Below are 144,179 nucleotides of genomic sequence, written 5' to 3'. Positions count from 1 at the left end.
AATCTACCATGTCTCATATAATCAACAGCAAATCGAAAACTATGGTTTACTATATCATACATACATACCACTCAATGAAATTTCTTAGATCTAAACTAAGAAAACTAATATTATAATGTTTCAGGTTAACTATTTGACAAAATGCCTTGGCTCTCGACTGTGATCTTGAGCTCATATTTAAAGTAAACCTGAGACTGAGGCTGTGCCTCTTACATAAGTATAGTTCAAGTGAGCTCTGCTACATGGGTACTCACAGAGTATGATCAAATTTTTTTAACAATAAAACACTTATATGCTATAATACAATCCACCATCATGCTATCTATCGTGAACATGAATTTCTCACATAGCTCGACTCTTCGAGTATAAAAGAAACTATAACCCATTTCATAAAAACTAACACAAGTATATACATATCTAGAAACTGTTCTTTAACAATCAGGTCAAGATCAAAACTAAAACTCACAACATCAAACACAGAGAAGAACACACATACAGATCCTCAAATTTATATAAAACTTGAAATGGAAAGACCCATTTTAAACAACAAATACACCTTACCCACAACCAAACATGAATATTTACAGATCTCGGCACCTCCAAATGCCCAGAACTATGAATACCCATACTTGGGTATCGATAAGTATGTATTTTAAAACACAGATCTCATATTTCCTTCAACAACTAACACTACAGAGTAGTAAAAGATTTAAGTTAGAAAATTCCCCCTACCTCAGATTACTGAAGGTGAAATGCACAACAAAATACTGGCTCTACACTAAAACTTGTTGTCGAAGTCGAAATGAAAAGAATTCCAAACCACACTTCCCAATCGAATACTGACCAACAGGTATAAAATTTCGTAGAGAAAGTAATAGAATTACTTGCCGTGAGAAATAAAACCCTATTCAGCCCCATAAGACAATATATCCTTCCAACTAAAACCCTGTATATTGTCGACCCTTCAGGAACCAAACACAGGTGGAACGTATAATCAGAACAAAAATGCCAAAATATCGACATTACTTCCACAAAGCCCAACTTGCAAGGATATGGCGACTGAGAACTTCAGTGCCATTAAAGCCCCACTACAAAATGGCATTCAATAGACTTAACTCTGCAAAGAGTCGTGTATATAGCAGTTCACTACCACCGCCATGTATTTGGCAAGATACAATGCATAAATATCCCTAAGTTTGCATTCGAAACCCATAAGGCTTTTAGGGAATTATAAACCTCAATTTAAATAACCAAAACATTTGATATAACATAGGCTATAGGTAAATGGTATAAGCCATGGGTTGTAAACCCCCTTTAGAAAAAAAAAAAACAAAATATCAATATATATATATATATATATATATATATTCTAGAACCATTAGGATATTTTAGTCCTTATAAACACAAAGATAATATGTTAGGATAATCAATCCAATTAGAATTACATAACATATTAATAAAAATAACCCTACTAATATCACAAATCACAAGTAAATAAAATTAGGGTTATATTCTCCATAATCACTACAAATGACTGAATGCTCTGAAATCAAAACTATGTAAGTCTATATAAAAATAACATATGTATTTGAAGCAAGCAAATCATTTAACATTTATGCATCAGTAAAACACAAACTGAAGCATAACATCGCAATTAAATATATATTTCTCCTAGCTGATAAGTCAAATCAAACTGAAATAAAATTTTCTAATATTAATCCAAAAGTATTGTGCTTACACTACAATAATGTAAAATTAGAGATATCTAACATGATAATCTTGAGATAGCAATATGTTCTAACATAAAAAACATGTTCCAAAAACTATAAAAACCATGTTCTACAGATAATACAATCATAACATCAGAAAATAAACTTATAACCACAAAGTCATAATATGCAGTAAAACCCAAGTAGTGGTCAGGCATGACAACCAACATATATAATAAACATGTTTGAAAATTTTCTCAAGGACTTCATGTGAGCCATAAAAGAAAATGTCTAGATAGATTCTCATGGAATTGGAGAGCAATATTGAACATGAGACATCAAAAGGGTGGAATAGAGTGACAACAATTGAATTTCATTAAAGGATCTAAGAATGGGGAGACGATGCATATATATTAACATACTGGAATTTAAAAAAAAAAAATCTATTTTATATCATTGAATCTAATTAGTTAAATTTTATTTGAATTTATGTAACATACTACACATGAATGTGGAATTTTGGGCATCATTTCTACATCAAAAAGATGATGAAAGGAGATAAACTTATGATTGTAGAGTTTCAACATCTTTTGAGGTAGAATATCATTCACATGTAAATGATAGATAACAAGTCACCAACACACTTCACTATTATGGAGAAGTGGATGATATTATAGAACTTGATTTTGTCTCTTTCAAGAAAGTTATTTTTTGTGTTGAATGGTTGTTGCCAAGATTTAGTCCCACCCTTGTAAAACTTAAAGTCATTGGTATGAAAGTGAGTGTGTGCCCAAGAATGATGTCTAAGTATCGTTTAGGTCACTTACTTCTCATCTTTCCCAAGTGCTTTACTTTCTTTGTTTTTGGGGTCCCCCTTGCATTACCTTTACCCACCATCTAAGAGGATTTCCTATTTTTATGGTGTGCGCGGGGTCTAGGTGATCTAGGCATGGTTGGGGTGTGTTCTAGTGTCCTCTTGATGAAAAGTAAGTGTTTCTACATTTCATTTTCTACTATCTTTCCCTAACATTCCATGTCCCATGAATTTTGAGATTTTAAGCTGATTTTCCCCTTGTACAAAATATATCGAGTGCATATTGAAGGATGGAACTATGATAGTGATTAAACAGCTGCAAATATGGTTATGTCATGCTAGAAAGGCCTACAAAGCTAGGCGTTGAAGCCAAAATCAATTCCATTCAAATTTGTAGAGGTAAAATCAAGTGCTACAAGGGAACACATGCCTATAGGTTTTCTATTGCATACTCATGGAAATAAAGTTGTTTTGTTCTACTTATGAAGCTGTAATTACTTGAGCCAATTTCTAGTCTCAATGATCAAATGGTGATAACATGATGTTGATGAATCATTTTGGATTCATAAGAATTAAGAGATGTTTAAAGACCTAGCTTTGAGGCCATCAGATGTCTATCCTACGGTAATGAAAAAAGTTACTTATTCAGAGGCCTTTGGATATAGAAACACAAGTGACTTCAAAGTATGAATATTCCTCAGAGATGCTTGAAAGATACTTCCAGAGAAGTCAGTAGTTGGAATGAAACACTAATATAAAGGAGATGTAGTGTTAAAATATTTAGGTGAAAAATGAAAGGATGAAGTGCACAAGCCATCTAAGGATCACTCCCTATGGTATGATCTCAAATAGAAGGAAAATGGGTTTGCAGAAAAGCTAAGTTTCTCTCTCTCTCCCACATATGTTAACATTATCAAGTATATCTACATTTTGGATTCTGAGGAAAAGTAAGGCACTTCCTATAAAGCTAAATAATTTGTGTTATTAAATGATTTTTAGTCATACCACTTTAAGTAAAGTAATAGAGCTTTCAAGAATTCAATATTTTACATGCAAATAAATAAAAAATTTAAATAGCTATTGATTATGGAATTAAATGAAAACCCTGCCATTATAATTGTTGGCTTAACTTAATTTCATTTGTGTGTCAACAACGTTTTAATTCCTATACCTATTTCATTGGAATTTCCTATAATTAGTTTCTCCAAGTATATTTAAATGGTTATTTATCAAGAATTGTATCTTGTGCAATCATAGTGAATGAAAATTAGAGACACTAGTTACGATAAGTTAATTGGCCTAGAGAGTGAATTAAAAGAGCTAACAGACACATCTTTCAAAATTCTATGATTTGGGTGATCTATAGAAGACTCAATTTTCAACCCATTCATCCAATTACTCAAAAGATTAAAGAGAGTGGACTGGTTGAGGTAACCAGATTTCTAATGGTAGTTAATGCACCTAAACTAGTAAAGGAATGCATTGAGAGATAAAACCTAGAAAAAAAGCATATTTTTTTCCTAGCCAATCTATTCTCATCTCAATCAACAAGGCACTGATGCATTCTGCATTTGACATTCTTGTAAAGGAGTAGTATTGTGATGTTGATTTTGTATCTTCCACATCAATGTTTAATGAGAAGAAGATCCTCAGATGGGAAGATATGCAAAGGACATGGTTCTAGACTACTCACTCAAAGAAGAGAAAAATGTTGAAGACCTTTTTTGGCACAAATTTGAAAAGATAAATAGTGGATATCCTTACACTCCTCCTAAGATTTATAGGAAAAGAGGAGATCTTGGAGTTGATCAAGCACCATTACTTTCTAGTACAAACTATATGTGCTAAGGATATGCAGATCAACTAGGCATAGATTATCTATGATGAGATCACCTTGTGGTTGAATTCATCTAGAGGATTCAAGCAATTTTACATGTCCTCATATATGATCTATGCATTGGAAACTCACCACTTATGGCCCAACCTCCCAAGCATCCCAAACTATGAAAAGTGCACAAAAGTATATGAATTCTACCCACATATGTAATTGAAAAGAATCTTTGAGGAGTATGTGGTTTTTAATGATGCCTTCACAATGAGGCTATGTCAGGAATCACAAGGATGCCCTGAGAGGAGATTTTCACCAAATGCAATCTTGGCCATAAACCAATTCAAATGCTCATTAATCTAGTTTCCAAGCTTCTCCTATTTATGAATAAGAGCTTATGAAAACTTTCCTAAGAGGTTTTCAAGATATCCAAAAGACAAGGTAGTTCTAGTCAAACTATATCGGTAGATCTTTGAAGTGAACACCCTATGTTCTAATGTAAAGAAGATATTTGAGATTCCCTTCCCTATAGTGGTTGGACTATATTCATGTGTTTCTAGATTAGATGCTCATAATTTGGTGAAGATATTTGAGAGAAAAACTAAATTGTTAGACTATGAGGTACTTAGACCTCAATATGATCGAATTAACTTTGTAAGGGATTACTTGAAGTTGGGATATGCCTATAGGCATGTTCTAGATATTGAAGAATTTTGGTCCAGGTGCCTCAACTAGTACCAAACTTGGGAGAGGTTTTGGTCATGATTAACCATTAATGAGATTAAATTGTATAACGATTATGTTGATGTTTCTAACCTTGAAGATGATATAGCCTACATACACCCCACATCCTACAAGAAGATCAAAGACACCCCAATTTTTTTAATCCCACCTATAGGTCTAGTCATTGACACTATGGAGGTTTTTATGTAGTGGATAATCAAGAGAATAGATAAATGGGTGGAGTGGACCTAAGAAAGGAAGAAAAGGACCAGGATTACTGATTCTATGGGTGGAGTACTATTAGCTGGAGCCACCTAGTCAACCTTAGCAACAACCACCACAACTACTACATCCACATCTATAGGGTCATTACATTCCATTAGCCTAGGTGGAGACCAACCACTAGAAAAGAATGTGCCAGTCACTCCTACCTAAGGAGCTAGATTGCTTCCAAACATCAGGAATGTTGGGGAGAAGAAAGATGATAAGGATAAGGGGAAAGAACAAGAAAAATTAGTGGCCAAGCCATCTTCCTCTATCCAAGTCATTAATTTAGATAGCGACACCAACCTCATGGATGACCAAGAACAAGATGCATCTTAGCAAGGGGATAACTTAGCCTTTTGGTAACTAAGGTCACTGCCTACCCTGTTGCTTCTCAGAGCAAGACAACTCTTGTTCTAGCCCAATGCATTGCAATCCACTATCAATGTGCTCTCTACAGAGTCATGGCTCAAAGAGACCATTGATAGGAAGAAGAGGAAATATGAGGAAGAAACTCCATTAAAGGACTTGATCACACAAGTCACCTCATCTCAACCATCTAAGAAGGCCAAGAAGAAAAAGACTATCACTACACTAGTTAGTAGAGATAGCTAAGCCACACAAGGAAGTTAGATTTCATGAGCTTTCAAAAGATGATTTCCAAATTAGAATGATGGATCTTGGCATCCTAGTTCTCAACTCCATGGTGAACATGTGGAAGTCCACCAATAAGAAAATTCAAGATAAAATGGAGGATCTTAGAGTAGAAAAAGAAATCTTGAAGGCCTCAAATAGAGAATTGGTAGAGTACATAAGGTCTGCACTTGAGAGCACTTCATCAAGTCAAATTGACATGAATGGAGAGGAGAACAATAATCTACTCCTAAAGCTACAACAAGAAAGGTAATTTAGGAAAGTTGGCCGAGCATGAGTAATCAGATGAAGGCTCAAGGTCCCCTACTAGTTGAAAATTTTGGAAGCCTAGTGTTGGATGCTCACAAGCTCAGAGAAGCAACTTCAAACCATCTAAAAAATGTACAAAAGGATAATGAAAAGCTGATAGAGTAGTTGGCCCTTCTACAAGAAGTAATTGACATGAAGACAAATGTGGCCATTACTCATGGGATCCTCAAGATAGATAAGGAGTCATTGTTTTACTAGAAACAATCCTTGGAGTTTGTTATAGAAAGCTCTATGAGATCCTCAAATGAGATCAAGGATGTACATGACCTAGTGTAGAAGGTCATTGAGAACTTGTTTCAATACTTGAAGATACTACAAACAGAGTCATTTATGTTCGCTAATGGAAATCTTGTGGCTATTGAGAGAATGAAATCAAAGTTCTTGGAATTTTTTGATGAATTCGTTGACCCATTCAACTTCTTAGTGTCCAAGATCTAGGAAATCTCAGAAATAAATGTGATCATAAGTAGAGAATTAGATAAATTCTAGTCAAGGGTCACCTTAATAGATGAATTGACTAAGATGCATGACTACTGGATGACTTGAGCTGACAACATCATCGTTCTAGATGTCAAAGAATTGGACAAAGTAACTGACACCATGAAAGCCTATAGAGTCAAATTAGTTACTCCTAAGAAAACATGATGTTCTGATGCTCTTTCAGACATCTATCATTCTTCCCCTTCTCTTTCTTTTTGTATCTATTTTTGGCATTTTGTTAGTATCTATAATGGAAAATGATTCAAGCTTGTCCTATTTTTAGTTTATTATCTTTAAAGGTGCTCTGTGAAGTAATCATCTAGTGTAACCAACCATTTTGAGAAGGCCTATAAATGTAACCTTTTAAGAAGTTAATAAGATCAGAAAAATCACTTTTGAAAAAACCCCTATAGCTGGGACTATTGTGTGTGACTCTGAGTCTATTTCAAGTTTTTTTTGTTCATTCAGTTTCAGTATAGTGTTTGGAATGAAGGTGATAATATTGAGAATTGAATGAATGTGAATGAACTTGGTTTTGTTTCCTTCATTCAATAGATTGTAAATCTACCTTTCTTCAACATAAGCATCTCTTTTGTTCTCTATGCTATATGTCATAGTTTGTGTGTTCAGTAAAGTTAATTGCATAAGGAAATCATAAATTTTTGTGTGGAGTAGCTGGGGGATAGAAAATTTGGGTATATTCAAAACATTAGCTAATTGTGTAATCCAAAAATTACTTATTATGCAATCTCTTCCTTTCTTCCTGTTATCATAGCTAGTTATGCATGTTTCCATTCATTACTTTGTAGGTCAGAGTTGATTACATGTTGTGAGTTAGTCCCCCTTTCTACTGCCTAGGTTGTTTAAAGTGTTGAGAAACTTGGTTTTTTCCTCTTTTGCTCTTTGGTTAAGAACATACCACCAAAACTCAAAAAAAAATTGCTGTATATCTTGCATTCAAAAGAGAACCGTACCTTTAAATTCATGGTTCCTTGATAGATTAATACATTTACCCAATCTATTGTTAACTTCTTTGTCCTCCATAGGCCATTGGGCAAGTTAAGAGTCAAGGTATAAACGAAAAAGATAAGGAAGAAAAACTATTAACTAACAATGGTACAAAATTATCAAAGTGAGTGAAGAAAAAACTATCTTTCTATACAACAATGGATTCTATATGATTAATACATCTAGGTTTGAAGCCACTTCTAAACCTTGTGTTTCCAAATCAATGTATAAAAAAATTCCTCATTCCTAATTTAGAACAATACGGATCGTCATTTATGATTGATTATGATCCAAGTGGACAAAGAGTAACATTTGTTCAAGACATAAAGGGCCATGCTTTACTTGAAGATGAAGACTTTAGTTCCTCTTGGAGAAATAGATGACCAAGATGAAGATCATAATGAGTTTACTAAAGATCCACAAGGACATGACCATGAAGATGATGAATTTACTGATTTGCATTTACTTATATTTGAAGATGACAGGGAGCACAAAAATTATAATATTAATTTATTGGTAGATTTAGATCCCATTAATGATGGGGTATTTATTCCATCAGATAAGGAAATTTCTTGTGAAGATGACAATTTTGATCACCATGTTCACTTTAGGATTGAAATGAGGATTTATACAATATAATTATATCTTTTCATTTATCAATTATCATGCAAGCAACCAGATTATTTCCTTGTTGTGTAATTTTTTTACGATAAAGTTGTGTGAATTTCTCATTAAAGTCACATGTTGAGTTGATAGTTTTTGTTAAAAATAACAACTTACAATCCACCTCTTAATTTGACATAATGTCAACACCCAAATGATCACATGCACTGTGATAATGTAATCAAATCCTCTACTAGTGGGATTTGGTGTTATAATGTCATTAAATCCTCTACCGTGTTCTTGAATTGATAATGAAACACCTTGGTGTTCTAATTCTCCTCATGAAATTACTGCAATGATAATGATACCTTTTTAGTTTTAACATTTCAATTTTAGACTTGTGGTCCTTTAGTTATGTACGAATATTTTTTTTGTAGTGAATAACAACATCATAGTGCTCAGGTATATTTGGTAGACATGCTCTCTATTTGTAATGCTCTCTTTAATGTGGTTGACATGCCTCCTATCTATAGAATAATTATGATGCTCTTTGTTGTGCATTCACTATGCATATTAGAAATCATTTTGGTAACACTTACCAATGACTATCGTCTCTGTAATTTGTTTTTTATTAGGAAAATATGCAATCTAACTTTTGTGAACAAATTGTCTAGACTATTTTGGTCCTTGTCATTATCTCATTCCATAGCCTGTTTCTCACATGTTAGTAAGGCCTTCTTTAGTATATTCAAAATTAGCCCATAAATAAATAAAAGTCATGACTTTATTGTGATTAATCATAAATAGGCTTGGAGGCTAATTAAATGGATTAAAAAATTGTGTTTTTTCAATTTCTTGTTCAAATGCAAGCTACCTCAATAATCCATGAAAAAATACCTTTATAACATAAAGTCACAATTTCTTTTGGTTGATTACGATAAAAATTCTCTATTTTATCTTACAATTGCTAATCTCATGTACAATTTTCTTTTGACATCTAATATCTACTAAGATGGATTCAAATCAATCTTATGTTTAACAACTTATAGGAGTGAATCTTACATAACATGATAACATAAGGTGCATACGATAAATTTGTTAGTAATAAATAGTCGGTTGGCCTTTGGATTACAATAATCTATAATAATAAAAATTCCACTATTGGCATGTTGTGATAGTTTAGTAGTTATTTTGTTACTCTTGTCATCAAGGTTCAAACCCTGGTGGGGGATGCTATTGTTAAATTTTTAAGTGGGGAAGTTATCCCCCATTTGTGGCCTTACAAATTCGTAGCTCTAGGTCGAATGCATTCACCACTAATTCCAAAAATGAAAAGATTGCGACAAAATAGTTGATATTACCTTGTCCATGCAAGTGTAAGGAACAAGAGAACTTCTATGATAAACCATTTCAACTAACACCAAATCGGGGCACAAGTATTCCAGATCTAGGTCAGTGAGGATGTGCTTCAAACTGCTTAATAATCCTCAAATACTTAATAGAAGATAACATAAAAGGAAAAATTAATCAAAGAGTGAATCTAAAAATGATGTCTTTAAAAAATACCATTTCCCATATGATGAGATGAATTTGAGTGGAATATCCTATTATATCACATTTCTATGTTCCAAAGCAATAAAATATTTGAATTTTCCTTAACTAATCATATATTATCACTCATGCCTATCATAATTGTAACTCAAGCATTAGGATGAGTAAAAGTTAATTTTGTATATAACCCATAACATATGAATGTTGTAGGGGTTGTTTTTATTTTTTTATGAAGTTAGACTAAATAATCAGACTTAAGCACATGCATGATTATTTTAATCACTTAAAAATGGTCATCTAGACTATTAGCTCCCTTCTCAGCATTTTGGCTAAATTAATTAAATCATTTACCTAGACCAAATTTCTAATAGTCAATCAATTTGATTATAACCTATAGTTTGACTATGCTATCCTAAGTTCATTATTTGATTAAAAGAACATGTACCTTTTAGTTAAATAAAAGACCACATTCTTCTAACCCACTTAAAGTGCACACATAAAGTCCTTTTTCTATTTTGCAATTAAAAGAAAAGGCTTTATGACTTTTGTCTTATATGACAAGTCAACTTATATTCTATTGGTTGACTTGTGTGTGCACATGGATCACTCCTCTTTTCAAATTCCACCGATTATCATCCACCATCTTGATCTTGATCTCTACCATCCATATGACTTTAAAAGAGAGAGAGCTTTCCCCCTCAAATATCCATCTTTTGAGTATTGTTATGCTGCAGGTTTTCTAATATGTTTCTTTAGAGCTTTGTGGAGAACTTCTCTTTCTTGTCTACATTCTCTCATCCATGGCATTCTAGCTTAGCTTAGCTTTCATTTTTACATGTAGCTTAAATCATACAGTCTAATAGTTGGATTGTAACACTCTCATACATGCTTAGAATAGCTACACTTTGCATCTCATTCTAGCTTAATCTTCATTTGCATTGCATCCTTGAGGAACTCCTTGGGACATTTGCATTCTTGCATCTTGCCTTTGGAACCTCCCATTGCATGGTTTACTAGCAAGAAGAGTAATTTGAAGGCTTAACTAAGAGCCCTTGAACTTGAAATACACTCTCTTGCACTCTATGGATAGGGAGCTCTAAGCTGGCATCCAAGCATTCCAAACTCATGGAATCATTTGGATAGAAGAGCTTAGAGTGGGACACTTTCGAGTGTACATTTTTGGCACCCACCGTGGGGTTTGAATCAAGTTTCTAGCTCCATTTTCTTTCATTTCTTATCTCTAGTTTTTTACAAGAGCATATTGGATCTAATCAAGTGGTTTTATAGAATTCTCACTTTGGTTTTAAGGCTAACCCATATGTAGATTGGTTTGAAGGCCAAAACCTAGTTGTTTTAAAGATTCGATCATATCTTTTAAAACACTTGGAGTTTGGTTCTAAAATGTTTTTTTCAGGTTTAGTACATGTCCAACATGTCTCAACCCGATTTTCAAAGCATTTTGACATGATTTGCATGAGTTATGATATTTTCTTTTTTTTCATAAAAAGTCATTTTTGGTTGTAAATCAGCATCTTTTTTAGAAAAAATTACATTTTCAGAAAGGATTTTGAATTCTAAGGGGGGTACTTTCTTTGTGTTTTGAATTTTGAGGTAATATTAAGGATCAAAAACCCAATTTAATAAATCTAGTCTATTTTGACAAAATGGGTCTCTAGGGCACAAATGAAGAGTTTTTTTTGAATTTTTTACTTTTTTGAAAAGCTCTCTAATTTTTAGCAAGGATATCTTTTTTTTATTTCTATTTTTGAATCCTAAATCATAGTAAAAAAGTCTAATCTTGTTGACTAGGTCAAAAGCAAAGATTAAAAATGAGAGCATTTGTGATTAGTTTGCACTTTCTTTGCATACACTTGATTGGAAGATAACTTGGATCTTTGAGGCAACTAACCACTTTTTGTTGTAGGTTTTACTTGGTTTTTATGCCCTAACCTTGGTTGATTTACAGGGAGTTTCTCATTTCATTGCTAAAAAGAACGCATGTCAAAGCTTCAAATGCACAAGGGCTACTAACACTTATTTGCAGGGTTGCCCAAAGCATAAAAACCAAAACTTGCTTGTTCTTTTTATTTCATGTATGGCATATACTAGTTCATTTTTTTTTAGGCACATTAAAACTTGCAATTGGGGTCCATTTGTGATAGGAGAGTATGCTCTTCACACTTGTGGTGAATCAGAAATCTTGACCCACCTTTGAATTTCGAAAGCAAGTGGGTAATTTACTCTTTTTGGTGTGTTTGGGTGACACGATTGGAATAGGAGAGTATGCTCTTCATCCTTGAGGTTAATTAGAAATATTGACCTCCAAGAGTTGATCCGCTACATGTTTAGTTAAGATCCTTTAGCGGGCTTGCTCTTGGACAACCTGAGAGGAACGACCCAAGTGGGGACGAGCAGATTACCCAACTCTTCCAACCCACTATAAACTCAAGGCTATCAAGGACACAAAACCTTGGTAGACGCAGTGTTTTTCTTCACTTACTATGATCACTTATGGGATTTTGACCATAGAGATATCACTAGGCAAGAATGCTTAAGGTGCTCTTGTGGCCGTGAGGTCTGTTACCCACTACAAGGTGGGGTGTCCCGTAATTGGAAGCAAGAGGAACACTATGAACAGAAGCCCTATCTAGACACCCTTGGTTAGTATCCACCTTATTTTTCCACTCAACTTCTTGGTGCAAGGATCAATCCTAGTGGACTACCTGGATCTCCACAAGATTTACACTCATCATATGTGTTCCCTTAGCTGTGCTTATGGCACTTCTATGAAAAAGCCAATATCTCTTATGGGTAACCACTTGGTGTGAGGTAGAGGAGCATCCAATGTGGGCCAAGTTGTTGAGTAATGAACCATGACTTCCAAGTAGATATTTTTTGATGTGTTCTTGAATGTGCTAGACCTGTGGAAATCTTTGGAACATACACATGACGATAGTTCTAGGGCTTTCTTTTAAGACCTCACATATGCTTGTATCATGCAAGGTTTCTTTATCCCTTGCTTGGAAAGAAATTGCTTTTGAACATCAAATTTTCTATGCTATCAATTATTGTCAAACTTTGTCAACTAGGTCAAAATGTCAAGTGCAAACATTTTCTTGCGTTACTTACTAAGGAGGGTTTCATCATTTGGTTGTAATTTGTTATGTCTCTCATGCTTAAACATGCTTAAAGTGGCTCTTTAGTCTTAGTGCTCTTGGTCTTTTTGTCTTCATGGTCTATGCCTGCTTGCTAGTTATCCTTTTGCTGAAATGGTTACCTTGATTTCTTGACTACACTCTTGGGTTGGGAAAGTTGTTCACTTGTTACCCCAATTGCTCTATCCACTTGGCTATTTGGCTTCTTGCCTAGCTCTTGACTTGAGTCACTAGTGTCATAAGTAACTTGGACACTTTCTTGACAAGTCACTTTACTCTATCTTTACTATATTGGTAAGTGAATAATCTACCTCTCTAGTTTGGACATCAAGTTATCTTGTGTCACCTTGTTAGCTTCCTCTAGTCTCCTTCATGCTTGATTATTAGTCTACCACTATGGAATTCAAACCTGGTGCTACCAAACCTCAATCAAATCTAGATGATCATGATATCCTCCATGCCACTAAAGAGTTTCAAGATGTATGTGCACAATACAAAGAACTAGAAGAGAAAAATGATCTTTCTTACCTTCATTTCTCTAAGTGCGTGATAGAAATGAAGTCTAAACTTGAGAAAAGGTTAGAGGAGAAGATTCCATTCTTAAATAATTCTCCCTTAAGACCTTTATATACACATGGTTTATCTTCTTCAAGGCCTACATATTCTACTCTAAGACATCAAGTGTCTTCATCTTCTAGATCTAAATACCTCCGTAGAGAGAAAGAAAGTGATACCTACTTTGAGCCTATTCCAAGATATCATGATGGACCTATCTTTGACCAAGACAATGATGAAGACATGGATGCATACCATTCACTTGAGAAACAAAAAAAGGACTCTATACATAATTTTTATAGAACTTTTGCTCCCTTAGAAGATTCTTATGATGACACTTTGCAAACACTTCTTAGCACCAAGCTCATCAGGTTACCTAAATCTAGTCTAATAGTTGGATTGTAACACTCTCATACATGTTTAGCACAGCTACACTTTGCATCTTATTCTAGCTTAATCTTCATTTGCATTGCATCCTTGAGGAACTCCTTGGGACATTTGCATTCTTGCATCTTGTCTTTGGAACCTCCCATTGCATGGTTTACTAGCAAGAAGAGTATTTTGAAGGCTTAGCTGAGAGCCCTTGAACTTGAAATACACTCCCTTGCACTCTGTGGATAGGGAGCTCTAAGCCGGCATCCAAGCATTCCAAACTCATGCAATCATTTGGATAGAAGGGCTTAGAGTGGGACACTTTTGAGTGTACAATTATATCTATTGTTTATTAGATAAAAAACCAATGAAAATATTGAGTGAGTTGAGAAACATAATATTTATTTATTTATTTGAAGCCCAATTGGGTTTCATATTAAAAGGATACAAATATGATGTAAGACTAAGAACAAATAGATATAAGTAGAACAAATGGATATAAGTAGATATAGCTTACATCAAGATATTTATCTTTAGAAAAATTCATGAAATCATATCATTGTTGAGAAAATCATATTTAAATGTCTAAAGATGAAGAAATTACATCACTAAGAGTGCAACCTTTTAGGTGACAACAATATGCTAATCATAAATCTGAAATACCTTGCTTCTCTATTAACCATAGATACATTTCAAACAATTTAAGAGTTTGAAAAAAAATACTCTAAGGAAAGATACTTGTACATTTGTTGATAGATATCTTATCCCTTTGCAAGAACTCCCTTTCAAAAGGTGAATCAATCATTTCTTTATTACTGAAGGGTTTGGCAAAAAATGTGCCTGTAACTATGTGATTATCTTAGCAACAATATTGTTATGGTCTAAAATACACCTTTCTTTCATAACATTAACAATAACAACATTAATTCGGGGCTTCCTATCTTCCTCCACCCTCTATTGGGTCTCTTATTTTTCTAGTTCACTCTCTTTGTGAAACAACCATGCTAGCTTTTACCTTGTAGAATTTACAAGTAAAGTTCTTGTTGAAGTAGAAGTTATATCTTCATCAACCTTCCTACCCATAGGTTCCTTAACCAACACATTTCTTCCCCATATACATGCAAGAGACAACAAATATCTTTTTAGGTCTAAAGTAGGTATTTTTTTGCTTCTACAATTTCATTATAACTTGAGTGTCCCAAGAAGTCTTTGTGTTTCTAAACATGCCTTTGAACTTTGAAGTGAACTCATAACCACACTTTTTTTTTAATCTCACTATAAGGATTCTCTCTAAATCAACTCAAGCAATCTTTCCTGATAGAAGTCTCTTAGCTATGTGTTGCTTGTAATATTTTTCAAGGACATCCTTCTCTTGAAGATATCAAAACAATACCATCAATTTCTCAAAAATTGCCTCCACATCATCTTCATTGACTACTTTAAGGCCTTTTTGAAGATTGTCATCGACAAAAAAAGAAATGTACTCAGGTGACCTTGGAACTAAATTGATGAAGTAATCAAAAGATGAATTCAAGACATTTAGGAAGGTCGTGTCATTGTTGAATGACTTGCCTATAATATTAGTATACTCATCCTTCTCATAAATAAAGATACATGAGGTATATGAATAAGATAGTATTAGCCAATAGTGGTGTATTGTGATGGTTAAGTTGTTGAGTTGTTATCCTTACCATCAAGTTTTAAATCTAATGCTTGTGGCCTCACTAGTTCATAGCTCCAGGTCAAAGCGTTTACCCCTCTTTAAAAAGAAGAAGATAATATTAGAAAAAATGTAGATTATTTATGAGAAATCAAAGATTGTTCTATGTCTGATCAATATTTTGTCAATTTATGTCATTATGTGTTTTTTAAAGGATATGCCTATGGGTTCTCTGGATTGTACTATGGGAGATCCATTGGTCTTAAATGGTCTATTTGAAATGCTAAGAAATTTGCAAGGTGAAAACATTACTAGGATGGTGTAGGCAATAAGTTTGAAAGTTATCTTTTATAAGTCCAATTATCTTATGTTTTGTATTTTGTCATGTTAATTTATGTTTATGGAACACAAGCCATCTCCAAAGTTGTTCCAACCCCTATTAAACCATTTAGTACATCTCATACTATGTCAATGGTAAGATCTAATATATGTTATTGTGCATTTAATTAACTTATCTCACCTTTTTAAAATTAATTGTCTTTATCTTCTTCTTTTTCCGTAAGACATTCAAGAGTAACTACCCCATGCTTGCATGATCCAATTGTTTCATCTAATACACCCAACATTATGCAAATGGTAAGATTCAACCATATGCTTGTTTGGGTTTGGTTATTTTATTTACCCTATTATACCACTTATAAGATTTGTGTTTGTCCTTTGTAGAATATATCAAGTAGATGTGTCATGCCCTCAAAATCTCAACTAGATACACCTACCCAAGAGTGCATCAAGCACAATGCCTCACAACATGCCTTCTACATTAAGCATGGGTGGTCCTAGTATCCTTGTTCAAATTGACATTCACATCCATGCTAAGAGTACACCAAAATAAATAAATAATCCACCAAATATGGATTGAATCAATATTCTCCCACAAATTCATGAATAAGCTTCCTTGAAGAGTCTTATAGAATCACAATAAAAAATATCAAGGCTCCTATTAGAAAATCCTAAATTTTTTGAATATAGGAAATAAATACATAAACAAATCAAGTTCTGGGAGATGAAATTGTTAGGGATTGCAAGACCTACTTTAGATGATTAGGTACAATTTTCTCTATTCCAATTAACTGATTTTAGTGTCAAGTTGTTTCCCACTTTGTGACTGATTTGATTGGTTTGAGTCTCATTTTGTATTTTATTCTTGGTTATACTTTCAGTTTATTGTGACTATTTTGAGCTCCTCTACTATGGATTTCTTTATTACTAATACCCATTATCTTTGAATCTTTGAAAACTACAACCAACTATCAAAGGGAGAGCTAGTTTTTAGATCTGAATAAATCTTGGCTTTTTGATATATTCTATTATATCCTCTTTCACTATGTGTTTACTAAAGGTACTTAACAATTTATATCAATGAGTTGTTGAAGAGAAGACACTATAGACTAGGACCTAAAATATTTAGGGATATTTTAGTCCACAAGCAACAAACTCAAACAAAGTAAACTTTGTGCAAGTTCTTTTTGCTATTGTGTGTGTGCATACAATCTTATGCTTGTCTTTATGAATGTGTGCTTTGTGTGAATTGGTCCGCCTCAAAATAGGTGTGTGATAATCATGCCCAAGGCCTTATTTAGGAAGAGTTTATTCAATCTAAGGGTTAATTTTCACACCATGAGGTGCATTTAATTTTTTGACCCAGTGACATATACTTGAAATGGTTGACACGATATGTGTAATAATTAACAAAAAATAAAGGTAATAATTGGTTTCATCATCTGCCCCTTGGTAAGTTTAATGTTTTTCCTCAAGCATTGCATCTTCTGGCCATGGATCAAAAGTCTCCAACTTCAGTCCTCCCTCGCCTATTACTCTTGAAAGTGTAGTAGAATCCTCTTGTTCTTTCCCAGACATCCCTTCTGTGATCCTCCTACGACCTATCAAGTTGTTCAGAGTTGATGTCATACAAGGGCAAAAGGATCATAGGTGGATGCATTGTTAATGGACACCAAATTTCTGCTCTAGTTTGCTTTCCCATCAGCATGTATTTTGGTGCTTGGTGAAGATCTACCTCTAGGTTGATAAGGCTATGTGGTTTTGACCTTTTGACTCTATTAGGCAGTCTACCCCATCTATTTTTGACACTGGCCATGGCTATTTAAAAGAAAAACTAAGGCATGTTATCATATTTTTCATATACTTTTTTTCTAGCCTCGAAGATTTTTTTTCTTATTTCCTTGTGAACATCTCCATAGGTCAACCTAAACCAATCCCTAAGGATTTCTTCTAGTTTTTTTCTTTTTTCCCTTAATAACAGGGAGTATGTTCTCTCCTCATCTCTGTAAATGTTTAGTTGTCTATCATAATTGCCCTCATTGTGCGTCCAAGACATTAGGGGCCTAAGGTGTATATCCTTTATATAAAGTAGAGAGTTCCATTGAGTTTCTGTAGGGATTATGAAATTATGCACATACAATTCACAAAGTAAATTTTGCTTCCATGATGGAAGAGTTTGGTACAAACCATAGAATTCCTGAGCTAACCTGAATTTTGTATTTATATCTTTGAGGGTCATCATCAGTTGGAATAAGAGGAATTGTTCTTTTAAACAAATGACATAATTCCTAGGTGGCAGCCTACAAGTAACTATTTGGTTAGCCAGTTTTAGGGCATGATCCATCTTTTGGTTCTATCTCAAAAATTGCTCTTTTAATTCTACAATGTCTTCACCTTGGTCTATTATTACCTTATTCATCTTCTTTTTCTCTTCTTCCCATAGGGTTGTTGTTAACACATGTTTATTATATAACTGAAAAAGAAGCATTTGTAAGGTAATTGAGCCACTTTCCTCTTCCCAATTATTTTTCTTCCTATGTTCCCTCCATGACCATTCCAAGAAGCTTGTAAACCATGTTCACTTATAGGGAACTAGGGCAGTTTTTGAATAGGCTAATTGATGTGTTATTGGGTATTCTTCTTCTTTATGGCATGAGGTATCCTATTTTCCTACCTATAGATCATTTTGGCCTTCATTCATCTCGTCCTTAAATTCATTTTGAGGAATATCTGGAATTTCAGGTTGATTGGGGTAATCATCTAGGATAACTTGTACTAAACATTTTTCATTAGATTGTTTAGGTGAAGTGGATTGGGTTTTTGAGGACACTTTAGGAATTCTCCCTCTCATTCTAGGGCTTCTTTGCATAGGGGTTTCTTCAAGCACCATAACCTTTTTCTTGATAACCCTTTTTTGTGTCTCTGCTACAGGAGTATCTGCTGTAGGAACTGTCTTCATTTTCTTTTGTTTTGAGATTGTACAGTTTCATTTTTCCTACTGCTAGAACTAAAGTTTCTTCTTGTAACTTTCATTTTCACTTTTCTCAGGTAGAAGTAGGTACATTTCTCATTTGAGTAGGTAAAGGCATATTTTCTTGCACAATTTCAATTTTCGCACCTTGGGTGCCTTGTTTAGTAACTGTGTCAATGGGGACTGCATTATCTTGGTTGGGATGTACATTAGGGGCAATCTAAGGTTGTAGGGTTTTATACTAGACAAATTTTTCCCATGACATAGGAGACATATCCCTAAGAGATATTTATATGAGTAATTTGATTAGGGCATGGTGAGTAACAAAATTGTCCTTTCCTTTCTAGGTTTCCTTAGCACTAATGCATAACATATTATACAAGAAATTGGGGACATTTACTGGAAAATTATGCCTTACATAACTGACTAACTTAAAATGATGTGCATGCAAATTAGAAAATCTTGCTTCATAGGTAAAATGCCTGATAATATGCTTGGCCAACTCATTGTACTATGACGAAAGAGACATTCTTTTGTATTCCTGCTTAGTAATATCCAATAAAGGGTCACTTGGTAGGAAAAACTGGGCCCTAGCTGATCTAGCATCATGCACATTAGTGTAGTGTTCTCTTGTTGTTGGCAGCCCAATTACTTTCACTATTAATTCCTTTGTGGAAACTACTTTCAATCCCCATATTGTTGCTTCATCTTCCTCAAATGTATGTATAAATTTAGTAGCTACTGCTTCATCAAACTCCATTAGTTTAAAGAAATATCCTAGCTAGCCACATGCATTAAATCTTCTTACTACTTCTACATCAAAAAGTAAAACACTATGTTCTACTAGTTCATGTCACTGCAACTGTCCTCCCATTTGTGCTTACTAATTTCAACCTCTACTTTTTTTGCAACAATTACCTTCTTCCCTTCTATGAATTTCAAACTCTTTTTTGTTTTTGAAAATAATAGACCCTTTTCACATTCTTTTTAGTGAGTTTCCATCATGAACAATAATAATGTGGTTTTAATGAGAATAAATCATAGATATGGGAGAACCACTTTGAAATTTATTTTGGGCCACATCTTAGTTTGATAGTGATTAATTATTCGGGAATAAAGGTACCACACTTGACACTTATGTATTATGGCAACTACACTTTAATCAAACAAAGAGAGAGTATAGATTTGAGGATCTTTAATAAATAAATAAAAATGTCATTGGGAATTGGTAACCTTTTCTACCCCCTATGAAATATAGAAAAGTGTCCTCACTTGTCATACTTGGCATGAGGTATAGAACTAGCATAAGGCTGCAACTATATATTAAATGCAGTAGTATATATAACCAACAAAATCTATGCACTAAAAATGAATAAAATTTGAAAAGCTTATACTTGTTAGTTTGATCATTGCATACACCAGATAAAGGTGGCGAGGGTAGAAGAATGAATGACAACTACATCATATGTCAATGAACTCATAATTTTAGTGAAAGCATTGTAAAATGATGATGTGGAAGGTGGGTGGGTGGTAGAGAAAGAGATGAGATGAGTTGAAAAAGAAGAATTTAGAAAGTGAATGGAGAATTAAAATTTATGTAAACATAAAGTTTTTATTATGGACATGCTCAAAGGAATTCTTATTGAAGGGCTACAAGCAGAAGGTTGGCACCTTCTACTGCAAGAAGTGTTACTTGCTAGTTGGTGGAAACTAGCTATTGAAAATGCTACAGATTGTCTTCTTTTATTTAGGGTTGGTTATACAACTTTAGTCGATGGTCATTTACTAATAACTTGAAGTGGATTGGATCAATTGTGGTTAAATAGATGACTCCATTTGCAAATACATGGCTTATTTCATAAGGACCTAGCCATCATGTCTACAGCTTGCCTAGTATGTCTTTAAATATGGAATCATCTAGTAATGCCCAACCTCCAATTTGAAATTGTTTATTCTTAATGTGGGAGACGTGCCATTGTTTCCTTTGCTTCTACATGATTCTCGTGTGTTCTAGGGTAGACTTGTGCATTTCATCCAAAGAATTAAGATGTAGTAAGCCCTCTCTCTATGCTGCAGGAAGATCAATGTTTAACTCCAATGTTGTTCTCAAAGTTTTGTGTTCAAATTCAATGGGTAGCATTGCTACTTTTCCATATAATAGTTCAAATGGTGTGAATCCTATAGTGGTCTTCCATGTTGTTTAGTATGCCCAGACAACTTTTGGTAGTCAGTTGCTCCAATCTTTGTGGTGCAAATAAACTATCTTTGTCAAGATGGCTTCTATCTCCTGATTTGTAACTTCTTCTTGTCCATTAGTTTGAGGATGATAGGGGCTTGATTTCTAATGTCTGATATTATATTCCTTCATGAGTTCTATGATTAGATTTGAAGTGAATTGAGCACCCTGGTTAGTAACAAGTTCTTTGGGTATGCCATTTTGAGTAAATATTTCTTCATACAAAAATTTGGCAACTTTATGGTCATGGGCATGTTTCATGGCTTTGAATTTGACCCATTTTGTTAGGTAGTCAGTGCATACAAGGATATATGATTTCCCATTAGATGGAGGATCTATTGGACCGATAAAGTCCGTGCCCCATTTGCTAAATGGTGTTAACATCATCGATGGATTCAGAGGCATTTCATCTGTTGTTGTTGGTCAATCCATCCTCTGACATTTATCACACTTTCATGTATAATTGGCTACATCTTTATGAAATGTAGGCCAATAGTAACCAGTTGTTAAAATCTTCAAGGCTTTTCTTTTTGCTGCAAAGTTCCCCCCACATGGTTCATTATGACATGCATGAAAAATGTCACATGCCTCATCTTCTTGTACACATCTCATCATAACTTGATTAGGTCCAATGTAAAATAGCGTGTTATCAATCTAAGAGAAATGGAAGCTTTTCTCTACAAGTAGCCGCTTCTCCTTGTAAGAGAAATGTGCTAGCATTTTATTAGCTACAATGTAATTAGCTATGTCTACATACCATGGGGTTTGGACAACAATATGAAATAAATACTCATTGAGAAATGTATCATCTATCAAAGTTGTGTGTTCTTCATCATGGTGGATTTTGGATAGATAATCAACTGCCACATTTACTTTCCTAGGTTTGTCAATGATTGTGATATCAAATTCCTTGATTCCAACTTTAGAGATAAAATGTTCCAATATTATGTCTTCCTACATCATCAGAAAGCATTCATCACTATTAAGAGACAAGTTGTGATCTTCACATCGAATTAGTGCTTTCTCCAAGTTCTCCAAGGCTTCCTCAAATGTGACACCAAATGTAGTGAATTTGTCCATGTATATCTCCATGCAATCATGTGATATGTCAGCAAAGATGCTAATTATAGCTCTCTGGAAAGTAGTAGGTGCATTGCATAAGCCAAATGGTAATACATAATAGGCATAGGTACCCCAAGGACATGTAAATGTGGTCTTCTCTTGATCTTTTGGAGCAATACTTATTTGATTGTATCCACTATATCCATCCAGAAATGAGAAGTATTTCTTTCCCACAAAAGTATCCAAAACTTGATCAATAAAGGGTAAAGGAAAGGATCCTTCTTTGTGGAATTATTTAACTCTCTGTAATCTACACATGTCTGCCACTTTCCTCCTTTCTTAGGTACAATAACTAATGGTGGTTACCCATTTTCTATTAGAGACTAGATAGATGAATCCAACATCCAACAACTTCTATAACTCAATCATAACTATTTCGTGCAATGTTGGATTTATTCTAATATATCCTTATAATCCCAAGCAAAGGATTTTTCATGCTAATTAAGGAGCTTGGTTAACAATTCCAATTGTGATAGGGACAACTTGTTGTTTACATGGAGATTATGACTAGGAGAAAGTTCCACAATAGTTGTTGATTCTACCATTAACACTTTCGGTACTGAACTTGTAACTACTTTACTTGGCAATAATTGGTTAATTATCTCAGGGCTTTCTGGGTAAACACAATCTTCATAGGTACATAGCTTTAAGAGGAAACTTTCAACAATATCTTTGGCTATGATACACTCATTGGTAAGAATGCTCTATACTACATCATCTTCCTCCTGCATTTTTAGAAAAGATTTCCTATTCAACATCATAAGCTGAGCTACAGAATTCATCACTTCCTCTTCATCCCCTAAATCTGGCCAAATAGGTTCTCCCAAGTTTGGTTGGGGTTGGGTAGGTGGATATTGTGCTAGCTTCCTTATGGTTTGACCATTTGAAATTGTCATGCTGCTTGATCTGAGACAAATTTTAGCATCAATGGTGGCTAACCAAGGTCTCCCTAATATAATAGGATAGCCAACAAGTTTTACTTTGGGTAATAGGATAAGAATATCAGCAGGGTATTCCCATGAATCTAAAGTCACTATCACATCTTCTATGAGACCATTTGGAGTGACAGTTGAACTATCAGCAAGTTGTAACACTATGGGAGTTGTTCTTAAGCCTTCCATATGTAACCTATGCATTGTATATTTACTCATCACATTTATTACTACTCCCAAATCAACCAACGTATTTTTTATAGCCTATCCATTTATGATTAGATTAACTACTAGACTACTAGGATCTAAATACTTTGGTATCACTACCTTCCCTGACATGATATTTGCTAATTGCTCAACAACATGGACTATTTGAGGATCCTTCTTCTTCCACCCTGGCTTCTTAAGGCATGCTTCCTTAGTAGCCTTTCCATAAAGAGGGACATCCTTGATAGCTTGGAATAGAGGAATTTGAATGTGCATGTTTTTCAACTTCTCAACAATATCAAATATCTCTTCCTCTTGGGGTATAGATTTCTCTTTATTTAGCCTATATAGAAAGGAAGGATTCATAGAGGTCCTATTGGGTGCATTAGTTGGTGGCTTTGTCTTTGGAAATGTGGCTTCTAGAAGTGGTGTTACAAGAATGTATGCAACTTCCATGATAATAGGGTATAATGGTGTAGGCAGAGTTGTACCAGATCTCAAATGGATATCAGACAACTCTACTGAATATGTATGACACTACTGAGTATCAATAGTGTACATTTTTTGTTGTTGTTACTTGTTGTTTGGATTTGGATGAGATTGAGGAGACAATTGGGTTGGCTTAGGATTAGTATTATTTACTATAGGAATTGGCATTATTGTAGGTTGTTGCATTGGAGGTAGTAGTTGTGGGTTAACAAGATTTTGGTTAGGCCATTGCATGGAGGCCCGCTCCATTGGTTATTTTGCTCCCAATTTCCTTGTGGTGGTTGACATTGACTTTGTTAATTTTTCCATTGGTTGTTTTTCTAATTAGGCCATTAGTTGTTTTGCTAGTTAGGCCACTAGTTGTTTTGCTAGTTTTTCCAAGGAGGTTGGGAGTACTAAAAAAGATTATGATAACTTTGGTTTTGCCACTGATTACTGTAAGGATTTTAAAATTGTAGAGGATCTTGAGGCATACCTTGTCTTAAATCCTATGGTCGATGTTGAGAAACGAAGAATAGTTTATCATTGTCCCTGTCTATCTTCATGTACTTAGTTGGAAAGTGTTGATTCTCTAGGTTGGCTACCAACTTATATGTTCAATCTTGCTTTTTTTTGTGGTATTAAGGACAATACTCCACCAATTGTGATTTAGCTTCTACATGCTTCTTCTTTGCAGTCATGGTGTTGATATGTGTAACGAAATCATTTATCATGTCCTACTTGAATTCTAAGAGTAAATTAGATATCTCAACCTTTGTAATTCCCTAACTAATCCCTTTAGTGGATGTGGACTGATATTCTCTGCCTTTCTTCATAGTTAACCTTGAATAGTTAAGACATATTTTCTTGAGGTCATCCCAAGAAGATTGGTATACATCACCACCAACCATCAGGTCTAATGCTTCTAGACAATTTTTGTTTACCCCTCTCAAGAAGACTAGTTTCTGTAAATCCTTGGCCAGGACATGCTGGGGGTTCTCTGCATTGTGTACGAAAAATGTGAAATGTAATCTTCCAATGTTTCATCCTCCTTTTGTGATATTCTAAAAATGTCATCTCCTCTTGGATCAATCCCCTTGTAGTAATATTTGTATTTCTCTAAAAATAGATTCTGCATTTCATCCTAGGTACCTGCTGCATTGGCCTCTAAACCCATGAACCATTGTAGGATCGATTCTTTCAGTGTTTTTGGAAACAACTTGAGCTTGTGGGCATCAGTGTTATAGTCAAAGCTATGATAGAGTATGTCAAAATCAAACAATAAAGTATTAGGATCCTCAGTTACAAGGCCATAAAAATTTGGAATAGCAGTTGCATGTATATTTTTGAGATTAGCACTATTTATGAGGCTTGAAAGGGGAAATGAAAAAGTAAGGTGTGGCATTATTGGAGGTATTTGATTATGGGGTTATTGCTGAAAAGGAGAATTGGCTATGAGATGACCTCAATAGTCAAGAAAGTTGGCCAATATCCCAACAAAAGGTTGAAGACCACTTATATCCAAAGAATCTATTTTACAGGAAGATGTTACAGGAAAATCAAAGCTTGCATTCTCAAAAGGCAACTCAACTTCTTCAATTTGTTTGTTTAAATTAAAAGACCCTCATGGAAGAAATCTTCCATATTCATCTTGTTCTCTTCCTCTTCGATGCATGCAATTGAATTCTTCACACTTATGAAGCAATTTTTAGGACTGCAAATCTCTAAAAAAAACTAGCTAAAACAACTATGACCCAAAAAAGATGTTCCTAGCTTGACACCATCCTTAGCAATGGCACCAAAAATGGTTTGCCTCATAATAGGTGTATGATAATCATGCCCAAGGCCTTACTTAGGAATAGTTTATTTAGTCTAAGGATTACTTTTCCCACCATGAGGTGAATTTAATTTTTCAACCTAGGGACATATACTTGAAATGGTCGAATGATATGTGTACAAAGTTTCTTAAAGAGTCATTATACTTATGTTGCAGGAAAGTAAAATGCATACAAAGAACCTACACTAGTGTTGTAGGGAAGTAACACACTTAACCCTTTACTGAAATGAATGCTAGAGATACAACTCTATGCTAACCTATATTTCAACTTAGACCATCCACTATAACTGCTCTCATAGATGCTATAGGAACATTCACAAAGTATAGTGCTGTAGTAAGAAACTTATAACTTCTATCTGAAATACTAGAAATGTTTGAAGTAAATCTACACTAATCTAATTTAATCCACCTCTCAAGTAGGACCCCTTCATTGGTTTTTGCTAATCTACTAACACATAATGTAAACCAAGAATTACTTCATTATATTTCAAAACTCCTTACATAAAAACAATACATAAAACTATAAATAACTCACTACAAGAGTCAACAATGTTTTTCCATAAAATTTTCTCCACCTCCAAAACTATCGATCCAATCCCTATAAATAGATGATTGACACTTATTCTAAAATAGAAAAGAAAATAAACTGACTAAAAATTTGCCAAAGAAGATGAAGGAAATATAATAGCTTGCGATATAAGCAATAAAGTTTTGGTAACCAATTCAGCACAATAGTAAATGTAGAGGGAATATAGCAACATTTCATCGCTACATTCTTGGAATAATAGCTCCTCCTTTGTAGCAGTCGTGTCTCCTGGTGCCATCATGATTCAACTCCATTGTAGTTGGGCCTTGACACTTCTCCTTGAATGTTGTTGACCATTCTCTAGCTTCTCCCTTTTCTAACAAGTTAGTTGCAATGCAGAAATATTTATGAAAATAAGCATAATCAAATTAAATCCAAATATTAGAACACACATTCCAATGGTTATATGAAATACTACATTATATGTATAATATTGGCAAAATGTGACATAACTATCTACCCATGGTTTAACGGTTTTATCTGGACTTTATCATAACTTCAGCTAGTTATAAGTTCACAAATGTCTTGGTGATATTAAAAACAAAGTACTAAAATTAACATAAAATAGAGGCAATAATTGACTTCATCATGCATGTTAGTGTGCACAAAGATTTTGAACCTAGAATAGCATCAAAAGTAGGACTATCAGAAAATGTTATTTTGGTATACTCATCTTTAGGGAAGATCCTCATTATAAAGTTCATAAGCAAAATAAAAAGTCCATATCTTGCTATGCACATCTTTATAAAAGGCCGCTTTATATCTTCCTAATTATTCATCACTTTTAATACTTCCCTTTACAACTACTTCTTTTCTTATTATTTTTACTCTTTACACTTAAGTTTTACATCTTTATTTATTGTTTACATTATTCTGATTTAAATATATATTAGATTAAAATATCTCAATATATATTTCTTTTATTTACTCTCTACTTCTCATCAAGTTGGTTACCCTTCAATATTATAAACGATACATCTCCAATTCATATACTTTATGTACAAAGGAAACGACATGACCTTTGACCAAAAGAGGCATCACTTGCTAACATCGCACCTTTTCAAGTAAACATAGAATTAGCTTTTTTAAAAATGACTGGTGATTATCGGCTTGTAGTTTAATTTGATTGAATAATAGAGGGGTTTCACGTTTTTTAATTTTTTTTTCCTTGGCATAATTGTTTCATTATCGATTATTCATTGTCATTTATTGAGCCCCTCACCATAGATTAATTAGCAATAGTATTATTTATTTGGTCATCATTTGTTTCAATTATTTATGATGTGTTGTATCATCATAAATCTCCATTGTTACTTTTCTCATACCAGAATTCATGGTCTTTGTTGGTGAAATGTATATTTATTACTTATCATTATCATTATTTATTGTAGCTTAAATGAAACTTTAACCATACTTGGGTTATTTTCCAGCATTGTCGATACTACTGGCAGTGGTTAATTTATTTATTATCTCAAAGATAAGGATTATGAACTATTAGCACATAGTGTTTCATATTTAGTATCTGCTATCAATTATTATGAAGAAACCATACTTATCATTGATGAAATGACTTTACAAGAGTCTTTGACTTATCGTAGTGTTATTTGGATGTTTATTCATAACTTTTGTAGTTACATTTACCTCTGATTATGGTTTCACAAATATGTATCACTTGGGCATAATATTAATGAGTGATAAACATTATCTTCTATTGCTTCAATGGTCTATATAACATCCTAATAAATATTGAAACCCATGATAACATATGATTTGTTTAAATGTTTATGAGTCACCATTTTCCAAAGAACAAAGTTGCATTCTCCACACATCTCCAAAACTAACGCTATCACTTTACTTCATGAATTTTTTATGTCCTTTCTTTTCCAGTAATGACATCAAATTGTTCAATTCTCCTTTGCATCATCGTGCTAGTTTTTTGCATATATGTTTAACTTCATCAATTTATATCGTTCAACTTGTAGAAACTGAATGCAGCTAGACAAAGAAAATAAAATAAAATAGAGATTTTTTACACAAGCCCAACTTTGCTAAGCAAAGACCAATTTCTTTTATTCCATGGACACTAATTAATCTGATTACATTACCTCTTTATATTATAGAGGCTTATTTGGCCTAATTTTCTCATCTAAACTAATCGTCAAACTCTACAATCATGGATATCCACTCCATTGAAAGCAACTCAAACAAACACAAATTTCCAAATTCTCAAATCGATCTTCTTGCATGGGTGTGCCATTAGGAGAAGACTCAAACACACTCTTTCTAATAAATAATTTAACCAGTGTAAATGATGGAGATAATCTTAGATTTACATTTTCTTTAATCAGTCCTTATTGTTGTGTGGTGAACTACCAAATCACACTCGATGACGAAATTGGAGTCAAGCAACAGTAATCTACATACTCCCCTTTGATGCTCTTACTCTTGAAATTGGTGAAGGGTTACTTGGTGGGCTTGGTGATCTTGAAATAGATCCAATAGCTGGTTACTTGTTATTATTATCAATAATAATATCATCATCCAAACTGATTTTGGCTTTTCAACATGGCCTTTTTGATGACCATAAACTCCCACTTCATCAAAAATCATATCTCTTGAAATAACAAACTTATTAGTAATAGGATTATACAATCTATAAGCCTTGCTTTCCTCACTGTAACCCACAAAAATGCATGATTCACTTTTAGCATCTAACTTTTGCCTATTCTAATCAGGAATATGAACATAAGCCAAACATCACAAAATTTAAAATGATTTACATTAGGTTTTTTCTCATACCATGCTTCATATGGAATCATCTTTTCCAAGGCACTTGTAGGACTCCTGTTGAGAATATATATGACTGTAGCAACTAAATCAGCCCAATAAAAATTGTTCAAACCATTGGTTTGTAACATGCTCCTTGTCATTTCTAGCACAGTATGGTTCTTCCTTTTAGCCACTTCATTCTATTGAGGTGTGTATGCAGTTGTGAGTTGTCTCTCAATCCCATTCATCTCACAAAAATTCTAAAAATCTTTAAAGAAAAACTCTCCTCCACAATCTGTTCTCAAAAATTTGATTGTGTTCCCTTTCTCATTCTCTACACAAGCTTTAAACCTCTTGAACGTATCAAAGGCTTCATCCTTAGTCTTCAAAAAATACAACCAACACATGTGTGAATAATCATCAATAAAAGTAATGAAATATGATGACTTACCCAAGCTTTATGGTTGCATAGGACCACAAATATATGAATGAATAAGCTAAAGTGGATATTGGGTCCTCCATGCATTACCTTTAGAAAATGAATCCCTTGTATGCTTCCCTTTTGCACACCCTTCAAAAACCTATTTATGCTCTTCAACCTTAGGCATTCCAAGAACCAATGCATTTGATCTTAGAATTTTCAAACTATTGACATTCAAATGGCCATACCTAAGATGCCACAACCAACTTTTATCCTCATAAGCCATATTGACAAGTTGACTATCATTTTCACCAAACTTCAATGAAAACACCCTATTCTTTGTCATAGGAACAACTGTAATCACTTCATTTCTCTAATTCTTGTCATAGATAGTACATTTCATATTCTTAAATACCACTCTATAATTCTTCTCACATAGTTGCCCAACACTCAATAAATTATGCTTCAATTTAAGAGTATAATAAATATCTTGAGCACTTTGAGAGAGAGTGTAGATTGAAATTAGGTAATAATAATGCAAATTATGCTCAACAAGATAAGAATCCTTCCTCAGGTAATTTATTTTTGTGTCATGGAAAAGGTGAGAATAATGTGAATGATGTTTTGTATTTGGATTCTAGATGCTCTAACCATATGTTTGGTAACAAGGAAATATTTTCAAAGCTTGACGATGGTTATCAATCTGATATCACTCTTGGTAATAACAATATAGTGGATGCTCAAACAAATAGAAATTGCTAAGTTCTCAAATTGATCTTCTTGCATGGGCATGCTGTTAGGAGAAGACTCAAACACAACTCTGTCTAATTGATACTTTAACTAGGGTAAATGGTGGAGATAATCTTGGATTTACATTTTCTTTAATCAGTGCTTATTATTGTGTGGTGAACTACCAAATCACACTCGATGATGGAATTGGAGTTAGGCAATAGTAATGTACATACTTCCCCTTGATGCTGAGACTCCTAATTTGATCTCAAGGCACTCAAACTTAACTCATGCATCTTATAATGTATCTCTTCATTAATGGAGTCTTATAGACTCGCATGGTACTTTTGATAGAAGTCAACCATCTTTTTATTAATTTCTATCTTTCATGAGAGATCACAAGGTTCAGTCTTCCCCTCTTTTCTCTAACATAAAGGAGACTTGTGACACATCCATGTGCCAATTAGAACAAGCAACCATTAACTATATCTAAACCTTGATCCACCACTATCAATTTTTGACATATAAACTTGGAGGTTTGTACAACTTTCTCACATTTTTTTCACTTGTTGCCAATAGAACCCATCGATCCATCCATTATCAATTTATATACAACCTTTTGAAGATTTTCCACTGCAATCTCTATTCTAACATGACTCTTCACTATGACTTTTCAACCCATAGATGCTACAAGGCTGATGATCCCAACATTTATCCTCTGTATGTCCATCTCTGCTACAATGGGAACATGAAATACATTCCTTACTCAAACATGATTTTTTAGACCTACAGTACTACCAGCATCAAATCTATCACAAAAACCATCAGATCTCTCTCTTTCACCAAATCCAAGGCCTTCAAATTTTGACCTCCAAATGGTTTTGATGGGCTCCTTCATGCCTTGGCCATGCCATCCTAATACACTTCCTTGAAAACCCATTTTCTACATAATCTTCAAGTCAATATTATTCTTTAAAAAAAAAAAAATTGTCACTATTTAGAAAAACTTCATCCATACTTGTAGATGGTCACTTACCTTCATCTTCAACTGAAAAAACATGAGAAAAACCAAATCTTGTGTGGTATAAGCAACATCACAAGCAGATGGCTTTGATTTGAACATTTCTTTTTCTTCTTTCAAGACTTTTAACTTCTTACACAAATCTTCATTCTCTTTCTTGATTTCATCAACTAACATTAAATTGTTTTTCAATTCAACATTTTCAATTTAAACATTTTCTAATTCTTTTTCAAGCTTCTCAATTTGACACAAATATTCATATCTCTACTTCCCAAAAATTTTAAAATCCTCTAAGAATTCTAAATTACACTTCTCTAACTCTCTCAATTCATCATTCAAAATATCTTGTTCACAAATAAGACTTTCATTCTCCTTCTTAACCTTCTTACCTGATTTCCCCATTAATTCAAAGAATTTCTTTACACTAATAAATTACTTTGGAACAACCTTCTCTTTGCTGCAATTTTTCCTTGGAGTTGCAATCGTAGTTTCTTCAAAGAAAATAACCAATCTCAACTATGGACCTTCAATTGCCTTCTCTCATTGCTCCATCTCAATCTTCTATGAACACACCCAAGATATTATCTATTTGATACCAATTGTAGAAATTGAATACAACCACACAAAAAAGAGAGAATAAAATAGAGTTTTTTTACACAAGCCCAACTCTGTTAAGCAAAGAGAAATTTCTTTTATTCCATGGACACTAATTAATTTGATTACATTACCTCTTTATATTAGAGAGTCTTTCATATTATTTGGCCTAATTTTCTCATCTAAACTAATCACCCAACTCTATAGCCATGGATATCCACTCCACTAAGAGTAGTTCAAACAAATATAAATTGTTAAGTTCTCAAATTGATCTTCTTGCATGGGCCTACCATTAGGAGAAGACTCAAACACAACTTTTTCTAATTGATACTTTAACTAGCGTAAACGGTGGAGATAATATTGAATTTACATTTTTGTTAATCAATCCTTGTTGTTGTGTGGCAAACTACCATATCACACTTGATGATGGAATTGGAGTCAAGCAACAATAATCCACACAATCTGTAGGTTTCAATTAGCTTTTTTATGATTCTTCTTATCTCTATTGTTTAATGATACTCAATTGATGTTGAACCTTAAGAAGCTTATATATCTTTAGATCTGTTGATTTGTCACTTTTGGACATAGCCTAAGATTTTTATAGAAACTTCAAATATAATTTGTTGGTGCTTAACTTCTCCATATCTTAGAGCCTTATATATGTTTCTTAGTATTCTTTATTTGTTGTAGTGTATTTTAGGAATTGTGTTGCTCTCAAAATATTCAACTCTTACAAGGATTCTTTATTCATATTGTTTATGTATTTTACATTTCTTATCACACTACTGATGCACAATCCTAAATCATATAAATAAAGATCGAAGAGGTCATTCTTCCTTTTTATTATGCGAGTTGCTAAAACATAACACTTGTTCATTTATATGATTTTTTTAAAATAATAATTGTAAGTTGTATCACCTTCATCCGATATTATACTTCAACTTGTTGGGACTCAAAATTGCAACACTAATTTTGAGTACCATTCTAAAAACTAAGTCTCAATGAGCTCCTATGAGTGCTTTTCATGAATATTTTTCCAATTTTGAGTCCTATGATGTATTTCAAGTGCTTATCACCTTTCATTTGGTACATGCATACATTTCATGATGATAAGTTTCCATCTTGAGTCATTTTGTAAAGTGTCATTTCGAGCATTCTAGAAATCTGCATTCTTGCCCAAGTGTTAAACAGTGGTTAAAGAGCTAGTTTGCAATCAAATATCTTGTACCCAATGAAATTTCATGACTCGCCACTTTAGGAGTGTCTAGTATGCATATAAGAGAACCTATGTTTCAAATTTCATTTTATTTCAATATGATTTGACAAGGTTTTGAATCCCTCAAAGTTAGTTGTTCATTGTTGTCATAATGCACATTGTTCAGAATTTTGAGAGGCTCTGTTTGATAGTGAACATTTTATGACCCATTAAGAATTTTGAATAAATTATCATACCATCTTATTGTAGTCATAAAATACATCCTATGCTTGCATTTTCAAATTTCGATGAATATGTTTGATGAGTTTCCCAAGCTCCATTTGCAAAACTTTAAAACTACCCAGTTGCCTTTTTTGACAATTTACCAGTAGCCCTATTTGACCAATCATAGTTTTGATCTATTTGAACCTATTGAGAAAATTATTATCATATTGTATTCCTTAGGTCAAATACTTCTTATGTTCCAAATTTGAGCCTATGACAAATCTGTTTGACTAGTTTTCAAATGTGATTACAAATGCAATTTCTAAAAGTTTTACTCGCAACTAAATGTGCAGATCGATTGGTAGCCCTGTTCAGAATGTTATAACTTTAAAACTATGATAGATGAGCCTAAACGGGTTTCGCTACTATGTTCTATTCTAAAAATACTTATAGTATACGAATTTCTAAGTTTTCACGAGCTCATTTGCACACTTCCCCACTATTTTGACAATATTCCTGATTCTGCAATTCTTAAAATCCAAATTTGCACGCCTGCCAAATGTGTCTAGTTATTTTTCATGAACCTAAATTGCACATTCATACTCTCCATATGGAAATCTACCAACAGCTCAAAGTTTATCTCCTCAAGTGGTCGTTTGACTGATTTCCCAAACCAAATCCAAACACAATTTTCTATGTCTAACATGTTAACATGCAGGATAATTTCAAAGATGTAACTTTGGAGGGCAATAACTTTCAACTTGAAGGACATCATGAAATGAAATCTGACAAGGTGAGAGTATGTGGACCAGGGAACTAGTGTGTCAGGTGTCAGCTCTTGGTAGTTTGATTCACTCAGTTTCAAAGGCCGGTTCCTGAGCCTATACACATAAAAGTCACAGTTTGCGAAAAAGATTGAAAATGAGTTTAAAATGATCAAGAATTTATATGAATTGATTTCAATCAGTTCAAGAAGTTAAATCAATGGATTCCAAAGATTGGAAATTTCCAAGTGACTTAAGAAATAATAGTGCAGATTAAGATGGACATTTTCTAAGATAATGAGTGTGTTCAAGATTTTGATTTCAAAAGGATCATACTTTAATCCTTCATTTCCGAGTTGCACATATCATGCTTTGAGATTAGGAGAGTACGAGAATACAAGAATTGACTAATATGTATTGAAAGAGGAAATCAAATGTTCCAAGAATATATCCATTCATAAATGAAAAATTAAAAATGAGCTAACTTTTAGAAGATGGATATCGATGCATACTTAAAAGACTCTGTGATGATGAAGTTAGTTTAAGAGCACATAGAGAAACAATATCAACTCAAATGGAAACAAAATGTAAAACCAGTTGCGCATGGAAAGAATACCCATAGATGATTTCCACTCTTAACTATTTTAATGCAGATCTTTTGAATCCTTCTACTCAGCCTTTTGCAAATTTGAGATGCAAGAGAAGGGAGATGATGCGTTGATGAACTCGCTTCCAATCCGAAGTGGAATCTTCCAGCTTGATCCGCTGCAACCATTCACCAAATGGAGGCATAAATTTCAATCAGATTTGATTCGTTTCTAATCAAAGAAGATGTTGTTTTGAGTATAGAGCGACGCATATCAAAATAGGGGTCTTAGATTGGTGGAGCGTTCTTAAATGTTGAATTTCTCTTCCCCAAAGTGCCCGTGAGCCCATACAGAGAACCAAATGATTGTTTCAATTTTCATTCACCTACAGATCTTTGAGTTTGGAGGGATTGTTCCAATGCAAGAAGACAAGCAGATTGTTCCTGATGCACATACATGCATAAAGGCTGGAGAGACACAGATCGGAGTTGATTCCTTTGCAAAGCCAAAACTTGAGGAAATATGTGATCAAGGAAACGTAAGCATGACTTCCATAATCAGAATGTGCAAACCATTTTCTTTGGCAAAATCAAATGTATGACCAAATTTTAATTCGTTGTTGGGAGACGCTTGCAACAGGTTTGATGTGTGGAAAAAATTGTGTTGACTAGTTAGATGGAGTGCCTCCACCATCTGTAACCCCTTGCCCAATATGCTCGCAAGTCACAAGACCAAATGATGGGGAAAATATTGATACGTTCCAAGGCCCGTTCTTGTTGAGCTCCACTTTAGCAGTGGATTTTCCCCAGCAGGATCATTGTCTAGAGTGTGCCTTTAAATACTGTGATGAGAGCTCTCTGATTTGTGGGTGGATAGATAGTGTGGAGAGTCACAAAGCTAAAGGAAAATATAGATTGAAATTATGCCAGACCATTAATTGTGGAGTTCTTTCATCAGCCTAGTCTTCGCACTAAATCACAGGAAATTATTAGGACCATCTCAACTGCTCCCTCCAATTTGCAGGATGCTTATTCAGCTTCATGTGAAATACACGTTGTGAAGAAATCTATCAAGTCATCGGTATCGGAATACACTTCTTCAAAAAAAGGAATTGGTGATGTCATTGAAAAGGGATTGGAGTGAAGCAACGTTGTAGGTGGATGTGGGTGCCGGACTTGTAGGGATGTTAAAAGGAAGGGGAAGTAAGAAAAGGTCCGCAATGAAAGCATTTTAAGAGAGCTAGATTTGTGTATTTGATCGGTGATCGTGGAGATTTATATGATCCGTAAAAACATTGCTCACATGAAATTCCAGGTCTGAGGTTCAAGAATTTGTAGTTGTCAATCTAACTGCAAAAGGAGCTCATTCTCATTGTGCAGAGGTAAATTGGGTAGAACATGTCATGAGTAGTTGTGCAAAAATGCCTGTAGTTTTATTCCACATTGTTGGCATAAAGATCATTATAGTCATTTTTAAATAGAAGCACTCTAATTTTAAATGTCTTTAAGAGCAAGACTTAGAGACATGACCCTACATATGCTTGTGGTGGGACCTAGGGCTAATTAGGAACACTACAATAAGTATTATTTTGAACCAAGATGCATGTGAGTGAGTCGGAGATGATGTGACAATCGACCAACAAATTGGAACCCTCCACATCGCATGCAAATTGAGGAGGCTGAGTTGGCAAAAACCACACGTGGTGAACTATCGTTAAGTGGCGTGTAATGCAATATTGCTACTAAACACCATGGAAAATAAAATGAGGCATAATGACTGGGTGAGTCAGAGATGATGTGCCAATCGACCAACAAATTGGAACCTTGAGCTAGCAAAAACCACACGTGGTGAACTATCATTAAGTGATAGCTAATGTGGTAGATGTTAAGGTGTAATGCAATATTGCTACCAAACATCATGGCAAATAGAATGAGGCATAATGACTGGAATGCCACGATGTCATGAAGGATGTGATGATGCTGAGGTGGCTTCGTGACAAAGCGACATCGTGATATGTGGTAGATGGGTGGTTTTAAAAAAGTGCACATGATTTTTCCATGTGGGAAATGATTGACAATTGTCGCTTAGTTAGCTTGGAAAGATGCTCGAAAGATAAGCAATGCAACAAGGTGACCCAATCAGAAGGTGACACATGGCACCATGTGGCAGTGGGTCAAGTGTGATGTGGTAGAGTGACAGACCAATCAAGAAGTGCCATGTCACACCTAGGTGGTAGAGGAACCTAGTGGATGATGATGAAGTAGTTGACATGGAAATGACGAGACCAAGTGGACCGATCATAGGGCACCATGTTTCATCCATTGATCAACCAAGGTTTGACATGAATTTGGAGGGAGGGCTAAAAATGAAAATTTTCAAAATGATATTTCTTTCCTCTCATAGTTGAAAATGAGCGCACACATCTATTTTAAATAAGGAGGGTTTTATATTAAAGTTGAGACCTATATTAAAATGAAATATTTGCAATTTTTTAAAGTTTGTTCCTCATTTTTAACTTGGAACCTCAACTAGACGCCCTGGGCTTGATTTTTGAAAAAACATATCACTATACTATATCATTAGAAAGATCTCAGAGTTTGGCTTCCATTTTTTCTATCAAATCTTGTGCATGTAGCAGTGGGTGAAAGTTATGCCCATATTTGTCTGACGTGCTCCATTTCCAACTGTATTTTGATTTGGGATTTCAATTCCAGTTTGTGACAAAATGGTGAAGTGGGCATTTGCCAAACTTGGAGAGGGTCTTGCTGGTGATGGTATTTTGTCTCTAAATTAGTTAAATGAAACTTTTGGCAACAATTTGGTAGTAGATTTGATGTTTTATCAAAAGGGGGTTTTCTCATTATTCTTGAGAGATATTTTCAGAGTTTGTTGTGCCAAATGATGAGTTTTGATCCAATTTTTAGTTGTAGAGAGAGGAAAGAAGCTTTACTTCAACAATGGATGAAGATTCAAGTGGACAAGTGTCGGTTCCATACTGGATTTAGGAAATTCATTCTTCTTGATCTTCTCTTTTCTCTTTCTCTATACAGGGTTGGTTCTAGACTTCAAGGACAAGTTTTTATAGCTATGATGCCACCAATTTTCTCAGTATTCTCTCTTGTATACACAACTACAATGAAGTTATAGTTTTTAGTTTTGATCTATTTAGTATTTTATGAGTTATTTCCATGCATCTTGAATGCACTTGTTTCAAGGAAATGAATACAAAGCAGAAAAATCACTTAGTTTCATTTTGATTCTTGTCTCCTATCTGTTTTGTTTGTAATTTCTTGGCGATTTGTGGGAAAAAAACATAGATCCCATTTGCAATTCATTTTGGGTTGTATGTCTTGATATGTTTTGACTTTGATTCAAAGAATCATGTAAATGCTTGATGTATCTTGACAGGGTTGCAGATTTCATAGAAGGATCTGATGAGCATGAGATTTAGTTTGAATATTGATGTCTCATTCATAGACTGAATAGATAGATCAAAATATCCTAATGTATGTTGTGATTTTTGGAATACCTAATCGATAGGACACTGATTAGTCATAGGATCTACATGTTTCTTGTTGTTTCATATGTGGGTTATGCTGAAATAAACTCATAATCAAAATCATTTTCCCTTTCATGTTGTAGCATTGAAAATGATACCCACACTTAGCTTGTCAATTTCATAGGTCACATTAGTAGCTATTTCATGCCTTTGTCATTGCATAAGAATAGAAGATTTGGGGTTTCTATGTGCTTAATATAGATTCAAATTTATGGTTTTTGCACTAGTAACATAATGAAATGTGGCCAAATGTACAAAGAATTTGGCATTATGAAGTTTTGTGCCTAATTCAAATGACCCGCATGCCCAAGAAGGTCAACCATGCATGCATAGTGCTCTTCCTTGGGTGTAATGCTATAATCCTGAGTCATTGAATCAAATAACTTCTGAACTTCTTCCAACAAGCCAGCATGACTGCATGTAGAAAGAATAGAAACAAAAGTAACACGTGTAGGCTTTATGCTTGCCTAAAGCATTTGGAAAAATAGTTCTAGAGCAACTTTTTCATGTCCACTCATCCCATATCCTACAATAATTGCACTCCATGAAACCAAGTTTCTTTGGCACATCTTATCAAACAATAGGTGTGTAGTGTTTATACGTCCACATTTGGAATGCATATCTACAACTGCAATCCCCACATAAACGTCTAAATCAAATCCATTTCTAATTATGTAAGCATGGATCATCTTGCCTCGTTGTACGGATCCAAGATGTGCATATGCTAGTAGCACACATGTCATGGTTATTGAATTAGGCATCACACTTTCTGGTTGCATTTGATGAAACAACTCTAAGCCCTAGTTGCCAAGCCCATTTTGTGCATAACTCCAATCATGGCATTCCAGGAAACCAGATCTCTCTCAGATATATTGTCAAACAATTGTTGTGCTATCTTTGGTTCCCCACAATTGGCATACATTGCCACAAGAGAAGTCATTACAGTAGTATTAGTTTTAAATCTGCTCTTTACTATGTAAGCATGGTTCCCTTTGCCCTAATGTAGGTTCTCTAAATCAACACATGCAAGTAGCATACTTACTATGGTGATTGAATTCAGTTTCACATCTTCTAGTAGCAATGCTTTAAAGAGTACCCACGCCTCGATGGCATGTCCATTCTGGGCATACCCACCCATCATTGCATTCCATGAGATCACATCTCTTCTAGACATTTTATCAAAAAATAGGTGTCCAATTCCTATATTCCCACACCTAGCATACATAACTACTAGTGAATTACCCACTAAACCATCCAACATATCCCCATTTCAAATTATGAAAGCATGAACTGACTTGCCTTGTAGAAAAGCTCCTAATCTAGCACATGCCACTAGTGTACTTGAAATGGCTACTGTGTTCAACTTGAGGCCTACGACTTGCATTTGGAAAAACAACACCAAGGATTATATCAAATAGCATTTGAAAGCAATGGTTGTACTTTTTATTATTATGTACTTCATTTACCTATGTACCTTGAGAATTCTGGGGCTATCATGGATATTATGTTTTTTATTAAGGTAAGCAGTGAATTTGAAAGATCCCAAATCCTTGTACAAAAAGTATGAAAAGATAGGCATTAAGCACTACAGAACAACAAAGAACCCAAGAGAAACACCCCCGCAAAAAATAATAGGACTCAATGCAACCTTATAGCCTACCAACCCAAAGTTAGGGTGATTTGAAGCCCATTTGTTCAAAAAAAAATTGCTTGACCTTGGTCAAAGGATCTAGTTGCCCTAAACAACTCGTTTCTAGAACAAGAGGGATTTGTGGTAGAATCTTTGTCCAAACCTATATCAAAATAGTCTATAGGAGGTTTTCCCCTATTTTATACTGTTGCATAACCTTAAAGGAAGTTAACTTCTTGCATTTTTTTGTTAACTTTGAGGAAGACTTAGAGACACAACCCTACATATGCATGTGGTGGGACATTGGGCTAATTAGGAAAACTGCAATAAGTATTATTTTGAACCAAGATGCATGTGAGTCGGAGATGATGTGACAATTGACCAAAAAATTGGAACCCTTCACATTGCATGCAAATCAAGGAGGCTAAGTAGGCAAAAACCACACATGGTGAACTATCGTTAAGTGACAACTAATGTGGTAGATGTTAAGGTGTAATGCAGTATTGCTACTGAACACCATGGCAAATAGAATGAGGCATAATGACTAGGTGAGTCAAAGATGATGTGACAATCAACCAACAAATTGGAACCCAAAGTTGGCAAAAACCACACGTGGTGAACTATTGTTAAGTGACAGCTAATGTGGTGGATGTTAAGGTGTAATGCAATATTGCTACTAAACACCATGGCAAATAGAATGAGGCATAATGACTAGATGAGTTAGAGATGATGTGACAATCGACTAACAAATTGGAACCCTGAGCTGGCAAAAACCACATGAAGTGACATCATGATATGTGGCAGATGGGCGATTTTAAAAAAATGCACATGATTTTTCCATGTGGGAAATAATCAAAAACTATAGCTTAGTTAGCTTAGGAAGATGCTCGAAAGATAAGCAACACAACAAGGTGACCCAATCAGAAGTTGACACGTGGCACCATGTGGCAGTGGGTCAAGTGTGATGTGGTAGAGTGATAGACCAATCAGGAAGTGCCATGTCATGCCTAGGTGGTAGAGGAACTTGGTGGATGATGACGAAGTAGTTGACATGGAAATGATGAAACCAAGTGGACTGATCATAGGGCACCATGTGTCATCCATTGGTCAACCAAGGTTTGACCCAAATTTGGAGAGAGGACTAAAAGTGGAAATTTTCAAAATGATATTTCTTTCCCCTCATAGTTGAAAATGAGTGCACATGTCTATTTTAAATAAGGAGGGTTTTATATTAAAGTTGAGACTTTATATTAAAATGAAATATTTGCAATTTTTTAAAGTTTCTTCCGCATTTTTAACTTGCAACCTCAACTGGACGCCCTAGGCTTGATTTTTGGGAAAACATATCACTATCATATATCATTGTAAAGATATCAGAGTCTAGCTTCCATTTTTTCTATCAAATCTTGTGCATGTAGCAGTGGGTGAAAGTTATGCCCATATTTTTCTGATGTGCTCCATTTCCAACTGTATTTTGATTTGGGATTTCAATTTCAATTTGTGACAAAATGGTGAAGTGGGTATTTGCCAAACTTGGAGAGGGTCTTGCTAGTGATGGTATTTTGTCTCTAAATTAGTTAAATGAAACTTTTCGTAACATTTTGGTAGCACATCTGATGCCTTATCAAAAGGGGGTTTTCTCATTATTCTTGAGAGATATTTTTAGAGTTTGTTGTGCTAAATGATGAGTTTTGATCCAATTTATAGTTGTAGATAGAGGAAAGAAGCTTTACTTCAACAATGGATGAAGATTCAAGTGGACAAGTGTCGATTCCATATTAGATTCAGAAAATTCATTCTTCTTGATCTTCTCTTTCTCTTTCTTTGTACAAGGTTGGTTCTAGACTTTTGGACAAGTTTTCATAGCTGTGATGCCACCAATTTTCTCAATATTCTCTCTTGTATACACAACTACAATGAAGTTATAGTGTTTAGTTTTGATCTATTTAGTATTTTATGAGTTATTTCCATGCATCTTGAATGTACTTGTTTCAAGGAAATGAATACAAAGCAAAAAATTCACTTAGTTTCATTTTGATTCTTGTCTCCTATCTCTTTTGTTTGTAATTTCTTGGCAATTTATGGAAAAAGAACATAGATCCTAGTTGCAATTCATTTTAGGTCTTGATGTGTTTTGACTTTGATTCAAAGAATCAAGTAAATTCTTGATGTATCTTGACAGGGTTGCATATTTCATAGAAGGATCTGATGAGCATGAGATTCAGTCTGAATATTGATGTCTCATTCACAAAGTGAATAGATAGATTAGAATATCCTAATGTATGTTGTGATTTATGGAATACCCAATGGATAGGGCACTAATCAGTCATAGGATCTACATGTTTCTTGTTGTTTCACATGTGGGTTATGCTAAAATAAACTCATAATCAAAATCATTTTCCCTTTCATGTTGTAGCATTGAAAATGATACCCACACTTAGCTTGTCAATTTCATAGGTCACATTAGTAGCTATTTCATGCCTTTTTCATTGCATAAGAATAAAAGATTTGGGGTTTTTATGTGCTTAATATAGATTTAGATATATGGTTTTTGCACTAGTAACATAATGGAATCTAAGGTCTACCCACCTAGGTCTTGTAGAGTTTGAAGTGAAGAAGGAGTTTAGCCTTATAGTTGGCCAGGGTTCTAAAGAAAGTATAGCCATCATAGGAGTTAGCTGCTATTAGATGCATTTTTTTGTTAACTTCTTGGTAGTTAAAATCACTATTAAATCAGGAGCCAACACAACCTTTGACATTGATGATGGATACTAACAATCTTGTCCATTCCTGTGAAGCCCTTTGACATCAATGACGATTCTTCCATCATAGATATCATAGTGTAGCCATCAATAAACACCCTTTTTGATTCATAGTGTGAGATGGATTGAAGCATTACACAAACAATAGACGCAAGCATCATAGTTCCTATCTAATGTTTAATCATTGTAGAATTATGGTGTAGTGAAAAACTATCTAGTTGAGGTGAAGTGATCAATAACCAATAGTCCACAAAGGAAAAATAGTAAGTGTAGTAAGATGAATGCATAAATAAAGAGAGCTCTTCATTAATATACTTGCATTTGCAAAAGATAGATTTGCCAAGAACATTGATTGAGTCTCTGACATGAGTTTTTTAAAACCCTATAAGTCCTTTAAGTTCTATAAATAGAAACTATTGTAATTAATACTTAGCTTCTAGTAACTTGTTGAAACAGGGGATTCTTTTTTCTATATATTTATAATAAAAGTAACATAATTTTATGAGCAATGGTATCATGCAAGTTTAAAGTTAAGATCAAGTGAATTAATATAAAAGTTGGAAGAATAAAATATGAGTACTATGATTTGATTTGGCCAAGGCGTAGAATGTACTTAGAAATTTTAAGTAATGATAAACTTGATATTATAATGTAGAATATATTAAGATTATATTTGTGATATGCACCTTAATTAAAGAAATATTACACTCTTTGCAAGTAAAAAACAATACACATATTTTGCAAACAAAATTCATTACAAAAATTTAAAAGAATTGTACAATAATTAATTAATGCATTGCTACATTTCACTTTTACCCATAGTAAACATACTTTTTTTTCCCAATCTTTTTGGGTTGGATAGGATTGAATTTTTATAACTAATAATATATCTTTAGATATATGAATCAAAGTAATAAAAAATTGTTTAAAAATTTAACCTCTTTAAGGCTATTTGTTGTTTTCAACAAGCTAATTTTTTTATTTTTTTTTTAATTAAAAATTGAAATAACATGTAAAAATTGTATTTTTAATATACTTTAAAAAATTATACTATTTAATTTGAAATAAATATAAAGCATCTTAAGTAATTATAAATATAAAATATAACTATATAATAATTGAGTCATAATTTTTTAAAATATTACTTCACTTACTAAATATTTAAAAATAAATAAATAAAATGTAAATATTAAATTAAAAATTGAAACATTTATATTTAATGTAAAATTAATCTATTGAAAGGATCAAATGTTTATGATTGATATAAATACAAGATTAACACAATATAAAGTTGGTTGATAGAAGCTTTATCTATTTGTTCTGAATTAATGAAAGGAAAAATAACATATCTCTAAGTTCAAAGAGTCTAGGTGCTGTGTGTGGTTTCAAATTTGTACACGTCCACAAACATGCAAAAGGGAAAACCACCTATAAAGAAAATTTGAGTTGTGTGTACAAAATCAACGTTATGCCTGTAAACAATGAAACACACCTATGAATAGTTGTGAATAGTGGACTATTTCCCTGATGGACTATCTTCAGAATGTGGGTTTAAAGGAATTAACTATGAGAATCTTATTCACAAGAAGAACATGCTATGATTGAACAAAATTCTAAGATCAGATCATGGGTGATGAATGAAAAATTTTAAAATTGTGAAAATTGTTGATTTGCTAATTTTGGCATATGTTTAAATTTGATAACACATCTCACAAGTATTTTGAATGAAAGGGTTGCTAGTGCTACATAAAATATGGACATATGGTCAGTGGAAAATGGTGATTGTACTTCCATCCATCACTCATTAGTAGTTTAAGAGTACTTACTTATCTCTTCTGATTATATTTGTATCAATTTGACTATCAATTATTTCATCATCTCAACCTTCAACCCTCTGTTTTATTGTGGTCTGTTGTTTGAAAGAAGCTTGAATTTTATCTTGTGGTTGGAAGTGCTTGTGGATCTTTCCATTTTCAAAAAATAGCACCAGACCTTGCATCTGAATATCTCTCCTGAGATAATTTGAAAATCAAATTATGCTTTCTCTCACTAAGAATGACTCACTTTTTCATTAATTAGGACATGCTTCACATTCAAAGGAAATAGAAAACAAAGAGTTGCACGGTACACATAGCTTAGGGAAAAAAATAGAACACATCATTTCATGCAAATTATATTCATTTGAATAAATGACAACAAATTTTCATTAAATGTTAAATTTTATTCCAAACAATTGTCATCTTATTAACTTTGTACTGCTTGCATTGTAGAGTCCATGTGTCTTCTTGGTGCTCCCAGCTCTTCACAGAGTCCACGTGCCTTCTCCATGCTTTCAAGTTTTTACAAACATCTGCAAACATATGAATGTAAATATTATTGAAGTATTTGAATGACACCTTTGTGCTACCAAAACTACTGTCCATGGATTTGTTAAACTGTATAATTAAGTTTTTTAATTCCCCTCCAATTAAATTATAACTTTGATGATTATTTGCAGTGCACAAGCGCATTATCAACATTATGAGGGGGTGGTGCCCATTCATCAAAAGAAAGATCCATATATTGCCTGCTTCAAAAGCTTTCACTGATGATATGGGATGCTATCTCTGTTCAGTGCTGTAAGAGCTCTGCACTTTATAGTCTCTACATGTAGACCCATTTTCTCTGTCATAAATCAGAAATAAAACCAGTAACCCTTCCTAGGGCATCTAATAACTTCCTCAAAATGACTCCAATTGCAACCAAACCAATTTTCAATAAACTCTATATGAGTCTAGTTTCTAAATATATAAGCCATTAAATTTTCCAATTCATAAATTATTCTACAAGCACCAATCATTGCCTGTAACTTCAAAACAAATCATTAAAAACCAGTCTTCATTAAAATGTACATAACTGATACATATCTAAATGAAAAAGACTCAAACCAATTGGAAATTAAATCTGGTTCATATATCTTTCTAATGAATACAACTAGAGTTTTTTTTTCATCCAAATATGTCCGTACCAAACATTTAAATCTGACTGTAGCTAGGCATCCTCAAATCTGCAAATAACCAGTTTTAGCAAAACTAGCATAACTTCTTCAAAACTTAAAAAAATTGTGCCAAAACAAAAAGAGAAAGAAGATTACTCATCCCACTCTTCAAATGTATAGAACATACAAGGGTTCTAGGCTGTACATGGCCGTACAAGACCTGGAACCAACACTAAAATAGTTAAAACCAATCAAAATGACAAGTTCTTGAGAAACCAATTGCTTCAAAATGATCTATTCTTCTTCTCATTCATCCCTCTCTCTTTCGAATGACTAATAACATGATTTTAACATGTTTGTGGTGGTTTACAACTTCCCAACCATCTTTTTAACCAACCCAACACATTCTTTTAACCCTTGTACATTTTTCAATGCTTTTTGAAGCACTTCCATTACAATGCAAATGTATTTGTTTCTAGTTTTTAATACATCACAATGTAAAGTTAATCATTTTAACCATTTCTTCAACATGGTTATAGGAAAATCTAAATGACTTAAATATTACAATATTATGAAATTCATCATCATGTATGAAGGGTCAAGATGCTCCTGGATCAAGCATCTACCTCAACTCTCAAGACTTAAAAAGTTTGCTTAGTCACTACAAAAAGGACACAAGAAGTTACACTCTTTCTATCCTCAAAAGGTGAATTCTTCAAGGGTGAAGTAGGTATGAAATTTTTTCACTTCATTTATCATTGTTCAAAGATATTGTTTGGCAATACAATCCAACTAGATTGGATGAGAAAAACTAAAGTTATAAAAGATGAACTTTGTAAAGATGAGATAATGGCATTTGGGAACCTTGGTTTTAATGAGGAATACATTGTGGATATTGCCCAAAAATATATCCATTCTAAAAGAGATAGTTTAAGGTCTAAGCTAATAAAAGACCTTAGTTATCTATGTCCAACTTGGATTACAAACCCATAAACATGGGCTGAAATCATTAAAGATGTCAAATCTAAGAGGAAGACCCTTAATCATCCAAATTCTAAACCATTTTCACTAGGAGGATCTAAAATATGCCTTCGTGACACAACAAAGGCAACCCAAATCAAGGTGTCAAGTATTGGATCCCATAAATTAAGATCTGGTGGGTACAATAGCATTCATGGTGATTGGCAATTAAATATTTTCATATTAAATAATTTCTATTCCATAAATAAAGTCATGTCAAACTTGTAAATTTATTATATCTTATGAGTTGTTATAAAGTTCGTTATATTTGTTTATGCAGGTTTACCAATTTCAAAAAGAAGCTTCACAGGAGGACTTAAATTTTTCTTTACTTGATGGTTCCCAAGCCCTTAGGAAACACATGCTAGATTGAGGAGATATATTAGCCACTAGTCATGAAAATGAGGCAAGTTCATTATAATATTTTAAAAACTAAGTAATAGTTCAATCAAAGATATCATGTCAAATCAAGGAGTTAAATTGTGTTGTGTATAGGGAGCCCAACAATCAAACTCACCAAGAAGTGAGAGTGGAGATGAGATAGGTGAGCATGATGAATTTTTTTTTGCACACAATAATTCAAATATCATTCTGGAACCTCAGTAGGAAACTATTCTTGAATCTCAACATGTTGGAAATAATAAATATGAAGAGGTTTCTCAATGCGATGAACAGACTACACCTACAATTAGAATGGTTCCTCGTAAAAAGAGGACACACAGAAAGAAGATGGATGTGATATAATGTGGATTTAAAAACTAGGTATGTAGTATAAACATTCTTTTGTCATTGCTACTGATCTATTTACCGATCCATCATTTCTTAGGTTCATTGTTACAAACTATGAGAGATTTGGGTTACGTTACATTCTTGGAGGATAGGGAAGATTTAGTTGATCTTCTAAGATAGATTCTGTAAATAACTCTTGGCATTGCTAAAGGACAATTGGGTTGAATTTATTCAAATTTAGTCTTTTTAAGTTTTAACTAGAGGGTTGGTAATTTGTTAACTAAGTATTAGATATGATAGTATGTGGAGGTAGACTTTGTTAAATGGTAAATTTCTACAAGTGACTTTGTACAAGAACCACCAAGAGGCATTGGAATATCTGCTTGGTTTATGCTACTCTTAGTATAGAATCTTTTTTCCCATATCGTTATATGTTGGATGGATTAGATTTAGGAGACTATCTTGATATGGAAAAATTGAATATTTCTTTTCTAATATATTATGTACTCAGAGTTTGTGGTTTTCCTATCAATCCTATTCGATTGAATGATCATTAAATTTATTCAAAATTTATAAGCAATAATTGTATTTATGGATGGATAATGATTGCATCATTATGTTGTTATCTCTGTGAAAAATGGATAGACAAGTTTGACAGAGCACTAAAATTAAGCTATTGTGGGAATTATGGTGATGCTTTGGTATAAAAGACATTATATTATCCTATTTACTTTATTGATTTTTAGAAGAATATATAGTAATGAAATTTTATTTGCATGAGAAGATCAATAATTTATTTAAAAATTCTTCTAACTTGTATCATGGTACAATGATATGGTGTGAAAGTTATTTTTTGTGTTAGTAAATCACATCTTTCTACTCTTTATGCTTGATTTTTCTAACCCCCAATTGTTTCATGGCTACATAATATCCCCTAGATAGTGCCTCGTGACTCTTTGATCAATTTATGTCATTTTAGGTACATGATAATATAATAAACTTTGTGGTATGATAATATAATGATTTAGTTGTACATTTTAATTGTTGATTTTTTAATCTATATATTTTTGGTAATTATTTAGACTTTTGGCAACAAATGCATATTGGAAACAATGTCAAAGAAGTAAAAGAAATGAAAAATATGTGAACAACAACGTGTCTTATTTATTTATGAAGGTAACTAAATTTTCCTAATTCTAACCTAATGACCGAGTTGTGTATAAGAGTTTCTTTTTTTGCATTCGCTATCATTAAAGATTACTCAAGTTGAATTTTTTTTTTTTACAATTCAAGATGAGTCATATATTATAAATGTCGAGTGAAGTTTATTATATTTATGCATATAAAATCAAAAATAAATTTCAAATTGTTAGTCATTGTTAGGATTAAACCTCAAATAGAAATAACAATTACATGCAAATATAACCAATATCAGAAAATAATAGATCACACAAAAAAGAACACAAGACACCAAGACTTAATGTGGTTCACCCAATCCCTGGGCTATGTCCACCAAATAGCAAGTCCGATATTATTACAATCCAATGATTACAACCTGATTACAATCTATAATCTCTTACAGCTCAATACTGCTGCAAGACCCAATTTTCGCATCACACCAACAAAACAATCCCTAACCCTAAGCCCTTTTATACAAGTATTTTTATTGCTTTAGGGTTATAATTAATAATTACATGTCGGCCCAAAATCTTGATAAAATAGGGCCCAAAATTAGCCCTAAAGAATTTATGAAGTATGTACAGTACTTTCCTAATCAGTCACAACAAACTAAAAGTCATATGCTTTTATTTGATTCATATGTTTACTGAAACATTATGGAGTACTAATTTTTCTAAGATTATCTAATATGGAGTAAGAAGGTTTGTATTTCATTTAACTAATGATCACACGGTTAAGTTAAATTCTAGTATCTAAAATCAATGAATGGAGTTGGTATTTCACTTAACAAGAGTTTTCATGAATGACAAACTAAAGTGATGTTTTTGAAGTATTAGATAGCAATCAAAAAGGATGGGGGGCTGAGTACAAAAAGGCTGAAGGATCAGCTGTAGGTTACCACCCAATCATCTAACCGATACCATTTTTATACTTCAAAAAAAATATAAGATCTAGACTAGAACCATTGTTACCATCAATCCTATTACTAATCAACAAAGAAAATAGAAAAGTAGTCCAACAAAAAGGGAACAAATTGCTACTATCAGTCCAACACTTGGACATATACATAGATAATAAAACCTCGTAGGGCACCAAGTTCAAACTGATCAATAACGTAAAAAGAAAAAGAAAAAAGAAATCAAGGCTAGTTGTCCTCATTCTTTTATGGTTCCTCACTCTTCTTCTCCTTAGGCTCATCCCTATTCACGTCCACCCCCTCCTTTTTGATAGGTTTTTTCAGGAGTGTCTTCAGCCAACCCTTCACCAAGAAGCAGTAAATAGAACAAGTGGTTTCACTCTCCTTGCCCAAGTCCTTCACGTCCTTAGTCATCTATTGGAAATAAAGAGTGGTGATAATAGAATGCATAACTTTTGTGGATTATTCCACTAGTGTGTCAATTTTTTGGTAGATGCCAACGCAATTTTCTCTCATCTCCTTCATCAACTACTTCAGCCTATCTAGTTGAGCCTTACTTTGGCTCTGGTCATGGCTATCTAAGATGTGTGAGGGACTAGGAGGGCTAGAGACATGCTTCTTTCCAATGCCCTAGTGAGGTCTCTTCCTCTCGGTGGGTTTTATCTCACTCTTGGTAGACTCACAACTAAAATCATGTTTGAGGGGGGACTTTCATTTATCCAATAGGAGATGTTTGCTAGGTCTCTGAGCATTCTTCTTTCTCTTTCTCGTGTCTGCATCTGAGTTAATGAGGCTAATTTTAACCTCGGGGGAAGGGTTTTCTTGATTTTTTTATGGCTTGAGCCACGACCAACGTCCATAGAAATTTGGGGAGTGACAGTAGCCATCAGGTTGACCAAAAGTAGTGGGTTGTAATACCTCTCATGTTTATAGTTTGTACCTTGTTTATTTTTTTTCGAGAGATACTTGTTACTCTTATTATATGTACTTTGAGATGACCTAAGGGTTGGATGTTATACTTTTATTTTAGTACCATAGATGTTATACTGCTATGTTGTCCAGTTGATCATATTTGCATGTTGATGCCATTTTTGAGATGAGAGTAGGTCTATGATGATATCTAGTTATCTAGTATTTTGGACATATCTTTGATTCTGTTATGTGATGGATTTTACGCTATGGATATATACTTCATTTTGTCTCATTATGCTTTGTGTGAATGTGAGAGATGTAAATGGATTATTTAAGTATAATTGAATAAATGGTTAAATTAGTATTTAATGCATTTATTGCTTTGGCTATGTTATTATATGCAATTGCACTTGATCATGTGTTTTAGTGTGTAGGAATTATATCCCTAGCAATGGCACATGGAGTTAGTGATTCAGTTATTCATATTTTACCAATGTCATCCCCATATGGTCGATGTATCCTTAATTAATCATTTAAATGAAACCTTTCAGCGATTATTAAATATGAACTCATCTACATTATGTGATTAGACTAGTGAGCATGTCTATGCATTTAGAGGTTTGCATTGTCATGAAAAGTCGTTAAGGTAATTTCTGCAATTTTGGGTTTTCGAACTTTAATTTTATTGAATTTAATTTCTGGTAGCTTTGCCATAGATGAATTCCTATTTCTAGGAATAGCCTATTTTTGTTTGGGTTGATTTGTAGTCTAGCTAGTCTAACCAGGTATTTTCCCTAATCAATTAGTCAAAGATATTATTAAAGAGAAGAAGGTATAGATTTTTCCAGGAAGACATTACCAATAGCACCTTCCAATCCATTAAGAAATGTAACAATACAGTCAATGACATAGGAATGTGATAGTTTAGACAAAAGTTAATTGGATTATCTTTAGAAACACAACATTTATCATTAAAACTGCATGATTGCATTACATTGTCATTAGGTATCATACAACCTTCCTTCTTTAACTCTCCAAACCTCTAAAACGAGGGTATTCATGACTTACATGAATAATATTCCATTTTTCCTACAAGAACCATTAGTGGTACATCAGAAGTGTCTCTATTTTAATTCTATACATACCTCCAAATTTAATACCCTGCCTTCATTCAACCTTATACTATATTTTGCTTTTTAGTGGCAGATCTATTGTATACAACATCCATGTTGAAAGCAACAACTTTTTGCCAGCTTGAATTTGTGAAAAAAAATTGCTTTGCCTCCAAGGATGGTGTATTATGCAAACTAAGAAGAGGATAGCCACGATTCTCCAATTTTTTGATTGTTTGTCGTCCAAATGCATCCTCTCTTCTATAAATACAATAAATACCAGCATCGTGATGAGGAAGCTTTGTTTCATGTTTTGATGGATGAAACGGGTTACCCATCGCAAAATGACCGTTTCTGGTCAAAGTTTAATGAAAAAAATATTAAATGTATTTAAAATTATTTTTTGGAGTGTCCTAAAAAATGAATGGACTGAAATGACAGTTCAGTGAAGTGTTATATTTATTATGGATACATACAATCATATCTAAAGTTTAAAATTAGTTAAAATTATTGAGTTTATAATTAAGAGATCATTTAAAGTATTAGTTAGCTATTTTTAATTTTAGTGTACATTTATAATAAATTAATATTTTAATTGTTTTAGTTGAGTTAGTTTTTTAATTATTATTTTTAATTTTGAAGGAGATCAATTTATATATAAAGTTATATATGAAATATATGCGTGCATATATATATATATGTATGTGTATGCGTATATCTTTGTTTCTTTTATGCAACTTTTAAAAATTCATTTCTGATTTCTCGTTTTTGATAACTATGATGTATACTAGTGTCTTTACCTTGATAAAATAGAAATGGAGAACTTCTCTACTATTCATTTGACTATTGCACAACTTGCACACAACTCCAAGTAAACAAGAATATGTTCTATAGTGATAAAGGTTAGATAGATAGAATCCAACTGAGCCAAATCAGAAGATTTCATCAAATTTCTTGATATCACACAAATGAACTTGCAGAAGCTGATACTTCTCACTGTGCACTTCTCCTCTTTCTTGTGAAATTAATGTGATTTCCAAATGCTACCTCTTCCCTGTGAACAAAATCTAACTATTGCAGCCACTGATTATTAATCTCCTATCATAAATGATTATTAAACTGCTGAAAATAAATTCCTAACTAATATCGAAAAATAACACAACTGCAACTTTACTTATAAAATACGGAAAGAAATGCGAAACACAATGAATACAATATTTTCGGATCAAATTGTTCCTGGAAAATCCCCTAAGGGAAAACCAGTTCTACAGATGAGGAATTATAGTAAACTTCAGCAAATCACGAGATACAAAATTCCTTGCCTCTCACTGGCAGAACTCCGACAACCTCCTAATTTCTCCCGCTGATATTCCCCACTGCTATCTCCACACTAACACTGCGCCCTTGCTAACACTGCAAGACAATTTGCTAACACTACAAATTGCTTCTCCAAAACTTCCTCTACTCCAAATGCCCCCTGACCTCCTTTTATACTACTCCTGTTGGTAAACCAATGGTTGAGATTGATTTACAATCGATGGTTGAGATTAAGACAACTCGACAACCAATAATAAAATTGGTTGCAAGGTGTCCAAAAGGGAATCACTAAAATTAGTAAATAATTATCCTTGCAATAACCATTTACTAATTCTTGGCAAGTGGACAAACAACTGTCCAAACTACCCATAACTAATGCTGCTATACATAGATAAGGACGAACAGCTGTCCAAGCTACCCATAAATACTACTGCTATTTTCGGGTCAAAAATAATAGCTGTCCAACTAACAATAATTAACACTCCCTCTTAGCGAGGAAGCTGTTCTGCAGGACACCTAACTTATCTGTGAAGAAGATAAATTTTGCCTTCCCCAATGCCTTAGTCAGAATGTCTGCTACCTACTCCTTTGTAGGTATGTACTGTAGCTGAACAACTCCCCTTTGTACACAATCTCTGATGAAGTGATATTTGATATCTATATGTTTAGACCTATCATGAAACACTAGATTCTCAGACAACTTGATGCAACTCTGATTGTCACAATGTATCACAGTAGTCTCAACCTTCTGACCAAACAAGGCTACTAACAACTTTCAAAGCCATATAGCTTCACATGTCGCCATGCTAGCTGCTATGTATTCTGCTTTTGTTGAACTTAGAGCCAAAGACTTCTGCTTCCTGCTGAACCAAGATACAAATCCTGATCCCAAGCTGAAACAACACCCTGAAGTGCTCCTTTTGTTTGTTGTACTTCCTGCCCAATCTGCATCAGTATAGCCTATCAACCTGATACCTTCACCTCGAACATATCTGATCCCATACTCGACTGTACCATGCAAGTAACGTAGCACATGCTTAGTCGTTATCCAATGCATTCTCTTTGGTTCAACCATGAACTAACTAAGAGAGTTTACTGCAAATGCTATATCTGGTCTAGTGTTGACCAAATACATAAGCGAACCAATCAACTATCTATATAAAGTGGGATCTACATCTTTATCCTTAGTTGTATCTACCTTCCTCCAATTCATGATCATGGGTGTAGACATGGCTTTGCAATCCTCCATCCCAAATTTCTTCAAGATTTCAATGCAATATTTCCCTTGACCAAGGAAAATCTCCCCATTTGTCTGCCACACTTCCATGCCTAGAAAGTAGTGCATAAGTCCTAAATCCTTCATCTCGAACTCTTCAGCAAGGTTCCTCTTGCAATCCACTATGAGCCCTAGTGAACCTGTAAGAAATAAGTCGTGCACATAAAGAACAAGAATGAGAATCTCACCCCCAACCATCAAGTAGTAGAGGTTAGCATCTGCTTCACTCTTCACAAAGCCCATTTTCTGCAAGTATGTATCAATGCAGTCATACCACGCTCTAGGAGCCTGCTTGAGTCCGTACAATGCTTTCTTCAATCTGCACACATGGGTCTCTTTGTTGTATGCTACAAAGCCTTCTGGTTGTTCTATGTATACCTCCTCCTTCAACTCACCATTAAGGAATGTTGTCTTGACATCCATTTGAGGGATTTTCCATCCCATCTGTGCTAAAAGTGAGATTATAGATCGTATAGAAGTATACCTGGCAACTGGAGCAAATGTCAACTCATAGTCTATTCCCTCCTTCTGAGAGAACCCTTTTGCCACGAACCTCGCCTTGTATTTCTCAATGCTACCGTCTGCACCGTTCTTTATCTTATAGATCCAACGTGATCCAACTATAGCCCTATCTGTTGGTCTAGGTACTACCTCCTACACATCATTCTGCATTATTGAAGAATATTCCTCAACCATAGCATCTCGCCATACCTTATGTTCTGCAGATTCCTGATAGCTAGAAGGCTCACTGTCTACCAACTGACTAACTAATGCCACATAGTCATTGAACTTGGGTTGGTTGTCTTCGTTGTCTAGTACTCTTCCTAGGAGCTCCCACAAACTCCTGAGTATCCCTTTGTGTATCTGGAACCACATGGTTCCTGCTGCCAACTGTAGAGGATGAAATGTCAACCTTTAAGTCTTCTAGATGCATTTTTTTTTGCTCCATACTCTGTGAATCTTCACTAACTGAGTCTACACTCGTACTGGTAATCGTACTTGAGCTTTGTTGCCCTTAACTTGGTCTTGGAGCTTTTGTTGGCTTCCCACTTTGATCATCTACTGAAAAATCTCTGGATCTCCTGAATGCCTTGTCCTCCATGAACTTGACATCCCATCTGACAATAATTCTTTTAGTCCCTGGAATGAAAATCCTGTATGCCTGTGAGGTCTCACTGTACCCAACAAAGTACCCCCTCTCTACAGTCTGATCTAACTTTGTACGTGTATCTCTAGGAATGTGGCAATATGCCAAACTCTTGAATATCCTGAAGTGACTAACATCTGGCTTCTTCCCTGTGAAAGCCTCCTCTGGTGTCATCTTCCCCAGCACCTTGTGTGGAACTCTATTCTGGATGTAGACTGCTATATTACACGCCTCTGCCCATAAGTAACGGGGCATGTCCTGGTCATGTAGCATAGCTCTTGCTACCTCTGATATAGAACAATTCTTCCTCTCAGCAACTCCATTCTGCTGTGGATTGTAAGGAACAGTCCATTCTCTCTTGATTCTTTCTTTGGTGCAGAACTTCTGAAAGACATTTCCTTTGTACTCACCTCCATTGTCTAACTGAAGAACCTTTATCTTCTTTCCTGTCGAGTTCTCCACAAGAGCCTTGAACTCTTGGGATCGACTGAAAACCTCATCCTTAGTCTTCAAGAAGTATATCCAGGTCTTTCTAAAGAAATCATCAATAAAAGTAACATAGTACTCATATCCTCTGAGAGATTTCATCGACATTGGTCCACAAACATCTGAATGTACTAGATCAAGAACACCCTTAGATCTAGTGTCACTCCTTGGAAAAGATGCTTTCGCAAACTTCCCCAACACACATCCCTTACATACATAATCATGCTCTGTGCTCACCTCTGGAACACCTGTCACCGTCTCACGAAGCAATCTAAGTGCTCCATGATGAATATGGCCCATCCTCCTATGCCATAGCTCTCCAAGATCTCTAGGATTACTATTGCTCATAAGTGCCTTAGGAGTATCAAACTACAATCTATAAAGGCGACCACTCCTAACTCCAATAGCTATGGTTGATTTCCAATCCTTGTGCTTAATCAACACATTTGTCCCTCTAAAGAGTACATTATACCCCCTATCCTGAAGAACAGATACAGAAATCAAATTCATATCTAAGCCTAGCACATATAACACATCATGAAGCGGAATTATCTTTCCATTCTCCCTCTGAAACTGAACAGTCCCTTTCCCAACAGGGTTGAGTTTGGACAAGTTTCCCATAGAAATCTAGATGTTGGTGTCCTCCTTCTTGTAACTGGAGAAGTACTCTCTAACTCCTATCATATGAAATGACACCCCACTATCTATATACCAAACACACTGTGAGGTTGAGCTAACCATACAAGCTATGAGTGCAAACTCATCTTCCATTCTACTGGAGAGTTCTTCTGCACTTGTTGAACCTGCCACCTACTTCTTACCCTTCTTCCTCTCTAGGCAATCACTGACATAGTGGCCAAACTCGTGACATCCAAAGCACTTGACCTTAGAGAGGTCCTTCTTCTTCTTCTCACTTTGTGAATTTGATCCTTTGCTAGATCCCTTCTTTGCTTTCCCTTTACCCGCTAAGGCAACATTCTCTTGTTCCACCTCATTTTTCTGACTCTTGTTGGCCCCATTGACAAGACTTAGTCTAAACTCCTCCTGAGTGAAATCAGTCCATATTCGATCCCAACTCGGTAAAGTATCTCGTCCACTGACAACTTGAACAAAGACACTCCATTGTTTAGTAAACCTATTTAGGGCTATTCTCACTAGCTCGTCATCACTAGGGCTATCTCCAACAGCTGCTAACTCCTCCTTGACAAGTCTGAGCCTGGTGAGGTAACTTGTGACGTCTTCTCCCTGATTCATCCAGGTATTCTTTAGCTTCTCTTTGAGAATCAACTTCCTATTGGTGGTAGCATTCTGGACAGATTCAGAATGGCGTCCCACATCTTCTTCGCTGTATCTAGCTCTGATATGTGTGGAACAATATGATTCTTGACACCATCAAGGATTATCCTCCTCGCCTTGGTATCATCCTTCCTATATGCTACAAGTCGTGTTGCATCCGTTGGTACAGGTACAACACTGGTAGCATAATCCTTGATACCATTCTCTTCCAACAAGAAAGAAATTTTGGCCTTCCAGACACCAAAATTTGAGGCACCATCCAATCTATCCTGATCTCTCAAACCAGCTGAAGCCATCTCAAGGGTTTAAAGCAATAATAAATCTAAAGAGATCAAGATTTCTTTCCTAGGGCAAAACTCTTCTACCCTTAACTAGGCTCTGATACCATGTGAAAAAAATCTAACTATTGCAATCACTGATTATTAATCTCCTATCATAAACGATTATTAAACTGCTGAAAATAAATTCCCAACTAATATCGAAAAATAACACAACTGCAACTTCACTTATAAAATACGGAAAGAAATGCACAACACAATGAACACAATATTTTCGAATCAAATTGTCCCTGGAAAAACCCCTAAGGGAAAACCAATTCTACAGATGAGGAATTATATTAAACTTTAGCAAATCAAGAGATACAAAATTCCTTGCCTCTCACTGGCAGAACTCCGACAACCTCCCAATTTCTCCTACTGATATTCCCCACTGCTATCCCCACGCTAACACTGCACCCTTGCTAAAACTACAAGACAATTTGCTATCACTGCAAATTGCTTCTGCAAACTTCCTCTACTCCAAATGCCCCCCTGACCTCCTTTTATACTACTCCTGTTGGTAAACCAATGATCGAGATTGATTTACAATTGATGGTTGAGATTAAGACAACTCGACAGCCAATAATAGAATTGGTTGCAAGGTGTCCAAAAGGGAATCACTAAAATTAGTAAATAATTATCCTTGCAATAACCATTTACTAATTCTTGGCAAGTGGACAAATAGTTGTCCAAACTACCCATAACTAATGCTACTATACATAGATAAGGACGAACAGTTGTCCAAGCTACTCATAAATACTACTGCTATTTTCGGGTCAGAAATAACAGCTGTAACCTGGAAGTTTCATTGCCTATATTTGCAACATCTAAAATAAAAATGTCTCTCTCTATTTTAAGCATTCAAGTTGATATGCTTAAGATGCAAGTATAATGACCCTACTATGTGTGCCCTAAAATGCCAATAGGTCATTGTCTCCTTGATATCAACAACATGGTCCTTTCATAACTTAATGTCATTTTAGATTTGCATATCGTAGACTCTGATAAATTTGAAAGTGATGGTTGCTTTATTTTTCTCGCAAAAGGTAATCAAATTTTGTCATAGAGTTCAATTTTGACTCATACAATATTTGTATAGGTGTTTATTGTTACATGTTTAATTGTTCTTTTAAATTGTACCTCTAATGAATATCATATAATTTTATTTTTTTCTTCACTAACTTTTCTTGAACTCTATTGTGATTTATAGCAAGTGTGTTTGATATATTTTATACTTTCTATTATAGGGATTGCATTTTAATCATGACTAAAACCTCTTCTAGACATAATTATTAGTAGTTCATTTACAATGAACTAACATGCTTCAATTTCTGTCTTCTTAACCTCAATAATTAACTATTCCAAGTAGTTCATTTTGAGTTATGTATTGTAGTGTTCTTTATCATTTGTTAATTCTATACATGGAGTTTTGCATTTATGAGAAACATCATTTTCTTAGTTATATTATATTCTCACCCATTTTTTCATCTTTTAGGTTATCAATGAAAAATGAAGAACATACCATGCTTCTTGGTTGGTTAAAATGCATCTACAAGTGGTCTTACTAGATACTACATGATAAATACGCTACAACTTCAACATATTGAAAATGAAATATTTTGGATTCTCCTCTTAAAAACATGTTATCATATCTATGTAAGCTTTTATGCAACACCAGTGAACTAGTGGGAATGTTTTGTATGGAAGGAATTTTTAACTAGTTAATTGTAAGGTTGAAATGTTTGATGAATTAGTGTCAAATTTTGACATTCAATAATGTTTTTAATGTTGTGTTCATTTCTTGTGGATTAACTCCCACATTATTTTTGTAAGATAATATGTATAATAAATGCAATAAATATGATTTTTTTATTCAAATTAGCCTTATACTATAGTGTTAAGTGCTTTGCAAGAATAAAATATCCAAGATAATTATAGTGAATATTCTATTATTGATATTTGGAAACATTAAATTTTAAAAATTATATTAAAATTAAATTGATTATTTTTTATAACATTTCTTCATACAGATGATATTTAAAAAGATATTCTCTCTTTGGTGAAATTGTCTTTACAAGACAATAATTAAAGGTTTTACATCGTCTTCAAGAGGCAATAGCTACAATTAAAGAAAACTATTGTCTCTAGACAACGACAAAAGTGAAATTCTCTATAAGAGATATACCTTTGTTTTATATTGTCTTTAAGAGACAATAATTAAAGACGATAATAGAGGCAATAGCTACAATTACAGAAAACTATTGTCTCTAGACAAAGACAAAAGCGAAATTCTCCATAAGAGATATACCTTTGTTTTATATTGTCTTTAAGAAACAATAATTAAAGACAATAATAGAGGCAATAGTTACAATTAAAGAAAACTATTGTCTCTAGACAAAGACAAAAGTGAAATTCTCTATAAGAGATATACTTTTGTTTTATATTGTCTTAAAGACAATAATTAAAGATGATAATTAAAGATATAATAGTGAAATTGTTTTGAAGTCCCAATCAATATCTTTGTATTATGTCAGTCTTAAAAAAACATAATTAAAAACAATATTTACGACAATAACAAACTTTTTTTCCATCTCAAATTATCAATTGTCTCTATAATCGTCTTTAATCCCCTCTATGTTGTAGTGAGATCACAACATGAATATATTCATCTTGGCCTGCTCTATGTATATGTTTGGAAGAGAATATTTATCCATATTATTTGTCTAATGTTCAAACCAGTAATACCGTCCACTAAATGTTTGGATAGGAAGAAAAGCAAAAATATACGTCACGACTTGAAAAAATAAATATAATTGAGGTTGAAAAATGTTCTGCAATCTACGAATGCTTAATCTGATGATCGTTAATCCACAGAATTATGCCACCCGTAACAAATAATTAAAAACCAGGCAAGCGTGGCAATCCTGGTAGACGCAACATTTGCCCGCACGTTTCTACTTTTCTCGGCACTATTTCTTTAATCTGGTAGTCATCTTTCAAGGAGTAAACCTACCGGCTTAATCAAGAGATTCATATCCAGACGTCAACTTGGTTTTCAAATCCGAGTAAACTGTTAAGCCGTGTATATATCTCTTTAAATGCTACAATGCAATGAGCAATCCAACGTAAAAGAATGGCACACCTGCTTTTTGGTTGTAAAACTTAAGTCTATTGTCTAAAAGCAACCAATCAAAAAATTACACACTAAGTTTTGAATTCTAGACTGAGTGTTAAATAGTTTCTAAACTTAATAAAAATGGTCCTTATAACAAAATTGTAATAAAATGCAACTAAAGTGTTTAATAACACTTAAATTTATAAAATGCAACTAAAGTGTTTAATAACATTTAAATTAAGGTTGTTTGTGGTGTTTCAATTACAATACAAATACTAAATTAGTATGACTGAACAGAGAGCAGTTACAACAATCAATCCTCATAACTATCATTGTTCTTTTTATACTACGACTGAACAGAGAGCAGTCACAACTGTCAATCCTCATAGCTATCAGTGTTCTGTTTTCCGCTGAACTTGTTGTGACAAAGGCCATGATAGATGCCCAGCTATGCAGTAAAATCTAAACCTTTGAAAAGCCTGGATGGCATTCATTGGAACATCATATTTTCCCAACGCTAACTTCAAGCTCTCCCACCGTTTTAGCTTCATTCTCTTTTCCTCCTCCCTCTTTTCATTCTTTCTGCTGTGTTTTTTCACAGCCTCATCTTTCAGATCATTAATTTCTTTCTTCAACTCATCCAACATTTTCTCTAATTTACGAATTTGTTTAATCACCGCAGTGTCCAATTTTTCTTGACCAGTCCTTTTATTTCTCTGCTGATCATCAATATTCCCTTGAAGGCTTTCTTCTCTCATCTCCTCCTCCATCTTTTCCTTCTTTTCCTTCTTCTCTTGAAACAGGGGACAACCGGTATCTTGCATCATTATATTGTCTTCAACAGCTTCATCCAGTTTCTTTTGTTCCCTCTTACTGCTCTCTGTTTCATCATTTACATCTCGAGAATCACTAACTTTAAGTATGGTCTGCTTTGTTTCTTTTTGATGGCTAGCCCCCATTTCAAGTTCTATAAAATGGTCTACAATCATTTGCAGCGAAGGGCCATCAGATGACGAGGCTCCAATAATCCCAATTTTGTTCCAATTCTGCACAAAAAAGAGAGAATATTTTGAGTCATTTCCTCTTTGTATATTAGTTTCAAATTCAGCATAAAAAGAGTTAACTTATTGAAAACTGGTATACCTGAATAACAACGTCTATATTCTCTCGCCACTCCCAACAAACAAATATCCATGTGATCAATTGTACCTGCCAGCCAGCCAAATCCTTGGCTTCTCCTGTTAGATAAAATATATTCCACACTAATCTGTGATAAGTGAGATGGCGCTTCCACTCTCGAGGAAGTTTTCTGCTGTCAGTAGCCAATTGTTGGAAGTAACAAAATGCATCTTGTTCTCCTTTGCTATATCTAACGAACAACAACTCTCTTATAGGAATTTGAGACCAATAATTTTGGTTACCTGCATAAACATGTGTAATGTTTAAACATTATAATCTTCTTTACTGGAAAGCAATTTTCTACATAAGGTAGAGCTCAAAACTAAAGTTTAGTGCTTTGCCGATTACTAATTCTATTTGCAGCATGCTTAGCAATGGCTGCCTCTCCTTGTTGCTGAGCTTCTCGTCCTGTTTGAGCTGGAGCTGCATTGCTTGCGGTTTCTTCTGTTTCATCTTTCTTTCCTGATTGAATGAATAGCTAGGTGAGCTTATCTTTGATAAGAGATTGCCCCTCAAACATATTTATTGTTCGCTATATCTGTTTGAGGTATGCATATACTTAAAATGTTGTTTGAACTAAATTAGGAAATAGCCTGCAATGTATATTCAAAACATAGAAAGTACCTTTTCTGTAATTTCATATATTCTTAATATGAAAAATACTGATCATTTTAGAAATTTTAAAGTCTAAAAATGACAGTAAAAATTATGCTAATCTAAAAGAGTATTACTGATACAAAATTTACAATAGAAAGTTCGAATACCATATTTTATAGTAATTTTATCATAATTATACACTTTTTCTTTTAAAAATTATCACTATCAGCTGAAAAGTATTATTAATATAAAATGCTATCAAAAATTTGAAGATAATATCATATTCTGTTTTAATTATATTTTAAGTATATATCCATTTTTCATCGTTTAATAATCATCATCTTAGATGTGCTAAGAATTTTGAAGAATTGTCAACATGTACTTATTTCTTAAAAATTATGTAAAACCTATCTATAATTTTATCCAAATACCAACCAAAACAAATAGATGGGAAAGAGATGAAAAGTTTGCAGAGGATTTGTTTGAAAAACAGCAGAATCAGCCTCGTACCACCGTCATCGGTAATTGTGGTTCTCGAAGGAACATCTATGGCTACGTCCGGAACACTTTCTGTTTCTCTTGACCTCCTATCCTCTGTGATTAACAAACATTTCATGTTATGCCGGGATTTTTAATAGCTTAAAGATAAATAATAATATAAACGAATACAATTCTTCATCTCTACCTGAAATATTTTTGTTTTTCTTACCTGGCATAAGTGTTTCTTGTCGTGTCATTTTGTCCATGACTGTGTTCCGTTTCAATTCTGAATTTGAACTCTCACTTGTTTCTTGGAAAACCCCCAACTGTCCTTCCAAAAACTTCCTAGATTGCTCTTCACTGGGATCAGGGAGATCAAGTGGAAGTTGGATTATTTTTTGTAAATATCTGTCCGCAAGCTCCCGATTATCTTTGAATGACTTACTATTTTTCATATCTCCATACTTTTTAATTATGGCCCTTTCTATTAGTCCTTTGTCAATTCCCAGTACCACGTTTATTTCACATACTGCCAATACAAGGTTGATAGCAGATAAAACCTGTGCCGAATGTCTAAATATTATAAATTTGGAATAGAAATTACATATTGTTTTATCCAGCCTATTGATTGATTAGAGCTTCTTGCTAGATAGAAAAAATAAGCATTACTCCGTACAGACCTGTAAAATGACGGATTCTTGACAACGATCAAGATCATCAATAAAAACAATTATTCGCAAATTGGCCCCAGCTGCAGGGGCTATTTTTGGACTTAGCATGGCTCTTCCGAGAATTCTCCAATTGAAAAACAATGGTGTGACCCACCAATCGAAAAACAGATACCACAATGTAGAAATCATGGTGCACATCCAGGAATAAGCCTTGAAGATCATACAAGGCTTTCTACCAATTTCATCTTTCAAGAAATTGATATCTGATATCACTCTTTCTTGATAACCCAATTTGTCTGTATGATCTGGGAATGAAATGTAGCTCATCAATTGACTGCTAACTGGTTTTAAAATGCTCATTACTGACCTTGTGACCGTCCATCCAATTACAACTATAGCTGTCGGCAAACATGCATATTTTGGTATTACCCAATTCCTGAACTTGTCTGACTTGTCCAAAATAATCCATAGAAGCCAAGTAATTGTGCATGCCAAAATAACTGCAAGAAGACATGGAAAAATAACTTCAATCCATACATGGTATTTCCTCTTTTTCCATGTATTTCTCCAGCAACTGCTCAACCACTGAGCCTCAGTCATTATTCCTTCCAATTCTTTGGTAATTTCAACCGCCATTCCTGCCAGTGCTTCTGTTTCATTCCTATATTTCCATGCATTGTACTGGACAGTCAAAATAGCTGGGACAGTTTCCTTTATTGGAGAATTTATCGCTGATTATTGACGAACTGATTTTGATCGTTGAGTGTTTGTTGTAAACTGCAATGAAAGTGAGTCGTTAGAAAGAAAATATATTAGAACTTTCAAATCAAGTTTACTTTCTCAATTATAATGGCTCCATCCATTTTTTATTATAAAGATAGTTTCTCACCATGTCCCTGGCCATTTGCCACATAGACTTTGAATGTGGATTTTGATGTGCTTCATTCTCTCTGGATTTTACTTTGAACTGGAAATATGAACGAATTAAATTCCAACCCATCATAAGTAAATAGACTTGAGTATTAATAGAATATTTATCACAATCTAGGATTCTTACCATGTCACTAGCGTCCATTGCAGCAAGTGCCTTAAAAATCTTGCGATATTTAGGTTGGTATGTCCTTCTCAGTATGTCCGATCTAGCCAACAAACATGTAATTTAAAATATTATTTGAAATATATTTTTAATGTGTATTATGAGTCATGAGATTTATCTTCAACGTTGAAGAATATACCTGTTCTTGAGGCTTCATAGTGTCGTTTTTATTTGGCGATCTCCAAATTTTATCAATTATAGCAGAAAATAAGGTTCTATTAACTTTGTTGTCAAAGTCCACATGTTTTTCTATTGCTTCATATTTCTCTCTTCCCTTTCTTGACAATTCAAGCACTGTGATCTCAGGCAATTCTGAAGCTGAATTCGATAATGATGTAGATGGCAACAATGCCATTTGAGCTGCTGTTTTTAGCAAAATACTTTCTGTCTGAATTGTTTAAAAGCAAAATAAGATTTAAGGTTAAATAATTTACAATGAAGAAAATCGGTAGTAATATAGCTTAAATATAAATTTTATGATACCTGTACCATTAAGCTGGACTTTCCCATACCCCAGGATCCAGAAATTCCGACAACAATGGGAGGTTTTATGTAAGGATTAAGAAGTAGGGCAGCAAGACCCTTTGCATAGTCAATTCTACCTGATCAATTAAGATAAATTAAAAATTAAAACATGAGACAAATTTAGTTCGATGTCTCCCAAAGTAATTAAGAAGAGCTGAATTTACCAAGATTGTCCAACACAGTTGGCTGGTCGTTTGCTTGGTCAACAATCCTCTCAAGTTGTCTTGAAACCGCAAACAACACAAGAAACCGTTAAGCAAAATATAGTTGTCATTTCATTTGCTAAATATGGTAGTCCACGGATTATATATACAACCTTTGTTTACATTCTCTTTTTCTTTTGGTGGTAATTGTTCGGTCCATTCTGCATCGTGAATATCCCCGATTTGATAACCTCTGGTGATGAGTTCTTTGGTCATTTCTATGTTGCCCACAGAAGCGGCCATTTTCAACAAATTGCCACTACCCAACTTCGCAAAGTGGATCATCATTATTATTTCTGAGGACGTCATCAGCGGCACCTAAACCTGCTGCAGAGGCCCATAACAATAGCAATTTCTCTTCAGCAGTTTTGTCCTCCCTTTTTTGTCACAATTGGCCAGCAACTTTTCGTTTCCAAATTCCTTCATTCCTTTGCAATACCATTCGTACCATTTCGGTTGCATTACGGTCATCTTCACACATAGCAGCCAAATGCAACATTGTTTTCCCCTCATCAGATTCGCCAGCTGGCAGTTTTGTCCCCTTCTCCAATAGCTTTTCAACAATATGGACAGACCCATCCAGTATGGAGTATCGTAGAAGCTGTTTTATGTCCACTTTATCAAAATAAACTTCGGGCTGTTTTGACTTTGCTATCAACTTCGCTGCCAATTTGATATTTGATTCGGCAACTGCTATATCTAAAGGGCTCTCTCCATTTTTGTCTCTTAAATCAAAAAAGTCAATAATATTTGGATGTTTCAAAAATACATTTATAACTGCATCACTTCCACTTTTAACTGCAATGTGGAAGGCTGTCTTGCTATCTTCGCGCCGTAAGAAGCGTGGTTCAGCTCCGTAGTCAAGAAGCATTTGACAAGTATTTGCCTCATCCTCCGAAGAGGCAATGTGAAGAGGATTCCATCCATGTTCAGTTGGTGTATTTACCATATCATTTTGTTTTTTCATATCGCATTTGTTGAGCAATGATTTTGCAACCTCTATTTTAGTGTCCTCGTCTTGAATAAAAATTACAGCAGCGAGTAGGGCCGTCACCTTTTTATTCCTTAAAATTCTGTAGGCTGGTCCAAGCTGAGCTCCGCATTCTACCAACTTGTTTACTAAAAATAAATGAGGTTTACCCTTCATTTGCAGATATATAGAAACATAGTCACTGGCTGCTATGATCAGAAGCTTGTTAAGAAGATCGTAACTTCCAATGTCATCATAGCATTTCCACATGGCATTCGTTTCTAGTGTCTGCTTGAAACGTGCACGATCAACTGGCTCGTTGTTTGATGCCACATAACATATTATTTTTCCAGCGCAGCTATTTCTGCAGTCATGTGCCAGAGGTGCGTATATGATGTCGGTTCGAAAATATGAGAGACAATTGAGAATGTGAGAGGCAACATTGAAATTCTTTTCGCTTGAGGTTATTGTCTCTAGATCACACACGTCATTAATTAGCCGATGACATATCTCTGTAATAGTTAATGTTGCAATGATTTCTACGATCATCCCTGCAAAACATTCAGACAAAAAGTTCCAGAACGCATCTGCAATGTTGCTCCATTCATCATCTCCCATGGCGGCAGGCTCTTGAAGCCAGGCGGGCTCCAGCGACGACGGAAAACAAGATTCTATTGCTATACTATATTGCTCTAGCTGCTTCTCTTCATTGACAATTTTGATCATGTTGGATAACACAGCTTGCACAGAATCTGACCCTGAAAATCTTCTTTTGTCGGCTTTTGCACTCACTGGCCCCATATCCCCGAGCTTCCTGGCCAGAGAACCAACCTTGACATTCATCTCTTTGAATGTTGGGGAATAACTAGTGAATGGAAGTCTCCCTTGTATGACATCTTGTAGGTCCATACTATCGGTTTTTGCCCATGAATTTAACAACCAGTAAACAACCTCATAATTGCAATCATCAGCGCTCAGGAATAATGCCACTTCTTTTTGTTTGTCGCTGATACTCACATTGGCGTAAGCACATCCTGAATTTCCAGTATTAGTTAATATTATATTTACCACTAAATGAATCGTAAACAACCGATTATCTTTCAAACATCTTTCAAGAAATAATGTTTTCACCAATAATAATTTGAGACAAAAGGTTAGAAAGATATTGAGCTCTAATATTACTACGACTATTGTTGGGAATAAGGTGTGTCAACTTTACATTCTAAAATAAAATATTAAGTTATTTAAATTATTGATTTATCTTAAAATATTAACTTTCTAAGTTTTTATTCTTTGTCGAATATTTTGGTGAGCTGGCATCTTAAAAGAAAAGTGATGAGATGACATATTCTTTATTTTTTTGAAAGTTGGCATCCACTTGGAAGATGCTAAGTTATGAGAAGATATGGTCATGATAATTTCTATGTTGTACTCGCATTGTATTTGCCAAGATGACAATTATGGATGAGATAGGTGTTGTTGCTTTGGAATTCACCATGTGCAACATGTCATTGAATTATTTCTTACATTATGAGTCAACTTACCTCTTATGTGTTAAAGATAGTTTTGGAAACCATGGGAACCTACCTCTTATGTTGAACTCTATATATGTTGGTGCCTTTGTTGAGGAATTAATTTTAAAAGGGTTATGCTGACAAATATTCTCCAGAATGAAAGAAGATGTAAATCTACATGTAAAGGCTTAGAGCCTGAAAATGTATGGTCACTTGTTGAAAAATACATATGCTTGATGTTTTGGAGTGTCAATTTTTTACCTAGAAGGATTCTCCCCCCGTATATCTATATTTTTGGCTATGTCTCATTCTTTTAGTTTTATGATTCTAGAATCTTAAACCTATACGCTATAATGTTGCTAAAATTTCTTAGCTTTGTAAATTGCAATTACTCTCTTGTAAGGTTTTAATGATGGAAAATCAACTATGTCAATTTTCACTCTAATGACATAGTAGTATGTACTTGTATTTATTAATTAGATAACATAAGATAAAGATATTACTGTACAAAAAGAGACCAACAAGGGTCTAAGGGACTGAAAGATGGAGAAGAATAAAATAACAAGAGCGAAAAAAGGTGTACAAGGAAAATCACTAAACAGGAAAGCAAGAAAAGGGAAACAACAAGAAGAGAGAGAGAGAGAGAGGGAGAGAGAGAGAGAGAGAAGGATCATCAATCCTTTCCTGGTACAAAGAAATCCTGCATAGAGGGATAAGGCCTAAGAAGAGCAAGGGTTGGGGCATGGATCCGTCTTTGTCTCGATGTAGTAGTGGGGATAGGGTGCTGTTGTACAAGGAACCCACATTGAGGTCTAACCGATTTGGTGTGTTCAAAGATGGGTGTATGTGGTCATTTCATGCCCTTGGAAGTGGGCATGGAAGGAAAGAAGTTTGTGATGATCAAATCCGAGGTTTGGCTCTAAGGAAACAAGATCTATAAAGTGTGGTCTCTAAGCTAGGAGCTCTCCTGGAGGTAGAATGCTAAGCACCACTAGTTAGAATACTTGAAAAAGGCTGAAAGAGCTCTGTAATCTTTGAATAGATAGTAGAACCTACTTTTGATCTCATAGTAGATGAGTCATTTGAAGATAAAGTGGGTCTAAGTCTTTATCTTGGATATGGTGCAAAGGTGGCACACTCATTCCTCTCTAGTTAGGTAGTGATCAATCTGGCAATGATGTTAGTGTGATCCAACTTTAAAAGATCCCAAGGCGATGCAAAGGGCATGGCTCTAATATCGACTCAAGTAAGAGAGATGAACAATAATACCATCGTAGATCGCCAGTAAGTGTTGCGAGTAGAAGGTCATGTAAGGGTATAAACCACCAAGAGGATTGATCCAAGTCATGGGGATGAACTTCTTGTAAATGTTGAGTCTGACGTGTCCATTCAATTTTTGGCGAGAAGAGAGGAGATGGGCAGGAGCATCAAAGAAGAACTAGTATGGCAGAAGATGATCAATGTCAATCCTGATCAAGCTTAGTACAATAGTGACTTGGGTATACCAAGAACAAGCCTTAATCATCTTTGATTGGTTGGTAATATCCACAAAGGAACAATAAGTATGGTACGAGTATATGCGTCCTCCCTTAGCCGAGTTTGAGAAGCCTCTAAGACAGTGAATGAACAAAATCAAGTTGAAAATGGCACTAATTCAAAAAGGGTGAGCCTTGAACTTAGCCAAAACAATACTGTGTGGAGTGTAGTGGTGGCAATGGATTATTTGATGAAGGAGATGGGTTTGCACCTGCTCGATCGAGACCTAATTAGAATGAAGAAGAGATAGTCACCAACACCATAAAGAACTATGGGTCTAACTAGAAAGTCCAAGAGAGACAACTTGGAAGTTGTGTCAAAAGCATTGTCTCTCTAAAAGGGTGAGGGAGCCCATGCCCTTGGCCACTCTAGGAAGGTGGGTCGGTCTCATGTTAAATTGGGCTCCAGAGAACTTGACCCCAAGATAAGTGTACAAGTCTAGACAATCTCAATTTGCTAACCTTAGAAGCTGAAGTGAAGATGCAAGATCTTTAGACAATTGAAGACCATGACCCGAGTCTTTCACAGGTTCACCACCAGTTGGCGCTAGTCGCAAAATGAGGCCAATACATCAATAAGCCTCTAGAGCCCCTCCTAATCAAACACTGGAAGGAACACATCATCTGCAAATAGGAGAATGGAGATTAGAACCTAGTTCAAGTAGTAGCCATCCTCGGGGAGCAAAGCTTCACGAAGGGAGGCCTCAAGCTCATCAATATAGATGTTGAATAATGTAGGGGAGAGTGGGTAGCCCTACTTCACCTTGATGGTGTTGTGAATTAGATCTAAAAATCCCTTTGGAGTCTTAAATTTGCCAACCACTATCTCACAGAGTCTCTTTCTAGTATATCTAGAGTACCAATGTCTCTAAGTCTTTGAAAGAGAGCACCCCAAGGCACTAAGTCAAAGGCCTTGCAGAAGTCTACGTAACAGAAATAGACTTTTGCAATACGGTGTCAGGCCTCCTCAATGATAACTTGCAAGGTTAAAATGTGATCCATAATCTGATAATTTGCATAGAATTTTGCCTATCCTCTAGCACAACAATGTTGCCTATCAAGTTGTAAGGAAAGAATAATGTTTCAAACTATAACGTAAAGCTTGGCAAAGGTATGCCCAATCATGATGGTCCTGTAGTTGATGGGGTCTGATGCCATCCCATATTTGTGAATTGAATAAATCATGTTGGCTCAACCAAGAAGTAGGGAAACCAGTACACACCACTTGATTGAAGAGCATTGGGAGGGTAGGGCATAGAATCAGAGTACTGAGCTTAAAATCTCTTCCTAAAAACCATCCTCTTCGGTGGCTTTGCTACATACCATTAGTCTGATAGCCTCACAAACTATGGAGGTAGTGAAAAGATAGTAGTGGTGGGGGAGGTAGGGCGAGTGGGTCATTGGCTAGGGATGTCATAGAGAGTAGAGGCATGGCAAACTAGGGAGTGCCAATCAAGGGTGGAAGGTGGGGGAGAATGGCAAGGGAACAAAGTGCGCCAAAATAATTTTAGGTCATGAGCAAGCATGTCATAGATGGATCTACACTATGAAGCCACAAATAATCACTTCATATGACAAATAAGGTGGTGATACAGGAGCATAGTTGAGTGTAGGAGGGGGAATGGGCAACAAAGGATACGTGCAAGGAGTGATGGAAAGACTTACACTCAATGTCAAACCAAAGATTCATAGGACAAGAACTTTGACTAGCACAGTTATGGGGGTAGGGGGTGTGGTGGGGTATGGAGAGGAGGGCATATTCTTAGATACCATCACAACTAGATCAAACAAGAATGAGGCCTAGGAGGGATTAGTAAAGTGGTCTAGGGGGAGCAAACGTCTGATATGGAGGGTGAAGAGGTAGTTGTCACCTTCAAAGAAGTGAAAGGTTGTACGAGGGCATGGGGAATAAGGTGGGGGGAAGAACTAGGGTGGGGGTGGGGAAGTGAGGCAAACAATAAGGTTGAGGATGGAGTGATTGGCTAGGGAGGGATGAGTGATGGTGAAGCCAGTTATGGAAGGGATAACAGAAGTAGGCGCAAGAACGTAGTCAACCACAGTCGCATCACTGCAATGGGGCCAACAAGTGAAGGACTCTGAGCTCTAAAAGTAAGAGAGTCCATTCACAATCAACAAGTCAGAAGACTCAGAACTAGAGGAGATGACAATCATAACAAGAAAGAGGCCCAAGGTTGTCCAAAGAGTCACCGTGAAAACCCATACTGGTTGGATCTGACTCCATAATATAGATCGAATCAGAAACATGATCATGTTGAGGGGTTTGAAGATCTCTGGTTTGAGCTTTAAAGTCTCCCAAGATGATGATTTCACCCAAGCTAGAGAACTTTGAGATGTACTCGTGTAAATTTGAAAAGGGATCTCCATTGATAAGACTATGAATGGCATATGGATTTCTACTGTCATCCCTGCAAAACATTCAGACAAAAAGTTCCAGAACGCATCTGCAATATTCCTCCATTCATCATCTCCCATGGCGGTAGCCTCTTAAAGCCACGTGGGCTCTAGCAACGACAGAAAACAACTCTCCATATAACCTTCACTTAGACCATATACTTTAACGATATCATATTGCTCTAGCTTCTCTTCATTGACAATTTTGATCATGTCAGATAACACAACTTGCACTTAATCTAACACTGAAGATCTTCTTTTTTCCATTTTTGCACTCACTGGCCCTAGATCCCCGAGTTTCCTGGCCAAAGAACCAACCTTGACATTCATCTCTTTGAATGTGGTGGAATAACTAGTGAATGTAAGTCTCCCTAGTATGACATCTTGTAGGTCCATACTATCGGTTTTTGCCCATGAATTTAACAAGTTCCAATAAACAACCTCATAATTGCAATCATCAGTGCTCAGGAATAATGCCACTTCTTTTTGTTTGTGGCTGATACTCACATTGGCTTAAGCACATCCTGAATTTCCAGTATTAGTTAATATTATATTTACCACTAAATGAATCATAAACAACCGATTATCTTTCAAACATCTTTCAATAAATAATGTTTCGACCAATAATAATTTGATACAAAAGGTTAGAAAGATATTGAGCTCTAATATTACTACAACTATTGTTGGTAATAAGGTGTCTCAACTTTACATTCTAAAATAAAATATTGAGTCATTTAAATTATTGATTTATCTTAAAATATTAACTTTCTAAGTTTTTATTCTTTGTGGAATCTTTTGATGAGCTGGCATCTTAAAAGAAAAGTGATGAGATGACATATTCTTTATTTTTAAAAAAGTTGGTATCCACTTGGAAGGTGCTAAGTTATGAGAAGATATGTCATGATAATCTCTATGTTGTACTTGCATTGTATTTGCCAAGCTGAAAATTATGGATGAGATAGGTGTTGTTGCTTTGAAATTCACTATGTGCAACCTGTCATTAAATTATTTCTACATTATGTGTGAACTTACCTCTTATGTGTTAAAGATGGTTTTGGAAACCATGGGAACCTACCTCTTATGTTGAACTCTATATATGTTAGTGCCTTTGTTGATTTATAATGAGAGAGAGAGAGAGAGAGAGAGACTAGAGGAATTAATTTCAAAAGAGTTATGCTGACAGATATTCTCTAGGATGAAACAAGATGTAAATCTCCATGTAAAGGCTTAAAGCCTAAAAATGTTTGGTCACTTGTTGACAAATACATATGCTTGATGTTTTGGAGAGTCAATTTTTTTAAATAGAAGGGTTCTCACCACATATATGTATATTTCTGGCTGTCTCATTCTTCTAGTTTTATGATTCTAGAATCTTAAACCTATACATTATAATGTTACTGAAATTTCTTAGCTTTGTAAATTGCAATTACTCTCCTTTAAGGTTTTAATGGTGGGAAATCACTTATGTCAGTTTTCACTCTAATGACATAGTAGTATGTACTTGTATTTATTAATTAGATAAAATAAGATAAGATAAAGATATTAATGTCCAATAGGGGGCCAACAAGGGTCTAAGGGATTGAATGATACAATAGTGTAGAGAACAATAAAACAATAGGAGCACTAAAAGGCATCCAAGGAAAAAACACCAAACAGGAAAGGAAGAAAAAGGGAAACAAGAAGAACAGAGAGAGAAGGATCATCAGTCCTTTCTTGGTACAAAGAAATCCCACATAGAGGGACAAGGCCTAGGATGAGAAAGGGTTAAGGATTGGCTTTGTCTATCTCTATTTAGCAACTTGGAGATAGGGTGCACTGTTGTATAAGGAGCACACATTGAGGTCTGACTATTTTGGTGTATGTGGAGATGGGTGTATGTGGTTGTCTCATGCCCCTAGAAGTGGGCATGGAAGGAAAGAAGTTTGTGATGAGAAGATCCAAGGTCTACCTTTGATGAAACAAGATTTGTAAAGTGTGGTCTCTCAGATGGGAGCTCTCCCAAAGGGCGCTAAGCACTGCTAATCAGAGTAACTGAAAAATCCTGAGATGGATTTGCAATCTCTGAATAGGTAGTGGAACTTGCTTTTGATCTCATAGTAGATGGGGAATCTAAAGACAAAGTGGGTTTGAGTCTCTATCTCAGATATGGTGTAAAGGTGACACACTCGTTCCTCTCTAGTTATGTGGTGATTAGTCTTGCAATGAAGTTGGTGTGATCCAACTCTAAAAGACCCTAGGGCGATGTAGAGGGTATGATTCCATTGTTGACTCAAATAAGAGGGATGAACAGTAACAACATCACAAGTCACTAGAAAGTGCTATGAGTAGAAGGCCATCCGAGGGTGTAAACCACTAGGATTGTTGATCCAAGTCATGGAGATGTACTGCTTGTAAATGTCGAGTCTGACATGTCTATTCAACTCCTTCCAAGAAGGGAGGAGATAGGTAGGAGCATCTAAGGAGAACTAGTATGGTGGAAGATGATTGATGTCAATCTTGATTGAGCTTAGTAAGATAGTGGTTTAGGTATACCAAGAATGATCAGTGGTCATCCTTGATTAGCTAGCAATGTCTGCAAAGGAATGGTAAGAAAGGTATGAATATCTTTGTCAACCCTTAGTCAAGTTTGTGAAGCCTCTAAGACAGTGAATAAACCAAATCAGGTAAAAAATGGTGCTAAGTTGGAAAGGGTGAGCCTCAAACTCGACCAAAACAATACTATGTGGAGTGTAGTGGTGGCAACAGATTATCCATTGGAGGAGAAGGGTCTGCATCCGCTCGATCAAGACCCAATCAAAATTAAGAATACATAATCCCAAACCATTGCACCATAAAGAACTATGGGTCTAACCAAAGATTCCAAGAAAGATAACTTGGACTTAGTGTCCTGGAAGTGGTGTAAGAAGCATTGTCTCTCTAAAATAGCAAGGGAGCCCATGCCCTTGGCCACTCTAACAAGGTGGGTTGGTCTCATGCTAAAATAGGGTCCAAAAAACTTGACCCTAAGATAAGTGTACAAGGAGACAATCTCAATTTGCTAACCCTAGAAGTTGAAGTGAAGATGTGAGGTCTTTATACAATTGAAGACCATGACCTGAGTCTTGCTCAAGTTCACCACCAGCTAACACTTGTTACAAAATGAGGCCAATCCATCAATACGCCTTTGGAGCCCCTCCTGATAAGAGGTTGAAAGGACCATATCATCTGCTAATAGGAGAATGGAGATCAAAACTTGGTGCAAGTAGTAGCCATCCTCGGGGAGTAAAGCCTCATTGAGGGAGGCCTCAAGCTCATCAATATAGATGTCGAATAACAAAGGGGAGAGTGGAAAGCCCTGCTTCACCCCGATGGTGCTATGAATCAGATTTGAAAATCCCTTCAGAGTCTAAAATCTGCCAATCACTATCTTGTAGACTCTCATAATTGTTGTCACTAGTATATCTGGAGTACCAATGTCTTTGAGTCTCTGAAAGAGAGCACCTCAAGGCACTGAGTCAAAGGTCTTATAGAAATCTATGAAATAGAAATAGACTTCCATAGTATGATGTCGACCCTCCTCAATGATAGCCCACAAGGTTAAAATGTCGTCCATATTCTGATAATTTGCATAGAATCCCACATGTCCTCTAGCATGATAATGTCACTGCCAAGATGTCTGGTAATAATAATGTTCAGAACTGTGGCATAAAGTTTGGAAAAGGTATGCCCAATCATGATGGTTCAGTAGCTGATAGGGTCTGATGGTAGCCTAGATTTGTGAATCAAATAAATCACATGCCTCAACCAAGAAGTAGGGAAACTAGTACACACCACCCTATTGAAGAGCACCGGAAGGGTGGGGCATATAATCAAAATAATAAGCTTAAAAGCTCTACCTAAAAATCATCCTTGTCGGTAGCTCTACTAAATCTCATGAGTCTAATGACCTTGTAAACTGTGGAGGGAGTGAAAAGATGGCTATGGGTTTGAGAGGTAGGGTGAATGGTTCATTGGCCAGGGATATCATATAGAGTGGAGTCATGGGAAACCAGGGAGTACCAATCAAGGGTGGAAGGTGGGGGAGGATGGCAGGGGAACAAAGTGCACTAGAAGAATTTTGGGTCATAGGCAAGTGTGTCATAAATGGATCTGCACTATGAATTCATAAACAATTGCTTTTTGTGATGAATAAAGAGGTGATTTAGGAGCGCAATTGAGTTTGCAAGGGGGAATGGGCTACAAAGGATGCATGCAAGGAGTGATGGAAAGAATTACACTCAACATCAAACCAAAGATTCATAGGACAAGATTTTTGACTAGCGTGACTAAGGTAGAAGGAGGTGCAGTGGGGTATGGAGAGGAGGACAAACTGCTAGATACCATCAACAACTAGATCAAATAAGAATGAGGCTTGGTACATATTAGTAAAGTGGTTTAGGGGAGCAACCATCTGATGTGGGGGCTGAAGTGGTAGTCATCACATTTAGAGAAGTGAAAGGTTGTATGAGGGCACGAGGATAAGTGTTTTTTGAGTATTCTCAATATTTACCAAGCTACAACATTTTCTGTGTGTCTACTGAGCAATAGCAGAGTTCAATTTTAGAGATTACTTTGTACTGACATCCAAGGGATCTAGGATTTATTTTATTAGTAATTGATTCACCCCTCCCCTCTTAGTTACTCCTCTTATATTTCCAATAAAAACCAGGGTGGGGGCAGGGAATTGAACTAGATAATAAGGCTAAGGATGGAGTGATTGGCCAGGGAGGGACAGGTGATGGTGAAGCCAGTGATGGAAGGGATAACAAAAATAGGCACAAGAATTTTGTCGACTACACTTGCACTACCACAATGGGCCAACAAGTGAAGGACTTTAAGCTTGGAAAGAAAGAGATTCCATTCACGATCAACTTGTCAAAAGACTCACAGAACTAGAGGGGATGATGATCATAACAAGAAAGAGAATGACTTCAAGGTTGTGATCTCAATGTCTTTTCCATTCAATTCATTATTTTCACGCATCAACTGATTCATTGTATCCAATTGCATGTTACCAAGATTTTGCACATCTAATATCTTCTCTTCAAGTTTGTTAGCCAGTATTCTTTTATCTTCTTCAATCATGACTTTTTCTTCCTCAACTTTCTTTTTCTTTTCAATTATCTCACACAATAATACTTATTTTACTTCTTGTTCTTGCTTGAGATTCTTAACCTCTTCATTTAGGGCATTGTTCTTTTCCATCAGATTTGCAATTGCTTCATCAAACTCTTCAAAGTTTCTACCTGCAAATAATCTAGCAGTGTTTATTTCTTTGTATTGTGTGTCATTTTTTTGTATAGCTATCTCTTTCCTTCTTTTCTAGCTCTTGCTTCATTTAACTGATGTAGGACAAGCTGCATTTCAATCTTCTAGTTCTCATTATTCTTTTCCAATTTGTAGACTTCCATCTTCAAGATGTGAACTCTCAAGCTATCAAGCTTTCCTTCAAGAGAATTTAGCTATGATACAAATTGTTAGAATTAACAATGGAAAAGTAAAGTCTAAGATGGGGGGGGGGTGAATCAACATATAGAACTTCAACCTCTAAAATAATTCACCTAAAATCCATCTCATACTTTAGCATGTAAACTAAAATAACTCAATCATACATCATATAGCATAAAGTAAATTCAACACATAACACAAGAAATTTGGTTACCTAGAAACCCTCCAAGGAGAAGGTAAAACTAAGGTGAGGATGACACCCACAAATCTTCACTATTGTTCTCTTTGAGATGTCATTTTTACAAGTCACTAGTGTGATAGTGAGTTTTCATGTTACTATGATTGGATCTATAAGTTATGCAATCAAGTGTGTAGACCATCCATTTAATTGTAGCGGTGTAAATTAGATGTGGACTATCTATATCTGGTAGATTTGATTTGATATTGATGTAGACTTGTTAGTTAACCTTGTCTATGGCCACTTGTGCACTAGCATGGTTGTTTTGGTAAAAGAGGATAGATGATAAGTGAGTACCTAAATAGTTGATTGTAGCATCCTATAGCATGGTGTATTTCTATTGTTTGAAAATTTTAGTTTCACTTAGTGTGATGTGTGGACCTAGATGATTTTCAAATTTGGGAGATGGTGGGTCATGTGCTTGGAGAGCTCAATATCATGATTCAATGGGAGCTTTAGTTACAGTAATTGTATATTCACTAGTTGGAGATGGTGTCTTCATGGGATTGGAGATGTTGACATCTTGAGGATTTAAGAGGTCCTTGGGATTCACATAGACAAAGCTAGTTTCACACCTTTGAGTAAGGCTCTTGCCTCTACCACATTGTTTGAGTCATTGAGAATACTATCATAAAGTACTTTTTGAACTTGACCCCTATGATCCCTCAAAACTACACCAATTCTCGATCTTCCTAGGTCTCTTTTGAAAGCCTCATCAAAACTTACTTTGCAAAGGGGAACCTTGGTTTTTTCTGGTTAAAATTTTTCCTAATTTCCTCCGACACCTGTCTCCCTCCCCAAACACCATTAAGGCATCTTCACCTTCCAATTGTTAGATATAAAGTTGTCAACTAACAACATGAAAATTAAAAAAATTTAAGCATTTATGTAATTAGAATTAAAAAAAAAAAATTTAAAAAAAATTTCAAATTTGATATTACTTAATCTTTTTGCTTTAGATTTTCCTTTTTTCTTTCCATTATTATAATATAATTTTTTATAGATAAGGATAAATTTCTAATTTTTCATGAAACAATTTTTTATTAACAAAATTATATGGAATGATTTCAAATTTCAAAATTGATTTTTGATTTAAAAATATTTCATAGGAAAAAATTATACTAATTTAAATTAAATTATATACATATGTGTGTGTGTGTGTGTACATACATACATACACACATACATACATATATACATACATACATATATATATATATATATATATATATATATATATATATATATATATATGGAGGTTGAATAATTTTCTCCTATTTTATTTGACAATTATATTATTTTTAATCATTATAGTATTTAAAAAATAATTTTATAATTTAATTTTTCTTTCTTTTCAATGAAACTTTCTATTTAAATTAATAAAAAAACTTGGTTCCAAAGAGGCCTTCCCAATGTACTACTCCAACCCAAGCGTACTTAACTACGAAGTTCTAATGGGATCTAGTGCACTTACGCTTGTATGATCACACCCTTTAATTTTACTTATTATTATATTTAATATAAAATATATAATTAAGCTTTGAATAACATAATTCATTTATATAAATATAAGATTGTTAGAGCACTTTCAATTCCCTAGTTTTGAACTTTAATTTATTGTCTAGTCAAGTCCAATCAAGTCAATGTTCATGTCTATGTGATGACTAGGAAGGCTTTCTATCTCATCTCCCCCCATTCAAAGCTCAACCAAGAAGGAAGTCAATGCTTATTTGTCTACTAGGTGTGTCTATAAGGGCTTATAAGTGTCAAGCATATCCCGTAGATGAGAAGAAACCCGTCTATTTGGTAAATTCCAATGTGTAGCCAAAGACTCTCATCCTAATGGGTTCAGTTGGAGGAAAGATCACATTAACACAGAAAAATTTGGAAACAAGAAGAGAATAGCATGATTAAAGGAAACAAGTTCATCTTTGAAATTGCAAGGAATGAAACAGAGCTCATTGGATCCAAGCAAGAAGTCACAGAGGCAAATTGAGGAGAAGGAAATTTGATCAAATGCAGAGGAAGAAACAAAAGCCTTCAAGAATGCTTGATCTATACACAATGGTGAACACCCTAGTCAAAGGTGGCGAGAACGAAGATGGAAATAAAATCAACAATGTAGAATGCATAGGAATCTCTATGTCACAGTTTGAAAGGTCAATTACCCTTGGAGATGGATTCCTAATCGTCAAATGAGGATCAAATCAAAGGCCGCAACTTGAACAAAGCTTCATACATTCCAAGTTGTGATGATGCAGGGAATAACCACTACAATTTGAATAAAGGTTTTTTCACCTTCACAAGAAGTTAAGGCTAACCTATGGTTAAGATAGTGAAGCACTAAAAAGCTCATAATCATAGCTCTATAGGATTAAATGATGATTTAAAGTCCAAGTTTTGAAAGTGTGAAAGGGGTAACAAAAATAGTTAAGATTAAGGCTATCACATCTTCAAAAACAGTTAAAGTTAATCTGAGGCTAAGGTAGTGAAGCAACGAAAGTCTATCATTGCATCCTCACTTGGTTAAAGTTGTGGTTAAAATTTACGGATGTGAGGTTGCGATAGAGTGAAACAGTTAACTCTAAATGGTCATCACAATATTGTAGGTTAAAAGATATTCAAGAAATTTTAAGTTGCAAAGTAGTGAGAGCTAACCACATCAGTTAAGGTTTGAGTAGTCACATCATCACAAGGAGTTAAGAGTAATCTAAGGCTAGGGTTGTGAAGGAGTGAAAGTATCTATTTGTGGCTTCATAGGGTTAGAATTTTGAGTTATAAAGTTGTAAGTAATCAGAATAGTAAGATTTAAGGGCTAGCGCAACACTACAAGTGAAAGGAAAGTTAAGTCCCAGACTGCGACAAAGATGTGAGGTAGTCAGTTCAATGGTCATCACTAGATCGCAACTTGTTCCTGGCTTGAAGAATTATAAGCTATGATGGTGCAAAGACCATAAAATGACAATCAAAGTTTGAACGATCGCAGCATCAAAAGCAATCAAATAAGCTCTAAAGTCCAAGTTGTGAAGGTGCAGTATTTTTTCTTCATTGCATGTAGTCAACTAAACTCTCATTTTTAAGTTGTGAAGTAGTGAAAATATATAAATCACAGTTTCACATGAGTAAGCCATGAATACAAATTTTAAGTTGCAAAAGTAGAAGTAATCAAAATAGTTAAAGGCTATTGCATCGTCGCAAGGTTTCAGTGGCAATTAAATTATTTGGTCACCAAGCCATGAAACAACATAGCAGTCTTTCAAGATAGTGATTGCAACTTTGCAACTTGTGTTCCACATGATGAAAGTTAAGTTGCGAAGCTATGAAGGGATGATAAATGGCAATTTCACTTGATTTCCATGGTTACTAAAAGAGAGCAATAAGTAGCATGACAAAGCAATCTAGAGTTAAAAGAAGTCCTCGCATTCTTGCGAGTCGACATGGCCAATGCAAAAATAAGGTTGCGAAGTGGTGAAAAGATGATATGTGGCACCCATGGGATCAGAGAAGCTCCAATCAAAAACTGCTAAGAATAGATGAACTAACAAAAATGCACTACTACTAGATGGTTCAAGCTAACAACATAATCCTCCCAAGTGTCGAGGATTTGGACAAACTAACTAATGTTATGAAAGCTTACAGAGCTAAAGTAGTTACTACTAAGAAGACATGATTTCTTGTCATTCCTCCAGGCATCTGCCTTTCTCTCCTCCTTTTTGTAGCCATTTATGGTGTTATGGTCAGTCTCTGTATAAACAATGATTCCAGCTTGTCCTATTTTTGGATTTTTTCTCTATTTAGAGATGCTTTATGATGCAATCATCTATTGTAACTGGCCATATTGAGAAGGCCTATATATGTAACATTTTATGAGGTTAATAAGATCGACAATTTGTTCTACAATCTTTCTCCCTATAGCTGAGACTATTGAGTGAGAATCAAAAGATTGTAGGGAGGGGTATGATGATGTTTGGTTATCTATTTTCCATTCATTGTCTCTTTTTTTTCAAGCTAACATGCATGTAGATTAGTTTTCTCCTTGGAATTGTAGGACAAGTGCATGTGAAACTATTAATAGCTAGCTAATCTAAGAGTCAGTACAAGTATTAATAGCTCAAGCAATCTGAGTGTTGTCATCATATGTATTTATTCTCTTTTCCTTGGTTGTATTTCATACAATGTCAAAGAGTAGGTATGGTTAGTAAGAAATTGTTCAAGTTAGGGGCGATCTAAGAGTTGTAGCTTGACAAGGTGAGCTAAGTCTTACTGCATCATTTAATTTGTTCTACTCTCTTGTTGTTGATTGCATTCAATAGTTTTAATGTGCATTTAGGATTAGGAGTAGTGTTAGTAGTTAATCCTAAACCTACCTAAGTTTCTTATAGTTATGAGTAACTTGGTTTAATCCTCTTCTGCTCTTAGGTTAAGAGCATGCCTTGCCCTTAGATCAATTTAAAACATAATTCATTACACATCTTGCATATAGGGTACCTATACCCTTCAATTCAGGGAAGTGACATCAGATTGCACTAATACAATCTATTGTTGATAGCTTGTTTTTCACAATCTTGGGTGTAAGGAGTCAAGGTAAAGGCAATTCAAGGTGAGGGACAAACTGTTAACCAACAAAGATTTTCAAAATTATTAGTTCCTACCCATGATAGAGACCATTAAATTAGCTTAATCACTGAGTTTCTCATTGATTCATCTTATCTAAACTTATTTAGAAAGTTTTCAAAATACTTTTCAACAATGTCTAGTTTGTAGGACTTCACAACTTGTATGCCACTAACTAGTTTTCGGGTTCCAGAGGAAGAATCCAACCATAGGGAAGACACTTTCCCTACAAGTTTATTCTATGCACATCTATAAATATATGCTTTTACCTATTCTCATCTCAATCAATCCAATTTGGTCTACAATTTTTCCAATTTACAATTCACCAAGAAAAAAGAAAAAAAATCATTTTGCAAAATTGTATAGTGGCTTCAGAAATTCCAAGGTGAGGTCATTGAAGAGGAAGCTTTATATGATTTATGAGGATGAATCAAAGATCTATCATTATTATCATCCAAGGATAATAGGCATAAATGCGATTTTGATGGGGTTTGAAAAATTGCAATATTCATCGGTTGTAGTTGTCTTTGCTTCTTTTTCTAGTGAGTTATGTTTATTTCTTGATTTTTTAGTATTTTTATTTTTAAATATATAAATATATGAAGAGTGTTAAGTATCGATGATCCAAATTTTTGTACTAACATTTCTAATAAGAAAATATTTTTTAATATATTATATATTAAAATTGTAATATAGTACACAACTCCTCAATAAAATCTATTATACTACTCTTATCATTATCTATTGTTTAAATCAATTACTATTTATTAATTTTTAATTATTTTAAGACTAATGCAATAGTTAATTTATATTCTAAAGATGTAATAATATGAAAATTCTTGTACCAAAAATATGTGTAGTTTATTTTGCATCTCAATTTGAAATATTCAAGTAAGCTCTAATGTTAATGTTTGGTAGCTTCAGTGGGCTAAACCTATGAGACTAGTATAAATATACATATATAAGTGTGATATATATATATATATATATATATATATATATATGAGATATTATATATATTTATTATTTTATAAATTAGAATGGATAGACATGTCTCATGAGGAGACATGTCTCTCCATGTGTGATTTACAATACATATAAGAGGAGATTGATGCATTTGGAAAGTATATACTAAGATGGCAATGCAACTACATTTGCAATCGATCCTAAAAACATCAATATGGTATTAGAGCCAAATTGCAAATGAAAAGACTAAGATCTGAAGTATGCAGTGATACATAATAGAATATCTATCTGGCATAGCCAAGAAATGACAAGACGAGCAAAGGGCCAATAATTTCTATCATAAATTTAATGCGAGCATGATATATATCTATATATATTGAACACAGAAAAAGGATTAAATAATATGTGCAATAGAAAGAAGTCAGTGATGGAATTAAAAGCCAGATTATAAGATGGTGGTACTCTCCACAAATACAAGGATACAACAACCATGTGATTTACTGCTGAAAACACTCATTAAAAGAAGCAATGGGAAAGGAATGAAAATTCATTGAGCACCTCTATTTTGACTTGGTTGTCAAGCAGCGAAGGAAGAAGCATATTAATATGATGAGTGATGCAGCCTGATATACGACCTTACAAAAATAATGTATATAAGGTAGTGACACGTATTATTAGACTAAAGGGTATTAATTGATTTAATAAGGATAAATGATAGAGCGGCAGCAAAGACGTATCGTAGGTAAGACACAGTTTCAACAATAAGATGAAGAGGATATCATGTGTCAAAATGTTTAATAGATAAATAGAATCTTCAGAGATATACGGCAACAAACAAGGTTGAAGGTTTCTTAGTTGACAATGTCAGATTCAGTGCCATGATCTGCATTGACAGACACGGTGATAGCGATCCATTAGAACTATACATGGTTGTTTGGAAAAGATAGAAGATGACATAAATCTGAGGCAGTGATAGTCAAATAAAATTATAATATTATGTTCATGCTGTTCGAACAGAATGGAATATATGTCTACTTGGCATCCATGGAAAGAATGTATATGGAAACATACATATGTATGTTAAGTAGGCACTAAATATATTTTAAAATACATGTTACGTTCAGATAGTGGGTCTACCACGTGGGAAAGGAGGGCCCACGACAAAGACTCAATAATATGCATTGCCATAGAAATACAAGGAGAGAGCAATTTGGTATTGACTATTAAGAATATTAAAGAGAAATGAGATTTTATATCAACTTAGATATAAGTGCACAATCATTCCATTGGAGCAGACATCCTAGGATGGATTTATGATCCTAAATATGAGTAACTGAAGTGCTTCGTGAAAAGAAGCCATTTCTAGAGATACTGCTTCCAAAAGATATTTATTGAGATAAGTATTTTTTATTATTATATCATGAGTATTATATTTATTTATTTTTAAAATTTCTTATTTGTATTCTTATGTATCTCTATACGAGCTATGTGCCTTGATTTTTTTCCTCTGAGAATGTTACTACAGGAAGAGGGAGATTGAGATTTGGAGTGAGCCAGACATTTCATTAGAGGCAACCTTGAAAGAGAGGGAGCAGATAGAGGATATAGTTCAGTCAACCTTCTATGATCTCGAACATATTGATTCAGAGGGAGTAAACCACATTGAGATGGATTCTCCAGTAATCAATAAATTAGCGGTCAAGAGGACTGCAATTCATGAGTATACCTCATGACTGTGTGATTTTAATGGGCCTATGTAACGACTGCCCCTGCAAAACAAATGCCACATCAGCAATCTCCCTAATATGCAAAAAAATCAACGAGAGTCAAAGTCTTTTGAATATTGACTAGTCAACATTAGTCGATTAACTATCATTAACTTTACATATATGCTCAAATTTAAAAGAAACTGTAAATTCGTTACCAGATTACTAATACCAGATACCAGATACCAGGAAGTATAACCATGGCGACCAAGTTGAAAAGAGCTCTAGAACTTGTCTAAGAACACAAGGGCAAGAATATTGTAGGAGTGCTTTACCACCCTACCATGAAGCTGTTAAACTTCTCCAGAATCTTTCCTGAAATGAAAGATACCCAGCTCGGCAACGAGGAAGACTAACCCGATAAAACCAAGGGAAGTAATGGAATTGTGCAATACATTATTTACAGCATTTTCATAAAATCTCCATTCATTCCGCAAGGTAACATAATGCACTCATGCACCAGAAAAGCAACGAACACATTCTTAATATGCACTATCTACACATAGGTATTTCCATAAGCTTCTTTTCAATAAAATATGCATTTTGTAAGAGTTATCATAATACAACATTCATAGAATGTGAAATATTTGAGTTGCATGACAATTTCTAGGTATTATCCCACTATAAATCTCAAGCTTCTCATAAAATTCTAGGACAATAATAAGAAAGATTCATATCACTCTTTCCTAGTTTATCAGATGGAATCATACTTTAAATTTCCTAATCACTAGGAACTTTCATCCATTTTGAACAATATTATTCCAAGTAAAAACTTATGCAACATTTAAGCATAAACCAAAAATATAGTCATAGACAATTACTGTTCATCAACTTAAACTTATTACAATAGGATACAATATGCCCAAAATTAAGTTATTAGATAATGTGTCTTTATTCTAATGACACCTCACTAATTTGGTATAGTACCTGTCTGAACATTCACAAATAAAAAAGTACAATATTGGTTCACGAGTACACCACAACAGGTTAACCACTCAAGAAAAACAAAATTTGGAAGAATGATTATTACATTTCAAGACAAAACTGAATTCAGTCCAATCAAGCAGTCAAGAACATCACATGTCCAATAATGTTCAGATTTTTATAATAAATCATAGTAAATTTGTCTTGACTCTGTTAATGAGTAAGGAGCAATTTTAAATAAACAATAGCTTGACACTCAAAGCTACCAAGGAAATGGTGAAATAAATCCCTATGTTTGCAGTTAAAGGGAGTCAATGATTTGAATGAAATCTAAGTTTCAAGTATTTCCCATCAAGATCTAAGTAATTATGGTAAATGTAAGTTAGTGACTAATACATGGAATAAGACTATTGCTAAAATGTCACCTATAGCATTCACTCACCAATGGAACCATCTTTATCTAGCACAACTGAGACTACAACTACTCAATGGTCTAATTCTTACATTGTGACAGGTTTTTGTACAAAAGTGTGTTTAAATATCACAACACATCATCCATCGTAGAGTGGTACCTCTAGTTCGTATTGATCTAAGATACTGCCCTTTCATATCTACTTGCACTTTATGTAATATAAAATTTAAACCCGTGACCTCTTTCCATTACTTAGAAGTGTATATTTACCAGCCTTTTAACCCAGAATGATAATGCTTATCCTAAATATTACCTAAATTCAAAAATTTGGTGGGCTTTCCAGTGGGGGGATTTTATGTTAACATAGATGGATTTGAAATAATATGATGAATCATGGAGTGTGATCTGAAATGTTGATGAAAAATTATTACACAATCTACTCGAAAAAATTGTCAAACACAAATGGATTCACCTTTTATTAACTCTCCAATCGAGTTCTGCACTGCAACACAGACTCTACAGTAAAATGGGCGCTTAAAGAAATGTGATCCAGATTTAGAACTCTCTCAGTGCAATAAGGTGACTCGAAGCTCCAAAAACAGCAATATGGGACTAAAATATAATAATGAACAGGGTAAATGCATAAGGATGACCCTTTACCAACAAACCCTGTATTGGGCCACCTATCATCCCCCCCCAAAATAAGTTGAGAATCAGTGCAAGCAGTTACAAAACCCTCTGTACCTAAATGTAAATTCACCATCGTTCACAGGCACAAACAAGTATGTTTTCAATAAAACTCTGCCCCTGATTTTTTTCATTTTTACCTTTACTTGTGGATCTGTTTCGCCCAGAGCATAATAACAAAAAATTTAATCACTTAAAAGATTTCCATAACAAACCATTGTCACTTGCTCATCAAACTAATCGAGAATTCAGTAAGAATTTGTGGAAAGGAAGTGTTAAAACTCAGAAGTGATCTTGAAAAATGTGGATACTTACCCAAATGCCAAGTGAGCTCGCGTGCTCCATCCACCATTATCGTGTGTAACTGCCCCCCTCTCCCCCATTATCTATCGTTGTGTATATCTGTGCAGATTATAACGGTTTTCTTTATATAACTTCCATTCGAAAATGCACCCATAATTAATATAATGATTTGATTTTAATTAAGGAATGATTCATTGTTTTGATCCACGTGGCAGTCTAATAACAAATTTATCGGTATGTGAAGAAGTGGTTGTGACAGCCTACCTCCTGTGTACATCATGAGGAAGTGACGACTTCCAAATGATTATCACTTGTATTTATAAAAGTTATTGAAAGGTGACAATCTTACAATAACTTAATTTTTCTATTATGATGGATATCTTACAACGTCTATGTAGATCATAATAGATTATACTTTTTCATTGTGGATGTTTATATGGTAAGCATTATGAGAATGCGTGTGCACATACCTTATAAACAATTTTGAGTATATGGTCATGGCAAAAAGAGGGGTAAAAATTTATTAAGACAGAAAGGAATACAACAAGGAGAGCTCAACAAGGAGCTCGATCCTGAGCAACAAGATCATTAAATTCTTGCACCATCTCAAAGGACAGTTGCCCCCTATCCCTAATATTCCAACCCGGATCATGACTAGAAGCCCATTTGGCTAAACAATCAGCAAGTCTATTCCATTCTCGCGGAATATACTTGAACCTAATGAACTAAAAAGAGGAAGAGAAGAAAAGAATCTGCTTAACAACAGTGGCCAGCTGCCAACTAACATCCTCAAGCTCTTGCAAAGAAAGCATGTTCACCACCACTTGGGAATCAGACTCACAAATAATCTTACTCCATCCCCACAAGAAACACTGTTCCATAGCATATAAAATAGCTTGAGCTTCCATGAGATTGTTAGTATAATCACCCTTATGAATTGAGAAGAAAAATTTAACATTCCCAAAACTACAACGAGCCACTCCGCCAATACCAGCCGGACCAGGATTCCCACGAGAAGAACCATCAGTGTTAATTTTCAGAACTCCACAGGGAGGAGGAGTCCAGTGCCCATCCCGGTTAACCCGACCCTTCCTCTGATGGTGAAGCTGCCTGGACATAGAAGGAAACCTATGAGCCGTAACCCCATCCTGCAGATGAAAATTGAGGCGATTACATATAGCAAGATCAACCGGATCCATACCCCCATCAAGCTCACACTTCACAAGAATAGTTTCCTGGAGAGAATGTGATATTTTCCACCAAAGATGCAAAACACCAAGCCGAACATCTTGGAATATGCGACGATTCCTCTCCAACCAGATATGCCAAAGCATGAAAGATGGGCCAGCAATCCAAGCAGCATGGAGAGAAGAAGACTTGGAGGGAGCACTACCCAGGCGAGCCCAGAACTCAGGCAAAGAGGAAGCATGCCGACAAGAGCAACCCCAAGCGCTCCACCAAAGGTGCCATATCTGAGTAGAATAGGAGCAATGGAAGAACAGATGGGAGACAGACTCCTCTCCATTACCACACAAAACACCATAAGAGGGGCCCTGAAATCCACGTTTACAAAGATTATCCCAGGTAAGACAATGGTTGTGAGCCACTAGCCACATGAAAAAATTGCACTTGGACCAAGAAACTTTATTCCAGACTTGCTTCCACCAAGGGACCTCAGCATCCCCAAATAATTGTCTAGTTATCTCCTGATACCCAGCAGAGACATGATATTTACCAGACAAGGTACTGCCCCAAGCCAATACATCTGGACCAAGCAAAGAGGAACACTCTCTAGAGGCCAGAATTTGAGAAAGCTCCTGACGATCCATGTCTGTACCTCCAGGAGGCCAATCAGAGAAATGCTTCCATCTATAACCAACAACAGGTCCCAATTGATAAGGAGTCTTGTAATGAGCCACTTTATCCCATCCAGTGGCCAGAAAAGAGTCACAAAGAGGCTAAAGATGAGGGTATATGGATAAAATGGAAGGGAATCCATCCCAAGCATCAGACCAAAACAAAGCCTGAGAACCTCCTTTACATATCTAGAACAAACCCCTCTTCACCAACATCGCACCTGTCTTCAAAGTATGCCAAACCATTGAGCCACGACCTTCAAGAGGAAGTGCAGAAACAGAGCAAGGATTAGCACCATGAAAATATTTATGAGTGATAATACGAGCCCAAAATTGATGCTGTCCAGAGCTCCATCGCCAATAAAGTTTAGCAGCCAAAGCTTGTCTACTCAATAGAGCAGAACGAAGACCAAGACCACCCTCCTTTTTAGGCCTACAAACAGTTGCCCAATTAACCAAGCTCCATTTAGTACTACGCAAATTACCACTCCAAAGGAATTGTCGAGAAAGAGCATCAAACTCCTTGAGAAAGTAAATACGTGCAGCATGAACCATGCTTCTATAAGTAGGAAGAGCTTGGATAACAGCTTGAAGAAGAGTAACCCGGGCAGCAGTAGAAAGCCATCTATGAGTCCAATGATTTACCTTATCCTGAAGCTTGGTAATCAAATTTTGCCAGAAGAGATGTGGCTGCCTGGAAACAGCAATAGGAATGCCAAGATAAGTCAAAGGAAGTGAACCTATCTGAAACCGTAGGATACCAACAATCCTGTGCTGAATAGAATCAGGAGTGTTAAAAAAGTAAATGAAAGATTTGTGCTCATTAACTTTCTGGCCTGAAGCTGCAAATAAACGTCCAAAGCGTGTCGAAAGGCTTCAGCTTCCTTGATCCTAGCAAGACCGGCAAGAGCAGAATCATCAACAAATTGAAGATGGGAAAGAGAAGGTAAGCCATTACCCCACCGCCAGCCTTGAATAGAATTTTGGGACACCTGATGCTTAATGAATCTTCCCAAGCCTTCAGCCATGATGATGAATAGATATGGGGAGAGAGGGTCACCCTGGCGGAGGCCTCTAGAAGCACCAAATAGTTGTGAAGGTTAACCATTAATAAGAATAGAAAAAGAGGCAGAAGTAATGCAACTCATAATCCAACTCACCCAGTCAGAGCTAAATCCAAAAGAAAGAAGAATACTCCTTAGGAAGCTCCATTTAACTCTATCGTAGGCCTTAGCCATATCCAGCTTAACAAACATGGCTCTCTCCCTTGAAGTAGCCATAGAGTGAATAGCCTCAGTAGCAATAACCACCCCATCCAAAATTTGTCTTCCAGCAACAAAACCACCTTGTTCTTCTGAGATAATAATGGGAAGCCACATTTTCAGTCTCTCAGCAATCAGCTTAGTAATAACTTTGTAGACCACATTACATAAGGCAATTGGTCTAAAAAAATCCAATTGATTAGCACCCTCTCTCTTAGGAATAAGAGTCAAGAATGTAGAATTCAAAGCTTGAAGCATCTGCTTGCTAGCATAGGATTCTTTAACCACCTCCAACAAATCATGATTAATGATGTCCCAAAATTCCTGAAAGAATTCAACTGGAAAACCATCAGCACCAGGAGCCTTCCCCTTAGGCATGCCAAAGACCACCGCCTCTAGCTCTTCCAAAGAGATAGGACGCATGAGATAATCATTCATTTCCTAAGTGATAAGGGAAGGAATACAAGACAAAATAATATTTTCTTCATTATCAGCAGGAGGAGAGTCCTCAGAGAAGAGGGTAGAGAAGTACGAAATAGCCTCCTGGAACAAAGCTGGCAAAGAATTCAGTTGGATACCTTGAGAATTAACCAAAGAAGAGATAGTGCTCTGATTCCGACGAGATTGCACTATTTTATGGAAAAAGGCAGTGTTTCGATCACCTTCCTGGAGCCAATCAACTCGAGCCTTTTGCTTCCAAAAAATTTTCTCTCGAAGTTCTCATTCTTCTAGAGCTCTAGAAGCAAGGGATTTAGCCTGGCCAAGATCCTCCAAAAAACCTCGATCTCTAATCTCCCTTGTGATGACATCAAGATTTTCTTGAGCAAGCCTCTTCATAAAGTGAAGATTCCCAAAGTATTCCCTATTCCATATCTTGAGCTTCCTTTTAACATATTGAAGCCTTTTAGAAAATGAGAACATTGCAGTACCATATGCAGGGGCACCATCTTTCCACCAACAAAAAATAAAATCATGAAGAGAGGAGTCACAAAGCCACATCAACTGGAACTTAAAAGGAGGATGCTTCGGAACATAAGCCCCTATAGCGGAAAATTTGATTGGCCAATGATCTGAACCCCTCCAATCAAGGATTTCTGAAGAGATAGTAAGGGTGCCACTAAGCCAGAAGCAAGAAACAAGAAATCTATCTAGGCGTTCTGAGATAGCAGCAACACTAGTCCTGCGATTATTCCAGGTATAGAGGCCATTAGAAGGCTTAACATCAGAGAGATGCAAAAGAGATATGTGTTGCAGAAGAAGAGCAGAAGAAGGCCCCAATCTAGCCAAACCACCATGCTTCTCTTCCAAACTTAAAACTGAATTGAAGTCCCCTGCTAACACCCAAGGATGATAAGGATGACAATTTCTAACATATTGAATATGTTCCCAAAGTTCCTCCTTTCCCACAAAATCAACAGGTGCATACACATTAGTAACCATGATTACCTCTCCTGGGTCTAGAGCATAAGCTACCATAGAGAGAGCTGAGTGAGAAGACATCCAGCCAAGAGGAGAAATTTTTTGAGGATCCCAAAATATAGCTAAACCACCAGCACTGCCTGTTGCCCCAACACACTGGCATTGGCCACGAGACCAAATACTAGAGGCATGTTGGACCATAGACTCCACAGAGAGCTTAGTCTCTTGGATACAAAAACATCAGGACTATGATCAACCACCAAGTTATGAATAGCCTTTTGTCTAGGGATGCTATTCAACCCCCTTACATTCCATGAGAGAATAATCATCATTGGATAGATTTGGGAAAATGAGAATCCAAAGGTTTCACTGAACCAGACTCAATCAATATATCTCCTGTGAGTTTAATCTTCTCTTGGTCTGTTTTGTGCCCACTCCTTAGAGGGGGAGAAGAAGAAGCCCGCTTAAAGGGTCGAGGTAGCAACTCCAAGGGGAGAGGAGATCCCTTGCCCTTACCTGATGGTAGCACATCCTTAACCAAGTCAGCCAAAACAACATCATCATCTTCCAACACTACAGGAGTCACCAGAGCCGCTATCACAGGAGCTACAGGAACCTCACAATTCTGATATACTACAACTTGAGATGCCCCACAAGCATCATTAGGAACAGATCTCTCATCTGGGCAAGCTGGATCAGAAGAGATAGGAGGAGGAATACCCTCCTCTAGAACCATACTATCCAGCACCTCAAAACGGTTAAAACCTGAATCAGATAATCTTTCTTTCAAAGGCCTCTTTTGACCACGTCCCTTAGCTCGAGGACGAACAGGGGTAAATCCATCCTTATCCTACATTGGAGCCTTACCCTTACCTGTAGCATCTTGTGGATTCATCCCCTTGGTAGTCTTAACCATTTGAGATTGTCCTTTCCCTGTAGTATCTGCCAAACCACCAGCATTTCCAGCTGTAGACCGATCCACTCCTTTGAAACTCGAGTTACGAGGGCACTGCCGCAGTAAATGACCATACTCATGACAAATCCGGCAACGGAAAGGGAGGGATTCATAATCTAACTGTTGCACCCAAGAAGAATCCCCCAGACAAATTTCCAAAGAATCTGGTAATGGGTTATTCAAATTAATTTCAACACAAATTCTAGCAAAAGAAATAACCTTTTTATCGAGGGTTTGATGTGCGATCGCAGCTAGCTTCCCCAACAAAGTAGCAATTTGTCGAAGGATGTCTTCACGCCAAAATTCCAAGGGAAGACGAGGCAAGCGAACCCAAACTAGCACTGTTGAAGGGAGATCCTCAACAGAATTAAAACCTGAATGCCAAGGTTTGACAAATAACCCCACATTGTTGTAGAAATAAGGGCCTCCTTCAAAAACACGATCACGATCAGACATGCAAGAGAATACAACAAAAAAATAACTATTCCCTGCCAACATAATCTCCATATCGCCTTCCACCTGCCAAGAGCGGTGGATCCATGCCTCAAGAGCAGATAGGGAAATCCGGATTCCAAGAAATTTGCATATCAAAGCATGCTTGGTCCAATAATCAATGTCCTCCATTACAGCCGTTGGAGGAATAACCAGAACAGGGCGATCATGGCTACGCGGAAGACAACCATTAACTTTTTTCAGCTTGGAGCTCTCCCCTGAATAAAACGATTCAGATCGCATTGCGTGCATAGTTGGAGAAGAACCATCTGTTCTCACCAATGGAGAAGAAATCCCAGGCCCTGCCATGCAAACAATAAAACCCCCAATCCAAAATTGACTGCAGAAGATCCCCAAAAACATCGACGCAAATTATGTCCTGTAGCTAACAATCCAAACAGAACAGAAAAATAGTAAAGATCAAACACCAAGAACAGGCTAGGGGAAAAACCCTAGCCCAGCCGACAACCAACGCTTCTCAGAGACTCCATCCCGAAAACCCTCAAAGTTGTATCAACCGAGTATATGGTGAATGTTATGTGAATTTGATATTTTAGAGGCCATTAGATAGAGTACATGGTGAATATCATATGGCTTGATATTCTGGAGGCCATTACTCATAGTACTTGGTGAATATCTTGCATCTCATTTTGGAGACCATTACTCAAAGAGTATTTGGTGAATATCATATATTATTATTCTGGAGACCAATACTCAAATGTGATATCAAAATGGTGAATATCATATGTTGATATTCTAGAGACCATTACCTTATTAAGTACATGGTGAGTTTCAAGTGTTGATACTCTGAAGACCATTACTCAAAGTATTTGGTGAATATCATTGATATTTTGAGGCCAATACTTATGATGTCATATGAGATATCAAAATGTTCAATATCTTCTTATCAAAGTTATTCATATATTACACTAAGTTAATATATCATCATATGTTTATCCTCCCTAGCTAAGAGGGAGTGTTAATGTTTGGTAGCTTCAGTCGGCTAAACCTATGAGACTAGTATAAATATACATATATAAGTGTGATATATATATGTGTGTGTGTGTGTGTGTGTGTGTGTGTGTGTGTGTGTGTGTGTGTATTAACATATATATTTAATATATGAGATATTATATATATATTTATTATTTTATTAATTATAATGGATAGACATGTCTCATGAGGAGACATGTCTCTCCATGTGTGATTTACAATACATATAAGAGGAGATTGATGCATTTGGAAAGTATATACTAAGATGGCAATGCAACTACATCTGCAATCGATCCTAAAAAATCAACATCTAAGTTGTGCAACATGACTATAGCAATGCATTCACCTTTATGATATTATCAATTATAAATTTTAAATTATTCAACACCTAATTTAATTGAAAATCACACAAAGGAGAAACAATATGTAATCTTTTCTTCATTAATCTTTCTTTCATCAAATCAAATATTGTATGCACTTAATGTGCATAATGCTTAGCAAGCTTGTAGTTTATGAATAGGTCACCGTCACTAAATGTTCAAAATTTTATATGTACAATTTGACTCAATTCTTACCTCTAAACCCATCATACTAAAGGGAGGATTTGGCGCTTGCTCCCCTTGTTTCTATTATAAATTGTGACAATATCATTTCACACAATCAAAAGTAAGTCACATTAATCTTTGTGAAAATGAAAGCTTTGGTGACCAAAATTAGGTTACTACAATTTAAAAATAATTCTTCTATAAAATAATTTTAAAATTATATAGTTAGAAATTTAAGGACTTTATCTTTACTGATCTTATTTTTTAAATAGATTTAACATTACCAAACTTTTAAGGATTTGGTGTGTTGTTTCAGTTCAAGATGTTGATGCTTGTAACATTTGTAGAGTGTCTAAAAACTTTGAAGCGTATTTTCCTCAATTTTGTTATTGAAAAAAAAATTTAGAATATGTTATGCTCTGAATTTGAATTTGACAAATAAAAATTTATTATTAATTAGATCGATATTTTATTTGACAAGATCAAAAACATTTCTAAAATGATAAATAATATCCTGTTTTTGTTTTCCACTGAGATAATTTGGCAAATCTGGATCCTTATGAATGAAGACTTTCAAGATAAGAGTAGGTCACTTACTAATTTTTAAGAATTACCTTACTTTCTCCAACCAACTTCGTTAAAAAAAAACACATTAAACTACTGGAAGGGGGATTAGTGACAGTCAATGCATCTAGGATCTTATACAGACAAACATGGGCCGACAATAAAGAAGAGAAGCAGGCCTTCGTCCAAGGGCTATTAGAGTTGGTCAAATAGTAAAACGAAAATGATCTTCTTGAATATGAAAGAGCGAGAAGACTAGATAAGACGACCAAAACCAAAATGCACACTAGCATGGGCAGCAGAGCTATGCAAAGGTGGTCAGATATAACGCAAACATTGCTGCAGCAAACCAATTCACGCAGAAACATGAAGAAAGCACACATTTATAAGATCTTGCTATTCTATGTATGCCTTTCATTATTTTGCTGTCTATCTTAAGTAGCAACTTCGAACTCTTCAATTACTGTTCCTAGATAGATTAACTGATGTTTTGGACCCTATATTCTCGATCTTTAATATAAACTTAAAAATCCAGCTTCTTTTACCCAATCCTCAATCTAATGAAAGGAAAGTTTTATTTATTTTTTATTATTAATACTGAATCTGAACCGAAAATTGGGTCTTTTATCTTGGTTGATTGGGTTATACTCCATTGAAGTACTGTATCAAGATAGCCAAATTAAATTCTCCTTATTTGCTAACCGTGGTTGGAACTAAACGAATATATATTTGACATTTTAGAAATTACTAAATATGCAATTTATTGGAGTAAGAGAGTATACCGGAAAGATGAGTTTGAATGAGAAGCATGTAGCCCAGGCATCCTCTGAAGTCATTTCCCATCTGAAAGTCATACCCCGGACCGAGGATCCAACCGTCTAGCAGATGCACTCTGTTCCATCTCTCTAAAATGTTATGCTTCTTTATATTCTGCAGCCCATCTCTCGTTTCCTCGAAAGTAGTGTTGGCGGTAGATGGCGATATTAATTTCTGCCATCAATAGCAGACAACCAGTCCACCGTCCAGCCCACAACTCAGCCGTCCATCCACCGTCCACAATAAATTGCAGACAATGAGCCGTCTCAATCCACAAAATAACAGTCAATATTTAATATTATAGCATGTGTAAAATGTTTGGTGTATTCTAGAGAGAGTTCTCAAACCTCTATAAATAGAGGCATTATGTAAGGATTTGATCATCAGATGTTTATCTGATCATGGTGGATCAGTAGAGCCCATTTTGGGTTTCTCATTGTGGATCATGAGTGGATGGAATGCTGTAGCATTCTATAGATTTGTAATGGAGTTTAGTTATGTTAATGAGTATGAAGTGTTGTAGCACAACTTGATGTTTTCGTGTTTGTCTTTGATCCACTCTATCCAACTTGAAGTGTTGTATACATTTTGAACAGGAGTCCTACAAAGAGTGTTAAGAACACAATTCCACAAGTAGCATGGAATGGTAAGAAACATACAGTATCCCATTTTAGAGTTTTTGGCTGTGTTGCTTATTCATTAGTTCCATCTGAATTGAGAAAGAAATTGGATGATAAAAGTGAAAAATGCATCTTTATTGGCTATAGTGAAGAATCAAAGGCTTATAGATTGTATAATCCTGTTTCAAAGAAATTGATCATTAGCAGGGATGTTAAATTTGAAGAAGAAGATTCATGGCATGAAAATGATAACAAACAAGTCACAAGAGGAGCACCAATATTACAAGGTGATGATGAATTAAAGGAACATGGGACTCAATCAACACCCAATACTCCACCAAGGAACTTTGTGCAAGGTGCCTCACCTCCAAGTTCAAATGTAAGTGATAAATCTGATTCAACATTCTCAACAACAGGTTACAAAGGTAAGAAGACAAGAAGCTTAAAAGAAATATATGATCAAGAAGAAGAGAATGTAGATATTTACTCAAATTTTGCTTTATTTTCTTGTGATCCATTGTATTTTGATGAAGCAATTAAAGAAGATAAATGGATCAAGGCAATGGATGAAGAAATTGACTCTATTGAAAGAAATAACACATGGGAATTAATGGATTTACCTAAAGGAAAAGAATGTATAGGAGTCAAATGGGTTTACAAAACTAAATTTGATGAAAAAGGTGAAATTGTTAAGCACAAGGCAAGACTAGTTGCTAAAGGTTTTTCACAACAATATGGAGTTGATTATAATGAAACATTTGCTCCAGTTGCTAGACTTGACACAGTTCGAACTATTTTAGCAATAGCAGCACAAAATGATTGGAAAGTGTATCAAATGGATGTAAAATCAGCTTTTTTGAATGGTTTTCTTGATGAAGAGGTATATATTAAATAACCACCTGGTTATGAGGTTAGTGGGCATGAAAACAAGGTATATAAACTAAACAAGGCACTTTATGGTTTGAAACAAGCTCCTAGGGCTTGGTATAAGAGGATTGATTCATACATGATAAGTAATCAATTCAATAGAAGTAACAATGAGCCCACGTTATATGTTAAGACTAATAAGGAAGGTCAAGTTTTGATTGTATGCTTGTATGTTGATGACTTAATATTCACTGGAAATCTATCAGTAGACATGTTCAAGTCAGAAATGATGAAAGAATTTGAAATGACAGATTTGGGGTTGATGAGATATTTCTTAGGTATTGAAGTTATTCAATGTGACAAAGGTATCTTCATTTGTCAATCAAAGTATATAAAGGATGTTTTAAAGAAATTTAAAATGATGAATTCCAATCCAGTGTCAACTCCAGTTGCAACAGGAACAAAACTTAGCAAGGAAGAAAATGGGCTCTACTGATCCACCATGATCAGATAAACATCTGATGATCAAATCCTTACATAATGCCTCTATTTATAGAGGTTTGAGAACTCTCTCTAGAATACACCAAACATTTTACACATGCTATAATATTAAATATTGACTGTTATTTTGTGGGCTGAGATGGCTCATTGTCTGCAATTTATTGTGGACGGTGGATGGACGGCTGAGTTGTGGGCTGGACGGTGGACTGGTTGTCTGCTATTGATGGCAGAAATTAATATCGCCATCTACCGCCAACACTCCCCCTTAATTTCTGTCACTAATGCTACTGCATTTATATTGTTTTCCCTCATTATAATTATTTCGGGTTTTACGGCTTACCCCTAACCAATGCAATTCTGAAGTGGTTTCAAGCTCACCACGAACTTCTCAAACATCACAAATATGGTTTCAAGATCACCATAAACTTTGCGTTCAAATGGTTTACAAACCAAGCATTCATTGGTTCTACTGACCATGAATCATCACTACAGGGAAACTATCATCACTCTGGGCCTTTCTCTTTTGTATCTGTATCAAACTAATTATTGAGTCCATATAAAAAGAAATCCATCTACCGAGATACATGGGTGCCTAGCCGCTGTACTCGCTAGTTTTATAGGAATCCTTTTCACATACATGGTTCATCAATATGTCAAACCAAAAACTTTTAGGGTGTCGGGCACAACCGATAATGCACCCTATACATTCACATATCCCATTAGAAATCAGCACACACACAGACCTTAGAATTCCTTTGAATCATGACAAACAACTCACCACCAATCCAACCTACTTTCACTTACTGCAACCACAACTAAGTTCAATAACTATTATATAACATCAAACACACATACTTAAACACAAAGACATAATAAACATTTTCATGATCAATATCTTCCATGTCATATATATGCATTCCCTGGCACTCCCGCTTGCACAAAGATGCTCCATATGCATCTAATCTATGAATTCCAACGCTAACTCAAACACACTTCAACTTTCGCTTCCTTCTTTTTATGACTTCAATTGCCATTGCCTGTTGGGTTGCGTTGCCACAACACTCTTCACCAATTCTAAACTCGTCAACCTCTCCACAATCTTGAGGATCATCTCCCTTTAGCTCTGATACCATAATAAAAATTAGAACACAACACAACAAAGAAACCAAACAAAAGAAAAAGCCATAGAGAGGAGAAGCCATGGAGAAACCCAGAAAATGGGCTCTACTGATGGAGTAGCCAGACGCCATCCAGATGGAGTACTGAAATAGCTCCTATCTGCCTTCCTGAAAGGCATACTTACAATCTCCTCCATAGAACTAACACTTCTCAGGTCGTTTTGCTGGCCAAGATCTCAAACCCTGAAACTGTATGGAAAATATATATATATATATATGCGATAAAGCAGAAGAAAATTATGAAAGTCACGGTGTACATGCACTCCAAGATCCCTGGGTTAAATCTGCAACGTTGGGAAACTTTGCAAACTTAGGGAACTCCTCAAAGAAACAGAAATAAGATTCAGAACAGTAAAACTTTAAAAATATGAATTGCATTAGATATCTCCATTCTGTAGAGCATTATCTTTATTTTAATTTCTCAAAAGTCATGCAGTTAGGTACAGCTTAAATTAAAATTCCAGAAATTATATATACAAATTCATTTTACATTAAATCTACATTCTACATTATACTAGCAATTGCATCAATGAAGTGCAATGATTAAGCCGACTAGAAGCAGAACATTGGTTGACTCTGGACATAGTTGGCTGTAAAGCCTGTAATCTTGACGACTCTGAATTTCTTCTCCACAATCTTGGTCATCGTCTCCACAGCCGCATTAGAGGTCACATTAGCAGTCCTTCGTCAAAACCTTGGTCATCATCGCCACACCAGCTTTAGAGGTCATATAAGCAGCGCATCCTGCGTCAATTGTTAATTTCTATTTTTAACAACATATTAATATTATTAAAATGGAGTTAGTATAGGACTACCTCCAAACCTAAGGTTTGTTTCAATCAGGAGAGCTACTAAACTAACGAGTTTTATGGATAAAGATCAAGGAATGAAGAGTCCTTCGAAACAATCTTAAATTTCATCTTCATCCACAGTTGCCAAATTTGTGGGCAACTTTTGTTTGATCTCCTAAGCCCTTTCAAAATAATATTCATATATACTTTGGAAACATCTTTATGTCTTTTTTTGGATGCATCTTCATGTCTTGTTTTTCACCTTCATTTGCCGATAGGCTATTATAGATGGGCATCCGACACCTTGAAACAACTAGTTGTTTTTGCAGGTGGAAATTGATATAACATCTAAGCAAATTCTCGGAATCGAATTAGATTTGCAAATCAATATAATATCTAAGCAAATTCTCAGAATCAAATAAGATTTGCAAATCAATATAATATCTAAGCGATCTTCTCTCATTCTATAAAGACCTCATCTTAGATCAGAGCCGAAGAGAGAAGCACCTGGCTGTTTCACTGCATGCTTCTGAATCTTTGCATCAGTTGATGATAACAATTTCACCAGTAGCTCCCATCTCTGCAATTAAAATCCTCTTATCTGAATTCCTTTTCGCAAGTAATCGAATTTCTTCTCCAGAAGCTCTTTGCACATCTGTGTCTCTGCAAGAAAGTTTATCTCTAATTTACTTATCAATTCATTTCAGATGTTTATCTAATGGGGCACTTTGTTTATTCAGGTTGCAGTTTTTGCAGTGCAGAGAGTAGTTGAAGATGAATCAGGCACTATAAATCTACCTCAGATATAAGTTAATATATTTATTATTTCAAGGAGATTTTTGGTTCTTCAAAGCTGGAAGAAAGCTGCCATGGAAAATGGAGTGCTGACTGTGACTGTGCCAAAACAGCCCGTGCCGAAGCTAGAGGTTAAATCCATTGAGATATCTGGTTAACAGATGAGAATAGGATGGATTTGTGAAAGGAAAAAAAAACCTATGTGTAGTACCGCTAATTCAGCAAAATGAAAAATAAGTGATATTGCTCATTGTGCATATAAATAATAGCATTAATACAGTTTTCCATTTGTACTGTATATCCCGTCAATGTGAAAATAACATTTTGATAGTACTCTTGAGTATTTCTTTGCATCACTTATAAGCGATGGAAAAAAATGGATCTTAAGTAATTTTGGTATTGCAAATAATTTAATTTCTGAATGACTTTTGGGATATTTGTCTCGTTTATGATTTGCAATTTTTAAAATTTAATTCAACTTTAAGAAACTAAAAAAATAATATTTCGATTCATTTTCGCGGCGAATTTTTAATTGGCAGCTGTTCCGATTAAAATAAGCGACAACAAAGACAAATTTGATCAGATGTTCGATAAGTTAAAACAAAATATAATGTGTTTTCATGTCTACCAATTTAGTTTTCACGCCTAGCCATTCGGTGCCTTCGAAAAACCTCCTCTCTTGATTATGGCGTTACTGTCGTTGGATTCATGGAGGATAAAAGGAAAGTGTACTATGGAGGAGGTAAGGTTATGGGCAATTTTCAAAAGCATCAAAAGATGTTGCCAAAAGTGTAAGATTCAAACAATAGCAGCAACACAATTAAAAAAAAATGATAATATTCAAAAAAAGGAAGGCTCTGTTTTACTGCAAAGAAAAAAACTGATATATTATTCCACCAACAAATTGCTATTCACCCAATACATTTATTCAAATAAAAATTGTTAAAACTAATCCCTAACACATAGATCAAAATATAGATTAGGAGTTCTGACAGTAGTTTTAGCATTATTCCATGCCTATGATTAAGGATGTGAAAAGAAGTAACTAAGACTAAACCAAAATGCATTCAAAAATATCATCTAATGCATGCCATATGTACAGCATGCTTCTTGTTTAAACTACTCCTAAACTGAAGTATTCTAGAAATTATTCATAGAATGGTGGAAATGGGGTGATGGAGCTGGAGTTTGAAGTGAAGATATCAACATCAATCTTCATACTCCCCCTTGATGGTGAGAGGACTCACAATCTGATCTCTGAGTATCAAAAACTGATCTTTTGTAACTGCCTTTGTGAAGATGTCTGCAATTTGCTCTTTTGTGCTGATGTACTTCAACTCAACCGCTTTATTTTGTACCAAATCTCTGATAAAATGTTGTTTAAGATCAAAGTGTTTGATCCTGCTATGATGAACCGGATTCTTGGCCAATTTAATGCCACTTATGTTGTCACAAAAAATCACAGTAGGTTGAACCTGTATCTCTCCAATTTCTTCAAGAAGCTTTCTAAGCCATAAAGCTTGTGTGCCAGCTGAAGTGACCGCAACATATTCCACTTCTGTAGAAGAGAGAGAAACCATACTTTGCTTCTTTGAACTCCATGTAATTAAACCGGAACCCAAAGAAAAACAATTACCAGATGTAGATTTTCGGTCATCCAAACAACCTCCCCAATCTGAATCACTAAAGCCAACAAGCTCAAACTTATTAGAAGAATAGTGAATGCCAAAATCTACCGTGTTTTTCACATACCTCAAAATTCTATTGGCTGCCTTCATATGTTCCTCTGATGAATTTTTCATATACATTAAAACCAATGAAACTGAATAAGCAATATCAGGCCTTGTGTGAGTTAAAAACATCAAACTCCCCACAATGCTCCTGTATAATGTCTCATCAACAATTTTAGCACCATCATCTCTACATAATGTAACTCCATGAGCAATTGGAGTGGAAAGAGGTTTACAATCAGTCATATCAAATTTTTTCAACATATCTTTTGCATACTTTTCTTGAAAAATAAAAATTTCATCTTTACCTTGATAAACCTCCATGCCAAGAAAGTACTTCATGAGACCTAAATCTTTCATCTCAAACTCATTCATCATAGCAACTTTAAATTCATCTTTCATCTTTGAACTACTACCCATATATAACAAATCATCAACATACAAACTCAAAATGAGAATATCATTACCTTCTTGTTTGTAGTAAAGGGTAGGTTCACTCTTACTTCTTTGAAAGCCATTCTACTGAAAATATCCATCAATTCTTGCATACCATGCACGTGGTGTTTGCTTAAGGCCATACAAAGCCTTCTTCAACTTGTAGACATAATCTTCTTTGCCTTGAATCTCAAAACTTTGTGGTTGTCCCACATATACCTCTTCTTCTAAGTACCCATTCAAGAACGCACTTTTCACATCCATGTGATGAATACTCCATTCCTTTTGAACTGCAAGAGAGATTAGCATCCTAATAGTTTCTTGTCTTGCTACTGGTGCAAAAGTTTCTTCATAATCAATGCCATACCTTTGAGTGAAACCTTTAGCAACCAATCTTGCCTTATGTCTTTCAACACTCCCATCACTATTATACTTGGTCTTATAGACCCATTTTGTGCCAATCTTCTTCTTCTTATGTGGAAGATCTACAAGCTCCCATGTTTCATTCCTATCAATGGAATCCATCTCTTCATTTATTGCTTGCATCCAAACCTCATTAGCACATGCATCTTCAAAACATGATGGCTCAAAATCAGCTTTAGCAAGTAATGCAAAATTTACTGTCTCACCTATTGGATCTTCTTCATGTGCTTGATTTTGACACCTCTCATAAATATCACTCAATCTTCTTACCTTCCTTGGAGGACTAGAGGATGGACTTGCTCTTGGTATTGGTGAGGGGTTTCTTGGTGGGCTTGGTGATCTTGAAATAGAACCATTAGCTAGCTGCTCATTATCATTATCAGCAATATCATCATCATCCAAAACTGATTTTGGCTTTCCAACATGTTTTTTTTGATGACCATAAACTCCCCCTTCATCAAAAATCACATCTCTTGAAACAACAATCTTATTAGTAATAGGATTGAATAATCTATAAGCTTTTCTTTCCTCACTATAGCCCACAAAAATACATAATTCACTTTTAGCATCTAGCTTTTGCCTATTCTGATCAGGGATGTGAACATAAGCCAAACAACCAAAAATTTTAAAATGATTTACATTAGGCTTTTTCTCATACCATGCTTCATATGGAGTCATCTTGTGTAGGGCACTTGTATGACTCCTGTTGAGAATATATACGGCTGTAGCAACTGAATCAGCCCAATAAGAATTGTTCAAACCCTTGGTTTGTAACATGCTCCTTGCCATTTCTACCACAGTACGATTCTTCCTTTCAGCCACTCCATTCTGTTGGGGTGTGTATGCAGTTGTGAGTTGTCTTTTGATGCCATTCATCTCACAAAAATTCTGAAAATTGTTTGAGCAAAATTCTCCTCTTCAATCTGTTCTCAAACATCTTATTGTGTTCCCTTTCTCATTCTCTACACGAGCTTTAAACTTCTTGAATGTATCAAAGGCTTCATCTTTAGTCTTCAAAAAATATACCCAACACATGCATGAGTAATCATCAATAAAAGTAATGAAATATGACGACTTACCCAAACTTTGTGTTTGCATTGGACCACAAATATCTGAATGAATAAGTTGAAGTGGGTATTGGGCCCGCCATGCATTGCCTTTTGGAAATGATTCCCTTGAATGTTTCCCTTTTGCACACCCTTCACAAATATGTTTATGCTCTTCAACCTTAGGCAATCCAAGAACTAATGCATTTGATGTTAGATTCTTCAAACTATTGAAATTCAAATGGCCATACCTAAGATGCCACAACCAACTTTTATCCTCATAAGCCATATTGACAAGCTGATTATCATTTTGACCAAACTTCAAAGGAAACATTCTATTCTTTGTCATAGGAACAACTGTAATCACTTTTTTTTTTTATTCTTATCATAGATAGTACAGTGCATGTTCTCAAATACCACTCTATAATTCTTCTCACATAGCTACCCAACACTCAATAAATTATGCTAACTTGAGAGTATAATAAATATCTTGAACACTTTTCATACCTTCTTTTGTCTGAACATCCATGGCTCCTTTGGCCGCAACATCCACAGTATTGTTATTACCAAGGGTAATATTGGATCTGTAACTATCATCAAGCTTTGAAAATATTTCTCTGTTACCAGACATATGGTTAGAGCATCTAGAATCCAAATACCAAACATCATTCACATTACTTTCACCTTTCCCATAACACAAAAATAAATTACCCGAGGAAGGATCCTTTGCACTATTATTACCTGATTTCAGTCTACACTCTCTCTCAAAATGTCCATATTTATTGCAATGATAGCATTGGATGTTCCTTTTATCAAATCTGTCTCTACCTCTTCCTCCTTGAGCACCTCCTCTTCCTCTAGATCCTCTTGAAAAATTCTGATTTTGGCCCCTTCCCGAGCCTTTGTTGTTGTTACTACTGCTGCTAGCACCATCGTTCTTTGAAATTTGCAATTGAGAAGCAAAAGCCTTCTCATTAACACTGATAGATGTGTCCCTTATTCTATCCTCATGTGATATAAGAGATCCAACCAATTCATCATACTCCATGGTAGCTAAATTTTTGCTTTCTTCTATGGCAATTACTACAATATTCCATTTTGGGGTTAGAGATCTCAATACCTTTTGTATTATTTGCTCTTGAGCAATAGATTCACCCAAAGTGGTCATTTTATGAGTCACATCTTTCACTCTCACACAGAAATCTCCCACACTCTCTGTCTCCTTCATCTTCAAGTTCTCATATTCTCTTTTCAAGGTTTGTAGCTTCACAACCTTGATCTGATCATTGCCATGGTAAGCATCTTTTAGAGTCTTCCAGGCCTCTTTTGATGTCTGTGCATCAGCAATTCGAGGAAACAAGCTCTTATCAAGAGCCATCTGAATGTGAAACAATGCCATTGCATTCTTCTTCTCAGCTTCTTTCTTCAATGTCCTATCATTAGGTTGGAGAGTATTCCAATCTGCAGGCTCTTCATATCCAGATTCAACGATCTCCCAAAAAATTTTCTCAATCAAAAAAGTCTTCATCTTGATTGACCAATATTGGTAATCAACTCCATCAAACTCTGGGATTTGCAAATTGTTTTCCATGTTGCTGTCTTCCAAACACCTTCAGCTCTGATACCAAATGTAGGATTCAAATAACAGCAGCAACACAATAAAAAAAAAATGATAATATTCAAAATAAGGAAGGCTCTGTTTTACTGTAGAGAAAAAAACTGATATATTATTCCACCAACAAATTACTATTCACCCAATACATTTATTCAAATAAAAATTGTTAAAACTAATCCCTAACACATAGATCAAAATATAGATTAGGAGTTCTGACAGTAGTTTTAGCATTATTCCATGCTTATGATTAAGAATGTGAGAAGAAGTAACTAAGACTAAACCAAAATGCATTCAAAAATATCATCTAATGCATGCCATATGTACAGCATGCTTCTTGTTTAAACTACTCCTAAACTGAAGTATTCTAGAAATTATTCATAGAATGGTGGAAATGGGGCGGTGGAGCTGGAGTTTGAAGTGAAGATATCAGCATCAATCTTCAAAAAGGCCCCCACCATGCTGGAGGTGCTAGAGTCCTTGCCTTGTGCAAGGTAAGAACAGGATTAGGTATTAGTGGATTAATTTTTCTCAGTCAAATAACCTGACGGTCATTGTTACATGGCATGTACTACATTAAGTCATATTTTCTTTCAAATTTTTGGTATTTGTTAGTGTTATATCAGGATATTAAAAAAAGTGTAGATCATATAGATGACATTCTTTTTTGGTATTTCTTTCACTTGGATTAAAAAATTGTAAGATAAATGAATTCATTGCACCTTATTTGTTATATTATTTTCGTCTTTGCGGCTGTAGATACAATAAATTGACAAAACTTACCGTTTAGAGGCATAAAATCGTTGACGCTAGAGATAGAGTGAAAGAGAAGTAAAGAAACTTGGCATGGGAGAGAATTTTGTGGCAGTTGCCATGACTGTGACAGCTGTGAAAAAGGTGCAAAGTTATGCCAGGGGCTATCCAGCCATGAAAATTGTCTTCACTATAGTGCTTTTGAAAAAAAATTTATAGAAAATACTAAGTGTCACCCCTGGTATAGCTTACTTTATTGTGCCTCAATTGGTAGCTATAACGCTACTGATGTAGATGGCTACTCTTCTTTAATGATCCATCACTAGAATTAGGTTCAATAAACTGATAATCGAATCCTTCACAAATCCGTAGGGGAGCTGGAAACCTATAACAATATTTATGATGTGTACTACTCTAGATTTATGATATAGGAGTTCCTCATCATAATAGAATATGGATTTTACAAGAGATTGTTGCGGAAGTTGTTTCAACACAAATGATTATTGACAAAGCGCTTGTCTAAGCATGGGAGATTGTCAATGAAGCACTTAATGATTCAGCACATAAAATTGTGCATTCAGCTTCCACACACAATGCTTACTCGAAAATGTTTTAGTGGGATCGTGCAGGCCACTGCTTTTACCAGGGGACTGAGCTGTCCAATTAGATTAGTTGAATCGGGTTGGTTTAACCAAACTTCCCAGCAAACAAGACAAGACATTCCCTTTGCAGATATCTCATTGGGCAACATTGTGATTGTGCGCACAATAAATTGCAGCAGCTGGGAGAAACAGGACACACTTTTTTACTCATGCCTCGCTATTCTCAGAGCCTATTTCGATCGGTACAAAGGTTTCTATTCCTGCACATTCTATGACTCCATGGATGGCAAGCAGATTATCGGGTTAGCAGTATGGGACAGCTTTGAATCCGCAATACTTAGCAGACTATATAAAATGTATATATCAGAATAAGGTTTCAGTTTTGAACGTGATAATGATGCAGTGAACTTGATGGGAGTCATGTTGAAGGATTCAATTTGAAATTTTGTGTTCTTATAGAGAATTGTATAATTTTAATAGTTTATAAGATAGTTTTGTATTTAGATTTTATTTGAAAGTTGCGAGATTTTGGTAAGTGAAGTTCGTTTTTATATTAAAGTTGTCAAAATGAGGGGATTGTCTGAAAATTACACAGCATAGATAAATATTACAACATGAACAATAAAAAACAATAACAATTTATAAATAATATTCTGACAACAGATTATCAATCAGCCTCCCGACCCCACCCCCTCCTCCCCCTTCCCTTTTAATATCAAAAGCTCATCCTAGGAGCTAATGGAAAATAAAATTAGCATAATCTCATCTAGGCCCATGACATCCACAACCAGACAGTAAAATATGAAGTGATCGTAATAAATCATCTACATAAGTCTTGATTAGATTAATAAATATAAGTCTAAAGCCATAAGGTCGGTCATAGAGAAATCAATCCAAAAACTAATAACTAAACTATATATAGTATCAACACAGGGTAAAGCTATAAAAGAGATCTTTGAGGATCCACCAAAGTCTACTAAAAATGAGAAAACACAACCTAAAACTAGAGAGCCTAAAAACTTGGAACACCAAGCCAAAAATGCCCTACGCAGAAACATGTAACCTTAAATTGTTAATTGTTCTTTTCGTCCTCCTTCAACTTTGACAACATCAATAGTGTACAATCATCTGAAAATTTTAAACAACTCCTTGGTGACATCTTCAATAATGCCCTCATTTTTCTCCTTGACCTATTGCAAAAGGCACAAGGTTGTAACCGAAGAGTGCATAACTTTATAACTTTAGCGCAAAGTTGGTCATCATGGAGAAGCTTTTATCCAAAATATACAACTCCTTTTTCTATTTTCATGATTTCCTCGCCATCAACATCACAACCCCCATAACTACCAGCATTAGCCTTCTTACCACCAACATCTTCAATAATCTTACCACCAATAGAAACTAGTTTACTTCCATCCAAGGTATTAGGCGAGGAAGTAGCAATCATAGGAGAGATATTTTTTCTTTCCTCCACATATTTGTTAATGGTGAGATATGGGATTTCTATCTTTATGCTCGCAATGACATGTGTAGAGTTGGTGTTGTTATTTGTGGTATCTTTGTCAAATAGAGACTTATCGCTACCCTCAGAATTAGTCAAGATCTTATCCTCCACGAGAACTCCCTCTCTCACCATCATTTCCTTCATTTCTTAGTTTAGCCAAAATCCTACTAAATTAGTAATGGATTTCACTAGCCTTAGTTTCAAAATCCACCATATGGACTTTGGGCTCAGTTTTAGGTTTCTTAAGAGTCTTAAACTTGGAGGGCCCTGTAAGAACATTTTATTAAAATTTGTATAAAGTTAAGTGTAGGAAAGCCTCTTCTCCTTTCCTAATAATTTTGCATGCATTATTTAAAATGAATGGACTCAATAAATACCAACCCGTATAAAACAAAATATTAAAGGTCATGTTCTACAACTAATTACGTATGACATTAGATTAGAAGTACAAAATGATGAATTTGAAACTGTCCATTACAAACAAAAATGTTATTTCTGTAAACTAAAAACTATTATTTTAATCCATCAAATGTTATTTCTGTAAACTAAAAACTATTATTTTAATCCATCAAATGTTATTTACTATCAACTAACACTGGTATTTCAATTCATCAAAAATTATTTATTATAAACTAAATGTTATTATGTAAATTTATGCCTATTATTGGCTAGCAATTAATCCCATAATAAAAGGAAAGACCTAACCAAATGGTTGATCGAACAAGAACTTTATGAGTGTAACAACATTAAGAACATAAATTTTGAGTTGCAATTTTGAGGCTTAACGATAGGATACTTTATAGACTTCCATGTTTCTAATTTATTTTATTTGTATTATTCTATATTTTGTTTGTTAAGTGTATGTAAGTCCAATCATGTTTGTAACAGTTATTGTGGTTGGAGAATATTCTGACTGACATGATCAATCCTCTAGTAATGGTTAAAAATCTTGGTATTCCACATATTCCATATATTGAAGATGTAGCTGGAATAGCAAGCAATGAATGGACAAGCGTAGTTAGAAGAGAAAGTAAAGTAGGCAATGTTTATATATATGGATTGAGATAGAAGTAGGCATGACTTTGTTTTGAGCTTCTACAAATGGAGGATTAGATACAACTCTACCTTTCATCATGTCCACACCATTTTGAATGGTTTTGATCTCCAAGGTTTCAATCTGTTGTTGGATAGATTTGATCCTTGCACTCATATGGAATGATAGGAGACGTTTGTGGGTCCAATTTCTTGGATGTTGACAATCTCATATATCTTGAGGAATTTTATAAATAGCTTTGACTAATTTCTAACATTTAACTTTAATAGAAGTAGATCGTGGACTTTAGATTTTACCTTGCTCACTAAGAAATTCCTAAGATTTTTACATTGGTTTAAAGTTTTCAGGTAGTGAGATTTGCAAAATAAATTGCTTACTCTAAGTATCTTCATCTAATAATGTGTAGGTAAATCATTGTCAGTGGAGGTGAAGATTATCAAGGGGTGTGGGAATGTAAGCCCTATACTTTTCTTCATCGAAAATACAAGAAGTCCTTAGCTATGATGTCCCATAATAAGATTCAAATCAAACTATTTGAACCTTGAATGACTTGCCAATCTATTATTATGAAATCTCATCAAGTACAAAACATATTCATATATCTCAACTTGTTTACATCAAGGTTTCAAGTGTAATGTAGTACCATTCGAGAAGAGTTTGGGAAAATCCATGTCTTGAAGACCCTCAATGTTATGTTCATTTCCTAGAGAAGTGTCAAATTATGGCGAGTGAGAAGAGGTGTCATGTTTATTTTTAATTTTTAAGGTTTCTTTGACGATTTCCATGTGTTTTTAAGAAAAATCTAAATGATTGCATCCCAACCACAGTGAAAACCTTACATCCACATACAACAATTTCCCAAAACTTAATTGGCTGTAGAATAGATGTATTTTGGATCTTCCTTGTGGGGAACTCAAGCATACTAGAGAAAATATTGTGGTGAGATTTCAAATACATATGATTAACTAACTAGAATCCCTTACTCTATTCTTCACCTTTATCTCATGGATACTAAATTGCCAAAATTTCAATAATTATTTTCAAGTGGCATTCCATCTATCCGTAAAAGTAACAAATAACACACAAATAATATTATTAATAACTTGCATACCATGTCCATATTCTTGCATCAAAGGTTCACAATTTTCTACAAAGAAGTGATAGAGAAATTATTTTCTACGACAAACTAGTGGTATAGATAAGAATGGCAAATGAATTAAAGAACAAAGTATGTATGTGACCCACTATTTATTATTTAACTATGTTTATTTTGTTTTCCTCTTTTAAATTTCCTTTCATATTATAACAAAAATAATCCGTCATATATTATACCAAAAATAATATATGTGAAATCATCGCATATAAGAATCCACTTTTTGTCACTATCGGCGTACCCCTTGCTCCTCTGATTGCAAGTGCTAGTTGTACACAAATATACATGTACTTGTGACAGTATTCTATAGATGGTTGGAAATTATGATTCATCTCCTATCAAAATATTTTGTCATGAAATACACATTCGATATATGAAATTTGACATATACTGTCTATGTTACTATTATACAAATAAAATTTTATTTTATCAATTTGAATTTATGATTTATCACCATAAATTAGATTTGTGTAATCTTTATCACCAATTGTTAGGTTTGTTTCATTTAAATAAAATAATTCATTTAAATATTTTATAAATATAATTGTAATATTTCTTTTTTAATTCTATAGATATCTCTCTTTTTTATTTTTCAAATTATTATTGCTTTTGTTTTACTATTCAATACCAAAGAAAATTATAAATTTATTGCAACTTCTTCAAAACTAATTATAAAAATAGAAATTGAGTAAAGGGAAAACCAAAGGAATTGATGTAATAATTTTATTTCTTTCAAATTTAAACTAACCCTATAGAGCTTTACTTATTGTTTAAGTTTTTTATTTGTAATTTATATTATTAAATATCATATGGTATATAATATTTATTTATTAAATACTATTAAAAACATTATAAAATAAAGTAAGTTTCTAATTATATTTTAAATCAAATGTGTATAATAATAATGTCATGTAGTGGCTTGTATTTTTTGTTTAGTTTAATTAACTAGAATAGTAAAAGAAAAAAGTTAAGAGTTATAAAAAAAATTGAAAAACAGAAACAAAAAAATTGCATTTGATTGGTTGAAATAGAAAATATTAAGTAAAAGTATTCAGTTTCCGTCCATAGTTTTTTCACTATTTTGATTATAATTTTTTGAATTGTAATTTAGAAACTTAAATTCTAGTGTGTTGGAAGTATCAAGATGTTTACAAAGAATAAAGATATTCAACAAGTGTGTTCATTTTTTCAAAAAAACTTTTGGCTCCCCCTCCACAACATCAACCTCAGAATATCTAGCATGAATCTGAACTTCTAAATGCAATACATCCACTAATTTCAACTCAGGATAACATGAATCTCATAAAGCCATTCGCCTTGGATGAAATAAAAACAATCATTTTCTTTGTGCCTCCATATTCGTCTCCAAGTCCAAAGGGTCTCACCATCATATTCTTTCAAAAATGTTGGGATTTCATTGGCTAAGAATTACCTCAATTGGTAGAAGAGTCAAGGAGAAGTGGACCAGTTCAAAAATCTTTCAACGCTACCAATATTATGGCTATCCCAAAGGTGAAAAATCCAAAAATATTTGTTAATTTGAGGCTAATCTCACTTTGCAACCCGAAGGTGAGAAATCAAAAAACATTTGTTGACTTCAAGCCAATCTCACTTTGCCAAAATATCAATAGATTATATCAAAGGCAATTTATCTTCGATTTCAACACTTCATACCCAATATTATTTCTTAAGGGGGGTTTTCTTCCTGGTACATAAACTACAGAAGGGGCAGTTGTTGTGCATAAGGTTATTCATTCCATTCATTAGCATAAGCTTCATGCTTTCATTATAAAATTAGAAATAATGAAAGCATATAACAACGTACTCTAGGAATTTCTTATTAAGGTCCTCAAACAATTTGGGTTCTCGAAGAAGTGGTGTAAGTGGATTAGTACATCTCTTTAAAAGTGCAACATTTTCAGTTATTGTTAATGGTGTTCCTTCTGTGTTTTTCCAATAATCAGAAGGGGTAAGGCAAGGTGATCCTTTGTCGCCTTTTCTTTTTATAATCATGGTTGAAGCATTAAGAAAAAATATTAAGCAAAGAAGCCTACTAGGTAAGTGGTACAAAATTCAAATTCCAAACACAACCATCACAATTACACACAATTTGTTTGTTGAAGACACACTTCTATTTTCAAAATCAATATCCTAGTAAGTGGATCCAAGGGGTTCTTCACTTATAAACAGTATTTCAAGGTAAAAAATTAATGATTCGAAGCCCAGAATATGTCTTCAATAGAAAAGTCACAGTGAAGAATAAAATTATTCAAATTTGAAGGATTTGAGCAATACAAATCAACAAAACCCAAAGAACCGTTGCATGCAAGAACCTATCATAGAGAAGAAAAGACAAAGAAGAGGCAACGGTTTGGCTTTGAGAATATGGAAAATTATATTATCAATTTGAAAGAATCAATGAAATTTACTATTGATCAATCTTTATAAAAGGAAATTACAAAATGTAAAAAGGAAACCCTAAGAGGTAAATGCCATTTAATAATTAATATTTAATTATTAAATAGAAATGCATGTGCATAAAGTGAAATCTTAAGAAGGGAGTAAAGGTAATTTAAAAAATTAAATTAAATTAACCCTTTACTTTAACACCCCCCTTAAGATGAGCAACAATGTATGAAATAGGAAGGAAACTACAATGTTGAAAGAAAACTTGGGTCCCAGTAACAAGGCCTCATGAGGTACCCAATCACAACTAAATCTCTATGAAACAAAAAAATAGAAAAAACCACGTGAGAAAAACCCTACTCCAAAAAGAAATAGAAAGAAAATTTACAAATGATATGTCTCAAGAGACTCTCTCAAAACCATAAGTACAATGAAATCCCCCATGATAGAGGCTTGAGATTCCATAGCCCCACTAGAATGGCAGAACTCGTGTCAATGAACAGACCAATGTGGCTCCAATTTGAAAGAAACAAAGGCATTAGACAAGGAGGATGAACCCCTGAATGTAAGGTGGAGCTAGAAATCCTAGTTGATGCTCAAAGGAGAATGCATGAGAATCCTAAAATGGAATTTCCAATGGAGGTGGGCTAACAGGTGTGTTGACTCTATAATTTGAGAGGAGATATTTGTCCTCTGATATATCCTCAACAACTGCAATGATAGGCAATGTTAAAGAGTAATCATGTACAATAGATGGAATCTAAACAAGAGGTGGAGCTGTAGAAGTCACAACATGGGTCTTAGGAACAACACACAAGTGACCCGACTTCACCTCAGAAGTCTCTCATGAAGGAGAGGGAGTCTCCAATGGTGGAGATGGTGGACCAAAAAGACCCCGACTTCACCTCAGTAGTCTCTCATGAAGAAGGAGAGGGAGTCTCTAATAGTGGAGATGGTGGACCAAAAAGAGAGAGAGAGAGAGAGAGCATAAGTGGGAAGAATGATCAATAGTATCTGTAGCAACAATATTGCTTGTCTCACTATCTCTGATGTGCACTAAATCTTGTGCAAACTCAACTATCTTCCCTATCCCACTATGTGTAATCTAATACATAGAGGGAAGGTTGGAGGACAAAGATGGAACACATAGTACATCATGAAATGCACCATCGTCAATGTCAATAGAACCTTTCCCACATATTGTCATTACAATGTTGTTCCCCATCAAAATGTGTGGAGTAAGATAAGTCCCAAAAGAAGAGAACAAATCCTGAGAAGATGTCATATGGTGTGAAGCACCTGAATCCAATAACCATCCAGAAGAATGTGGAGTAGTAGTTAAATCATTCTATTGCTAGAAGGAATGCGTATACAAGAAAAAAGGAAAAAAGATTCAATTTGAGAATCACATGGACCTTTGAAAAATATTAATGAAAATAACAGATACTCTGGATAGTGCTCAAGAAGAGTTTTTTGGCACTTCTTCTAAATTGGAAAATAGAGCTAAAATGAGCAAGTTATGCCCCCCAAAAGATAGAAAGCATCATTTGACTTTGAGCAAAAAACATGTACCAAAATAGAAAAAAATTCAAAAAATACCTTCACTGTCATGTTCATCTCGAAATCACCTTTCAAATGATATTTTTTTTTCCAAAACATGACATTGTATGCTCAAGTTAGAGCCAAAAAACTGATAGGGCCTCTAGAAAGCAAAGAAAAAATTGCAAACCCCAACAAAAAATTGAAAAAGGGCTAAAGAATAAGCCCCCAACCCCCCATGTGACCATAGGGTGGGCAGTGGTGACCAGGAGGCGGCTCGTTGGCAGTGCGCTTGGGTGGAGGAGGTGATTAGGAGGAGCAAAGGAGTGGCATGGGTCAAGTGATGGTTGCAGGTAAAGTAGAGCAGCGATGTTGGTCATGGGCGGAGCTCAAGTGGTGTGAGAGCGGTTGCCTGGTGGCGCATTTTTTATAAACGTGATTTTAAAAAAAAAATTGCTTTGAAATGTGTGCCAAGGGTGGTCAAACTATTTTTGCATCAAATTTGCCCAATGTCCAAAATAGATAAATTTTATATGAAAATAGGTGTTTTGACGTCTTTTGAAAACAACCATGAGGTTTGTTTGGCCAACCGTGAGGTTTGTTTGGCCTCAAAGTGCTTTGAAATTCAAAAACCCCCCTATTTTCACAAAAAATATTTGAAAAATAACCAGATCTATTCTAGCTATCAGATTTCTACAATCCATCAGTCTTCCTCCTCTCCCCCAACCTCTTTTTAGTGGAAGTTTGGTCTACTATCTATCTCCTTCCTCCTTCTCTTCTTTTGCATGCATCCTAATAATGGATCCTAGAGTGTGATCCAAAACATTGATGTAAAAAATTGTTCACACAATCAAATCCAGAAAACAAATTTCACAACATAGATCTATTCTATCAAACCCTTGTTCCAGCTTTGTTCAAGAAATGAACAAGCTACAACAAATCTGGCTTTGATACTATGAAGGATTTGAGCAATACAAATCCACAAAACCCCAAGAACACTTGCATACAAGAACTTGTCTTAGAGAAGAAAAGGCAAAGAAAAGGCAAGGGTTTGACTCTAAGAATATGAAAAATTATATTATCTGACTAAAAGAATCAATGAAATTTACAATTGATCAATCCTTATAGAAGGAGATCATAAAACCTAAAAGGAAAACTCTAAGAGGTAAATGACATTTAATAATTAATATTTAATTATTAAATGGAAATGCTCGTGCATAAAGAGAAATCTTAAGAAAAGAGTAAAAGTAAATTGAATTAACTCTTTACTCTAACAAAATTCTTAGTTTTCAGTTGGAGGATCTACCAAGTAAATATCTTGGGATTCCATTTTTCATGGGCCAGAACAAGATTTGCTATTGGAATAGCATTATAGAAAGAATTAAAATTAGAGTTGTTGCTTGCAAAGTTTGTTGGCTCTCTTTCTCCAGAAGGTTGCTTCTAAATAAAATAATGATTACAACCATACCAAATTATTATCTAGTAGTTGTCAAAGCTTCAACTTATGTGATCCACATAATTAAGAAGGTTATTAGAGGGTTTATATGGATAACGTAAATGGGGAAAAGAAGATCCCTCTCATTTCTCTTAAAAGTGTGGCAGAGGATAAATTTTGTGGAGATAGAGGATTACATCAATTTGATGATCATAACAAAACCTTTAGGGAAAAGCTAGTTTGTAAAATATTTCAACAACCAAATTTATCTTATGGTGCCAAATTTTACAGGGCATGTATCTTGATAGTTCCAATCCATCTTGAATTCTTACAATAGTTGATACACCCCTTGGTTCCACTATGTGAAATTTTATTACCTTCTCTTGTCAAGTAGTAACAAATGAACTATTTCTTGGTAAGTTAGCAATGGTTAAAGTGTTATGTTTTGGGATGACTCCTAGAATGGCTATCCTACTTCAAGTATTGTAGAAGAACTTAAACCCCTTATTCTTGTCCTTATTCGACATGTCTTCTATTGATGTTCCTAACTCGACAAGGTCCATGTGGCACATGTTCTACACACCATAAACCTCCATGCCCTGCCCCACATCGGGTTTATTGACGAGTTCTACGATAGTTTATGTACCACTGAAGGTCATTTGGTGGCGGTATGAAGGCATTTTTGGGGATTTTTTTGTTGGTAGTTCTCAGGCTCACCAATAGTTCCTTATACATTCATGTGTCCCCATTCTCACACAAGTCCCATTGATCCTAACAAATCTAGCAGTTTTTGGTGCAATTCACATTGTATGTAGGCAAATTTTGGTGGGAAAGGGGGATTTTTTCCCCTGGGCACAATTTTTCAGGAGATCAACGATCTTAACTTTGTTGCTTGATGTTTTCAACCCCCACTGATAGTGCCTTTGAAGGCGCATCTTTTGGGATGTTCATACTAACTTTTCCATCTTTTTCAATGATGCCTCAACACTTCCAACCCCCAATATTATTTTTCGCTATCACTTTTTTGGGCCCATTCACAGTGACTTAGCCATGTGAGCAACTTGGAGTCTATGCCACCTTAGCCAGTTAGTGGCAGACATTAGTACAGGACCTACACATGCATTGCACATTATATTGGCACCCTCAACCTTAGTCCATTATTTGATCTGTGGTTCTCTTATTTTTGGGAAATCAACATGTTCATTATTTTGGAGTGGAGATTAAGGACACAATGTGGTTTTTCCAAAACTTCATACGCACACATTTCATGAATGCCAGATTTGACCTTCATGAGTGGTTTCCTTTATGGTCGTAGTTGAGTTCACAAACGGTTTGACATGCCTTTTCTCCAGTAATGGGTTTCTGACGACTGTGATTTTCTAGCACATTGGATTTTTTTTCCGGTTACTTGGTCATTTTCTGGCTTTTTTTTGCTTCGACGATCATTTGACCATCAAATTTGTGCTCGTCACTTGTTGATGTTAGCATTGCATCATCATTCATATTTGCCCTTCTAGCTTTATTTGGACTTACCTTTACATTTTGCTCATATCTCGTGCATACAAACTCCATTTTTTGCAAACAAAATATCGTCGAAAAGTTGGTTCCAAGCCTATCACATTGGTATAGGTAATTTTTAGTCTTGATGGTTTTTGTTGTTAGAAAAGTCAACGGTTCTATTTTCACTCTAGGAAAAATATCTTAAGCAACCGATCTCTGATTTGGAAATTCTTTATATCGTTGAAAAGGTCTTTCAAGGATCTTTCCAGTGATGTTGGCTATTTTTCTAGATTCTACTCTAGGCATATTCTATTCAATTTTTTTAATCTTTTTTTTTTTGCATTTTGGTGGAGTTCTTGGTTGTTTCAAGTCCAAGAATTGATTTTGTTGCTTCAGATGTTCATCATGGGTTGTACTATATGTTGTATCAACCTCATGTCCCTCCTGGTCTATTTAGACATCATTTGTATGCATTCTTCCAAACACACCAAGATAAAGTGTCATATTGCATTTGTATTTTTGTTTAAGTAGTTTTCCTTATTTTGCCTTTTGATTCAAACAGTTTTATCTGAGAACACTCGTACAAAATATTGTATTCTTGGGATTCATTATATCTTGTGCCTCATTGTACATGGACTACTGTAACTAAAGTGTCATGGGGGGTTGATGTCTTGCCTTTATTTGCCATCTTCCTTTGTCCAATGAGTTTCCCTTCTGTGACATTAACCCTGACAGGTTTGAGATTGATCACCTCAGTACACACATGTATTCTTTTGTGCATCTTGATCATGTTTCCTTGACATATAGTTCTTTTGGCCTACCTTTCTAGTTGCTTGTCACCTCATCCTTATCTGTATTAGGGAGGTTCTTCTATTGTTTATCAAGCTTCCTTGGTTCAATGGAGTGAACTCTGTATTTAGTTTTTGTTCCTATGTACTAGGCGGATTTAGTGGCTAGGTACCTATGCATTTCGGTGAGATGGATTATTACCATATAGGCACTCTTCTTTTCATTTCTACTTTGGTTGCAACCTTCCATGTTTGATTGATAAACTCTTCAGACTTTAGTGTTTCATGTCATCTGTATCTTCAAGTTCAGTTGTTTTCATTTGTGTGCCTCCTAATTCGATGCAGATTATAGTCTTCTCTACCTGATCAGGTTTTGTTTTAATAGTGGAGGTTTTTTAGATCAATAGTTACTTTTGACAGAGCTTTGCAACTTCTACATGCTTCAATAGTATTCTTCATGATCCATCTTTTGTTCCTATCTTCTGGAACATTCCCTAGCTAGAAGGCTTCTTCAGTCCTTCACTGGTTCTTTTCAACATTATTTCCATCTCTTTTTGGAGTAGGGTTTTTCTCGTGTAATTTTCTCTATTTCTCCTCTTTTCAAAGATTTTCTTGTACTTGGGTACCACATCAAGCTTTGTTGTCGAGACCCAAATTTACTTTCAGTAGTAGTTTCTAGGTTTTTGGCCACTCCCTAAAATTTATCTTAAGGAGGGGGGGCTATTAGAGTAATAAATTTTTTTTCTTATTAATTAAATAAATATAATTTAATTATTAAGTAACTTATTATCTCTAGTTTACTTCAGCTAAACTTTGGGCATATAATAATTAATTCTTTTATTAATTATTATCATGCAACTTAGGTTAGTAACCCACTAGGGTTTGGATCTCCTTTATAAAGAATCTCTATTTGTAATTAACATATTGATTCACTTTCGATTATATTAATTTCTCTTTTTGCTCATCAGGAATGTCTCCTCTATGGATCTAGGAATTCCAATCTCCATATATTTTGCTTCTTTCTTTCTATGACGGGTGTTTGCATCAAGATATTCTTGGGACCTGTGCGGGTGATCTTTCATCAACTTCAACAGTAGACATATTTGAATTTCCACATTAAAAAACTTAAAAGAAAGTGATTGTAGTTTACAAATATAACAAAGTTTAGCAGCATTATGACATACATATTTAATACTCTAGAATCATGAAACTAGAAGAATGAGATAGAATAGAACACATAGATATGTGTGGGGGAACCTTTCTAAGTTAAAACCCCACCCTCCAAAATATCAAGCCAATTTATTATTCAACAAGTTATAATACAATTTCAGGCTCTAAGCCTTCACATGGCAATTTACATCTTGTTCCATCCTAGAGAATATCTAGCAAAACAACCCCATTAAATAAATTCCTTCACTCTCTCTCACTCTGTAAATCAACAAAGACATTGACATTTATAGAGTTCAACACAAGAGGTAGGTTCCCATGGTTTCCAAAACCATCTTCAATGAATAAGAGGTAAGTTGTGTCACAACACAAGAAACTTGCTAACTCCATGACACGTTGGTCATAGCAACTTCCAAGGCAACAACACCTATCTCATCCATAATAGTCATCTTACCAAATACAATGCAAGTACAACATAGAAATTACCATGACCAGGATTAGGCACCTTCCTTAGCTCACAACACTTGTCAAAAGTGAACTCCACCATAAATGCTTGTTGCTAAAATACAATTCCAATGCATAATAGAAATTGTCAACCAAGACTCTTTAGTCTACATAAGAAATTGCCAAAATAATTTCCACACCAAATGGAAACATATGACAATATCTTCCTATAACTTAGAAACGTCCAAGTGAGTATCAACGAAAATATGGAATATGCTATCTCACCACCTACCATGTAGATGCCACTTCACCACGAGGTCCCACAAAGTGAATGATAGCTTAGGAATTTAATAAATTAAGATAAATCAATAAATCAACATGTTAGAACTCTTAAGTTTGAGACACCTTAATCCCAACAAGAATAACACCACTTTACCTAATGAATGGAGCTCCTTGTGGTTAGCTCTTCATAAAAGAATTATAATCTATGATAAATTAACAAAGCCTAACATTTCAAGCCCATTTGATTGTGTTCTTTGTGATCCAGAAAATGACTTGATCAATCATCTCTTTGTTCAATGCTCATTTTCTTGCCAATGCTAGCAAGTTTTTATGAATAAACTATAGTTCAATGCACCTCTCCCAAATAAGTTATGTGATTGGGTTCAAGCATGGCCAAGATTATACTCAACATCATTCTTTGCTTACATTTGAAAAAACTTGTTTATCTTTGGTTATGTGTGACCTTTGGTAGGAGTGAAATAAGCAAATTTTCATATAAGGGAAATTCTCCAATTGACAAAGTACAACAACTTAGGGTGCAATCCATTTGTGAATAAGTTAATAGTTTTGTTGAAAGACCATAAAACTTCATTTTACACAAAATGGGATAGCTCTCTTATGAAAGAATGGAATCTCCTAAAATTGCCATTTAATGGTAGTCTATTAGCATCTGCATCTTTCAAGAATTCCCCTAATTATGTTAAATGGAACTCACTTACACAGAGATTTGTGAAGGTAAATGTGGATGGTGCTTCTAAAGGTATCTTAGGTGCTTCAGACATACATGTATGTATTAGAGATCATATAGGACACTAAATTGCAACAAAACCTCAACACTACCTATAGGACCAAAAATTTTGGCAGCAGTGTCTACAGTACAACCTATAACCCTAGAAAAAAATACTTAAATATACAATGATTCACTTAAAAGAGATTCAATGGCTTTCTTATTCATGGAAACTGAAATATTTCTTAGAACAAGTATATGTGAGTCATTCAAGATATCGCATATCTACCATGAAGGGAATAAACTGGCTGACTATTTGGCAAATTTAGAAGTAAGTGGGATTGAAGTTGACTCTCCAAGGCTAGACATTGATTGGGATGATCATCTCGATTTCAAAATAATCTTGCTCTCAGAATTTAGTGGGTTTTGCACTTAATTCTCTATTACACTCTCATACGGCTGCATGTAGACTATAATCTTTTGTGAGATGACTTTGCAGTGACACTCCTTGCGTTTGTAACCATTACTTGACGAGACAAATGCCCTATTATGTCTTCGTGTTGTTCCCGATTTGAATGTTGTTGTTCCTTTTGTGTTAGACAATCTTAATGCTAACCAAGATAATGCAACGCTTGATGGGAGCCTGGAGAATGAAGTACATATCATCCATATGGAAGAGTAGATTCTTTTGGTAACCTTGTCAAGTTAAATGTAAGAGCCATGATGTATCATGTTCAGCTCTGCTGATCTGGGTAGGTATATTTAATAGTTTAAGGATATATGATATTCGATTTTTTTTAATTATTATTTTTATTGGGTATCCTATATTTTATTAATATATTAGGCTTTTCGCCTTTTGCCTTTAAAAAAGAGACAGAGCACTCTATAAAAGCGGAGATTTTTTTAATTTTGTATACTGTTATCCTTTTCTTCCCTGTTGTTATAAAAGGTTTCTAGTCCAGATTTCACAAAAACACAAACGTGAATGATTTTTTAAAATAATAAATAAACTACTAATGGGAACCATACTGATAATTAAAATTGAACAAATTACTCTTGAAAATTTTACTTTGCGACACAAAAGGGAACAGTTCAACGCTTCAACAATTACCCAAATCATTCACTAGTCCAAAAGCAAGTCCAAAATTGTGACACAAAAAGAGAATAGTTCCATGTGTAAAATAGAAGCTGTACAGTTCATTTTTTAATTGTGTTGCAATTGGAGGGTTGTAATGGTAAATTTTTATCTTCGAAAGAAAATAAAGGAGGATTGTGACCAACTAAATATTCATCTTTTAAATCATGCAGTGTAAACCTGTCTTCATAAAAACTCTGAAGTTCATTGACAAAAATATGCATTTCCTACACATGCGACTCTAATAAAAATGTTCAAGAAGTTCAATAAGAGAGAAAAATGATCTAAATCAATTGAGGGAGACTCCTTGAAGAAAATTACTGATCGTGTAGACTAAATCTTTAGCTACAAGGCTCAGAATGTCTGCACATGAAACAATGGCATTGCATGAACTTTCCACATCTGCTTTTATGGTATGAATGACTTCAAATCTTCTAGTTGAGTTAAGATTAGGACCAACAGTCTTCTTTCCTTTAAAGTTGTGTGTTATCTAGCAAAATAGAGGCATCACATCCTTGTATTAAAATTAAGTATATCTATCGATAAGTAATTTATAAATTTTATTAATGTTCTAAAATGACAATGTCTTCTGAGAGCATCACCTAGACTCAATGAGTGCTAATTGTTTCATTTATTGTCATGAGAGATGGATTCATCTAAATCACTAATGAAATATGAGCAATGAGTTCAACTCAAAAACTACACAATTAAATCCTAATAGCAATATCACAATTTACTTGTTGGGGAAAAATATCCCTACTTATCAATACTTATTAAATTTATTGGACAAGCCAAAACAATTCCATACATACAAATATCTAAGGGAAAAAAACATCTTGCACTCTATTCGTGATTTTAAAAATTAGTAGTGCACAAAACACATTTACAATATTCTTGTAATCCTCTTACATATTTATTGGAGTCTAACTAAGGATTTTATTACAATTTTATGCTCAACAAGAGAAAAATTATCTAATTCAATATCCAAATGTTCAATTTATTGGTTCATTCTTTTCATTTAAGATTGCCAAAGGTTTTTAAGTATTAGATAGTAGCCAAAAAGATGGTGGGTTGGCCCCAAAGTACAAAGAGGCTGAAAAGTCAGCTGAAGGTTACCTCCTAGTCATCTAACCAATACCAACTTTAAACTTCAAAAAGCATATAATGTCCATAGCCAAATTAACAGTATTATCAATCCTTAAACTAATATGTAGAAAAGAATAAAAAATAAACTAGCAGCACTTAAACAAATCATTGCTACTAGTCCCATTAATCGACATATGCATAAAAAGTAAAACCACGTAGGGTACCGAGTTCATAGTCATTAGTAATATAACAACAAAAATAAACAACAGCCCCAGAGCTAGCTACCCCCCTTCTGTCCAGGATCGTCATTCTTCTTTTCCTCAAGTGCGTCCTTATTCATGTCCTCCCACTCCACCTTGACCAGTTTGTCCAAGGTGGTCTTCAACCAGTCCTCTGCCAGGAACCCATAAATGGATCGGGTTGTCTCACTCTCCTTGCCTAGATCCTTCTCATCTTTATTCACCTTCAAAAAGTAAAGGGTGGTGGTCGCAAAATGCATGACTTTGATGGAAAATTCCACTGAAGTTTCAAATTTCTAGTAGATACCAGTTTGATTGTCTGCCAGGGCCCTCATTGACTACTCAAGCCTATCCAATCTAGCCTTGTTGTGGCTCTGTTTGTGGCTATGCTTGACTTTCTTCCCCCCACCTTTAGGAGTTTCTTTCTTGGGGGATGTGATGTCTTCCCCCCACTTCTAGCAAGGGTAGCTTTTAGGGTGTCAAAGATATGAGAGGGGCTAAGAGCACTAGGGACAGGCTTGGTGTCCTAAGGTACTCTCTTCTTTTTTGCAAGTTTGACATCACTTTCGGTGGATTCAAAGCTGGAATCGTGCTTGGGAGGGGGGGACTTAAATTTTTCCAACTGAAGGTGTTTAGTGGTTCTCCTGGCACTCTGCTTACTCTTCCTAGTGTCTAAATCCAACTCAACGAGGCTAATTTTAACCTCAGGGCTAGGGGTTTTCTTGATTTTCTTGTGGCTAGGCCTAAGGCCAAGGTCCAAAGAGACTTGGGGGGTGATAGAGGCCAAAGGGTTTACCAGGAGCGACAGGTTTTGGGCGAATTGGTGGATATAGAATTTGTTCATGAGCCCCTGATGAATGAGGTAGAAGGTTTTACCCTCCTCATGTTTCCTCCTAGCCTTATAAATACAATCTTCCAATGAATGCAATAAAAGAAACATGAAGGAAATGTGTTCCATGTTTCTGAAGTCATTAAGAATGGAGAAATGGTAATAATAAAGTACCTGGAAGTGATCCTCAAGGTTAATATACCTCATAATCACATAATAGATGACGTCCCAAGGTTTAGGAAGGGCTTCCCTTGAAAACCCACAATGCATTGACACCAGCTCCTCCTTGAATTTAAAGAATTTTCGTAGACTAGTTTCCTCATTAACCTTGGTCTGCCTCCGCCAATTGTTTCCTTCATTGACAAACTCTTCAACCCTCACAATGGTTTCCTGAGAGATCTCAAATCTCATCCCATTGATAGTCACCTTCCTGTCCTTCAAAGAACTACATAGAGACACTCTCATCGTGCTTCATCATTCCTTCCATAAATAGTAAGAGACCACCTTCCTGCAAGTAAACCATTGCCACTTCATTGTTACAGATGTAATCCTCCACACCCACCAGTTCAATGCGATCACTAGTACCCATGTTGTCACCCAGTTCAACCACCAACTTTTCAAAATTTCCCAACATTGCCTTGTTGCAAGTTTGGTAGTTACGGAATATAAAATAAAAAACCTTGAAGATTAAAATGAAAAGGCAATCCATAACCATCATAAGTCTATAAGGTTTCTTGAGAACTAAAAAACACCCTCAGCAGCACGTGTTAGCAAACCTTTTCCATCTATAAATGATTGTCGCCAACTATTGTTGGTGCGGGAATTTAATAACTTGTCTTTTTTATCTTATTAGACAGTTTTTTGCATCTCGAAAAATCCACCCTCTGTGTCCTTTTTTGACAATACTCAAAGCTCATGACAATCGAATCATTAATGTGGATCATCATACAATCTTCCCAAACAATCCCTTTATGCAAAGCCATGTCCTCCCGCCCACATGGATAATTGAAGGCCTCCCATCTGTTGTGATGATTCATATGGCATTTATTGTAAGTACGCTCCCTTTCCATCATAACTTGAGTTGATGATGGCAACAATCGGACATCCTTCCATTCAACTAATCACATGACACTATGACCAACTTTGGCCAACTCATCCGTCATGCCATTCCCTTTATGATATATGTGAGCCACGTAGATCTCATGGTATTCTTCCATCAACCTTTAAATTTCATCGATTATAACTTTGATAGACCAATTGCTCTAACCCTCTCCCATAATAGCCTTAATAATTAACATTGAGTCCCCCTCAATGGCAAGCTTATTGAATCCACGAGCTCTCGCAATTCTCAATCCCTACAAAAGTGCCAAGGCTTCCACTTCATTGTTTGAGCCTCCTTTATAGTTTCCAGTATAGGCGACCACCAGATTTCTCATATTGTTGCAAAGGACACCACCAGTCGTGGTGCTTCCCATCATGGTCAAACCGTCGAAATTTGGCTTGATCCAAAACTCAAGGGGAGGGTGTCACAACATCTTCTTTCTAGCCGTGACTTTGGAATTTTCAAATTGTGCCACTATTGAGCCAACATTCCATGTCGATGCCCATTTCATATCAAGTCTGCCCGGGGGGTCGAGGGGTTTCCAACGCTAGATCCCACTACATTCTTTTACGAGTCTTATAATTTGTTGGGCCACCCCCAAGCTAGTAGTGGCTTTTTCCTTGAAAGTCCTATTGTTCCTCCCCTTCCAAATTTTCCATGAAACATATGGGGGGAGAATTGACCATAAGTTTTTGAGGTATGGGTGGGTAGACGAACTGTCCTAGTGAACAAATTGCTTCAACTCACTTTCCATACACCACTAGACCTCCCATAAGGCAAGGACTTCCCTCCAAACATATGTGGCATAAGGGTAGTGGATAAGCAAGTGTGGAATAGATTCAACATCTTGGAGACACAAAATGTAGCAGTTAGCGAGTTGCCAAAGTTGAAAGGAAAAAGAGAGACTACTAAGAAGTGTTGAAGAAATTGAACCCAAAAATACAATATGTTGAGGAAGTACAATTGAGAAATTTGTTTCTAACTATTTTATAAAAGAAATTTCTTGTAATCTCCTACTATACAAAAGAAATAAGAGATCACAAAAAAAACATCACATTGCATGCTAGATTTTTTTATAGGTCCATGGATTATAAATTTTGGATGTTCAAATCATATGATAGGAGACGAGACAATATTTGCCAAGATTAAAGAATATGATAGTGGAACAATTATATTTGTAGGAGAAGTGCTCAAAGGCATTAGAATCATTTCAACATATAACTAATGATATTTATTATATTAAAATTCTAAAACATGATTGGATAAGTGTTAGTCAAATGTGTAAGAAAAGTCGTCAAGCTATGTTTATTTATTTTTCATCATCATTATTCTTTTTTGGGAAACCATTTCAAGCTTTCCTATTAACTATTTATTTGCTCAAAATATTTGTAGAACTTACTAGTTGAGTTTTCATGGACCATTGAAAAAATTGAAAAATATAGAATTTTTGTATTGTTGGGAAGCTTTATCAATTGAACTATTAGTCTATCTTTTCATTTAAATGATCTTATAAATTATTTTCAATGATTTATATTGATTAAGGGAGGGTGAGGTTCTTTGAAAGAATGCTTACTAAAAATATTTATTTTAAATCTAGTGGTCACATTAATTTAATAGTGCTTAAAAGTTTAAACTCTCACTTAAGAATAAGATCTTAAGAAAGATAGCTTTTAAAAAACAAACAGTATTGTGAAATTTTGTAAGAAATGCAGTAAATTAAAAATATTAAATAAAGATTACCTAATACTTTATTTATTTTCTTTAAAAAATCTAAATAATTAGCTGATTGACAAATAGCATAAAAAATTTCCAAGTTCTCAAACAATTATTTTTAATGTTCTACCAAAATTTACCCACTGAATGGTACAGTCTTCTTAAAGAACACCCACTTTTACCTCATGTTCCCATGTTGCTGCTTAAGTGTCATTTCTGCTTAAATTTAAATCGCTTAAGTGTTCCCCTATAAAATTTTAATTCCAAGATAGGGAAAAATTGGAATATTTTCCTAGATAAGTGGAGTAGCTATTGTTTAGGAATTGAAATAAGGGTGCGGTCCCATGGAGGGGGGGCTTCCTAAAAAAAATTCAGCAGATATTTTAAAGATATTTTAGAATTAATTTAAAGTGGGAGGTCCCATGAAATTTGTATTGGAATTATTCTTAAAAAGTTTAAGCCCCATAATTTATGGAAGCAGGTGATCTCAATATTATTATTTTTTAACATATTCAATTTACTTACTAAATAAATAAATATGTTCAACAAATTTATTGATAGAAATTGAAAATTGGTATATGATTGACAAGTGGCACAAGAAAAACTTAAGTTGGTGGGGCAATTTTTAGTCCCCCATCTTTTCCAACCACTTAAATTTACACCCTAAAAAGTAGGGGCTACTACATTTAAGGAGAAGATTCCAATTAATTCCGTAGCAACCTTATTTTTGGTTTCATAAGACCACCCACTCCACAAAAATAGATCATGCAACCCCCCTCATGGGACCGCACCCTAAGCTATGGGAGAAAAGGAGGGGCTTAAAATAAGCAGCCACTGCTTATCGAAAAAACTAGAAGCGTCTTCATAAAAAAAAAGTTATCTTGTTTTTCATTGGCCTAACATTTTGCATTTATATTTTATTTACAACAAATAATATTAATTTTTTATTCAAAAAATATATTTAAGAGTAATGCTTAAAAAATAAGTAGCAAATTTTGTTTTCATGGGGTATTAGCTCCAAATATTACTCCTAAAAATATTGAGTAGCTATTGCTAGCCAAGATAAGCCTAGCAGCAACATGAGAACAAAGTCTTAGAAAAAACAAATTTCAAATCTTGTAAAAGATAATGTATTTTGTTTTTGCCCACATTGCAACAACCACCCAAATCTTAACCTTATACTATGTTGTCGGAAATGAATGTTTGGAGCTCCTAACGTAACATGACATTGATACCATATATTGAATTTTCCTAAAACAAAAACTAGAAACCATCTAAGCTACTCAGAAACAATGTTTTGGATCCCATGTCATATTAAAATATTTATAAACAAAAATCAGAAACCATCCAAGGCCATGAAAGCATGAACTAGAGCAATTATCTCTAAATAGCTGTGACATTTTCAAACATTGTCCAATTCCAAAAATTGTAAGTCAGCTTGATTTTTTCTGCTAAGAAAGAAAGTTACATAATTTACCATTAAACTTATATCTATGAGAAAAGAGGGTAATGTTTTTTTTGTTTTTTTTTAATGAATATATATATATATATATATATATATATATATATATATATAATAGGAAAAACATTCAAACAGTCATTATATCTAATTTTATAAATTTACAAAAGTCTAAATAACACATTATAATGATTGTTTTTTGGTTGTTTCTATTTATAATTTGATCATTTTAATTTATTTATTTTTTTACTTTTGATTAATAGTTAAGCTCTCTCTAAACTTGATTTAAGGTCAAAGAGTGAACAAGTGACCACTTCTAAGTTTTTCCCAAATGTCATCTTTTTACGTGCTAATGAAGCTCTTCCTAAACTTTGTTGCAAGTGAAAAGGTCAACAAATGACCACTTTTAAGTTTCACCCAAAATTCACTTTAAAACGTCCTAATAATTGTATATTCAAAATTGCAAGGATTTGTGGACAAGTATCTTTGTACAATGATCCACTATTACTACATATAAAATTTATATTAAAATTGGAGAAATGATCAAATTAACATTAGGGTGTCCCTTAATGTTAGCTTTTTGACATGTTGACCTCTAATTACTACTATTAAAGGAGTTCCAAAAATGATGATATATGTACCAATTGCAGATCACGAATGTACTAATAATGAATAATTTATTAGCATTTCAAAGTGCAATGAGATATTTGACCACAAATCCAAGCAATTTTTAAAGAATGACTATTGATACAAGAATAAAAGTTAACATTAACAGGGTCCATCACACTCCCCCATTCTGCACTTGTGTATATTGTATCAATAGAGAGACCAATGAATACTCAGAAATTAAAATCTTAACTTTGAACAGCTAAATGACATACAAACTTATACCAAAAAAAAATATTGAATTCTAACTTATAATATAAAAACTATGGATACGCGAAATTAATCTATGCAAATACCAAGTGGCTTCCCCTAATACAAAACGATTAGAACCCGTGTTACATATATACTTACTATTCACTTAATTATATATATACTATCACTTAACCTAAAGAAAAATATTTGTAAAGAAAATAAAGAAACAACCAAAAGAAAGATAAAAACAGAGAAACGGAACGTCTTACATGGTTGCACTTGCACTTGACGCCCATGCCGGGACAAAGGAGTCATTCTAAACCCTCTCTCTGCCATTTTCCCTTGGTAGTGGCTATCTAGCCTCGGAAGCCATTCTTTTCATTTAACCGTTATAAACTTTTCCGGTAAACACCTAGTCGTTGCCTTTCTCGGTCACCCATATACAGTGATCTATGGAAAAAAGGTAAAAATTATGAATAAAGAAGCTTTATTTTCAATTGAATGAGCCAAGGTCAAAATGTTCATCCCAGATGGCATGTCCGACGAAACTAGAGGCTCAGCTATTTAGCAATAAACATAAATATGATTTACAATAGATTTTGATAAATACTTTTTCACACTTACGGTAAGCTAACAATGATGGAGTTTATCATATTTCTACTTAGCAAAACCAAGGCTCACAAAATTTTACAAGCAGAGTCGCCTTGAATTTACAATAGATATCGTACCCACGAATATAGATCAAAATTAACTCTAGACAAAGCAATGCCCTATAAAACGTCATACAAGAGCAAGATATATTGCTAAACTAGATATATAAATTTAGGAATATTCATGTACCTGGAAAACTCTGTTGCAGTAGAAACGCTTCTAACAGTGTCACCAGGGTGAGTCCAAAGGCTACAAAATCACACTTCGCGTCTGCAATTAAACTTTCTTAAACAGCAATATACAACTTCAATGTTATGATTTGAGCAGGGGGAGCATTAAATAAGAAAAAATGGGTTGGTGGATTATTTATACTTTGTACCGCAAAGGTTATAAGTAATAGTCCCAGTTTTCTGTCAACACTTATGTCCATTTAGTTTTCCGTATTCGGTGTACAAGCAAATGTTCCCTCGCCATCCACTAAGACGACGTGCTTTATCACATCACTGTTGACGCAAATCATACACACTTCATTAGTATTGATTCTCATTGCACTCTTTGCTTTACCTTCCGTATGCTGTTCACTAAAGACTGGCTCCACTTGTCACATTTTTTTTTTCACCTGGAGGCACTTATATTTTTCATTGTAAAAAATAAGGGGACGCTCCCATTTTTTAGGCACTCCTTTCCAAAACCAAGGGTTTTTGATGGTACCAGTTACGGTGCAACTTATGCCTTTGACTAAACAGTAGAACAAATGTTCTTGATTTGACTGTTTGTTGAATTTATTAATTAATTATAAAATCACATAATTATGATTTTATAACTTTTTAATTAATTAATAAATTCAATAAACAATCAAATCAAGTGCATTTGTTTGGCTGCATAGACGTCACCGCAACTTATTTGCACCGTGGTGCTTTCCCCTGCCTTGCCCGGATGTCATGCCATACTCCACATCCTATCTGATAGTACAATTTATTTTTTGCAAACTCGCATTGCTTTCCAAATATTAGTATAATTTTAAGAGTAAGTTTTATTTTTAGTTATTTTCAATTTTAGCGTAGAAATATATATAATATTTTTTATGCAAATTTGTATATAATTGAATTTAAAACTTAATTTGTTAAATATATGATTCTAATTTTTCTCTAATAAAATGTTCAATATTAAATTTAAGGAGAAATGAGAACTGATTATCAAATAAATTATTTAAATTAAAGTGGATATATGCAAATTTATTTTTGTTCATCTAATAGAATTATAGACATTGCATTTATTTCTTATGTTTTAAAATATATTTTGGTATAAAATTAGTAAGTATATTTATTTAATAACAATAACTTTGATTTTAATTTGAGAAAAAAAAAAATTTAATTTTAATAGTTGTAAGATTAAAAATTGAATTAAAGAGATTGAATTAATAATTCTACAAGTATTGTAAATGTTTTTTATATCATGTTTGTTTTTTTTAATTATTTTTATTTATGATTAATTCTACTATTAGATTTTTTTCCCAAAGATTTTTCTATAATATTTAATCCTTAAAAGCCTCCTTAACTTAGAACTTTTTTAATTGTCCACCCCTTCTTTCCCACCATTTTATCTAAGGTGAATAACACACATTTTACCAACAATAAGAAATTATAAAATATATTATACTTCTTCTTTGAGTTTTATAAAACATTAAACTAATCAAACATAATATATATCAATTAATATAAATAGATAATGTTATAATATTTTCACCAAATAACAATAATATATTGCACTCTATAATTAATAATTTTTAAGAGTTTTCTAATAATATTCATCTTTAAAAGTCTTACAAATAGAAAGTTCACTTATATAATCTTCATCAAATTTTGAATATACAACTCCTCTAAAAACACACTATTAATATTAAAAATTCTATTATTATTTTCTTATATATACTTATATCATACAAAACATACTAATAATACTCACTTCTCATGAAAGCATTTTTAAATTCCTCAATATTCTATATTTAAATATTATATTATTATTGAAAACCTTTTTAAATGTCCAACCCTTCTCTCCCATCATTATCAAGATATAACATATTTTTTCTCAACAATAATCATCATTAAACACATTAATCACTTATCCAAATAGTTTGGCGAATTTATACAATTGAGCACAAATCATAACTATAATATTAATATATTTTAAAGTGAAGCACTTGTTTAAAATAATTTGTATTTATGGTTAATTTTTAAAATCTTTTTAACTGAAAATTTTCTTTCAATATCAAATTTCCACAATTTCATTTATAATCTAATTTTTATTTCTAATAAAAATTACGAAATTTATTACTTTAACATGAATCATTGTTTATACTTTCTAATAAAAAAATTTTATCTAAAATTTACTTTGTTAGAAATAAAAATAAACTCAAAACTTCAATATATAAATCTAAACATTAATGATAATATAAAACTTCATATTTTAAATAATAGTTACTAATAAAAAAAATTAACATCAACAAAATATATTTATATTTTAAATATTAAAATAAAAATATATTTCTACGTTAATATGAAAATATTTTAAATAATAATATATTGAAATAAAAATGTTTCTCTTAATTTTCACTAGATTGAAAATATTTAATAAGGAATAAATTTACTTTTGTCAAAGTTTATGTTTAAGTACAAAAGTAAAACTTTGAAACCGTCATGTAGGAAATTCGGATAGTGTCAGCGAGGACATCCGGGTAAGGCAGGAAGAGGCACAGCTTTTCACGGTGCAAATAAGTTGCACCATAGCCGGTGTCGGCTTTGACATATTAGTACTGACCTGTCATAAAGGATGGGCATGGTGTGTATATGGATGTATGGAACATAAGCATCCTCCATCACTTTGTATGGTGGTTAACTTATATACACCAGTTTGGAATGAAGATATAAGGGGAATAGAAAGAATTTAGACTATTAAACGAGTGCTTAGACTATTAGGCACTAGCTATAGTGCCATGCTATACTCATTGATGTCATCTTTGACATCCATTGTCCCTTCTGATTATGTTCGTCCAATCAACCATACATTGTACATCTCCATCACATCTATCATTATTAATTTATTTGGAATAAAGGAAGCTAAGTTATACCCAAATCTCTTAAGTCAATCTTCAATTTGATTAGAAATCTTGCTAAACATAGTCCATGCAAACCAAAATAGAATATTAGATGTTTATGATTTAGGGTTAAATATAAATTTATGTCATTATTTAATTTTTGTTTTTGTTTTTTATTGAATATTAATAAAGAAAAATATTTCTTTTAAGATTAGGGTCACAATTTAAGATTCAAATACATAATAACTGACATTTTTATAGTTTTAACTTAGTTTACAATTAGTGTGGCATATATAGATCTATAGATTCAAAATAACTTATTTTTCAAGAGGAGATAAACTTTCTTCTTTAAAATATGTGCAATTTCTTCTATTTTAATTTTTGTTATAAAAGATAACTAAAATGATAAGATAACATGGAGAAATTTTTTATTAATAGATGTTATTAGATTAATAATGATTAATTGCATTTATTTATTTTTTCATAAAATAATACATGCAATATAATTTTAGAATACAATACAATCTTATTTGAAAATAATATTAACTATGTAATAAATTATTTTGATACAGTATCAATGCCGATAGGCATTCTACAATGGCAAAATGGGGGAATGGGATGGTGTGAGCGTGTTAATGTTAACTTTTATTCTTTTAGGTTAAATTTGACAACCATCTACACGTCAAAAATTTAAATCTTATTATAAATAGAATATACTTTTTAAAACAATTTTATAAATACCACATAAAATATATGTTTAAATTATAATATTTGGAGATATAAATCATCCATTTTTAAAGAAATTAAAATAAAAAGTGTAAGATAGTAAAAAACTAAATGAATGGAGATAAAGGGAATATAAATAATTTTAGATGTGGTAAATTAAATTATAATTATTTTGTAGTGGATATCTATTCGCATTTCTTTAGATAGATTTATTTATGATATCTATACTAGTAATTTTTTAATGATTTTGAAAAATTAACTTTAGTTTTCATAAAATTTTGGTGAAATGATATGAAGAGAACATTCAAAGCCAATTTTAGAATGAATTTTAAGTCAACAATATGGTCATTAATATTTTTAAAATTTTGAATTAAACATTTTCTAAATATCCTCAATAGAACAAAGATTACAAAAAAGAAAAGAAAAATTCTTTAAGATGGAATGGATATTTTATGTGCATTTATTATTAACTAGCTATATATACCTCTATATATATTACGCCGAGAGTAATCGTTCTCGAGGCGCCTATTTTTATTTAATCCCAAAGTTATTTTAATCGAAGTTGGGATTAATGAAAATAAAAATAGGCGCCTCGAGAACGATTACTCTCGGCGTAATATATATAGAGGTATATATAGCTAGTGGCAATCGCGGCGCAATAGGAAAAATATTTACTTTTTATTTTTTATTTTGATAAGGTTACTATAAAATTGTTAATTAATTTTTAATTAGAGTTGTATGAAGTTAGTATAAAATTATGCTTCAAAATATTTTTAAAAATTTAATATAAGGAGTTTTATATAGATTAAAAATATATTTTTTATTTTTGGGATATTGTAATGTAAAATGTTATAGTCATACATAGATATATGGTTAGGGACAAAGTTACTATTATAGTTAATGTTAACCTTAGGGATAGAATTAGGGTTAGGGTTAGCATTAGAGTTAGGGTTGGAGTTAGGGTTAAGGTTTGAGCTATGGTTAAGGTTAGGGATAGATTTATGGTTATGGTTATTGTTAGAGTTATGGTTATGGTTTAGATTAGAGTTATGTTTATGGTTAAGGTTAGGGTTAATGTTATGGTCATGGTTAAGGTTAGGGTTAGAGTTATGGTTATGGTTATGATTAGGGTTAGTGTTAGGGTTATAGTAAGGCTAACGTTAGAGTTATGCTCATGGTTAAGGCTAGGGTTAGAGTTATGCTTATAGTTAGGGTTAGGGATAGGATTAGAGTCCAATTATGGTAGAGTTAGAATTAGGGTTAGAGTTAGGTGTAGAGTTATGTTTATGGTTAAGGTTAGGGTTAGAGTAATGCTCATGGTTAAGGTTAGGGTTACGGTTAAGGTTTGAGTCAAATATTATTTTAAATTTAATATAAGGAGTTTAATTTAGATAAAAATATATATTTTATTTTTGGGATATTGTAATGTAAAATGTTATAGTCATACGTAGATATATGGTTAGGGAAAAAGTTAGGGTAAGGGTTTGAGCTAGGGTTAAGGTTAGGGTTAGGGTTAGATTCTAATTATGGTAGAGTTAGATTTATGGTTAGAGTTAGGGGTAGGGTTAAGGTTAGTGTTAGGATTAGAATTAGGGTTAAGATTAGGATTAGAGTTAGGGTTAGGATTAGGGTTATAGATAGGGTTAGGGTTAGGGTTAGGGTAAGGTTCTAGGTTAGGCTTAGGGCTAGGGTCAGGTTTAGGGTTAGAGTATGAGTTAGGGTTAGAGTTTGAGTTAGGGTTAGGGTTATAGTTTGAGTTAGGGGTAGACAGAGCATTATAATTTGGGTTAGGATTAGGGTTAGGTTTAGGGTTTGAGTTTGAGTTATGGTTAGAGTTAGGGTTAGAGCTAGAGCTAGAGTTAGAGTTAGGCTTAGAATTAGGGTTAGTTTTAGGGTTTGAGTTACCAATAGAGTTAATTTTACAGTTGGGTTAATGTTAGAGTTAGGGTTAGGGTTAGAGTTTTGAGTCAAGGTTAGGGTTAGAGTTAGGGTTAGGGTTAAAATTAAAATCCAATTATGGTAGAGTTAGATTTACAGTTAGAGTTATGGGTAGGGGTAGGGTTACGCTTACAGTTAGGGTTAGAGTTAGATTTAGGGTTAGGCTTAGGGTTAGGGTTAGGTTTATATTTAGAGTTAGGGTTATATATAGAGAGAGTTATATCAATGTTAAGGTTAGGGTAAGGGGATTGAGTCAGGGTTAAGGTTAGAGTTAGGGTTAGGGTTAGGGTTTCAGTCAAGATTAAAGTTAGGGTTAGGGTTAGGGTTAGGGTTAGAGATAGGGGTAGACAAAGGGTTAGGCTTAGGCTTAGGGTTAGGGTTAGGGTCAAGGTTAGGGTTAGGTTTAGGGTTAGAATATGAGTTACGGTTAGAGTTTGAGGTATAGTTAGGGCTATAGTTTGAGTTAGGGGTAGACAGAGTATTAGAATCCTAGCTACGATTAGGGTTAGGTTTTGGGTTACGGTTATGGTTACGGTTAAGGTTAGAGTTAGGTTTAGGGTTATAGTTATAGTTAGGGTTAAAGTCCAATTATGGTAGAGTTAGATTCAGGGTTACAGTTAGTGGTAGGGATAGGGTTACAATTATAGTTAGGGTTAGGGTTAGGGTTAGAGTTAGAGGAAGGGTTATATTTAGAAGTTTTCTTATGGTCACAGTTATAGTTAGGAGGGGAGTAAGGGTTGGGATTTTAGATTATATTTATTATTATATAAGGTGCCCTATATAATAATATGTATATTCCCACGCTCATGGATAAGGTTAGGGAAAGAAGTAGGACTGTGGTTATTAGTGTTACATTTAGAATTTCATTTAGGAGGGCATTGTGTGCTATTTTTCCCCCCTATTCAACCCATCACTGATGTCTGATCTGAGAGACCTTAAATGGGATAGGTTCTTTGCAGAGGGTTAACATCGCTAAAGTTGGCGGCTAACATTTTGTGTTGGCTCGGTTTCTTCATTGACCACGCTGGATCATTTTTTCTTGGTCGGGTTTATTCATGCTGCGAGATTCGATAACTCTTATTTCTTCGCGAGCTATCTTCCCATCTTCCCAAAAGTGCAAGATGTTGCCATGCATTCCCATTCTAATGTTTCTTTATATGCTAGTGTCTTCAAAACACTCTAAAGCCTAGAATTGCACAAGATGCTGCCATGCATCTCCATTCTGATGCATCGTCATGCTACATTGTTTCTTCAATTCTCTGAAGCCCAAAATTGCATCATGCTACCACGCATTGCCTTTCCAACATTTCCTCACTCCACAATGCTTTCATGAGTCTTTAAGACCCAAAATTGTGCCACATGGAGGGGGTTCACACCTTTTGTTCTATCTGCTTCGTTTGTTGGGAGGAATCTCTTCACTACATCTTAGTCATCCATTGGAAATAAAGCCAATCTTGATCAACGAATGTGACTTAATCCTTCATTGGGAGGAGTTTCCTCGTTGCATCTCAGTCATCCTTTTTGAGGGGAGAATCTACATCGACGGTTGCGACTTAATCCTTCATTGGTGAGGATTCACGATGCATCTATGCCATCTATTTCGAGAGGAAGACCTTCATCGATGACCATCATTCATTTTTGGGGAAACCAAATTCCCCCTTGGGATCAACCTTGCATTTTTTGTGGGAGGTTAAGACATCATGTTATCTCTTTTCATAGTTTTTTGCCAGCGACATGAATGTCTTTCCTCTTCTTTCCATGAGTCTCCATTCTAGCGCCTCCTTAAGCTGCATTGTTTCTGCAATGCTCTAAAGCCCAAAATTGCATCATGCTACTACATGTCACCTTTATGGCATTTCCTCACTCTGTAGTGCTTTCGTAAGGCTCCAAGACCTAGAATTGTGCCATGTAGCAGGGATCCCCACCTTTCGTGCTATGGTTACAATTTAGATTTTAGGGTTATGGTTAGAATCAAGGTCAATTCTAGAGTTTATAGAATATTTAGAGTTAAGATTAGGGATTAAATATACATGAGGGTTAGCATTGGGTTGTATGATAATTACAGTTAGGATTATAGTTAGATATATCATTTAGATTAGGTTTTAGTCAGGGTTTAATTAGACTTAAGATTAGGGTGAGGATCAAGGTGAAGTCTATATTAGGGTTCATATCATGGTAGGATTGAAACTAATGTTAGGGTTAACATTGAAATTATGATTAGGGGTAAGGTGAAGATTTATATTTGGTCATGATTGTGGTTTGTGCTAGGATTAGGGTCTAAGCTATGATTAATTTTATGATTGTACCTTTAGGGTTAGGGTTTTGTTTAAGTTTATGATTATGGTTACAACTATGGTTTATGGTTCAAGTTTAAAGTTGGGAATGTGATTAGGATCAGGGATTAGTAAATTTTTTAAGAGTTCGGTTATAGGTTTACACCATGGTTAGGACCTTGGGACTGGATTTAGAGTTTAATATCATGGTTATCCATACAGGTAGGTTTAGGATTTTGATCAATATTTTGGAGTTTTTTTTTACATTATGGTTAAGGGTTAGATTTTAGGGTTAGGACTATAACCAATATTAGTGTGTAGGTTTTTGGTTTAGATTATGTTTTGGACTGAGATTTTCGTTATATCAATAGGGATATGTTTTAGTGCTATAATTATAGTTTAATGTTGGATTATAGTTATATTGTACATCATTGTTGGGGCTAGGGCTAAGGTAGGGGTTGTTGTTAGGGTTAACTAAGGATGACAATTAGGATGGTTTATCTTTTCAAGTAGAAAAAAAAACTCATATTGATTCAAAAAAAAAGAAATTATACTTCGAAAATATTTTTCTATGTCATAATAGATTCATTTATTTTAATTATTGTATTAGTTAATTAGTTGTTTGATGTTTCAAAGTAAACATGGCTTATTTTATTTAAATTTAAATAATATTATTGTTTTGAATTGAATTTAGCTTAATTGTTAATGATCATATTTATATTTCTAATATTAACTCCAATTTGATCAAAGACCAAATATATTTTTGGTATTTTTGTAAACGAACTTGCTTAACACTTCCCTATTTCAAAGTTAATAAAATATCATTTCTATTGTCTTAGATTTGAGAGTAAGTATATTAAATAAGTAATAATAAATGAACATTATGATTAATATATTTCTAAAATAAAAATATATTACTTAAAAACTTGTTTACTTTAAATGAATAAAGTACTCATTTACTTGTAAATTTTAAAAATAGAAATTAATCTGCATATATATAAAATATTTATTCTTTTTCCTATTTGCATACAAATTAATTAAAATCTAAACTTTAAACTACATAAATATTTTTAAAATATATATCCATCAATAAATAGTTTAGAATAAAGTAAAATCTAAAAATTAGACACATATAGAATCTTTTTAATTTCTATATACATGTTTTTCTAATTTATTTCTACAAACATGCAACTGATATTTCTATTATCCATTTTTTTCCATTCTAAAAAAATCTAGATGTAAATAGAATTTTTTTAGATGCATGCAATCTTTCTAATTTTTTCTACATACATATATTAACATTTCTATTTTATATTTTGTTTTTACATTATGGTTATTTCAATCAAAATATGTAGATGTAAATAGAATTCTTTTCAAAAAAAATTATTTAAATTTAAATAACATTATTGTTTTGAACTGAACTTAGCTTAATTGTTAATGATCATATTTATATTTCTAATATTAACTCCAATTTGATCAAAGACCAAATATATTTTTGGTATTTTTGTAAATGAACTTGCTTAACACTTCCCTATTTCAAAGTTAATAAAATATCATTTCTATTGTCTTATATTTGAGAGTAAGTATATTAAATAAGTAATAATAAATGAACATTATGATTAATATATTTCTAAAATAAAAATATATTACTTAAAAACTTGTTTACTTTAAATGAATAAAGTACTCATTTACTTGTAAATTTTAAAAATAGAAATTAATCTACATATATATAAAATATTTATTCTTTTTCTTATTTGCATACAAATTAATTAAAATCTAAACTTTAAACTACATAAATATTTTTAAAATATATATCCATCAATAATTAGTTTAGAATAAAGTAAAATCTAAAAATTAGACACATATAGAATCTTTTTAATTTCTAGATACATGTTTTTCTAATTTATTTCTACAAACATGCAACTGATATTTCTATTATCCATTTTTTTCCATTCTAAAAAAATCTAGATGTAAATAGAATTTTTTTAGATGCATGCAATCTTTCTAATTTTTTCTACATACATATATTAACATTTCTATTTTATATTTTGTTTTTACATTATGGTTATTTCAATCAAAATATCTAGATGTAAATAGAATTCTTTTAATTTTTTACATACATAAAATCTTTCTAATTTTTTTCTACATACATAAAAGAATAATTTCTATTTTCTATTTAAAAAAAAAAGCTATCATAAAGATTGATAAAAAAATTGATTGCATATGCATTCTTTAGTTTGTGCACTAAATGCACAAAATAAATTGTATAGATTAAAACTTCTCGTGCTGGGCACGGGAATATACAATAGAAATATCAGTTACCAAGAATAGTCGGCCATAATCAATCAAATCTTAAACTCTGCAAAATTTCTTGCAAGCAATCTTTGTTCTGTCTTCGGCTGAAAAGGAAAAAAAGAATTTCAGATCTGAGATTGTTTAGATTGCCCTATTCGATTCAAAAAGCCATGGAAGTCACCGCAATTACATCTCCAAGAGGCCTAATGTGCCTTGATTCAGTACCCACATGCTTATCTCCACGAAAAACTCTGCACAGGTCCTCCAGTGGCCGCAATTTCAGTCATATGAACATAATTCTAAATCTAAATGAAATTAATTAAAATTGAAATATAAATCAAAGTAGAATATTATAACTAATTTTGAATTTCAATTTACTTCTACATCTAAATCTAAATGAAAATGTAAATAAAAAATAGAAATCTCACCTGCAAAAATGTTACTCCAAAACTTCAATTTAGTCCTATTCAAAAACTCCAATCTAATCCTCCAATAACCTCCACCTCTTCCTTCCTGCAAAAACATAAAATGAAAATGTAATGAGGAGCCTTGGTTTTATAACTTCTGAGAGGCTCCTCATATCCCCCAACAGACGTCTCTTCACATTCCACGAATTTGTTTCAAATTCCCCCACTCCTCGCAAAAAAAAAGCATGAATGTGCATGCAAAATTATATTTAACAAAAAAATAAAATCATATTGAAATTATTTCGCCCCTTTTTTTTGGGACCTATTTTTTCGGGTCCTACTTTTTCGGGCCCTACTTTTTCGAGCCTATTATTTCGGCCTCCATTTGGCTTCCTATTATTTCTGCCAGCTATTATTTCGGGAATTCTTTTTTAATATTTAATTTGGAAGTTTGTAACTGCTCCCAATTCTTTTTTATTGACAAAGAATCTTGGCATATTCCCGTGCTGGGCATTTGTGCTGCCATTGTATAGAACGCCTCTCGGCGTAAATATCATTTCTATTGTCTTAGATTTGAGAGTAAGTATATTAAATAAGTAATAATAAATGAAAATTATGATTAATATATTTCTAAAATAAAAATATATTACTTAAAAACTTGTTTACTTTAAATGAATAAAGTACTCATTTACTTATAAATTTTAAAAATAGAAATTAATCTACATATATATAAAATATTTATTCTTTTTCCTATTTGCATACAAATTATTTAAAATCTAAACTTTAAACTACATAAATATTTTTAAAATATATATCCATCAATAATTAGTTTAGAATAAAGTAAAATTTAAAAATTAGACACTTATAGAATCTTTTTAATTTCTAGATACATGTTTTCCTAATTTATTTCTACAAACATGCAACTGATATTTCTATTATCCATTTTTTTCCATTCTAAAAAAATCTAGATGTAAATAGAATTTTTTTAGATGCATGCAAGCTTTCTAATTTTTTCTACATACATATATTAACATTTCTATTTTATATTTTGTTTTTACATTATGATTATTTCAAAAATCTAAAAATTAGACATATATAGAATCTTTTTAATTTCTGTATACATGTTTTTCTAATTTATTTCTACAAACATGCAACTGATATTTCTATTATCCATTTTTTTCCATTCTAAAAAAATCTAGATGTAAATAGAATTTTTTTAGATGCATGCAATCTTTCTAATTTTTTCTACATACATATATTAACATTTCTATTTTATATTTTGTTTTTACATTATGGTTATTTCAATCAAAATATGTAGATGTAAATAGAATTCTTTTCAAAAAAATTTATTTAAATTTAAATAACATTATTGTTTTGAACTGAATTTAGCTTAATTGTTAATGATCATATTTATATTTCTAATATTAACTCCAATTTGATCAAAGACCAAATATATTTTTGGTATTTTTGTAAATGAACTTGCTTAACACTTCCCTATTTCAAAGTTAATAAAATATCATTTCTATTGTCTTAGATTTGAGAGTAAGTATATTAAATAAGTAATAATAAATGAAAATTATGATTAATATATTTCTAAAATAAAAATATATTACTTAAAAACTTGTTTACTTTAAATGAATAAAGTACTCATTTACTTATAAATTTTAAAAATAGAAATTAATCTACATATATATAAAATATTTATTCTTTTTCCTATTTGCATACAAATTATTTAAAATCTAAACTTTAAACTACATAAATATTTTTAAAATATATATCCATCAATAATTAGTTTAGAATAAAGTAAAATTTAAAAATTAGACACTTATAGAATCTTTTTAATTTCTAGATACATGTTTTTCTAATTTATTTCTACAAACATGCAACTGATATTTCTATTATCCATTTTTTTCCATTCTAAAAAAATCTAGATGTAAATAGAATTTTTTTAGATGCATGCAAGCTTTCTAATTTTTTCTACATACATATATTAACATTTCTATTTTATATTTTGTTTTTACATTATGATTATTTCAATCAAAATATCTAGATGTAAATAGAATTCTTTTCAATAAATCTAGATGTATATAGAATTCTTTTAATTTTTTACATACATAAAATCTTTCTAATTTTTTTCTACATACATAAAAGAATAATTTCTATTTTCTATTTTAAAAAAAAAGCTATCATAAAGATTGATAAAAAAAATTGATTGCATATGCATTCTTTAATTTGTGCACTAAATGCACAAAATAAATTGTATAGATTAAAACTTCCCGTGCTGGGCACAGGAATATACAATAGAAATATCAGTTACCAAGAATAGTCGGCCATAAGCAATCAAATCTTAAACTCTGCAAAATTTCTTGCAAGCAATCTTTGTTCTGTCTTCGGCTGAAAAGGAAAAAAAGAATTTCAGATCTGAGATTGTTTAGATTGCCCTATTCGATTCAAAAAGCCATGGAAGTCACCACAATTACATCTCCAAGAGGCCTAATGTGCCTTGATTCAGTACCCACATGCTTATCTCCACGAAAAACTCTGCATAGGTCCTCCAGTGGCCTCAATTTCGGTCATATGAACAGAATTCTAAATCTAAATGAAATTAATTAAAATTGAAATATAAATCAAAGTAGAATATTATAACTAATTTTGAATTTCAATTTACTTCTACATCTAAATGTAAATGAAAATGTAAATAAAAAATAGAAATCTCACCTGCAAAAATGTTACTCCAAAACTTCAATTTAGTCCTATTCAAAAACTCCAATCTAATCCTCCAATAACCTCCACCTCTTCCTTCCTGCAAAAACATAAAATGAAAATGAAATGAGGAGCCTTGGTTTTATAACTTCTGAGAGGCTCCTCATATCCCCCAACAGACGTCTCTTCACATTCCACAAATTTGTTTCAAATTCCCCCACTCCCCGCAAAAAAAAAGCATGAATGTGCATGCAAAATTATATTTAACAAAAAAAAAAATCATATTGAAATTATTTCGCCCCTATTTTTTCGGGTCCTACTTTTTCGGGCCCTACTTTTTCGAGCCTATTATTTCAGCCTCCATTTAGCTTCCTATTATTTCGGCCAGCTATTATTTCAGGAATTCTTTTTTAATATTTAA

The 144,179-nt window shown here is 34.1% G+C and overlaps 2 protein-coding genes across 2 annotated transcripts; both read right to left on the bottom strand.

The window, feature by feature from the left end:
* Positions 1-60,614: 60,614 nt before the first annotated feature.
* LOC149557211 (uncharacterized) lies at positions 60,615-64,142 on the bottom strand. Its single transcript, XM_089785954.1, has 6 exons — positions 63,375-64,142; positions 62,924-63,254; positions 62,725-62,808; positions 61,966-62,079; positions 61,582-61,859; positions 60,615-61,484 (listed from the first exon to the last, which is right to left on the bottom strand). Exons 1-6 carry the CDS (start codon positions 63,999-64,001, stop codon positions 60,831-60,833), a joined length of 2,088 nt encoding a protein of 695 aa, XP_089642080.1. The 5' UTR covers positions 64,002-64,142; the 3' UTR covers positions 60,615-60,830.
* Positions 64,143-65,328: 1,186 nt separating this feature from the next.
* Positions 65,329-130,614, bottom strand: LOC149557210 (uncharacterized). Its single transcript, XM_089785953.1, has 3 exons — positions 130,512-130,614; positions 129,941-130,121; positions 65,329-67,193 (listed from the first exon to the last, which is right to left on the bottom strand). Exon 3 carries the CDS (start codon positions 67,066-67,068, stop codon positions 65,575-65,577), a length of 1,494 nt encoding a protein of 497 aa, XP_089642079.1. The 5' UTR covers positions 67,069-67,193; positions 129,941-130,121; positions 130,512-130,614; the 3' UTR covers positions 65,329-65,574.
* Between the last annotated feature and the right edge of the window lie 13,565 nt (positions 130,615-144,179).

The sequence above is a fragment of the Cupressus sempervirens genome, chromosome 5, assembly GCF_028749045.1.
Source record: "Cupressus sempervirens isolate cs-2001-9-10 chromosome 5, ASM2874904v1, whole genome shotgun sequence".
Classification (NCBI taxonomy): Eukaryota; Viridiplantae; Streptophyta; class Pinopsida; order Cupressales; family Cupressaceae; genus Cupressus; species Cupressus sempervirens.
Note: the sequence above shows the minus strand (reverse complement) of the source record. Positions and strands in the feature narration are given on the sequence as shown.

Excerpts from the sequence above, each read along its gene's own strand:
- LOC149557210 (XM_089785953.1), bottom strand. The coding sequence starts at position 67,068 with ATGGACCTACAAGATGTCATACAAGGGAGACTTCCATTCACTAGTTAT.
- LOC149557211 (XM_089785954.1), bottom strand. The coding sequence starts at position 64,001 with ATGGCGGTTGAAATTACCAAAGAATTGGAAGGAATAATGACTGAGGCT. Across the intron at positions 62,080-62,724 it reads CACAATTACCGATGACGGTG|GAAAGAAAGATGAAACAGAA; the intron begins GTACGAGGCTGA and ends TCATTCAATCAG. Across the intron at positions 61,860-61,965 it reads GCATGCTGCAAATAGAATTA|GTAACCAAAATTATTGGTCT; the intron begins GTAATCGGCAAA and ends ATGTTTATGCAG.